We start from the raw sequence: 137160 nt of genomic DNA, 5'->3' as shown, positions 1-137160 counted from the left end.
TACGAAAATTAGTTAATACTTAAAATTTTTACCGAAAGTGATTGAAAATTTATGATATTAATTAATTTAATAGATTGAATTTATATATATCAAAAAATTAGTTACCACCAATTTTATTTGTATACTGGTCCATCAATCAATCATCAACAAACACTCTTTTTATTCTTGATTGATTGATGTTTGATTGAATCATTCAAATTTAAAATTTTAGGAAAAGAATAGAATTATTAATTAATGTTCAATTAACTTTTATTGTTCAATTTTTATTACCAGATAATTAGTGTCCAATCAAAGCACATAATTAACGTATATAAACTATAAATTAACATGAGAGAGAAATAGTAGTCACAACTTATGAACTTTTGGAATCCATAACAATACTTTCATGCTGCAACAATTTTTAAACCCAACCAATACTCAAGTTAACAGAACCTAAATTACTATTTCTATTTGTAAAACTATGTTTGTACAATACTTCTGTACTGCTTGGTTAGCCTTATGTTTTTTGTTTCTTTTTTTTTCTGTTGAATTGTTGGTTACCCTTATGTTTAATACTCTACATATAGGCATAGTTCTGAAAACCATAGCTTTTGCAGTAGTGAATTTATTCATTTGACTTCAAAATAGGAAACAATCCCGCAACAGATCATCCCGCAGAAGCCAGTGGCGGCATCCCTCTCTCCCCCTGTCCCGCAACAGCCACTGGCGATACCCCATCTCTCCCCCTATCTCGCAGAAGCTACTGGCGGTACCCACTCTCTCCCTCTATCCCGTCATTGCTGTTGGCGGTACCCCTCTCCCTCTCTCTCCTAGTCAGCCTATCCCGCCATTGGCACTGGCGGTTCAAGCTTCCCGCCAGTGTCAATGGCGGCACCCACGTAAGAAATCGATCCCCTCCGTAATTTATTATAAATGAGACCCCATTCCATAAATAGTTTCTAAAAGAAACCCTGTAAAGTAAATTTGCCTCACTACGTCCTGTTCAGTTTTCTTTGATGTGGATAGAGAAATATTGACGCACAGAACCAAAGGATATTATGGGGGAATTAATCACTTGTATGATCACTGGTCTTCGTTACCATAATCACTTGTTTAATGGATGCTTATCCAAATCCATTTAAAAGATGTCTTTAATTGTATAATGATCATTTTGGTTGAAATTTCTGACAGCAATATGGTTTTATATATTATTTCCTTCTTTCCTATTTTTAAGACCGATTACCTAATTATTCAGACTTATTAAAAAAATTAATTTAGTAAATAAAAATTAATTTATTTTGAATTTATATATATATATATATATATATATATATATAATAAAATTATCCTTCTCATCAATAATTTTTTCTCTCCCCTAATTATTTGTTTGTGTAACTAATTTGATGTATTTTAGTCTAAAAATAATTAACATAAAAAACATTATAAATTGAGTGTTATAAAAAAATAAATATTATTTTTAATTTGGATCTTATAAATAAAATCATTTGAGTTCATTTATGATACTTGATAAGATAAATAGTATTATTTTTTATGTTTGATTTGAAAAAAGGACAACACAAATCCAACAACTGAAGAAGATGTGATAAAATATTTAGTTTTTGTTAATAAAAAATGGTGGGATAACTTTTTATCCTAGGTATTAAAGACATATATCCCTAATTGTATCTCTTTAATAATAAAAAAAATAGTAGCTAAACCGTGTAATTATTTTAAAAAAGGAAACATTGAATTTTTTATATTTTAATCTCTCTTTTATTTCGATAAATACATTAAATTTGATATAAATTGTATTAAGATAATTAATATTAAATATTTTAGTAGATTTATATTATTTTACTTGTGTTATCTATTTGTGAAAGGATTTTCAAGATTAAAAAAATTGGTATATGACTTGTATCTTTATTATGGGTTATTCTTGTTGCCTGTTATCATATTTCTAACAAAAACTTGACTATGCTTTTATTCTTTCAACATGGGTAATTAAGTTTTAGTCCTTGAAAAAAATATTTTTATTAGTCCTTCAATTGAAAAATTTCTTAGTCCCTCTTTATTCATTATTCATTGTCTTTATAGTTTCACAATTTGTCACAGTTTTAATCATCAAAATTACTTTTTTAATTTATTTTCAAAATAATTTTGTGATTTTAAACCACTAAAATATTTTATTCATATGATTTGTTAATTGTTTTTTATGATTTTAAAGAAGAAAAATAAAAACATAAATGTAAAATTATTACATATTTAGGTAGTTTTAATGTCACAAATGATTTTGAAGAAATTAAAATACATTTTTGACAATAAAAAAATGTCACAAATTATAACACTATTAACACATAAAACAGTATCACAAATTATAACACTACTAACACAAAGAATAATAGATACTAAAAACAATTTTTTAAATATTTAAAATACTAATAAAAATAATATTTTTCAAAAAATAAAAAAATAACTACTCAAATTTAAACACTAAAAATGTATTATAAACCTTTCACAGAATCAAGGGACTCAAAGAAATGAGTATTTTAGTCGTTATTGGGTTGTTGAGTGATGGAGAACAGTGTAGAGAAGGAAGTAAATGAATATAGTGGAAGAACGGAATGGACAAAATATATTTTATATATTAAGTTAAATTGTAATTTTTATCCCTTTATTTTTTTAAAATATGTGATTTAAATTTCTCTATTTTTAAATGAGATATTTCATCATCATTTAAAAAAATCATGATTTTAATTTCTTCTTTTTTAATTGAAACATTTCGTCTTCCAATTTTAAAAAAATTCATAATTTTAATTTTTGTGACCATTTTTAAAAATTGATTAATATATGTCTATTTAATATATCCACTTGATAAATGCTTTTTTTAATTATTTAATTTCTAACATGCTTAACTTTTTTTAAAAAAAATAAAAAATACATAATTAAGTCTGAAATTGAAAAAAAGAACTAAAATCACATAATTTTAAAAAAAAGTGAGAGACAAAATGTTTTAATTAAAAAATATAAAGATTAAAATTATGGATTTTTTAAAAATAAAAAATATAATATTTCAATTAAAAAATAAAAAATTAATGCGGGCTCGTGCCCTCAATCACTACTGGACTATGCGCATTACATTGTGCCTTCCTTGAGCTCACCATCTTCGTCGTAGGTATCTTCCACGCCACCTCGCCCCATCATCGAACTGTTCAGTTACCGTTGTCATTGTCATTGCTAGGTCAATCTCTCATTTTCCCTATTTGATTGTTACATTATTGTGCCTTCAAGGGTTGCTGATATTGAATGAAGCATCACTGAGGATGTTAAAAAGCCTCTATTAGGGTATGCATCCTCATAACTCCAACATTTCCCTAAAATTGTGGCCATGGAGTTGATGTTCATCTTCAAAACATTTGGCAGAAAAAAAATTATTAGTTATGAACGAGTTTTACCGTCCTTTAGTGAGTTCTCATTAATAGTGTTTAGGTCATGGTTGGAAATATCTAAATCCTAGTTAGACTACATAGAAAAACAATTTGGGAAACTGATTTATTAGATTCTGATTTCCTTGTCCCAAAGCCATCAATGGATGGGTTAGAGGAAAAGTGGTGGAAATGGTTAGAAAGTTTCCCTACAAAATTTGTCATACTATGCAACCTTGGTGATCGTGTACAACTTATGAGATTTTCCTTGTGAGCCAATGCAATGATGTAGTCAACACATGTTGATAGTGCCTAAAGTATTGTTATATATGGTACTATAGCAAATACCAACATGTATTCTCATACAAGTAAAAACAATCCATCTTGCTAGGCTAATCGATTTACTTTACCCATCTATTTTGTTAAATTTTGGTAGCAATATTACAAGTAAAAGAACATTTTTCACATCGAAAGAACATATATGATAAACAGGCAAAAATACCAAAATGATCGCGCCTGGCAGGCCACCACTAGTGGTCACGCCTGGTAGACCACCACTTCCTCCCCCCTATCCCACCTCCTCTGTCACCTAGTCACGTCATGCCACATGTCAGCTTCTCGTGAAATGCGCTCCTCGGATAGGCACGTTGTAGTAAAACAAGAGACTTATAGAGTAAATAATTACAAAACAGACCCATTTTGGTAAAAATTTTGTAAAAAAAGCAAAATTTCTGACATTAATTTAATTTATTTTGAGTAATTTGTTGATGTTAATTTATTTTAACGATTTCGTAGCGCAAATGAAACGAAGGACAAGGAATTTTACAGGGAAGAAGAAAGTGTTAGACTAGCCACCACTAGTAGTCGCGCCTGACAGGCTACCACTAGTGGTTGCACTTGGCAGGCCACCTCTAGTGATCGCGTCTGGCAGGCCACCACTTCCTCCCCCTATCCCACCTCCCCTATCACCTAGTTACATCATGCCACGTGTCAGCTTCTCGTGAAACGCACTCTTCGGATAGGCACGTTGTAGTAAAAAAAAGAGACCCGTAAAGTAAATAATTACAAAACAAACTCATTTTGATAAAAAATTTGTAAAAAAGACCCAGTTTGATATTTTTGCCATGATAGACACATGCTTGAGATGTACGCGACATGAAATACCATGGCAGAATTACAACCAAAAGGTTTCATAAAATCCAAATCAAAGCAATTGGTGTTATTTCACTATATAATTTGTACGAGGTACCAAAACATAATTATCATGACTACTTTTTTTTGTCATCCCTCTCAAAAAAAATGAGTTGAATTTATAACATGTAAAATGCAATGTGAATCAGAATCAGAAAAACTGCAAGATATGACCACCAAAATCATTGTTGAACTAATATCACATTAATACAAGATGACGAGCTGCAGGAAAACATGATAATGTTTTCCAACGGTAATATCACATATATTATGCCTAAGAGGCTAAAAAAATGCATAAGTAATCTCATGCCACAAATTCTATGGAGATATAGCTCAAATACCCAACATAAAATGAAGTCATGATGATTGGAATGATGAATTAATCAAATGCATGCATCAATTGAGATAAGCAAAAAACAAAATAGTAGCTCCAAAGATACCAAGATAGTAAAATTACATAACAATTGACTAAGATATTAAAATTACATACAATTAAACAAACCCTAATGACTTCCAAAAAAATCTGGTAGGTCAAAAATGCATAATTACTAAAATTTTAGTATCAATGTTAAGAGGGAAAAGAATAATTAAGCACAAAAGAAAAAAAAAATAACATTATAAGAAGTTAGAGGGAGCTCCCTTCAGTCCAAGCAAGGACAAGAAAAGGAAGAAATTTACCTCCCGCATCATTCACACATTCACAATAACATATCATGAAGCCGAATCTATTGTGTTTGAATGAATGAGTCAGCAGCTAATTCAAACCCCTTTCCCATCCATGAGTGGACTAAAGGAAGCTCTCTTCAACTATTCGTAATAGTATATACATCAATATTAATCCAAAAACAATTTTAATTGCATTGAAAAACAACTTGGATAGCAGGTATGTTAAAATATTTCACCATATATAAGGTCTATCAAAACAAAATCACAATGAGACAATGTTCAAACGAAAATTACAAAATATATTTAGACTTCAAAACACTAACGATAGAGTGCTTGGATCTTTAAAAAATAAATGAAAATAATCACACTTGCCACGGGCAAGAACAATAAAAGATAATTACAAAAGACAACAAAACTTTGAAACAGAAATAACTGTTTTTAGTGTTTATGACATCTTTAAAAGTGAACATACTCATAAATTCAATAAGTAATCAATTTAATCGAATAAAACTTTCTAGTCAGTAGACACTACATGTAATCCATATAATAAATCATAATTCATATATACTACTAATATAACAGGAATACTTCACATTATTTCAAATATAATATTGGCTTGTGAAACTTACTTATTTTGAAGGTAAGACCTGATATAATTTCACTAGAGAATGAATTGAATTATATTCTGCACAGAACCTTTATCCTTTCCATTTGAAAATATGTTCATAAGATAGGAATTACAAGTTTTACTGCAATCTCAGCTGTCAAGGAAGTACTACATTTCCCTGAATGAGCATCCTACATCTTCTCAGGGTCATTAGCTTTCAGTAAAGTGCTCTAGCAAAAGAACCCTAACCCTACGTTAAAACAATAAAAAAACAAAATCTGGATAGAATACATCAAGAATTCACAGAATGTTTTCTTTCACAATAGTAGAATAGTGTGTGCCCTTGTTTCTAACCCTTTGATTATCCATGCACAAGCTGATGAATGTATAGCAAACAAACAAATTATGAACGTGCATAAATTAAACCAAAACTGGTTTCTATCTTAGATTTTGAACACGTGCGCAATGTTATATTCACAAAGGGACTAAACCAAAACCGGCTTCTTTCTTAGATTTTGAACACTTGTGCAATGTTATATTCACAAAGGGACAACTTATAACGCAAATAACAAGCAAAAAACATCAACTATATTATATCTTACACTTACAGCTTTACCATTCTCATAAGTTCCCACCATGATTCCTTCGGTGTTGAAAGAAATGAGAACCAATATGACAGAGAAAGGGGTGAAGAAAACACATTAGAAAACCAATGACTTTATTTAAGTAAAGTAACAAGCTAAAAAATCAAAGGCAAAAAAAATTAAGAGTGCAATACTTATAGAAATGGGAAAAATGGAAGAGAGTTGAAGGGTCAGAAGCACAAATCAGAAATCAGTGGAAGAGAAGAGAAGGTGTGTTATTAAAGAAGTAGCGGAGGGAGGGAGAGAGAAAAGGATGGGAACTGTCACTGTCTTCATTAGAGTCAGAGAAAGGAAAGCGATTGAAGATCTCATAACCACACATACAAATCTAGCAAAGCACTGTTTTCCAAAAGAAATGAAAAAAGAAAGGTAAGGAAAAATCATTTTTATCTTTTCCCAGCAAGGGAATTTCTTTTGCAGGAGACTTTTTTGCTGCAAACATATGATAATGAGATTGGATATTGAGAAGCTGGAATAGAGCGTTTTTCTTTCTTGTTTCTTCTTCCTTTGTGATAACAAAATCATCAACCTCCTTTCTTCTCTTATACACACACTCTTTTCTTTCTCTCCCCGAAAAAACTGATAGAGAAACTTACCACACACATAAAATCCAACCTACCCGTACTGTTTAAGTACTGTAAAGAAAGAGATAAATAAATAAAAAAGAAGAGTGGGATGAAAGGTGGGGTTCTCGTTGCCCCTTTAAGTCATTCTCTCTCATCTTTTGTGCCAGTAATAGTCGATTCACTCAACTGTAGTGCACTGTTTTCTATGACACTCTATGGTCACTATCTAGGTTTTAGATTTTGAATTTTTTTCATATCATTATTTACAATCATTTATTATTACATGGTTGTTGCTATAATAATAATAATTACTCCAGGTCATATCAACGATTTTTTTTTTCTTGCTTTACTACGTTAATGGGGTTTGTTAACATTAACTTTTAAATATTTTAAGCAATTAAAGGTAAAAAAAAAATATTAAAAAGTATAGCTAACAAACATCCTAACAACATTGCTTAATAAATAAATAAATAACTTTATTAAAAACTGTGACGTTAATATATTAATATTTAACATTATAATATTTCTATTTTTACCTTCTCAATTAATATCCGTAAGATAAAATTGTTGCAATCTATTAAAATTATTCAAAACATTTTTATAAATATTTTTTAATAAAATTTATGTTTGTAACTATTTAAAATAAGTCTAAACCATGGTGCTAGGAAATTTTCTTTTTTCTATATGAATAAAAAAAAAACAAGTACCGAAAGATTTATATAATTTAACATGCTGTTGAACCGGAGCTAAATCCCTCGGATGGTGCTAGGAAGTCAAGAGTGTGTTTGTTAAAAGATATTATTAATATAGTTTATTTTAACCCACCGCCTTTTGTTATGAAAATAACTAATGGTATTTCTTTAAGCTTTCAACATATATTTGATGGACTTTATCGCACATTACTGGCAATGTCATTTATTTTCTTTCCACACAGACAAAAAGTTATTCTCAACTTATTAAAATAATTTTGTTTAAGAACACTTATAAAACAGTTCAGAATTTATTTGAAAGAAAAATAATCTTAATTTGTCTTTCATTGAAAAATAACTTTTACAATACTATTTATATATAATTAAACACCCATTCAAAAAATATTTAATTAAATTGTTTGCGTAAACAAACCCTAAACAGTAAAGTTTCAACAATACAAATAATCAGAAATTTCAGTGATGTCTTACATCTTGAGGAAATATTATAAAAGAAGGATTTGAAGTCACTAATTAGTCCGGCGGAGAAAAACATGAAGCAACAGATTAGGGTACTTAGAATTGTCCAATTTAAAATGAGATGACTCACTCATCTACCAGACTACGGATCTGCAGTATAGTAACACACAGCTTTTCTTCACGATTCAGATTTTCAACCACACGTTAAAAAGGCCATGTTTGATTTGATAAGGGATATTTTACAGTTTTAGTATTATTTTAAAACTATTACAAAAATGATAGTATGTTATTGTATGTAATTATCTTTTTTTGTTACATTTTTTTGTATATGTGATTTTTAAATAAAAAAATTTATATTGTTTCATTTTTTTTACAAAATATTTATAATTCACAATATTATTTAAGTTTTGAAAATAAAAAATTCAAATATTCTTATGTATAGTCAAATATTCTAAAGTGATTTTGGGATAAATGTGTTTTTTCTGAATAATAATAATAATAATAATAATAATAAAGTCTGGAAAAATGTGTTAGCTGAGTATAATGGGTAATTTGTCTCCGTGAATAAATGACTATCTTTTGAAAGCAAACACAGGTAAATCTTAATAAATAACATTTTGACATCCAAATTTGTGTAAATCTTAATAACAATTCCACATGGAGTCACACAAATTTGTGTTTAAAAAAGAAGACAGGGAAGAAGTGAAAAGAAGGAGTAAAAACTAATTCAATTAGGTGAATAGAACTAAAAATTACCCTAAAACCCAATTTCTAAACATCATGATGATAATAAGTTATAAATTTTATTAAAGACCCGTTATATCTTGTCTCTTGACAGTTAATTAAAAAATACAATTAAAAGTTAATAACAATGTGAAAAGCGGAGAAAAAAAGTTTACTTTTTTTATTGCAATTGTTTTTAGGTCTTAGTTTGATGGAGTATGTGTGTTTAACCAACAAAAGATGAAAGGATATGTAAAGACTAAGGATGTGTTTGAAGTCTCGTTCAACGTCAATAGACTCGTCCACATTCACTAATTAGACTTTCAAACCCTAATTTGGTTCTCACCCTTTATATATATATATATATATATATATGCATTTAAGAGCAATGATTCTCTAAATAGATTCCTTACCTCTATGTTCCTTGTTTGCTTATATCTTCCTCCATTTTTTTGTTACTTCCTTCTTCTCCTAGTGAGGTCTTTAGAATATCTTTTGGGCTTTCATATCCCAATCTACCTTCGGCCAATTGTTTTCTATAATCAATCTTTTAATTTGTTTAGAGCCACTAAGATATGTGTAAAGTGAGATTCGATTAGTACATATAGACATGAAATACTTTATAGAGCAGTAACTATGTAATTGTCGTGGGCCTTGGGGCATGTGACATGCAAGCCCCAAAGGAGTCCAGGTTGGATTTTTCCCTAACATATATTCAACCTTTTCAGTTTATTATAAAGAGATAATATAGTTTGTTAATATTATATGTCACGTAAAAATTGTTAAGATTATGTAATGATTTATTCTTTCAACACTAAAGATAAAATATTTGCGTGAGTAAAAATTAAAACCTTAATTCTTAAGGAGCCATGATTTAAAAATGAGTTTAATAGCATATTTTTTAAAGAAAAATGCACTATTTATTCTTTCTTTTTTATAAATAATATGGGTTTTAGAAAGTAACTTTTTATGAGATTATTCAATTATAAAATTATAATTAATAATAAGAAGTGTGTTAAAAGTAAAACAATATTTTTATAAAAGAAGTAAAAAATTAATACATGGATAGTGCAGAGAATTTGTGCACTATTAACTAAATAGAAATTATCATACGGAGTATCATAAATTTATTAATTTTTATAATAATTATTTTTAAAATTAATCTTATAATTTTTGATTGATTATTAGTGCAAGCCAATCCATAAAAATTAAAATCTATGAAAAAAATATATTAATATATCATAACATTGTATACAATCAAATTTAAAAATATATAACATAAAACTTAAATTAAAATATATTTTATTATATATAATATCATTTTAAATATAATATCATGATAAAATATTATTTATCAAATTAAAAGTTCATCATTAATACATAATTATTTAAAACTCTCACTCCTATATATTTAAGAATATAAAACACTGACTGAAACTGTAATAACCTAAAACATAACTTAAATTAAATTATAAAATACAACAAATTTAATTTTTAAAACTCAAACCTATTATATTAAAATTAACCTCTGACCGGGTTAGTGGGATAGTAGTATAGTAGTACCCCTATATTCAATTATCCCAAAACTTTTAAGATTATTCTCGTACTTTAATTTGATTAATTATTAGGCTATGCCTTTTCTTATAACTTTTGCAAATTCAAAAGTATATGTAGGGGGACCTCTTTCCTAGATTCCTTACCCACGTACGCATGTGATAAATGATCAAATAATTAACATGAATTTCTAGGCCTTTGCCAATCATTTTATTCCAAAACACATGTGTTTCTTTGTCCTTCTGTGGTTACATATGCCAACGACACAAATCCATACTTGTTTAAATTAGGTATAATTTATTTAATTAAGTGATTATGTGTGTTAATTACGATAAACCGACAAAAAATATAGTAAATAAATCAATATGCAAGTCATTTATTTTTATATCCGTAGGCTCACGATCTCATTGTCTGTAGTATGGAAGAACAAGTTAAAAAAATTATCAAATTTTTATCTATTGGTACTGTATAACAACCCTCAAATGTTTAATATTAGCATAGCATGTACCTTTTTAGATTTAAATAAAATGTAAAAAATTAGATTAATTAAAAGAAAAATATTTTGTTAGTCTTATGTTTGGCCAGTCGAGTTATTATGAGTTTTTGTTCCCGGGATGACCTATTTAGGGGCTGCTATGCCATAACGTAATTTCTTTGCTTCTGGGTTTTGGTTCCATTTGTTATAAAAAATAAAAAATAAATTCTAAAACATAAATATTTAATTTTAAAAATTTTAATATTTAAAATTAAATTAAACAATTTAAAAGATTCAACCACCTAAAAAATCTGGTTGAATTAAAAGAAATGTTTAAAAGTTATTAAAAAATTAATTAAAAAGACTCTGTTAAATTTTTAAAACGTTTTAAAAAATACTTGCCATTTATTTATTGATTTGTTACTTTGAATTTAACTTGATTAAGATGAGTAATTTATTATAGAGAGCAAAATAAATAATATCCATTATTAATGAGAAACGTTACATGCCTATAAATAACAAATCATATATTTTTTATACTTTGTGAGCATATATATTTTACATTATTATTTAATTCAATTAAAATTATATTGATGACATGATTTTTTAAATAATTAAATAAAATAAAAAGCTATTTATTAGTTGGATTCAAATTAAATTCCACAAAACTAAGGAAGTTTTTAAGTGTGCAAATTATTATAAATTTTTTAATATATGAGTTCAATATAATTTTACCAAAGATGATCACAAAATTTTATCATCAACAAAATTAATAAATATTTTATATTAATAATGAAACCAAAAAGAAAATTAAATTTCACATATCATTTACATTTTAAATAACGTTATCATGACATGCTTTTATGCTTGTGACTCGTCCGTGTTGGCTTGTCTGACAAAGAGGTGGCCAATGCCCCGTATCTCTCTGCATACCAATCACCAACAACCATATATCAAATGCATTGGTTTTGATTTTGTGCACATAATTAAACTAGTGTAAACATGATCTCTTACATTGGACTTAGGACCCATGGCATGGCTTCTTGTGAAATGGTATTAGGTTGTTCACCAGCCTGTTTAATGTTGTAACTTAAGGTCGTCATTTGGAAATTTTTCACACAAAAAAAAATGTAGTGTAGACATGATCTTAAATTATACTACAGGAGTGACATGATGTGTGGTCAATGATGTAAATTATATAATTTTTTTGCCATTGTGACGGGTTTTGATGTGAGGTAGGAAATTGATAAAAAAAAAAAATACATGGTTGAATGGTCAATTACCTTTTATGATCAAACATATTTTAAGCATATGGAGCATATGCTGCTTAATGATAAAAAAAAAGGGAAGGAAAAAGTTAAAGAAAGGGAAGTTTTTGACTATAAAGAAATCAGAGGTTGAGAAGCAGAAAAAAGGTTAAGACAAAAGAGAAAAGATAATGAGAATTTAAAAGCTAGTCAATTCTTTTACTGAGTTGAGAATTTGATGTTTTTTTAAGTGTGTTTTGGATTGACTGAATAAAAAAAATAGTAACCTATAAAGGTTTTTTTTATAAAATAATAAATTAATTGTTATACTTATAACGGATGTTTATAACACTCATAATTTAATTCCTTTTAATATATTTATTAACCTTTATATTTAACTACTTATAATTTGTTTGTGAGTATTGGTTTTTATATTTTCTTTCAATTAAGTGTTGATTTTTTTTGTTCTTCCAATTTAGTGATATTTTGTTTTCCATTCTTATAAAAAAAACTCATTTTAATCTTTGCAATTTATGTTTGTTTTTACTTCTTGTCTTTGTCATTAGTTAGTTAAAATAAATGATAACATCTTAATATTATCCTACCACGTTATTACACCATCATTAATGCAAAGATATTAAAGTTAAAATAAACATAAATTACATTAATTAAAATAAAAAAATGATATAAATATTTATAGGAATAAAAAAATATAATTCTCAAATTAAATATAAAAAAGACTTAAATATTAAAATAAATTCTCAAATTAAATATAAAAAAGAATTAAATATTAAAATAAATTCTCAAATTAAATATTAAAATTCATCGATTTAATAACGTAATACACTTTTTTTTTTTACATTGAAACGGACTCATTATTTCATCAACCACGAGGTCAGCAAAGTAGGAAAAACAATTATAAGAGCAGGGGCCAACTAATAATTCGGTTGCTTTAGCCAAAGTGTGAGCTAGTGAATTTGCTTGCCTCAATAATGTGATGCTATAAGGAGATGTTTGATACGAGACAAATTTTTAGTTTTTGAAATCTTAAGGAGAGAATAGCTTTTTAGGTTTGTTTGATTTTAAAAAGTAACATCCTCTTGAAACAATGTTTCCTAAAAATATTTTTTATCAAATTTTCTATGAAAATATTTTTATGAAAAAAGTGGAAATCTAAGGGTGAGTTTGGTTTACATTTTCATTTTCTGTTTTTATTTCATGTTTTTATTTTTTGAAAACGATTTTCATTTTCAAAATATTAGAATTTTGAAAATATGTTTGGTTTGATTTTTTGGTTTCTGTTTTTAAGAAATAAAAACAGTAAAAATGCGTTTTTTAAAAAGATATGTATTTTTAAATTTATTTAAAATTATATTCTTTGTCACTGCATTTTCATTTTACGAGGTTTTTAGTTTCAACGAAAAATACTAAAAACAGGATTTTATTATTTTCAGTTATTGGTTTCACTGAAAATATTTTTAAAAATCTAACCAAACGCATTTTAATCACTATCTTCTATTTCCAGTGAAAATGAAAACAAAAAACAATCAAACCAAATACCCCTAAGTTTTCCAAGTTAAATAAAATAAGTTTAAATAAGTACTATTAAAATATCAGTTTAATGAGATAAATAATTAAAGATTGTGGTAGATATGTTATTTTACTTTTATATTTTCAGAAAACTTATATATATAACAATATTTATGATAAACTCAACCAATTTAATTATTTATGGGAATCATGATTTTTAAAAATAGTGATTCTCAGGAATTGAAAAAAAAATTCCTTCTAACAAATGCTCCTAAGGGTAGCCAGGAGGAAGGCCTTACCTTATGTGTGAGTAAAGGAGTAGAGACTCCTTAAGGTCAAGATGTGGCTTCTGAAGGAGTATGAGGACATGCTACCCAGTTGAGACGGCATGATTGACTCAGTATGAGGTCATGAATGATGTTTGGTCTTGATATAGTCAGGTAAAGTAATCTGCCAATAAGATGTCTATATATACATGCCATGATCGGATCAATAGAGACTCACCGCCATCAGATTGTGTTAATTTCAAATTCGGGTCTACATTCAAGAAAATCATTATTTTCATGTAAAGAGAATGTATATTCCCTTTGTGACTTGTGAGAGGAAAATTCTTTTGGAGGATCGTGCTATTTCAAGCCCCAAAAAGTATTTTCAAGTCAAGACAAACCCTGAATTGTTTCTGATTCGAGCTTGCAATGATAATATCATTGACATATATACCATTAGTGCTAGAAAGAATTACCGCTGCCTTTCGTGAGTAAGCTATAATCTCTCCATGTTTCAGCAAAGTTGTTGTAAACTTGATGAACCATTGTTTTGAAGCTTGGCTCTCAAGCCATAAATTCTCTCATTAACCTTTAGGTTATTATGATAAAATTACACTCTCTTAAGTAAAATTAGTTTTCATATAATTAAATGACAATAACTCAAATTAGATGTAGTATGTTACTGATTGTAGTTAACAATGACATGAATTTGATTTCCTGAATGGTTGATGATACTTCGACCATGAAGAAATGTGAAAACACTAATACTATCTAAGTAATGGTTCATGAACTTCATGGCATGTATCCTTGCTACTTCATTCCACTTTATCACTTGCAAAAAGAGTAGGCCAAATAACAAGCACATGTGAAGCCTTAATCAAGATTAGTTCCTTGCCAAAGGTTTTACAATTGTATTCTCCAATCTAAATTTCAACTTAATTTCAAATATTCAATCATATTTGAACGCTTCATATTCAACCATCAAACATTCTTGTATGTCTGAATTTTTACTAGACAAATCTCAAAAGCCAGAATTAAGGATAGTTGGATTTTGTGTTTAAAACAATTACAGAATTTAGCCATTACATTTTGTTACTGAATCTATCATAAGTCAAGGCATCCTAAATTCCAAAAAATACAACTAAAACATGTATTTTTTTTTTTTTTGCACTTAGTATGGGGTTATGGGCTTATGATGAGTTATAGCCACTCCTAGAAAACCCATTTTTTTGTTACCAATAGCTTTAACTGCATATAGAGCCTATATTACTATTTTAGTGCCTGTTTCTTTTACATTTGGCTGGCCAAACATATCATGAAACAAACCACCACCAAGTAGAAATGTTTTTCAAGCATTGAAAGTCTACTTTCAAGGCACACAAATCACAAAACAGTTGGTGACAAAGTGGAATCAGTCTGAAGAACATAGAGTCTGAAGAGAAAATGACATTTTAATTAAGTATAATTAAGAAGTTAATAAAGAGTCTAGTGACAAAAAAAAATTGATAGGAAAAACTAAAATAGGATTCATTTAATGATGATAATACTTGGTTGCCAAGCTAGCCTCTGTCTCCTAAAAAGAACAACTAGTCATCCCTCACAAAATAATACAACTTAAAAAGAACAACTACATACTACTTGCTTCATTTTCAAGTTCAAGACCTTATCGAAGTCAACTTTGCAGCTTGCCACCCATGACACATCACCATAGAACTCAACATTCCCAGCACAATCTTTAAAAAAAAGAGAGTTTAGTGAGAAGTGAGAAAATCCTGCTAGTGAGACTAATACTTTTATGGGGAACGTATTAAATGAGAACTTTTCTTATTATGAGAATTGAGAACTTCTGTAAAAAAGAGAGAAATAAAAATATAAATTATTAAATTATATTTGAATGATCAAGATCAAAAGAAAAATAAGCACAACATATTTAAGTGGCCATATGACCACCAACTTTTAATCTAGAGTAAAGGAAATTAAAATTCTTGTTTTTTTAGTTTGGCGGTAGTGACATAAAAATGAAAAGGAGACATTAATGATATTATTTCAAAATAAATTTTCAAAAATAAAACATAAATTATGATTTGATAATTATATTATTAATAAAAATGAAAATATTTTCAAAATTAAAATAAAGTGTTATATTTTTTCCTTTTTTAAAAGACATTATTGTTTTCATTTTTAGGATTTTTTTTGCATTATTAACCTTTAATTTATTTTATTGTTTTATTGATTGAAAGATAATAAAAATAATTCATTTTTATTTTTATAATTAAATTATGTTAAATAAGATGAATATTTTTTTCATAATATTTCTCATTTTCAAAGTCTAAGAAATATAATTAAGAAAATAAGAAAATATTATAATAGTGCCTTGAATACATCTAAGCTTTTCGCACAAATTTTAGAGTAACAAATTCCAAAAAAAAAAAAAAAGAACCATACGGTTACGCAGATAAAAAGAATAATCGTGAATTTCCTTCTTTATTTGAAATGTTCAAAGTGTTTTATTTTTATATATGTTGACACTTTTCAATTTTTTTATCAATTATAATTTGTTTTATTGATCGTGTTTAAAGATGTACTCTTATATAATAATTTCTCTCTATAGTTATTTTCATGCTGTTACTTTTGATACTCGTTTTCATTAAATACTTTTTAAAGCATATGTAAGCTGGTAAATGGTAACCACTCATTAAAGAGATAAATTCTAGTTACTGATATTTTAAAGTTATTAATTAAGAAGATAAAATTAAAGAATTTTTATTAAAGAACATTTATTATATAAAATTTATTTATTTAAACAATTTAAATCGGGTAATAAATATATTAAATGTTTGTCAATGAAGTCCCTTACAATATTTTTCTATGCACCCAAAGTAGAGATAATAGACATTAATCTCACGCGTCAATATTTTGATAAGTGATAACTCCTTTCCTTTTCAACTTTGAAGGCCACAATTCAAACGTTTAAGATTGTCAAACATGCTAAGGTAGTAACGAATGATTCAAGCTCTCAATCATTGCATCTTGCAGTTTACCCCCTCAATTTGTAATAATTTTCTCCTTCCCCATTTTTCATTATAATTTTTGTTCCGTCTTTGATTTTTTATTTATCACTCTTTAACCTCAATTCAGTGTTTTACACTTTTACTTCCCTGTCCCTAGCTCATTCTAGTTCCAAAAATTCATGTTTTATATATCCCTATATATATCATTGGTGATTTTTCCAAAGAAATGCAGATACGTCTGTTTAAGATATTGGCAAAAGAAATAAAAATATATATTCAAACATTCATTATTTAATATTTATCTCATTAAGATATCAATCAAAGAAATACAAAAATTATTTAATACTTACCTTTTTTAGTTAGATAATTAAAAATATTAAATATAATGTACATAATACTTCCCCCAATTTAGTGAATGCTGATCATATTCATAATAATATCATACCATAAAATTTAGCATTCAAATAACCAATGTATCTTTGAAGTTAACCAGAATTTCTCCTTAGAAAAAAGATTTCCAGAATTGAGGCATACAAATATCGTATCACCAAATTATAAATATGAATCCATAATGAATATCATAATAAAGAGAAGAGCAAGCAATGTGCATCCTTGCATTACATTGATCATGAGTATTACACTCCCAAATTCATATGTAACTCCCCACATCTCCTCCTAAATCTCATCTGATGCTTCCCAAATTTCTCCCTTCTTTTTTAATTCCTGTTCAACTAACTACGCGAATTTCCTGACCAAAGGTTAGCACCTTTTTCAAGTTGTCTCCTTTGAATTTCAAACACCAAACTGAATGTTAGATAAGATTTTTCAAGATTTGCTCTTGAACCCTTCACCCAAAGTACCAACCAAATTTGTTTTCTCTGTATCACTATCTCTATATTTTAAAAAAAAAATAAAATTGTTTACCCTTATCATTAGCATATGCTACAAAACCGAATGCTGAAGATTTATTTCCCTTTTTGGTAAAGGAACACTGAACAATTATTTTCTGTGTGCTTAAGTGGTTCGACAAGAAAAAATTCTGATTCAGTTTTGGACCTTTTTTTGATTGATTTTTATCATACTTATGTGATCTAGATGAGGGTCAGAGCCTGTTTCTTTGTGCTGTTCTCATTGCCATGCCTTCTTTGTGTGTTACTTTCAAGTGCTCAACAACTTCCACCTGATGCTGTTGTTTCGGCTCGTTTGTTAGATTCCCATCTTCAAGATTCGGCCTTTAGGGCCCTTTTCAGTCCAATAACCGGTGTGCCCTATGATGCTCAAGTGCCCACCAACCTTTCAGGGATCAAAGTTTCAGCAATGAGGCTTAGGAGTGGTAGTTTGAGGACAAGGGGTGTTCTTAGCTACAAAGAATTTGAGATCCCAATTGGGGTTGTTGAGAAGCCCTATGTGGAGAGGCTTGTGTTGGTGTACCAAAACTTAGGTAATTGGTCTGATCAATTTTACCCTTTACCTGGTTTTTCATATTTGGCTCCTGTTTTGGGCCTCTTGGCCTATAGTGGAGTTAATTTGTCAGCCTCAGAGTTACCTGAGTTGGATATAAGGGCTTCTGAGAAGCCAGTTTTGGTCAATTTTCCTCATGTGAGGCCGGCACCATTGGGGGCATTGGCCAAATGTGTGTATTTTGATTTGCATGGTTCTGTGCAATTTGACACTCTATTACCTGGGAATGTGTGTTCAACAATGCAACAAGGGCACTTCTCTATAGTTGTGGAATCCAATGCACCATCACCAGCGCCTAGTAGTGGTGGGGAATTTCAAGATGCTAGTGGGAAGAACAATAAGAAAAATAACAAGTTCATGTTGAGGATATTGGTTCCATGTGTGGTTGGTGGAATTGTGTTGTTGATTATTATTTTGGGTCTATTGGTTGTTTTAGTGAGAAAACACACGAAAGGGACAAGGATGCAGCAATTGGAATGTGTAGCTTATAGCAATGAAATCATGGATATGACATCCATTGGTGACATCAAAGTACCATTAGCATTTGGGACTCGTACAAGACCAATGATAGAACATGATTACTTTCCTTAGATTCAAGGCATTTTTGTTTTTCTCCCCCACTTTTTTTCTTTCTGATTGAAATGGAATTATAAATTTTCTATTCAAAATTAGTTCAAATTGAACTCTTGAAATGCTCAGTTCAGCCTTGGTGGTTTCATTTTATCTGATTTATCGGCTTCTGTTGAATTTTATTATTATTTCTTTTATCTTTATATGTTAATTAGCTCAAACATGAAATTCGAATTAAACCCAAAAGCTTATATGGATAACAATACCAATAAACAAGGTTTAACACAGTTAGATAAAACCTACTTCCGAGATTTATGCACACTATAGAGAATTAGTGTTTCTCTATTGATTCCTAATTCTTATATTCATTTACAATATATTAGTCCACAATTATATTAGTTGATGTAATGTAACGAGAGCAAATCGTTACACGAAAAATCGCCGACCTCATTGACATTCAACTTTTTGGAAGCAGACTTCTTAGACGAGCTATTAGGGGTCTCCACAATTAAAAGTTTTTGTATACACTGCTCCATTTCATAAAAAGAAGCCAAATTCATCTTAGAAGGTACAAATGTACCATTCTTATTTCGAAAGTGATAGGAGATTTCTTCAGACACTCTAACCAAGTTAATGTCAGCCAATGTGTAATAATTGCCTTAAATCTCAATTAAAAATCAGCCTCTATAAACAGTTAAATACACATGGAAGGAACATAACCAATAATGTGTTTAGAGTCGAACTTGTTCGCCAATGATTCAGTGTGCTAGGTTCTGCCTTCAAGTTTGCAAGGGGATTTTAATCCCAAAACTAATTTTATAAAAGATGCCAAAACTAATTCTATAAAAGAAACAACTCAAACATTACTTTTAAATTACAAAGTTATTTTTTAAAACAAAATTTAAATATAAATACCTTTTAATCACAAGCAAATTTTAATTGCAATCAGATTTATAAAATGATGATCAGTTTCAGGGTCATGCATATCACATCCTCTTATTGAATTAAGCCCTTTTCTAATTTGGTAATATCTAATTTTTAAAAGAACAGTATTTTGTTATACCTGATATCGGGTCTGATCGAGTTTCACAATTCAAAAACTACTATCAAGCGATCTTCTTTTAGTCTTTAGTCTTTTCAACCCTTGAACAAGATGCGGAATGATGCAATAAACTTTTTAATGAGTTCATAAATAGCAGGATAACACATTAAAATGGTCTATTTCAATAATAATATTCATTTAACATTTGTATATTAATATTATTTCGTTATTTCTACATAAGAATAATTAAACTATTAAATAAATAAAAAGGAATTTCACATAAGAATAAAACAAAATAGTACTATGTTATAAAAATAAGGTTTTGATTTAAATACAATATTTAATCAAATAAGGTAAATTTTCCCTTTTTATTTTCTTTGAATATTTTTTACAAAAATATAATATTTAATATTTGAATTAGTTTGCATGCTAACATTAGTTTATAAAAGATGGAGTAAATGATTTGAAAAAAGAGGTTTTAGAAAGAAGAGAAAAAGAATCTTATAGTGATGCAAAATTAACATTTTTTTGTCCACAACAAAAAAAAAACACACACACACACAAAACATACACCATTTTTGTACAAACTAATTTTATCACTGATATTCTTTTTTCACACACCATATATATATATATATATATATATATATATATATATATATATATATATATATATATATATATATATATATATATATATATATATATATATATATATATATATATATATATATATTTGAAAACACTTAAAGATTTTCTATTTATTAAATATTAAGTCACTTATTATCATCAAAATAAGTCCTTTTCTTTCATATAAAAAAAATATTTTTCATCCAAAAAATATTTCTTTTTTAATCATTTAATACTAAAAGTTGGAGGATTATTTTCACCATTTGAATGCATGCAGTAAATAAAACCAATTTTGATAAATAAAAAAATAGAAGGAGTAAAAACACATTTTTCTTTCCGTTAATAATAGAGATTGTGTCTAAAAAGAATGTGTAATAACAAATAATGTGATGCTTGCATAAGCATTTCTCAAAGTTTTAAAATTTAGTTTCTACCCACTAGACTCCACCAAATGGTGAGAGTTTGGATAATTTGTATAATGTCCTATGTTCAAAGTATTGTCATGTCATTGTACACCAAAAACTAATTAAATTTCTATATGATCACACATAAAAATAATAAATAATTACAAATACTTTTACTAAAATTTATATGATCATTTAGGAACGTATTTAATTATTTACAAAGCATGAAAATTTTATTAGAAATTTTTTAACTAAAATGTTATATCTGAAAATTCAATAAAATTATATAATCGTAAAGAGTGAATTTTTAGAAAAAGAAACTGAATTAGAATTGCGATGGCCATGACTCACATAATTGTGACCTATCATATGGCTTTTATCTGCTTGACAAAGTTCTCGTCCCTAACCCTGGCCCAACATGCGCGTTGCCATTCATTTTCTGCAAGAACACCACAGAGTCCTAGGAATCCCTCCTTCTATCTTCCCCCTTACTCCTCTTCGCTTCCAAGTCCAAGTACAACACCTTATACTCTATGACATTTATTGGAACATGATATTATTAACATGATGACATATCTAGATTGTTAAATTAAATATCCATCCTAATATGAAAAGGAAAAGAAAGACAACATGTTTCTAACCATATGCCTTCTTGCCATTAAATTTATTTCATGACCCTAGATGGCATTGAAAAAAAAAATTCAAGTTTCACATCAGTTAAAAATAAAATAAAATTAAAATATATAAATAAAGGATAATCTTTAAATTAAATTTAATCTCACATTTTAAATCTAAAATAGTATCATAATATATTTAGGATTAATAAATAATATATGATAACATGATATTATATTCTTTACATATATTTTTTTAGAATATGCACTATCGTATATGAAAAGAAAAAGAAAGAAAATATCTCTCCAAGTCTTTTACCATGCCTTCTTGGCATTAAATTTAATTCATGATTCAATCACAACAAATTTAGAAATAATCAATATATTATTCATGTGTTAGGCAATTAAATTAAATTAAGAAAAATAAAAAATATGTTAAGTTATTTTCTCAAAATTCTATGAAAAAATATTGTCGCAAAAAATTTTAATAAAATATAAAATAAAAAATTTATGATTAAAAAAATTATCTACAAATAGATATAAAATGTGTTGTGTGTGTGTGGGTCTTGATTTCCCAGTGCTGAAGCCTTTAAAGTTTCTATCAAAAGAGAATTGTTCTCGTAGGTCAGTAGGGTTGGTTCGAGTAAGACAAGAAATGGGGCAAAAGGTGGTTTAAAAAACAAATAGCATATGATATTTCAAACAAACGTAAGCAAGTTGATTTTAGTAATCAAATAATTATAGCAATTAAGCTGTCAAGATTAATATAAGCTCTTTCTCTGTTTTACCCTCCGCTCTGAAAATTATACTTCACCATCAAGTCATTTGAATTGAATTGGTAGATTTAAATTTTATGGTTAAATACTTATTTTTTTCATTTATAATTAAAAAATCACTAAATTTCCTTACCGCAATACCACTTGAATGAAGATATCTTGTAGGTTAATAGTAGTCACATAATTTCTTCCCTTCATTATTTATACATTTTATTTGCTAAGGGCAGAGGAGGTGATGAAGGTTGCTAGTTTTGGAAGTTGTTGGGAAGATATTTATCATATTTTGATTATTTTCATTGCTTGCCAGTTAATATATACTAACAATAATAACTGCTTGCAGGGATTTAATTATCATCATTTATGCTATGTTATGTACATAAGCGTGAAACATGAGGGTGATTGGTTTCAAATAGTGTACGTAATCATGATCTGGTGCCATTGACCCACATTGGTCATTGGGGTACCCTGTCTATGCTTCTTCACTGATTGAAGTGAATCCACCTCCACGCACCCTTATTGGAGCGTGCATGACTGCTTCAGCATTTCAATGATTGCTTTGGGATTTTAATTACCCTTCTCTAGTTGAGAAGTCTCATGGTCACATCACCCTAGGGTTGGACCCTTTGCCTTATGCTCCTGAAAAATGTAGTGAAGATTTGGAGTGCTTTCATGTCTTTCTTTGACTGCCCTCCTCCCTCTCTTCATTGGAAAATTATTTATTTTGCAAAATAAATAGAGTTTAATTTTTATACATTTTTATGATACTCACAATTATTCACAAATCATAGTATATATTATTTTTAATATAGTAAAAGTCAATAACTTATCAGGTAGTAATTAACAAAATTTCATCTAGCAAAGAAGTTAGTCTCTCGTAACTTACGGTGAATTAAGGTTGAAATTCTTGTTGAGATGAGTATTCATATTTAATGTTCGATCTTATCTTGATTAAAATTGTCTCTGAAAGAGAAGATATGTAAAAAAAAAATTATCATGCATTTATCAATTTGTGATTGGATGAGATTGTAATTATTTACTCATAAATCAAGAAAAACTATTTATAAAAGCCTTTTTTATTTTGTCTAGACTCTAGACCACATCCAATTTTTTTATACACATGTATCTTTCATAGGTGACAATCATGTTTCAGCCTTGTAAGATTACTATCAACACGATAAATTCTTCCTCCTCTGAGTGTTTATGGGAGCTGCATAGACGGTTCAAAACTACTAGTTAATCAGGAGTAATGATACAACATTGCATATGCAACAGAAGTCAACAAAACAACAATTAAATCACACCTTGAGAGAGAGAGATAGATGGATTGAGAGGCACCCTTTAACGCTTGCTTTTACTACTGAGCAACAGAAGGTGGCCCTCCATCTATATTTCTTATTTTTTGTACCTTTCCTTCTTTCATTACCATTTGCTCTTTCTTCCTTTCAAACATAAGTGAGGTGATTCTGTGTTTTTTTTTAATAGGATCATTGAGGCCAAACCCCATCTCAATCAACCCTTTATTTCTCTCTTAGTGCCTTGAATTTTCTATAGCCTTTCTGTGCAAAATTTGCATCCCTTAATTCTTGTAGAATTGATGTCTGGTTTGTACAATCAGATTTCCTCACCTTCAACAGCAAGGGTCAATTCACCAAACATAAACATGAGAAGCAATTTTGAGGCTGAAAGGTAAATGGATTGGGGGGTGATTCTTCTTCTGCTATTTATTGTGAAACTGAAAATTTTGATTTTTTAGGTACCTATGTTATATGTATACGTATATGTTTGATGTCAGGATTTCAATTAACTTCTGGGTGCATGTTCTTATTCACGTTTTTATAGTCAGTACTTAACGGAGCTGCTAGCAGAACACCAGAAGCTTGGGCCTTTCATGCAAGTCCTACCCTTGTGTACCAGGCTCTTAAATCAAGGTTGGTTATTCTAAATCTATGTATCATGGTTTTAAATTGTGGTTGCGATCGTGGTTTTGTCGTGATCCTTGACATTGCAGGAAATTGCAGTTTTGTGATGATCCATGATAAATATGGCTGATGTGATCGCAATTGTGACCACAGAGAGAAAAAAAAAAACAAACCTTGATGTTGCAGTCAAAATCACAGTCGCTGGCTGTTTTTTAAAACCTTCCAAGGTTTCTGTTATTCATAGTTTCCTCCTTTTGTTGATCTCACCTCTTGTTTCAGGTGAATTGGGCCTCGTCATAAACCCAGTTTTCTAGTCACTTGGATTAGTATCTCATTTTCCTTTTGTCTTGAGGTCTATTATTAACTCCTTCAAATTGCACTGAATTGTCGAATTATGATCTTGTCACCGGGTTGAAGTATAGTAGGATTTCATTTCAATTTACTGGTTGATGCTTAATTCTGTCATCACTAATAATTGCAAAAGGAAATAGAAGTCTATATTGTTGAACAAAATACACGTAACTGGAAACCAGATTAGTCACCTATATGTGACCATAGCAAACTTCAACATAGTTCTGATAAACTCATGAAAAGGGATCAATCATCTTAGTTGGTGAGTTTCGGATAACTGAAAAGAAAGAAAGAACAGAATGCAGGGAGGAAAAGATCCTTAAAAGGTCCTAAAAGATGGCGGCAATATGCATTACTCTCCACAACAATGTGTCTATACAATTATCGCTATTCTTTTTCAAACAACGAACAAAATGTTTTATTCATTGATGATATATCCACTATAGTAAAAGAAGTAAATTAGGCATATTTTTTTCAATGAGTAGAGCAAACTTTATCTGATCAGATTTACTATTAAATATTTATGCTTGCTTGAATTTTTTGTTTTCATAGTCATGGTTTGAACTGTATGTGCTTACTAGCTAGTACCCTTCGTGCTCATATTTGACAACCTACAGTAGTAAGGTCTCATTCTTTTAACTCGTTCTTATATTTAGTGTTACTTTATTATCAGAGATTTTAAGGGTTTCTGGAAAGAATGGAATGATGCAGAACCAAGGGTTTAGTGACTATGACAGAGTGCAGTTCGGAAGCCCCAAACCCAATCTTATGCCTTCTTTAGACATACAACCAAATTTTACAGGCTGGAACAGCTTGTCACATGAAGTAAGTATTTTATTTTTCTGTTCTATACTTCTGTTTAATAGATCACTCTCCAGCACTCTTCCATGTTTAGTTCCTACTTTTCTTTGCTTCAATGTTAGTCTACATAAGCTATTCATGGATTGTTAGAAAATCTAATTCTTAGCCTATTACAACTTCAGGTACTTAACATTATCTGTTTTCCATTGTGCATAGGGTGACAATAGTTAGAAATTAGAAATATAATATATAACACCATTTATTTGTTTTCACTAGTTTAAGCTTTTGGGATCCTTAGTTCATGACATGGTATTAAAGTCTCTATGAGCAAGTGATCTAGAGTTTGATCCTTAGTCCTTACCACCCGTCTACCCCATTCTTTTGATAAAAAGTTTACTTTTGGTACAAGGTTGGTGAACCTATGCATTATTTATGTTCTCTTGTGTGAGGAGGCATATGTCTTCATCTATCAGTGAAAACTTTTGGAATTGTTAGTTTATGACACCAATGTTATCAATATTTGTGAATTTAAATTGATTCCCTCAGTCTGTTTTGTTGAAACCAAGCAGCTACAACTTGTTTTCTTTGTATCATGTATCACTTATACTATTACTCTTCCATTTCATTCATCCTTTCTTCTTTTTCTATCATTTTACTTTTAGTCATTTCATTTTCTAAGAGGTTAAGTCCAATCTTACATAAGGGGTTAGCTGGAGTACAAGGACTAAACGTGGATTGGCAAACATCGCCAGGTGTCCCAAGCTCTCACATTGTGAAGAGGATATTGCGCTTGGATATTGCTAATGATAGCTATCCAAATGTAAGAAGATATGTAGAACATTTTAATGCCTTTTGCTGTAGCCTTATGCAGGTTTATACCATGTATTGTTGCAATAGTTTTATGTTGTTCTACTGAGCTTTGAGTCACTAAGCCTAGCTTAAATTTCAGTTCAATTTGGTTGGAAGGCTTCTTGGCCCTAGGGGTAATTCACTGAAGCGAGTGGAGGCTACCACAGGTTGCCGTGTATTTATCAGAGGGAAAGGTTCAATAAAAGAACTAGATAAGGTATCATCTATTCTTTAGTGGATTGTCTTGCAAGTTGCAAATCCTAAGAACCTAATTTAATGTCAGTTGCTTCTCCTTTCAATTTGTTGAGTGTGTCTTTTTTTTTTTCTGACTACATATATTAACTGTAACCATTAACTTCACTCTATCTTTTATAATCCAAAGGAAGAGTTGTTAAGGGGAAGGCCAGGCTACGAACACTTAAATGAACCACTGCACGTTTTGATTGAGGCTGAGTTACCTGTCAATGTTGTTGATATAAGGCTGAGGCAAGCACAGGAAATCATAGAAGAACTACTCAAACCCATGGTATCTCCTTATAGTTTTAAAGCTCTGAATATTACTTACTACTGAGATATTGTGACTACATATATCAAACCACTGAAGTTTTTACTTAATTTTATATGCTAATAAATTAGCTGCACCAAATAGACAGAAATGTGTAGGAAAGTGGGTTTTGTTTGGAGCAAAATGTTCCATTAGTCAAATTGCAAACCAATTAGCAAAGAGACATTAAGTGTTGATATTGTGTTGTATATAAGTTTTTCTTATTCTCCTCCGTTTCACGTGCAGGATGAGTCACAGGATCTCTACAAAAGGCAACAACTAAGAGAACTTGCTATGCTGAATTCCAATTTTAGAGAAGAGAGCCCTCAACTCAGTGCTAGTCCCTCTACATTCAACTCCAACGAAATGAAACGGGCCAAAACTGACCTATAGTATGTGTCTACATTGAGAATCATAGCATATTTGATGTCAGTTCCTGCATGTTAATTCTGCAAAGCAGCAACAGGAAAACTTCACTAAAAGATGGGAAGAAAAACGGGAGGGGGTACACATATTCATTGCCACAATCAATTCAATTGTATCAATAGACTTGTAAAATTAGGAGAATTTCGTTATTATTATATTTTGACCGATTGATTAGTATATATATCTGTAATGTCTATAAATATAACCCTGCTGGGACTAAACTGATTATTGTTATTATTTAAGTTTATGATTGAATGGAAAGAACAGTTAGTTTGATGTGAGAGTATCTATTTTTTTATTGGTCATAAGTATTTTTTATTGAATAAATTTGTGTTTGAGTCGAATAAGATTATTATAAATAATAAAAAAAATCTTTAGTATTTAATATAATTATATATACAAAACTCAAACTCCATCAAAGTATGTACTTTCTTGAACAAAGTAATACCGCGTTTTGTTAAGGATAATGTCTAATGTTAGTAGGGCCATTGAGGTTAATGTAGTAGAGGTGGATGTTGTTGTCCTTAGCTCTGCTAAGCCAAACTAATCTATTTTAGGCTTGACTTATTAACGCATGTCTTTGTAAAGTGGGACTATTCTAAATTTCTGCAAGTCCATCATGGGACCCTCATGTCCCTAGCACCACCAGATATTCTCCATCGATCCTTATGCCAAGCCACATTTATTTATACACCATATATAAAGATGAGCTTAAAGTTTGCTTTATAACTAAGTAGGCTCAATAATTAAGGTGAGTTGATGTATCATCATTATATTAGTATTCTTATAGTTGTCTGTGACAATGACAGCATAATAATATACTCTACACATCTAAGATACGTATGCTACTTTATTTCTATTTATTCTATTTTGGTTGTTTCATACATGAAGCGGTGATTTGAAAATACGACAAATAATTGAAACGAAGGCATTGTTTTATGATTTTATTGTAGTTGAATCATAATTAAATTGATGATATATATATATGAGTAAAAAATTTAACATAGAATTACAAAAGGTAAAAATATGTTTTATCATACACAGTTACTTTTACACTCTCAACAAAAAAAAATTGTTGGGATAATTTTTAAGATTATTATTATAAAAATTAATAAATTTATCACTACAATAATTTATGATTGAATAATAGTATAAAAATATTTTATATTATTAATGTATAACTTAGAATCATTTTGGGGTGATTGTGATTTTTTAGTTTTTGGATTTCAAATGCAATTTTTAAAATAAAATGTGTTTGACAAAAATAAGCTTAAATTATTTTAAAAATATTTTTACATTTATTTTTAAAATTAAGAAAAAATATTTTGTGAATTTATTTTTTAGTTTAAAAATATATATTTTTCACATTTGACAATAACATTTTTTGTTGTCACCACTCCTACAATCTTTGTGACCACTATCATTTTTGTTGGCATTACCACCATCGTCATCATCAATGTCACCTCCGTCATTGTCACTATCATATTATTGTCACCATCATCATTGTTGTCATTATCATAATTGATTGTTATCACCATGACCACTAGTACCGTACTACCACTATCATTATTTTCACTGTCACCACCATCGTTATCAACCTGACTATCGCCACCAACATTACTACCACTGCCACTATTGTCATCATCATCATCACTGTCACTATCGTCGTCAATAGCGTTGTTACCACTACCACCATTAGAGGTCACTGCCACCGTCATTGTCACCACTACTACTAACGATACCACTTTCGTGACTTTCACCACAATCACCACCAACGTTGTCGCAACTACCACCAACACCACACCACTGCAACTTGATGTCACCACCACCACCACCAATAATATCACCTCCATCACCGTCCTCACTACTAATATCACCTCTGTCACCACCACTAACGTTGTCACCATTAACTGCCACCACCAATACCGCTACCTTCATGACATTGTCATTGTTGCCATCATTTGCATTGCCACCACCACTAATGGTACCTCTACCTCTATGAGTCATTGTCGTAGTTTATTTGAAACTAATCATATTTTAAAAATTGATTTATTTTATTTAAATTAAAACTAAAAATTAGTTGTTACTTTAAAATTTTTCAAAGACGGTTAATTTTTCTATAAATATCTTTAGTTGAATAAAGATAAAAAAATAAAATTTGAAAAAGGCATGTTTGTATGTTAGGTTTAACTTAAATTAAAAAATAATAATTTTTGTAGAAGTTCTATGTTGATGATGAAAAAAACTAACATTCTAAAGTAAGTTCAACCAATCATTTTATTATTTATTTGAAACTCACTTTGTTCTTTTCATTTTATTATTAATTATTAATAAAAAAAAGCATTATGCCACTTAGTCATTTGTTTTATCTCTTCAAATAGAATTTTCTAAATAAAAAACTCTTCAAATAGAAAAAAAAAAACTCAACTTTTTATTTTCTTATGAATCTGATTCTTAACCATCGAACCAAACATAGTTGACTAATCCATATTGTTGTCAACTTTTCCAATAAATTAATTACATATTTTTTTACTAACATTTATTATAAATAACCATTTAACATTTTTTAATTTATATTTTTATATTTTTCACACAAGCTAAAAACATTCATATATAGTTAAAATGAAAAAAAACATGACACTTGTTCCACACTTTTTCTAAATAATTATACAAAAAAAAGAAAAAAAAACTTTTATAAAATAAACCGTGACGTGGAAAATTTGTGAGCCGGGCAATAGCGGAACGCAGTCGTACTGGACTGGAATAGGCACAGAGAGAAGATCCGATTCCAATCTCAACCGAACAAACTAGAAATTAGGGTTCATATCTCATTTCCTCTGATTTCATCTCAGATTTCGCCTTCGTTCGTATCGAAGAAGAAGAAGATGGGGAAACAGATTGTGCCGGTGAAATCAGTGATCTACGCGCTCTCCCCTTTCCAGCAGAAGATAATGCCGGGTCTCTGGAAGGACTTGCCCACAAAGATTCACCACAAGGTCTCCGAGAATTGGATCAGCGCCACTCTCTTGCTTGGTCCCCTCGTCGGAACCTACACGTAAGTCTCTTTCTCTCTCTGAATTAGGGTTTCGCTCTATCTCTGTTTTGCGCAATGATTATGTATGTACATGCCTGTGGTTGTAAATTCGATCGAACGTCGATGAACAATTCAACGTTTTGTTGTTGATTTTGGAAATAACTTGACCGGAATTGATCTGGTTGAAGGAACAAAATTGGAGAGGATTCGGGCTTTGTGTTCTGATCTGTTAGGGAAAAGGGAACGAATCTGTTTTGATAAATATTTAATTAATTTATTATTCTGTTGAGTTTGATGTACTTTTCAATGGATTGGCGACCTCTTCAGGTGTTAAGAATTTGTTTGTTTATTTGCTTGTTTTTTCCCCTTTTGTTTTCTGTGTCAGAGGAAATATTAGGTGATTAGGAAATATTTGTTTCTATGTTTTTCCGCGATGTTTTTGTTTTTGTTTGTCGTTGGAGATTAGTAGCTTTGCTTGTTGCAGAAACCATATTTGAAGCCTAGGTCAATTTTTAACCTACATTGTGCTTACAAATCGGCAGAATACAAGGTTGTTGTGATTGAGATTGGAAGGGGAGGATAAGCAACACATAACCAGATAATAAGATTCTAGCTAATTAAATACAAAGTTTAGATTTTTTGAGGATGGGATTTTTTTTGGGGAAAAAATGGGTTGCTCAGCCCTGCCACTTAAATGGCCGGTCGTTTAGATTTATGAAAAATCACCCCATTCAGTGGTTTGATAAGCCTTTCCCTATGATCATATATTTTTCTCACCAATTTATGTTGGTGTGAATAATTGGATTGAAGCTCCCACACAAAAGTGCAACATTGCACCATCCTTCGAGGAAGATTGTGATCTCAACAACATTGGTTCTTTTTTTTACTATTAACAATGCAATTGTGCAAAATTTGTTGGACATCACTTGTAACTTAGGAAGGAAATAAAAGGTTTTGGGTGGAATCAATAGGTTCATTCCATGCCATCCTATTTTTAAAATTTAAACAATTACAACTAGTGTAATGTATGTCTTTCTATTCCACTGCATTATATCTCTTTCCCTCAATCTGATTTACCCTCAGCAACTATTGCAATTTCTATCTATTAAAAGTTCAAAGGAAGATTAAAAAACAGAATTTGGCTTGGTATTTATTTTCTTGAAACAAGTCTGTTAACTTAGCATGAGCTCAAATCCAGAAACAGCCTCTTTGCATATGCAAGGGTAAGGCTGCGTCGAATGACCCTCTTCCATATCTTTGCTTAGCGAGGAGCCTTATGGTACTGGGGTACATTAGTGCTTGATGTTAAGTCTGTTAGCGTTGGTTGATAAGTAAAATAGGTGCTGGAATTGAACTGAAATTAGCTACAGTAATTCTCTGGAGAGGTGGATTTGAAACGGAGAAAATAAATGCTGGATAATAATATATGCTGCCATGAATCTCAGAGTCCAACTCATGGTGAAAAGTTCAACCTCTTGAGTGATTCTCCTCTCCATAGAATTTCTCATTAGCTAAGTAGCTTCGACTAAAAAATGACTCTCTTTCTCTCCCCGGCTGGTTAAATTGTATGTCTAATATGGCTTTTGATGGATGCAGGTATGTTCAGAACTACCTGGAAAAGGAGAAGCTGTCTCACAGGTACTGAACTCATGCAAGAGCTGATTGGATAACCTTCTAGTTTGTTGCCTTGATCTTGTTTAGCCACCCAATAATGTGACACTGTTGAAACTTGCTCTACCGTTTGGTTTTGAGATGTCTGAGTTTGAGCTTTTTAAACTTCGACAGTGTTTATTGATGGTCTATTTCATTAATCCATATTACTTTGATAGACAAATTTATGTGTTGTCAGTAATGCCAGGGTTAGTTTTGCATGTTAAACTCTAGAATGGTTGAGTTACTTTTATCATTTTTTAATTCAAAACAAGCATTCTTAATACTCGCTAAATTTTGACGCGTATTATTAGCTGCGTATCTCTACAGTAAAGAGAATGATCAGTATATGAGCCTTTTTAACGAAATAGTATTTTGCTAAAAAATGGTTGTAAAATCAGGTACCGGTTCTACTAATAAGTGCCCAATCTTACTGGTAAATATGAGATTGTGTTCAATAACAGGGTTGAAAAAGAGTGCGTAGAAGTTTATAAACATTTCTATCTGGAATAAGTTTTTTTTTTCCTTTTCAGCCAATGAAATTTCAATCTAAAGGAAAAGTAATTTGTCTTTTTTAAGTTGAAGGAATGCACTAAAAAAATGAAGTATAATTATAATTATTAATTATAAATTGATGATTATTGTACTTTTTTGTTTCAAAATAAATATCGTGTAAGAAGAAAAATAAATCTCAAAATAAGGGTCATTTTAGCTTTTTATTGTAATGTTGATTGATTACTTTTTTCACTAATATTTATAATAAGTTTATTTTTGTTTTTTAATGTAACATTAATAGTAATGTTACTTTGTAAAATTATTACACTTACTTATTTATTAGTTGTTATCAAATAAAAAAAAATTAGGATGATACTTATTATGGGATAGAGATAGAGAGAATAATAAATAATTATATATGTACAACAATATATGTGTTATAATTTTAATTGTTAATTTTTAATCAATATTAATAATCATACATTAATTTCTAAAATGTTAGATTATTTAAGAAAAAAAGAATAATGTAACTAGTAATCTCAAATTTAAAAGGACCAATGATGAGGAGCTTGAGTAATTTGCATAAAGTCTGATGTCAGCATTCCCCTCCCTCCTCAAATTTAAAAAATGCATGTGAAATTAAAGTGTTCAGCTCATTGAACTTAAACTTCTTAAAATAAAGTAAAGGAGAGTAGATTGTCATTTTGGTTTTTGGAATTACACTAGCCTCTGCGAATATGTGGAGTGCTAACAATTTAGTTCTTTCAAGAAATTACATCAATTAAGTATTTCAAAATGAGAAAGCTGCAATCAATTTAATGTTAGAATGATAAGTTTGATGTCAATTTTTTTTGTTTAAGGGATTAATTGATGCCACTTATCATTTGAATCAAAATCATGTCAGTTAAAATAAATATTTATTTAAGTGAGAATCAAGTACTCTTTAGTCATCCGTTGTTAGGTTCAACTACAAATTTCAAGTCAAACCTTCAAATTTTATTAGTTTACTACAACCATGTTTGCAAGACACTTTGCTGTGCCAGCATGCGGCATGCAGCATTCAGCATGCTTGTTCTCTAGTGTCATTGTCAATTGGTCAAATGACAAGTTTCTCCACTCTGAATAAATTTCTGAACAAGTAGGAGCTTGTATTAACAGCACCAAGAAGCAAGATGGTTGGTTATTCTATAAGGGATGTGTGATAATGTTTAAATTACTTTTCAAAACATAATCTAAAGGCTGTAATCAAGTGTTCAATTTAACAGCACAAACATTGTTTAATACTATAGTTATTATGAGTTGTATACGTATGTTATTGGACATTGGTCCACGGTTGAGCACTTGCACTAGTACTAGCTGTGATTGAATGGATGAGAATTGCGGTTCAAGGCCACTACTGGGGAACCAGAACCATGATGGGAACTCTTTTAACTCTCTTAGAACAGCTTTCTTGTTCAAGCTTCCCGATAATGACCGTTCTGGCCTCGACTCTGAGTCTCCCTTTCAGTTTGACCATCAAGTTTCCTCTACCAACCACTTAAGTCAAGGTCTCTCTCTGATTTCTCTCTTGAAAGTTAAAGTTGCGTTGTGTGTGCGCGCGTGCCTGCATGTTCTATGGCTTAGTATGTTAATCATACAATGAAAACCACTTACTACATTCAATGTTGTGCGACTCAATTAGATTATGGCATGTACTTTTATATCATGCTCATAAAATTAATCATATCAATATAAGATTGTTTTATATTTTCATTAGACAATTTTTCTGTCAGTCTCACTCAGTTTAGCCATTCTCGCCAATACACTTTAATAAAATCGAACGAAGGAATTTCAAGGGAGTGACAGATTCTAGACAAATGCAATACTTAGTGAAATTGCACCAAAACCCTAATTTGATCCAATACTTAATAACTCAAATTCTGCTTTGCATTATGTGTTCTGAAGGAGAAAATCATACATATTTAGTTTGAATACTTGATAGAATTTTTTAAAAATGTTCAATAACAACGAAGGAATTGCTACATTTTTTTGGGCTGCTTGATTGCTTTATTCTGTCTTTAGAACCATGACCTGTTTCCAAAGCACGAACTTTTCTCTCGTTTGAAGTGACATGTTTCAATTTTTAAAGGAGAGAAAGAATATTATGAAAGACAGTTTGCTACTCTAAAATCATTTGAAGAAGTTGACTCCATAGTAATATCGGACTGCACTGATGTAGAAGACATTGGAAAACAAGCTGAACATGAACGGGCAATGAAGATTTCTAATTATGCAAATGCAGTTTTATTGGCATTGAAGGTGATATTCATAAGATTTATATGTTCGTTTAGCAATGAAACTTCAAGTAGTTGTTCTGAATAGAAGGCATGTGCATGTTATGAATTTCTTTTGAAGTAGCGACCAAGTTCAGGTTCCATTAGTTATAAACCCATCTTTCAGGTATTAATAGGATTCACTTCATGCTAGTGAAATTTCATATGAAGAGTTCTAACAATATATCAATTGAACTTGTTTTAGTATAATCTCCCTTAATGTTTGATGTTGTATGTATAATACTTGTTGGTACATCTCAGTTAAATAACAATATTCATATACATATCTAGATTTATGTGACTATAAGGAGTGGATCAATAGCTGTTGCAGCATCAACATTGGATTCTCTTCTTGACTTCATGGCTGGTGGCATACTTTGCTTTACCCACCTTGCAATGAAGGATATAAATATGTACAAATACCCAATTGGAAAGTTGAGGGGGCAGCCAGTGGGCATAATTATCTTTGCAGCTGTCATAGCAACACTTGGTGAGTAGAATTGACTTAGCCTATTTCTATGCACTATTAGTTTACATTTTTTTACACTGTTAACTAATAGGAAATCATGGTATGCGTGGCTTTTAAGGTGTTATTATAAAAGTCAATAAACTTATCATACATGTAATTTGTGATTGGATGACAGCGTAAAGTGCTGCACTTTACACTGTCAGTCCATAGACTATTTACTCATTACACTATACATCTTTTCATCATACTGAAATCTGAGAACATGAACCTAATTTGGTAAGATAATCAAGCAAACATACAAATGTTTACAGAATACTGTATGATTTGGCATAGATTATATTAAAGGACATGATCTAGGAAAGGCACATTTATTTGGAAATATGAGAAAAAAAGATTACATATAATCCATTTTGATACAGGCTTTCAAGTATTGATCACGGCTGTACAACAACTAATAGAAAACAATCCTCCTGAGAAGATGTCTTTTGATCAGCTAGTATGGTTGTACTCTGTTATGATATTTGCAACAGTGGTGAAGCTTGCACTCTGGCTTTAATGTAGAAGCTCAGGAAACAAAATTGTCCGTGCCTATGCGGATGTATGTGTCCTCTTTTGATTAGTAACTGCTTTATGAATTGAGTCAAGAAACTGTTGCAACATCTTACAAATGCCAACTTGCAGGATCACTACTTTGATGTTGTAACAAATGTGATTGGATTAATTGCGGCTGTTCTTGGTGATAAATTTTACTGGTGGATCGACCCGGTCGGTGCTATTTTACTTTCAATTTACACTATTACAAATTGGTCTGGCACTGTGATGGAAAATGCAGGTAAAACTTAAGATGCAGTTTTTTAAGGCAAAGTACTTTCTAAATTTTATACTATAAAAGGTTTTCTTTATAAATCTTAGATGTAATTCTTTAAGTATTTTTGGTGTTGTTCTTTAACCAGAATTGAGTTTTACTTCGATAGCTTATGCTAACTTTAATGCAAACTTTTATTACAGAAGAGAAAATTCAATTCTGATTAGAGATCACCAAAAGAACCTAAAGAGCTGCATCAAAATTTTGTCCTATTTTTAGTATATAGAAAAATAAATACGAAAGGTTGTTTTTGGGGTGGGGGATAAGCTATGATCAGCTGCACCTTCTTTTCATTATATTATAGGCTTAAACATGTGTAAGGTCCTGATAAATGACTAAATTTTATTCTGGGTCCCTAATAAATTTTTTCATTATTTTGAATCTCTGATGTATTGAAACTTTTGTTTTGAGTCTCTATCATTAGTTAAGTGATGACGTATCATCTTACAAACTGATTTTTTCAACATTATCAAAAAATGTGATGGTATCATGCCATCACTTATACATATTAGCATTAGCATGGATGCAAAATTATTTTGTGGAGGTTTTTATTTTGATAAATTTGCAGTTTCATTAGTGGGATAATCTGCACCTCCTGAAGTATTGCAGAAGCTGACATATCTTGTCGTAATGCACGCTCAAATTAAGCGCATTGACACTGTCCGTGCCTACACATTTGGCGTTCTATATTTTGTGGAGGTATTTTTATAAAGTTAAATTCTCAGCAGTTTTAAACATTAGACTGTAACCTAAATATAAAATATAGTTGTTATTTAATTTGACGTTGTACTGATAGATTACTTATATATAAGACTAATCTTAATTCCCATTCCCCTCCCCTTTTTGTAATATTTAATTTAAGGCAAATTATTTGTGTTAACTTTTCATAAGGCATTCTCCCTGAGAACTACATTGCGGTCCTATTCCACTATTTCATGGTTATGTCTCTCTTATTTTTCTAGTTTCTTATATATACACAACACAACAGAATGTGCAAAATTAAAACTTAAGGCATAGATTTTAATTAGTATCACTGTATCAGGGACTTATGTTCATGATAAAGAAATGATGTTGTTATGATTTTGGTTCTACTGTAACAGGTTGACACTGAACTACCAGAGGATTTACCCTTAAAAGAAGCTCATGCCATTGGAGAGAGCCTTCAGATAAAGCTAGAGAAACTTCCAGAAGTTGAGAGGGCATTTGTTCATCTAGACTTCGAATGTGATCACAAACCAGAGCACTCGATCAGTTCTTACCAAACTGCCGGACACTCAGCCTTAAATTCAAGTTCATGTACAACAAATGTAAACTTCTCTAAGTTAACCTTTATTTATGATTATTATTTGAACACAGAGAATAAAAGATCATCATATATAAGCGTAAAACAAGGAAAACATGTCGGCACTTCTATTTTCTATCTGTCTGTTAATTATATAATCTATAAAAGCAAAGACATGAGTTCTTGAGATGTCTAAGCTTCTTGAACTTCTATCATTTAGCCGTGTAAGTAAATTTTACCTATTCCTACCTTTTATCACTCCTTTGTTGAGTGTCCTTTTAGTTTTTAGCTTTGTTTAATAACTCTTTAGCTTTCTACATGGATATATAAACTAATAACTTCAATAATTCTCCACCTTATACATCAATGTTATTTTCAATAACTCCTACTTTTGTCATTATTACTATGTTTTTTTTACTGCAATTACACTTATTATTACTATGTTAAAAACCTATTCCTAATTATAAACAAGTTGAACTAAGGTGCTTGAGATTGCAACAAGACCATAGTGTCTTAAAGAGAGGGTCGTGATGCTTTTTACAGTCTTGCTTATATGTTATATAGCTCATAGAGAGGTGATTAAGTTATAAAGTTTGAGAGCATTAAAAGTTTTACTTAATTATACTTTTGGTTCTCTTATCATTGACATATTTCAAATTTGATCCCCTCATTATTTGTTTTGAAGTTTGTCCCTTGTTTAATTGTGCAATTTTAGGTCGCTCATTTATTTGGCATTCAATATAGACGTGACACTATTGCATATCAACACCAATACTCTATTGTCATGTAAGTAATTCCGTTAAATATTTTATGTAAGTTATCAAATGAAAAAATTGCATAATTAAAATAGTGAGAGAATAAATTTGCGAAAACAAAAATTTGGGGGACCAAATTTGAGAAATAACAGCAAGAAGGAGATTTTTTTTTACAACAACATAATCATTATTGATATAATATGCTGAATACACTGAGAAATCATATTATAAGTATGCTCAACATCAAACATCATATAATTTCTAGCTAAGGAATGCACTACCAAATTAACTTGTCTTCTACCATATTGAATATGGAAAAAAGGAAATAATTTCAGGATCTCTCTAATTTGGTTAAAAATCATTCCACACTCAGAAATATCTTCTTCATTATTATAAATCTGATCCACTATCTAAATGTTATTATTAAACTTCCCTTAATTTCACTTGATAGTATCAATTGTATTTTAGGAGATTATATATCGAGTAGTTGATAATGATGTTTGATATTATAGGAACCCAAATGACAATGCATTACATTAGAGGTTCTCTAGGTGTCTTTTTTTTTTTTTAATTTGATATCAACTTGAAATTTTATATTTTTCATTTTTAATGAAGAGTTCAATTGATGAGTTCATTGCAAATCAAATTCTAGATATATTCAGTATCAATGATTAAATATGTTCTGAGGTTCCTAAAAAGCAAATTTTATATTTAAGGTAACGAATAACATGAATTTTATTTTGAGTTGTTAATATTATTATTGTTTGTGTTGAGTACCTAAATAAAACACAAATTTTATTTTTGGTTATTGATATTTGATTTTAGTCATTGTTAAATTAATAAATTTTGTTCATTTTGTATTAGTCTCTTTGAAAACTATGACTAATATGTTATTTTGTATTAGTCTCTTTGAAAACTATGACTAATATGTTGGGAATAAATTTGTATGCCTACGATCTAAGTCATCATGTAATCAATTTTAATTTTAATAATAAAATATTATTTTATTTTCATTGTCATATTTTACTATTTGATTAAATGGTGCGCTTGATAATGTCCTTGATTAAAATTAAAGACTTGTTATTATAATAAAGATTATGATAATTAGAAACAAGTTTGTTCTAATTGTAATCTAAACTATTCTTGATCATAGGATTATTGTAAATAGGATATCAATAATCCAGATAGATTAATATATATTTGATAATATTTATTGGATAAATATTAATAGATCTTATTTATTAATTTGCATATATAGATGAGTCACATGTTGATGTGATCATTGAACTGACTCAATTGAAATTTTTTAATGATTAAAATTTACCATAAATTGTCAATAGAAAATTCTCAAGAAGAGGTATAATAGATTTCTTTGACCTTAGATTGTCATAGTAATTAACATGTTATTTGTTGTATTTTAATTTTGAACACCTAATGCTTCAGAGTATTTGTTGAATGAATATTAGATATGATTAAATACCTGTAGAATTAATGATTAATTAAGAAAGAATCCATCAACTCTTGGTAATGAGTTTGAACTCTGAATAAAAATTAAATCCTAGCCAGGAAGATTAAATGAAAGAAGAAATGAGTTTCTTAATTCATTATGAGTTAACTCAAAAGGGTTGGACAGTAATATCATACTCTAGAATTAACCTAGAGATGTAAAGATGGAAGAAATTATTACACTACACTTCTAATGGTTCTTGAAAGTAAAATGTTACTTCATGTTATTTGGACATTAAGGAGTGTTGCTAGACGCCTACCTTGATTAGTATATTAATTTGATTAATATATTACCAGTTTAGTATTGAACCTACGGGGTCTAACACAAACGAGTGTTCTAATCTCTGTTAAAGAAATTATTTTAATATTTGATGATTAATTAAATTAGAGAATTTAATATGATCAAATGATTAATTTATTTCAAAAGGTGAAATATTATTATATTTTTTCTACCACTAAAAATATAATAATTTGAAAGATTTGATGAAAGAAGAGAAACAAACATGTATGATTTTGTATTTGGGATTTGGGTTGAAAAGGTGACTAGATATAAGTTTGATTTGATCAATTATTATTTTAATTTTAATTGTTAAATGGTTAGCAATAAAAGCTAACAAGAAATAATATAGCTTAAAAAAAAGATACTGGTTTTGATTTGATCACGAATATAAATAGAGTCTTCGGCTACACATTGAAATGCTCCTGAAAACATCACTTCTCTATTCTTATTTTTTCAGTCTCGGTGTGAATACACGTAGAGTCTTCACACTACTAAATAATTTTTTTTGTTTCAAGAACTCATCAACAACTACTCTCTTTATATGTCATCTGTTTATAATATAATTTTAAATACAAAATAGATTTTTTTTATTCCGTAATGTGTGTTTTTAAACACCTATTTTCCTTCATAATAACAAATGAACACATTTTATTAAAGATAAAAAATTTACAAATTTATGAGGAACTAAAACAAAATATAAATGATGAAAATAAATTTTTGGTTTATTAGAAGTTTAAGATAATTTTTTATAGGAATATAAAATAAAATTCACTTATGGACTTAAAACATATTTTAGGCTTGAAATAAATATGGGTTTTTGATCAGTACTATTCCTCGTTATTTGTTTTGACCCTTGTCGTGAATCTACCATCAGCAACATGTTTTTTTGTTCTTAGAAATACAGTGATTTTGATTTTACATTCCTACAAAAAATAAATATATATTTTGGAGACGGTTGTCTCATGGACTATTTAGTTATTCTTGCAAATATTAACCATGAGTATATTTTATTCTTGGAAAAGACATAATCTCACGTTTTACAGATATTTAGTCCTGATGGAGAAAGCGACAAAAATTATTCTCATAGGACAACAATACTTTTACATGAGTAAAAATTCATATATATCCTTTTATTAACCACTACCCCACTATTTTCTCATTATTCCTTCATGATGAGCTTAAATTTATTTTAATCCCGCAAATTCCTACCCAATTGATGTTCCTGTAATTTGATTTAATGTTAGTTTCATTCTTAGATTTTACGATAATTTTTTCTTTTCCTCCGATGCTCCTGTTTTAATAGGCAATTCTTCTTTCTCTTTTAATGATTGTAATCCTCGAAAATATGAGAAGAAAACAAAGAGTGTAACGAGAGTTTTTGTAAAAAGAATATTTTAGTAATTACAATATATATTGCCTAGAAAAAATAACTCATCTAAACATATGTTTTAATTATTCAAGGGAATATAAAAAATAATCCCAATCAGTTTTAATAGTTTACGAAATACATTTTTTAATAATACACAGGAATAACATTTCCATATTATATTTTTAGGACTAAAAAAATTATCCCTAAACCAAACGTCTGTTAGGGATTCAATTGAAAGAAAAAAAAATCAAAAACCTAATTAAAAAGTAATAAAAGTTGAAGAACTCACAACAATTAAAACTTTTTTTATGTGCTTGATATTATACTTTTTTATATTTTTTTTTCTAATACGTGTCATTTTAAAGATAATCTTAAATGAGACATGATCATGATCAAACACCAGGTATTCTCACCTCTTTCAACTGATACTCAAACCTTGATTCTCTAAGAATTTCCCTTAATATACCTACTACTTCTAATATAACAATATGAAATGACTAACAAATAACCTTTCCCTTTAAGAATTGGATCCCTAGGTTTATCTTAGGGCTAACAAAATGGACTTGTCCGATGGGCTGATCCACAATTAGGGGTATGTTGGGTTTAAAAAAAGTCAGTCTGAATAAAAAAGAGTCTTTTTTGGTTCAACCTATTTAATTTGATGGATCAAATGGCCTGATAGTAATATATAATAAATATTAAATAAAATATAGTAACTTATTAATATAATTTATAATTTTAAATTCAATTTATATTTTTTAAAAGGTAAAACATATTCATTAAACATAAAATTAAATGTTCACAAGAAGTGACAATCCCAAAGCATTATTATTAATTTAAGTATTCATTAAACATAATTTAAATGCGTTTGTTTATACTTGTTAGGCGGAATAAATGCATGATAAATTTTGTCTTTGATTTATTTTTACATAGAATCAATTTTTTTAACTTTTTTTTTTATTAATTTCTAAATTGAACCAAATAGGCCAGGTGGCTTGACAACCTGACATAGGACTGAACTTGAGAAATTTCAACCCAAAAAAATATGGATCGGACCTAGGTTGATCCATTTTCAATGTGTGACCCGATGAATCAGGCTAGGCCTCCCCGGGCTTACCCGTCCATTTTGCTAGCCTTAGGGGACATTGGACTAAAAAAATATTGACTAGAATTCAATTAAGCCTACTTTGAATATTTTTAAAATTTTTTTTCTTTTGAATTTGTATAAATTAAAAAAAAAAGAATCAATATGGACTAATCCAATGAGCTACCAGATCTGACTAGACTTAAAAAATTGAGACCTATATCTTGTCCAATCCAATCTATTTTTTCGCGCTTAGCTAAGGGTGTGAATAGACCATACCAGGCTTTGAAAGACCTCTGCCTAGCCTACGATGAATCTTTGAGGCCTGAGTCTGACCTATAACCTATCAAAGACTTTTATTTTGGCTCGGCTTGACCTTTTTAAAAGTCTGGCCTGATAACCTTTTTAAAAGTCTTCTTCACGATAAATATTTAATAATGAGAAATATAAAAGGACACATTACTCACACCTAAATTGTAATTAAAGTCCTTGATTATAAAAATAAAAGTTATGACCTAAATTGTAATTAAAGTCCTTGATTATAAAAATAAAAGTTATGGAGTGTAATCAAAGTCTGATAGTTTAAAAAAAAATTAATTGTATCCAAAAAATAATATTATATATTGGTACCCTAAAAATAATATATATATATATATATATATATATATATATATATATATATATATATATATATATATATATATATATATTGGGCGACCTATCAGGTTTATAAGATTTTTTAATAAGTTTAAGCTTGATCTATTTAATTTAATAGACTTTTAAAAAAGTTTGAATCTGTCTTTTAATTAAATAGGTCAGTTCAGACCAGACTTTATGTAGGTCAGGTCGTAAGTCCCTGTAGGCCAACCTGACCTATTCCCACCCCACGTTTAGCCCATAGACTAGACGAGCTCCTCCATTTTGCCAGACTTAGAAGGGAGTGTTATTCATACGAAATTGTTCATTTATTCATTATATTATTATTATTATTATTATTGTGTTAAAGTAGGCAACGGCAACAAGAAATTTGAAAATAAAAAATTGCTACCTTCTACATACTGTCCGAAAGCAGCAAGTTCAGTACTTCAGTTCACTGCGCCTTCCTCTCCTTTTCGGTAATAACCATTTTCCCTTTCTTTTCTTACTCCAATTTCTTTTGCTGCATTTCCTCAACACTCTTCAACTGCGTTTGCTCAGCAAAGTTGGATTCTTTCATATATTTCACAACCTCCAAAGATATCAAAAACCGATCTTGTCCAACTTAGAATTAATTTCAGTAATTTGTGCTGGACCCATTTTAGTTTTGGTACTGTTACCGAAGTTTTTAGATGAATCCGTTTTCTTTACATAGTTTTTTTTTTATATAGAAAAAATAAGCGGGAAACTTAAAAAAGATTTCAGCTTTTGTCTTTTAAGACATGCCATTGGAAATCATTTCACATTTGTTTTGTTTTGTTCTATTAGATAATAGTTAGTGAGGTTTTTTGTGACATTTGATATAAGTAATCACAATTTGTCTTGTGCACTAGCAGATGGCAAAGGGTTGCTCCAACAACACTTATGAAGAGGCTAGAAAACAAAGACTTGAAGAAAACAAAAAGAGGTTTGAGGTAATCACCATTCTTTTTTTTTTCTTTCTTTGTTTATAAGATCTTAAACTTTGTGAGCAGCATATGTGCATGTGTAGAGACTTTTCATGTTGTTTGAGTTGAAATGCCTAACTTTTTCTTGTACTGTTGTTGGTATATATGGTGTTCTGTTCTGTTCTGTTTTGAATTTTGATGACTGTTCAATTTACTTGGTTTCACTTTTTGCTCTCAAGGATTTGGGAATTTCGAGGATTTCAAAAAACTTGACTGAAATCGCAAGTTCTGCAAAGAAGAAGCTGGTAAACTTGTTTTTTTTTTTTTGGTTTCTCTCTGCAAAGAATCAGGATTTGATTTGACTAATTTTTCCATCTTGCCCTGTGCAGCGTCATGTTCCTAAACAGAAAACAAAGAAGACAAATGTTGAAGTGGAACCTAGGCGATCTTCTCGTGTGCGAAACCCAGTTCGTTCATACCGTGAAGATGTAAGTAATATTGTCTTTCAAACTACCATAAATCCATAATGCAGGAGCAGACAACAAGCATGTGACTCAAGAAAGAATAAATTATCAACTTGGGTTGGACACTGGATTGTCTTAAGCTAGTACCATTGGATATAATAGAAAGGAAAAATTACAAAATTGGTCCCCCACTTTATCTTCAGTTTCGGATTTGGTCCCCCAGTTTTTTAATTCACTAATTTGGTCCTCTATTTTGTAAAATCGTGCAATGTTTGTCCCTCGGGCGGGCCACAATTGGACGTTCACGGTTAGCAAGTGACATTGACTGCCAAGTGTCATGTTCTGATTGGATATCAATTCCATGAAAGATGAAATACATTGTTGCTTTCATTGACCAATCAAAACATGACACGTGGTCGTCATCATCTCGTGACCCGTGACCGTCAACATTTCTTTGTAACAGTCAACATCCAATTGTGGCCTGGGGAACCAACATTGTAGGATTTTATAAAAAGGACCAAATTTGTGAATTAAAAAATTGGGGGACCAAACCCGAAATTGGAGATAAAATGGGGGATCAATTTTGTAATTTTGCCTAATAGAAAAATGTATACTAGGAATCTGTGCTTGAATTGATTTGTTCTCTGCTGGAAAAATGCACACACACCAATAGTTGATGATGGGAGTACACACATGCCACAAAGAAAATTCTGTAAGAGACATGATTATGTGGTTGAGCAGCATCTGCCTGTGTCCATGGAAATGTTCAAACGAAATATTCACTATCTCAATAAAATTACAAGTTCTGTGAAAACTTGAAAATCTTACCACCCTCTAGGTGACTCTCAATGCTTGGAGATTGGATTGGATTCTGTTAAAAAATAGAAACAGAATATAAAGACAGCAAAAATATAAACATATAAAGAAGATAAGAGAGGAGCAAAAACTGATATGATATATTTCAGATTTGTAACTTAGATTTTGCACACTTTGGACTGTTACAGCAAGAGCTTAAATAGAAAAACTAACACGTCTCTGATTGGGTGAAATAAACAGAAAATTATGGCTAACTAAAACTAGGCATCATTAGCAAACAGCTACAAGTTGCTTTTTGTGAGCACAAACAATCACAAAATCTGCAGAGATATTTAAATATTTTAATATGACAACAGGTAAAATTTCAACTACCAACACTTCTTGAGATTTTTCTTCAATACTACAAGCCTTGATCTTAGTTCATTCCCACATCTATGAAGGATCACCTTCAACTAGAAAAAACATCTGCATCCCCTTGCTTAACAGCAATTATACCATTTGAAATGAGAATGCTTGCAACCTCCTTAATCCATTTTTGATCTCGAAGAAACTTAGCTTTTGGTGCTAGAGAAGTCATGACAGTTGCAACAACTTTATCAACATTGTACTCCTCTATGAAATTTATTTTTATCTTGATAAGGAGTGTGAAAATCCCAACAAAATCTTTCCAATCAAGAGATTTACCTATTGCATTTTCCAAAGCAATGGCCAAAATTGTTGCAGCTTCCATAACCCACAAAAAAAGATTCACCATAAAACTCCAAAAACTTGTTTTCCTTCTTCTCTTCCAGTTTGTTGTGGTCAAAGAGGTCCAACTTCTTAGCAACTTTTGTTGTACACCCATTTGAATCACACTTTAGATTCTGAAATACCTCTTCCTTATATGACATGTTTTTCAACTTCACAGCTTCTTTTAGCACAACATGCATGGTTTTTTTCTTCCATTCCACTGGAAAACTTTTATCTCTCATTTCAATGGAGATTAGCTCACATCCAAAACGATCAAATGTAGTGCAACTCATATCTTTAAAACACAAGGAATAATTCCTTTCTAGCATTTGTCCCACACTCAACAGACTTTGATTTACCTTAGACACAAATAACACATCAGAAATATATTTTGTACCTTCTGGAGTTTCGACAACAACTACTCTTTGCCTTTGACATCAACACATTCACCATTGCCAATGGTGACTTTGGAGAAGTAGGACTGATCCAATTCCTTGAAAATGCTAGGCATTGTGGGTCATATGATTTTTACACCCACTGTCTCTAAGCCACACTTCTTTGGTATTACTTGCTGGACAACAAGTAGCAACAAATAAATGCTCCTCAATTTGTTCTTCATGCTCAACAACTTGGGCTTGTTGTGCCTGTTGGTTTGCTTTATTTTTACAAACCTTCTCCACATGACCAAACTGATTGTAGGCCCTACATTTGATGCTTGGGGGTAAGGTGAAATTTTTTTCCAACCTCCTCCTTTCTTGTTGCCTTCTTCCTCCTCAAAAAATGGCTTTTACCCAAAACTTTTTTAGCTTTGGGCTTTTCCATTTGTGTGTGCCACAAAAGCACCTTCAATGTCTTCTTCCGTCATCTAGGATCAGTTGCTTGCAAAACATTCAAAAGCTCTGCAATTGATATTTCTGAAAAAATTTTATTTTCTTTGAGAGGAAATTTTCAACTCAAACCTCTCTGGAAGAGACACACAAAAATTTTCTCCACAACTCATTGATCTTGAGCTTTTCACCAAGCAACCTGATTTGTGTAACCACATTTAAAAGCCTGTCAGTAAAATCTTTGACAGATTCACTTTCCTTCATTTTCACAGCTTTGAACTCCCTTCTCAAGTTCAGTCCCTGATTCTTTTTGTTCTTTCAGTCTCTTGGAACTCCTCCTTCAATTGATCCTGTGTATCTTTTGCAGTCTCAAGAGTTAGAATCTTGATAAATACATCATCATGTAGTGCTGCCTGTATAATGGCAAGTGAGCTATTTTCGGGTTTTCTGGTAATGAAGGTGGGTTACTTCCATTTTCCATTGTATCCCACAAACTTTGAGCTCTAAGATAAGTCATCATTTTTGCAGCCCGCAAATGAAAGTTCCCCCCTGCAAATATAGGTGGTGCAGGTAAAGAACTACTGTCAGAAGTCATTTTTGTGTATGAAGGTTTTTTTTGTATGGGTTCTCTCACTCTGTTTTTGGTTTTTTCTCTTCCTCACTAACTCTGGTTTTCACTCCCTCAGAGACCCTTAAAGATCAATGAAGCTCTTGATGCCATGTTAGGAAAACAGAAACAGAACATAAGGACAACAAAAATACAAACGTATAAAGAAGAGAAGAGAAGAGAGGAGCAAAAACTGATATGATATATTTCAGATTTGTAACTTAAATTTTGCACACTTTGAACTGTTACAACAAGAGCTTAAATAGAATAACTAAAAAGTCCCTGATTAGGTGAAATAAACAGCAAATTATGGCTAACTAAGGCATCATTAGCAAACAACTACAAGTTGCTTTTCTTGAGCACAAGCAACCTTTTAACAAACTTTCAACCAAGCACAAAATCTGTAGAGATATTTAAATATTTAACATAATACTAATAATAGCAGGAAAAATCTAACTGCCAATAGATTCTTCAAGTCTTAACAAATGAAAGTTTTCCCCTGCAAATATAGGAGGTGAAGGTAAAGAACTACTGCTGGAAGTCATTTTTGTGTTTGAAGGTTCTTTTTTGTATGGGTTTTCTCTCACTATGTTTTTGGTTTTTTCTCTTCCTCACTAACCCTGATTTTCACTCTCTCATAGACCATTAAAGATCAATGAAGATCTTGATACTATGTTAGAAAAACAAAAACAGAACATAAAGACAACACAAATATAAACGTATAAAGAAGAAGAGAGGAGCAAAAACTGATATGATATATTTCAGATTTGTAACTCAGATTTTTCACACTTTGAACTGTTACAGCTAGAGGTTAAATAGAAAACTTAACAAGTTCTTGATTGGGTGAAATAAATAGCAAATTATGGCCAACTAAAACCAGGCATCATTAGCAAACAGTTACAAGTTGCTTTTTTCTGAGCACAAGCAACCTTTTAACAAACTTACAAGCAACCACAAAATCTGCAGAGATATTTAAATATTTAATATAATAGCAGGAAAAATCTCAGCCGCCAACAGATTCTTCAACTCTTAACATGCTCTCTTTATATAGTGGTGGTGTGATTTTTCTTCTAAAAATATAAATTATTTTACTTAATGAATGTAGATTTAGAAGGTGAATGTAAAAATTATTCTTCAACTCTTAGCATGCTCCCTTTATTTAAAAATTGGCTCCTCATTCTTTCAAAGGTGAATGTAGATTTTGTCAAGAGTCAAAATCTAACTTCCAAGAGCATAGTAATTAACTATGCATGGGAATCACCAATTTAGAAGAACCCAACAATTCCCCTAAAAAATTGAATAAATACTCCCATCTTGTTCTGTATATTTATTTTTTAATGATTAAGCGTGATACTGAGCACCCAAAATTTGTAGTTGACAGTGTGTATTTCTTTCTATCACAGGTGAACATAGACCTTCCACCCTTGCGGAAGAGGTCAAGGTCAAGTTCTTCATCATGGGGAAGGTAGTTAATTACTTAATGACTTTTCTGTATTGCTGATGAAATATTAATAACAGTTATGGGACTCAGTTACATTGCGAGGCCTCTAGATGAAATCAAAGAAGCAACAAAAGAGGAAAGACTTTGTGCTCTGGAGGCTGCAGAGGCAATCCAAATCAATTTGAACTCATCAAATCCATCATTTATCAAGTCAATGGTTCGGTCTCATGTTTATAGCTGCTTTTGGTTGGTAGGTTGTAGTTTTCTATATGACCTGCATGTACTCAACCTGCTGCTGGCTCTTTTTGTTATAATAAATGTAACACAAGTTATTCTTCCTGTTATATTATTTTATTTGATTCTGCTAGGGTCTTCCTTCTAAATTTTGTGAGGAACATCTGCCAAAAACTTTACATGACATGGTTTTAGAAGATGAAAATGGCTCAGAATATGAGGCTGTTTACATTGGCAACAGAGCTGGGCTTAGTGGTGGTTGGAGAGCATTTGCATTGGATCATAAACTCGATGATGGTGATGCCCTTGTTTTTGAATTGATTGAAGCTTCAAGATTTAAGGTGTTCTTTATGTTACCAGTTCCATTGTAACCCTCTTTTAACTTCTGAGCCCTACAATTATTATACTTGCTCTATCATCATTATTTGAAGAATAACTAAGGATGAGTTTGGGTAAAGAACATAAATAATTGCTTATTCAATAAACTCTTAACATGCGAGTTTATGCCATAAGTTTTACAAAGAAACTTACTGAAATAATTATGTTATTTTCATAAGCCCAAATAAGCCGCATAGAAGCTCTTCAACCCTTAAAACTAGCTTGGTAAAAATGCCAGTTAATGATGAAAAAAATGTCAGCTTGGTAAAGAAGTCTGTTTTATAATGTTTGAGAAATCTATTATCAATCAAGGTTGAGGTTATCTTGATTAGAAAAAAGTAAAATTTAAGTTTGGATTGTTAGGGGAAGAGAAATACTTTGAAGTGGACTACAACTAAAGAACTCCTAATTTAAGAATTCTTAAATTATTTACAACACACACTTTTAATTTTGAATTTCTTCTTGACTAGAGGTTTCTTCACAATGTTATAAACCTTGCAATATGTTAGGATCCAGTTACAATTTACTCTGGAGTTTATAAGGCTTTGGGCTTTCCTGTTACAATGACTAGATTTTATGATATGGTTCCTCTAAGGTTCTTTTCAATTGGTATCAAGTTTAAAGCATGTTCGTGTTTGTGTTAGATTCAGTTGGTGCACATTCCAAAGCTCCATTTTGTGAGAAGTACAATTTCTAGCTTTGGCTTCAGTGTCAGTTTGAGGGGTTCAAAATGGAAATAACAATCACACTATTAGCTGTTGGGAGCCTTGTGCCCTGTTATTTGCAACAAACACACCTTATTTCTTCCATAAACAAACTTAACTAACTATTATGCAACTAACTAACTAATAATGAGTATCTATCACAATGTTTGCTTTAATGAAATGAGGGTGGGCCTTAGTGCAATGGCAAGGTTGCTGCCTTGTGACCTGTTGGTCATGGGTTTAAATCCTACAGGCCTCTTCACTTGTGGCTGTGGGGGTAAGTGTGTACATTTATCCTCCCCAGACCCCCATAAGGTGGGATCATTGTGCATTGAGTCTCCCTTTTGTTCTCTTTAATTAAATGATATTAATTCAATGATACACTATCTGTAATGCTTGCTTCAATCATGACAAACAATTGATGATATGCAATTGCTTGTGCAGAACTATAGAGATCTCTATAATTCATACCCTTGGGGGGAAAATAATAATTCCCAAGTTATCTTTTTCATCATGGTTTGTCTCTGATTGCATCTTTCATAGCTTCATCAAAATTCAATGGTTCCTTGTTAATCATTTTGAGGTTTTGTCTCATTTATAGGAAAGCATCTTAATGTTTGCTGAGGTGACATGCTTCACATAACTGATGGAGGAAATCCCTTGATATTCTCCTCTATCCAGGCTCAATTCTATAATATGCTAGAGCCTAAGTCTTGTGTGCTAGGACATGCTTTATTTGTCTTGACATAGCCTACTGAACAAATTACAGCAACACCCCCTGAGGTTTCGTGTAATTACACAAGCACCCCTTGCTTTTTTAACCATTACTTTCACTTCCCTTGTAGGGATGTTAGTGTAAGATTTGAGGGGGTGTTGAGGGAGTGTCAATGTAATGTTTTCAACCATATAAGGGGGTGTTTGTGTAATGTTTTCAAACTTAAAGGGAGGTTAGTGTAGGAAAATAAAAAGGGTGGGACTATGTGTAATTTGATAAAGGCTCAAGGAGTGTTCTGTAATTTGCTCAATAGGTTAACAATCGAACTAACATTTGATCTTTATGTAAAAAAAAATTGTATTGAAGTTTCATAGTCCTTTTCTACTAGTTGTCCCGCAAAATAACTTTCTTGATTTGGTACTATAATACACATTTATTATCAATTTATGAACACCATTTTGTCTTGGTGTTGCCAGAAATCAGCTTTTGGGCTTTATTTGGTAAACATGCCAAGTATGTGATGTGAACTGAAGTGTGTCACAATTCCTCTAATTGTTTTTATAGATAATATATTAACAATAAATAATGAACCTAACATGTTATTACTGCAGATTTATATTGTAAGAGCATTTCCAGATTCAGTTGAAGAAAAGGGAAATAATATTTTAGAGGAAGAAGGAAATGTGCGTGCAACCAAAGCACCAAAAGCTGCCTGTAATCTTGAATCGGAATGTAAGACAAAAAAGCCAAAACAGGCTGCAGTTTATGAAACTAAGGAATCAGAGAGTTCTCAGGAATATCTTCTAGATAGCAGCATTGACAACGAAGTGAAACCACAGGGAGTAAATCCAACTAATAAGGAAACTAAATTTTCTCAGAAAAATACGCCAAAGAAATCTAAATATCCTGCTACTGCTGATTCAAAAGGGAAAGTGCAAATTAAAACTGAGAAACCAAAGGCATCTATAAAGCTGTCAAACAATACAAGGAAGTCGAAAGAAGGTATAAATGAAATTGGTGGTTCAGCCAAGTTAGAAAAGAATGAGTTTGTTCAGGATGCTGATAGCAAGTTAGAGAAAGTTGAACTAGTTGAAGAAGCAAGAAAATGTGTCACAAAAAAGCTAGAAAAAACCAGCTCCAAATTTTTCAGAAAGAAAGCATAATCTTGGAGCTAATGACTGGTAAATTATAAAATGTATTAAGACTTGTATGGAGTATATTATGGTAGTAGACAATATTTTCTGTTGTGGATTAATGGAAGTAAAGTGTAAGATATGTATTTGATTTGATATCTATCAGTATGTTAGTTATAATACATAAAAAACAATGTTTTGTTAATGTGTAATCTGGATGCTTTCATTTATAATACTGCAAGTTGATTGAATTTACATTATGACTTCACTGTTTCTTGTACAGAAAGCAAGTTCAGGGTTTACAAAAATGCTGCTTTAAACAGTTTTATGATGAATAAAGTAAATAATTCATGCTTAACCTTGAATCCTTACACAACATTCACGTGAAACTATTTGGTTTGCATTAGCTACACAACTGTGATACACAAACTACAAACAAACTACAAGAGGAATATGTTATTGGAAACAAACTCGGAACATTCCTTGAGCTTTCAAGATCACGAAACAAGTGACACTGAAGCTGTTTTTTCTGGATTAAGGCCCTGCAATAAAAAAAAAACGGAGTTGTATTGCACTTGAAATCACTAAATTGACTAAGATGCATGATTGACCTGAATTTTCTTTCTCTGTATTAAAATTCAATGATAGGTCACACCTTTGTTACACTTTTGTTCATTATTGGATGAAATTTTGCAATAGGAGACTTAATTTGAATAATTGGAAAACTATAAGAATTAAATGCGTGCAATAACAATTAAGGAGTCTAAAACCGTATATAGGCCAAGCTTGACAAAACATAGAGACCAAAAGTCCTACAACAGTTATTTATTTGGAAGAAAAGATTTAGGTTAAATTGTAATTTTCATCTCTTAGTTTCTTAAATCCATGATTTTGGTTTTTCTGAATTTTAATTGTAAGATTTGATCCTGTAGTCTTATAAATTGTCGATTTTGATCATCTTAATATATTATTAACAAATAATTCTGAACTTACTAGCCCTCGAGCAAAACACACAGGGAATATATATTCCAATCTGTGACATCCGTAAACATAAAGACTCCTTAATTTTGGGAGCGCCAAAGAAATATGACTTTGATTGCTAACATATTCAACATTCCCTTCTTCCACTTCTTCTATTATGCGCTTCAATTCACTACAGTCGTATATTTCCAGAACCTCTAGCAGCTCCAGAGTTTGGACACTAGATGGCATGAAGAGAGAAGTTAGCATCGGACAACCATTTATTTTCAATTCTGTAAAACTGCATACCTTTGAGTTCCTAGGAAAGGATATGCTATGCAATTGTCTACATTCTTCTACCTCTAACTCTTGTAAATTTTTGAGAAAGCATTGCGAAGAGGGGTCACTAAACACTTCTTGCAGACCATGCATACGACTCAACCTTAAGGTAACTAGGTTGCAGAACACAACTTTGGTCATAAGCAGATTAGCATTGGTACTACCAAAGAGGCATTCAATCTCTGGACAAGATTTGAGGAATAAGAAAATCAATTGATTCATGCCTTGTGGATCTATGGATGGGATTACATTCTTGCAACCTCCCTCAAGTGTCATCAAATGAAAGTACTCGGCTCTAAGAATGAGATCCTTTTGGTAATGATATAAAAGATTGAGCAGAAGCATTAAAACCATCTAAGCATAAAACTCTAGATAGTCTACGCCTTTTCAAAGTTTCAAGCGACCAGAAGTTGGAGTGTGTTTCAGAACCATATTGTATTATAGCATACATCTGCAATCTTGAAAAAGTGACATTATGTGGAAAGTCGTTTTTATATTGCAATAAAAACTAATACAATTCCTTTAGCTGCAAGCATCTCCCAATAACCTCGTAAGCATTATCTTTCTCAATCCCACTGCAGAGCAAATCTAAAAGCTTCAATTTCTTTAATGCTAAAATTCCATCAAAGGAAGAACCACGCAAGTCAAGAATCTCAAGTGCTTGTAGGCTTTCCAAAATGGAGATGTCACCTAATTTATAACCTCTCAAGCACAGAGTATGGAGATTTTTTTATTGACTCAAATGACCGTGGCAGTAACAAAGTTATATTTCTTTCAAACATATATAATAATAATAATAATAATAATAATAATAATAATAATAATAATAATAATCTAGAATCCACCCATAGTCAGATCTTAAGAATGCCTAGGATTTTAAGCATTTTCAACCTTTCAAGACACACATTTGATACTTCGAAGCCATTGTTTGGAAAATGAAGCAAGAAAATTTCAAGTGTTGTTGGACAATTCAATTGGTCATCAGGAAGCAAACCATTTTTCAAATCCCATAAGGATATTATTGCTTTCTTATCTTTTATGTTATCACTTTGTACCAAGATTCATGGATCCATTGCATCACCTGCCAAAATTTCTTGACCCGTTTCAGATGCTATCCACAAGGCTACGTCACGAACCAGGTCATGCATTTTCACCTTTTCTTTAATTTTGGCATGCAACAACAAACAAGACTCCCTGAGGAAGTTAATAGCTGCATGCATCTCCCTTCTTGATTTCTCCAAAGTTTCAAAAGTCCCAATTAGGCCCTATCCTCTTCCAAATCAAAATAAATCTTCCAAATCAATTTCATGATCCTCTGGAAATATAGAACACAACAATAATAAGGATTTCGCTAATCGATTTGTGAAATTATCATAACTTAATTTAAGACAAACATGAGGACTTGTTAAGCCTTTTGGAATATCCAATGGTTTAGAATCTTCAAGTCTTGATAATGCCAACTCCCCTCTTCTAAAGTTTTCCCCCTTAGTGTGCTTCCTAATGTTACAATTGCAATAGGTAATCTCTTACATTCATTAACAATTTTTGTTGCCAAAACTTTTAAAGCAGCTGAGGAGTTATCAGCTATTGTTGCATACAACTGGAACAAATCCCAAGCTTCTTCGCCAGTTAAGAGATTGAGCTCAATTATACTGTCATTGCATAGAAGTACATACTTCTCTACTTCGAGTTGTTAGAAGTGTGACACCCTCTACCCTTACAATTATAACTAACTAATTAAATAAATCATACAAAATTTAATTAAAAGATTATAAACACATAATAATAAAAGAAGGAAAAAAAACATGCAAAATTAATTAATAATTTTTTTCTTTTTAAACACATTTAATTTAATCAATTCAAAAGGATAAAGGTTCACATTCACTTAGTGAAAACATAATAGAATATTTTTTTTTAATAAAAGATAAGATTATCCCGACTCAAAACAAGGTCGTCCACTCTAAATAAATAATAAAAAGAAACTAAAATAGAAAAGTATAACACAATTATATCATTCAGTAAATCATAATCCCTATCACAGACTAAGTCTCTCCATCTCTAGCATGTGACTCATCATATGAAGGCTCACCTGAAACAAAGTGGCAATCAGCCCAAACACAAACACACCGGGAGTGAGTTATCACATTCGTATATAATTAAACATCAGAGCATGTGAAACATATAATACTTAAAGCTGAATTTATATAAATAACATTATTGCACAAAATCACACACATTATTCACACCCATTCAAGTTTACACACTCCATAAAATAACATCAACCACAATTGTTAACTCAATGAAATTCAAACACAAGCGTTATGCAACAATTATACTAAGACTCAAGCCTATATGCAATGTGGTACCATGTCAGTGAAAAACAACACTGGGGCGCTTAGGAGTACATGACAAAGCACACCACACAATGGGTATACTCGGTCACTCTCACTAAGTAACATCATAAGGTGACCAGTCAGGGTTACTCTGTTTTGCGAGAATGCCCCAACCACATGGGATCAACATGGGCTTAAAGGAGCACTCAAACCGAGTATCTTTACCCCTAAGGCCTAGACTCCGAAGAATCCGTTTGGGCCTCACCTCCCTGATTCAGGTCCAACCCCTAAAATATTTTTTTTATTTGCACGCAGACACTATTTATGAGTTATATCATACCCACGACCTTACTCTTATATTTCAAACATATTTAACAAATTGCGCTATAGTTTAACCCTTCAGGATCCTAACTAGGAATCCTACAATTTTCTTTAACACTGCGCATAAAAGTTCTCTCAAGGTACACATTGGTCGGGTTACTGTATAACTCATAACTTGTGACACCCTCTACCCTTACAATTATAACTAGCTAATTAAATAAATCATACAAAATTTATTTAAAAGATTATAAACACATAATAATAAAAGAAGAAAAAAATGCAAAATTAATTAATAATTTTTCTTTTTAAACACATTTAATTTAAATCAATTCAAAAGGGTAAAGGTTCACATCCACTCATGTGAAACATATAATACTTAAAGCTGAATTTATATAAATAGCATTACTGCACAAAATCGCACACATTATTCACACCCATTCAAGTTTACACACTCCATAAAATAACATCAACCACAATTGTTAACTCAATGAAATTCAAACACAAGCGTTATGCAACAATTATACTAAGACTCAAGCCTATATGCAATGTGGTACCATGTCAGTGAAAAACAACACTGGGGCGCTTAGGAGTACATAACAAGACACACCACACAATGGGTTTGTCAGGTCACTCTCACTAAGTAAGATCATAAGGTGACCAGTCAGGGTTACTCTGTTTTGCGAGAATGCCCCAACCACATGGGATCAACATGGGCTTAAAGGAGCACTCAAGAGGTCCTCTAAGGATTGGATGGTGCGCTCGGTTTGACCGTCAGTCTGTGGGTGGTAAGCAGAACTCAACCTAAGCTTGGTCCCCAAGGCTTTATGAAGACTCTCCCAAAATCTAGAGGTAAATCTGGGATCTCTATCAGAAACTATGCTAGAAGGAACACCGTGTAGTCTAACTATCTCACTGACATACAAGCTAGTCAACCTCTCTAAAGAATATCTGATGTTTATTGGGATGAAGTGAGCAGATTTGGTCAACCTGTCTACAATAACCCAAATGGAATCTAAACCTTTGGGGGTCCTAGGTAACCCCACTACGAAATCCATGGAGATGCTATCCCACTTCCACTCAGGTATCTCTAAAGGTTGCAATTTCCCTGAAGGCTTCTGGTGTTCTATCTTAGCTTTCTGACACACTAGGCATGCAAGGACAAACTCATTAACTTCTTTCTTCAGACCCGGCCACCAAAACATCTGCCTAAGGTCCTGGTACATCTTAGTCGCTCCCGGGTGGATACTCAGACTACTTCTATGGCCCTCTTCCAAAATCGTTCTTCTAAGCTTGGGTACACTAGGAACGCACACCCTATCCTGAAACCTCAAGACTCCATCAGTTCCCACTCTAAAACTACTCTCTCTCCCTGCGACTATGGACTCTAACTGGGCTGACAAGAATGGGTCAAACTTCTGACCCTCACGGATCTCGCTCAAAAGTTCGCTGGTGACTCTCAACATACCCAACTTAATGCTACTAGAGGTGATCTCACATGCCAAACTCATGTCTCTAAACTGCTCTAAGAGATCCAACTCTCTAACCATCAAAGCAGACATTTGAAGGGATTTTCTACTTAAGGCGTCAGCTACTACATTGGCTTTACCTGGATGATAGCTAAGCTCAAAATCGTAATCCTTAAGGAACTCTAACCATCTCCTCTGCCTCATGTTAAGCTCTTTTTGATCAAACAAATATCTAAGGCTCTTATGGTCACTAAACACCTCAAATTTAGATCCATAAAGGTAATGCCTCCAAAGCTTAAGAGCAAAAACTACGGCCGCTAACTCAAGATCGTGCGTGGGATAATTCCTTTCATGTATCTTAAGTTGTCGAGAAGCATAGGCCACTACCTGTCCCCGTTGCATAAGCACTCCACCCAAACCCATCTTGGACGCATCACAATACACCACAAAAGATTCACTCGGATTAGGTAACACTAAGACTGGTGCAGTGGTCAACCTTTCCTTAAGGGTACGGAAACTACTCTCACATTGGGCATCCCACACAAAAACTTGACCTTTACGAGTAAGCTTAGTCAAAGGTAAAGCTAGCTTAGAAAACCCCTCTATGAATCTACGGTAGTATCCTGCTAAGCCAAGAAAGCTCCTAATCTCAAACACTGACTTAGGACTCTCCCAACTCATCACTGCCTCTACCTTGGAAGGATCTACCGCTATCCCTCCCTTAGATATAACGTGCCCTAAGAAGCTCACCTCCTCTAACCAAAAATCACACTTGGACAACTTAGCATACAGTCTATTGTCTTTAAGGGTTTGCAACACAACTCTCAAATGCTCCTCATGTTCCTCTCTCGTCTTAGAATACACTAAGATATCATCTATGAAGACCACTACAAAACTATCTAGGTAGGGGTGAAAGATCCTATTCATATAGTCCATGAACACACCAGGGGCGTTGGTCACACCAAAAGGCATAACCAAGTACTCATAATGACCGTAACGGGTCCTAAAGGCAGTCTTCGGAACATCTTCAGGTTTCACTCTAATCTGGTGGTAACCTGACCTAAGATCTATCTTACTAAACACACAAGCCCCTACTAATTGGTCCATCAAGTCATCTATCCTAGGCAAAGGGTACCTATTCTTAATGGTTACCTTATTCAACTGACGATAATCTACACATAGCCTCATGGTCCCATCCTTCTTCTTAACTAACAACACCGGTGCTCCCCAGGGTGACACACTAGGCCTCACAAATTGTTTCTCTAAAAGTTCCTCTAACTGTTTCTTAAGCTCGCCCAACTCCACAGGGGACATCCTATAAGGTGCTATGGATATGGGTCCAGTACCGGGCACTAGGTCTATCGAGAACTCGACCTCTCTCTCAGGTGGTAATCCTGACACCTCCTCAAACACCTCTGGAAACTCTCTCACCAATGGTATATCACTCACAGGGGTTTTGGTCTCAACACTCATACTAGCTAAGATCATGTATACCTGTGCATCCTCCCTTAAAGATGCCTCAACTTGGTTAGCTGACAAAAACATATCACCTTCACTCACACCAGACTCAGGAAAGACAACAGATTTCTGAAAACAATTTAATAAGACATGATTGGAAGATAACCAGTCCATACCAAGAATAACATCAATCTGACTCAAAGGTAGAACAACTAAGTCAATAAGAAATTGTCTATCAGAAATTAAGACAGGACATTGCAAACACACATCAGAAGTTAAAACAGACCCACTAGTAGGTGTATTCACAATCAAGTCAAATTTCAAGGAAGACACAGGCAAGGCAAGTTTTTCAACACAGACACGAGAAATAAATGAATGGGTCGCACCTGAATCATACAATACAACCAAGGGAACTTGACTTATGAAACACATACCTTGGATGAGTTCATCAGACTGTGCGGCATCAGCACCACTAAGAGCAAACACTCTCCCTGTGGTCCTTGGTCGTCCACTCTGATTATTCAGACTTCCACTCCTCTTCTCCCTCCTCGGATATGGGCAACTGGTACTGAGGTGGCCCTTACCTTGGCAGTTAAAACAAGTCACCTCTCTATCTGTGCACTCACGTGCAATATGCCCAAGCCGACCACACTTCCCACACCTGAGTGGTGTAGTAACAATAGCAGGAGCACCACTACCACCACTACTTCTACCCGCAGACTGAGACACCCTGTTAATTGCCTGAGAACTCCCACCAACTGGTTGAAGTCCTCCACTAGTCCTCTGTCCTCCAGAATGGTTTCCATATTTCCCGGGAGGGGCAGAATATGGCTTAGCACGACTGTGAGTCACAGGCTTCTTATCTTTCCTATGACTAGCATTGGCATTCCTGTAAAAAGCAGTCTTCTCCCGCTGATCTTCATCAAAGATTCTACACATGTTGGTCAACTGTGCAAAGTCATGAATACCGTGATAATTTACCATCATTTTTACTTCTGGTCGAAGGCCATTGACAAATTTCACGCATTTGGACCTCTCCCCAGCTTCCCCCTGATAATGAGGAAAATATCTTACAAGGTTCTCAAACCTCGCCGCATACTCTGCCACCGTCATACTTCCTTGTTTAAGCTCAAGGAACTCCATCTCCTTTCTATTCTTCACATCTTCTGGAAAATACTTCTCCAGAAAAGTCTGTCTAAAAGTTCCCCATGGAACAATAGCACCACCTGCTCCCTCCAAACGTGGGCGAGTGTTCTCCCACCAATATTCTGCCTCATCTGCTAGCATGTGAGTAGCAAACAACACCTTCTGATGGTCCTGACATTCCATCACCCGAAAGATCTTCTCAATCTCCCTCAGCCAAGCCTCAGCACCCTCAGGATCATAACCCCCTTTGAAGGTAGGTGGGTTGTTCCTCTGAAAGCGATCTAAACCATAGTACATAGTTGCTCCTCCACCGCCTCCCTGATTGGCCATAACTTGCGCCAAGTTGTTCAAGGCCTCGGTAAGAAGTCGTTCTCGCTCATTTCTCGCAGCCATTACTTCCTATGTCACGCAAGAAACAAAACTTTGAAGAAAAAAAAATAAAATAAAAATATACTACACAATAGAGTACACCTCTAATCAAACAAAACAAACACAACACATCAGAGTACACAAGGAAACACAGAAAGCTCATAACACACATGGCCGAAAGGTTCGACCTGCTCTGATACCACTAAATGTGACACCCTCTACCCTTACAATTATAACTAGCTAATTAAATAAATCATACAAAATTTATTTAAAAGATTATAAACACATAATAATAAAAGAAGAAAAAAATGCAAAATTAATTAATAATTTTTCTTTTTAAACACATTTAATTTAAATCAATTCAAAAGGGTAAAGGTTCACATCCACTTAGTGAAAACATAATAGAATATATTTTTTTTTAATAAGAGATAAGATTATCCCGGCTCAAAACAAGGCCGTTCACTCTAAATAAATAATAAAAAGAAACTAAAGAAGAAAAGTATAACACAATTATATCATTCAGTAAATCATAATCCCTATCACAGACTAAGTCTCTCCATCTCTAGCATGTGACTCATCATATGAAGGCTCACCTGAAACAAAGTGGCAATCAGCCCAAACACAAACACACACCGGGAGTGAGTTATCACATTCGTATATAATAAAACATTAGAGCATGTGAAACATATAATACTTAAAGCTGAATTTATATAAATAACATTACTGCACAAAATCGCACACATTATTCACACCCATTCAAGTTTACACACTCCATAAAATAACATCAACCACAATTGTTAACTCAATGAAATTCAAACACAAGCGTTATGCAACAATTATACTAAGACTCAAGCCTATATGCAATGTGGTACCATGTCAGTGAAAAACAACACTGGGGCGCTTAGGAGTACATAACAAGACACACCACACAATGGGTTTGTCAGGTCACTCTCACTAAGTAAGATCATAAGGTGACCAGTCAGGATTACTCTGTTTTGCGAGAATGCCCCAACCACATGGGATCAACATGGGCTTAAAGGAGCACTCAAACCGAGTATCTTTACCCCCAAGGCCTAGACTCCGAAGAATCCGTTTGGGCCTCACCTTCCTGATTCAGGTCCAACCCCTAAAATATATTTTTTTTTTATTTGCACGCAGACACTGTTTATGAGTTATATAATACCCACGACCTCACTCTTATATTCCAACATATTTAACAAAATGCGCTACAGTTTAACCCTTCAGGATCCTAACTAGGAATCCTACAATTTTCTTTAACACTGCGCATAAAAGTTCTCTCAAGGTACACACTGGTCGGGTTACTGTATAACTCATAACTCACATGACAAGTAATATCTCTACAAATATCAATCACACACTCATTCACAACCATATTTTATGTCTACAGTCTAACATTTCACACTCTAACTAATTACAAAATATACTCAACAATTAGATAACAATTTATCATAATAATAATAATATACAATATTTAACTTCAAGGCTTATAAACAAGTAACTATAAAATACACGTAAAATATATATATAAGTATATTATATTCAAAATATATAACAAAATATATATATTAATGTAAACGTAAACGTACATATCACATATAACATATAAAAAGTATTAAATATATATTAATATAAAGTAATCACAATAATATCAAATATATTATTAAGTAAATACAAATTATATATAACAATAAAATATATACTCATATTGATTTCTATGAACAACATTTATACCTATATTTTAAATATATTTCAACTAAGTTGCCAACATCAAGAAAATGCCTAATTACAATGTGAATACAATTTTAGTTAATTTCTTTAAATGATTTTAGCCAATTCAATTATCCAACAATCCCTACACCTATGAATTTCATGACAAGAAATTACCCACGTGAAATCAAATATACAGTTTGTAAAAAAAACAGTATCAATATATATGTACACGTATACACTGCGGTGTAAAAATAATTATCTGGACACAATATACATTAGCACAGGAAAAAGATTGAAAGGCCAACATATCTGGTATAAACAAAATCACCACCACACAATTTTTATGTTAATTATAAAGAATTCTAATTCCTAAGGTACACACCTAACAGAGAAACACATCAATCCTACAACAAACTCGCAACAGAACACCAATTGGTTCATCAAACACACTCAATCCGCGATTAAACATGAAAACATAATTAAATTCATAAACACCCCAAAATAACCCAAAAATTGATCCTCTAGGGATCCCTACACATGTTCATTCTAATCCCCAAGCGTGAGTAACTCATCCCTTACCTCGAGGTAGTCGCTTAAATGTTCTCTGTTAGCAATGGTGGCGTCTCTGGTGCTCTCTAGAGCTCCTCCTCTGGTTGCTCTGTTAGGGTTCTTGTGCGTCAGAAAAGAAAAAGGGGCAGAAGTGTTTTGTAAAAGCTACTCTAGGTTAACATTTTGTTTATATAGTGGAGATTTATGACCTAATTATATTTTTATTTATTTATTTATTTATTTATTTATTTATTTATTTATTAACTTATTACTGTATTATTTATTTATTAAAAAAAAACGACTGTTACATAACTCACATGACAAGTAATATCACTACAAATATCAATCACACACTCATTCACAACCATGTTTCATGTCTACAGTTTAACATTTCACACTCTAATTAATTACAAAATATATTCAACAATTAGATAACAATGTATCATAATAATAATAACATACAATATTTAACTTCATGGCTTATAAACAAGTAACTATAAAATACACGTAAAATATATATATAAGTATATTATATTCAAAATATATAACAAAATATATATTAACGTAAACGTAAACGTACATATTATATATAACATATAAAAAGTATTAAATATATATTAATATAAAGTAATCACAATAATATCAAATATATTATTAAGTAAATACAAATTATATATAACAATAAAATATATACTCATATTGATTTCTATGAACAACATGTATACCTATATTTTAAATATATTTCAACTAAGTTGCCAACATCAAGAAAATGCCTAATTACAATGTGAATACAACTTTAGTTAATTTCTTTAAATGATTTTAGCCAATTCAATTATCCAACAATCCCTACACCTATGAATTTCATGACAAGAAATCACCCACGTGAAATAAAATATACAGTTTGTAAAAAAAACAGTATCAATATATATGTACACGTATACACTGCGGTGTAAAAATAATTATTTGGACACAATATACATTAGCACAGGAACAAGATTCAAAGGCCAACATATCTGGTATAAACAAAATCACCACCACACAATTTTTATGCTAATTATAAAGAATTATAATTCCTAAGGTACACACCTAACACAGAAACACATCAATCCTACAACAAACTCGCAACAGAACACATCAATTCTACAACAAACTCGCAACAGAACACCAATTGGTTCATCAAACACACTCAATCCGCGATTAAACATGAAAACATAATTAAATTCATAAACACCCCAAAATAACCCAAAAATTGATCCTCTAGGGATCCCTACACATGTTCATTCTAATCCCCAAGTGTGAGTAACTCATCCCTTACCTCGAGGTAGTCGCTTAAATGTTCTCTGTTAGCAATGGTGGCGTCTCTGGTGCTCTCTAGAGCTCCTCCTCTGATTGCTCTGTTAGGGTTCTTGTGCGTCAGAAAAGAAGAAAGGAACAAAATGTATTTTCCAAAAAGCTACTCTAGGTTAACATTTGGCTTATATAGTGGAAATTTATGACCTAATAATTTTTATTTTATTTTTTTCTTATTTATTGAAGTACTCCACAACCCTTGTTGTTTTCATTGAATGGAATACCTATAGTTTCAAAGTTTAGCTTTTCCCATACATCATCCAAGATTAGAAAAGTTTTGCCTCCACTTAATCTTTTTGATAGTCTTCGTGCTTTACCTATGTCTGATTTTTCCTCTAACGGGAAACCCTTCTGTCAGCAATTTGCTCTTGGATGCTTCTAATATTTGGAGTTTGAGATACCGTTGCCATGACAACCTTCTCAAAAAGTTTTAACTCCTCAACTTTCTTACCCACCTCTTTCACCAAAGTTGTTTTTCCCGATCCTCCCATTCCATGGTGTCCAATCATATGAAAACTTTTATCCTTTATTAATGCTTTCAAAATCTCATTACAAGCTGACTCTGTAGATTTGAAAAGAACAAAATCTTTGAAAGAATGGTACTTCAGGCCTGGAAGTTCTGTCTTACTAGAAAATGGCTCAAACTTGCTATTATGATTGAGCTGAGTCATTTTTTCTATCTTTCTTGCTATTTCTTCTGCAAGGAAATATTGGCATTAACTTCGGAAATGACTTTTTCGTACTTCCAAAATCCTTCCTTCTAACGTCTGCACTTCTTGTAAGACTTTCTCAACATCTTTCAGCCACTTCTCAACGGCTGGTTCAATTTTTTCAGTCCTGTTAGTGGCTTCTCTAACTCGTTCCTTTACACTGTCTTGATTCAATTCCAATTCTCCTTTGGCATTTGGAAGATTCTTACCAAAGTTGTTGAAACAACACAATTATTGAGCACAGTGTAAAATTGGATCCACTGTATATTCTGAAATCTTTGTTATGATTGCAAGAAAGATATCCTCCATGTGAAATGATATAATCCTAATCATGAATTCTTACTATCTCAATGGAGGATATCTTTGAAATAATAAAAAAATTCTTACTATCTTAATTTTAAAATATAATATTTTATTAAAATATATATATAAATAGTGTAATATTAAAGAAGCTTGGCTATGAAGGAGGTGATTGCACTACCATTTTTTTTGTCATTGTTAATTGACTCCTTCCAAACATGTTCGAAACTTTAATCCTAAGTGGTTTAGTCGATCAAGAGAAATAAGACAGGTTACTGTTATGATCAGAGTTCAACAATTGGGAATGACATCTTACTATTACTGATAATCTGATATAGCTATATAATAGCTTTACAAGATAAGAGCAGAAGACGATTAAGGAAACAGAACCCAAATCTACAACTAAAATATTGAACTATGTCAAATCCATGAATCCATACATCTTTGAAGTGCCATCTGTCTCTTTGAAGTGTGGCAAATATTTTTTTATTTATAGGGATCAAAGACATTACTGAGGATTTACAATACTCACACACCTTGTTCAACTAACTAAGCTAGATCCCCTTGGTGAAGTGAGGTAAATATAAGTTTCACTAAAGGTATTATTAGAGCCGAGAAGTTTTCTCTATCTTGGACTAGGAAGTTTATTGAGTAAACTATTATTTTAGTTCCTGAAATTGTGAAGCAATGTCATGCTAGTCCTTGGAATTAGAAAATGCCATATAAATCCTTGAAACTGAAATTACTGCTATTTTAGTCCCTAACATTTACAACTTACTAGCATTATAGTTCTTAAATTTTACAACTTACTATAATTATAGTCCCAAACATAACTATCATGAAGGCTAATATGATTAACAAATTTCAATTTCAGAGATTTATTTGACATTTTTTTTTAATCTTAGAGACTACTATAATAACACTCCACAATTTGAGCAGTTAGCAAGTTAAGGTCGGACTGTTTTTGGTTTCAGTGATGACTGTAAGATATTGGTGTGGCTAGGGCGGGGATAAAAATTTAAGGATTCAGTAAATGTAGGATGTTTGTCTAAGAGGAGTTCTTTAGTGTGTATAGAAGGTAGTAAGGAGGGGGGTATATTCTGTCCTGTGTTTTTTTGTTACTAGTCTGCAGCAGATAGGTACACACAGTATTATGCAGAAATGTTTTAATTAATATGCTATAATCAGCTCTGGTAGGTCAATGATGCTGTTAGAAAATGACAGTATCAATCTCTGTAATGTTTGCCTTTGAATGGTCACATCTTGTGGTCAAGTCAATGCTTTTGATCAATAAATTTGTTTTGCCTTCTCAAAAATTAAAATAAATAAAAATTTTAAGGATTAAAATGATAGTTTACTAGAAGTTTATTCAATATTCCATCTTTAAATTTTCATGTTCTGGTCTCATTGACATAGTTCAGTTCCACCAATGAGAAATGATGAAACTAAAAACTTTCCTCCAACGAACAAAATAGCAATCTGGTTCAACTCGATAATCTCCACTTTGATTTAAAGTTTTGTATATAACCGATGAAAAACACTTTTCAAAATCTTTAAATAAACATCTTATGCATTCACCAACAGAATCAATGGATACATGCCGTTTTGACTTGGCTGGGGAACAATTAAAATGATTTGAACACTTAGTGTTAGTGCAGAGCAAGACCCAAAAAATTGAGGAGGGTTATTTTTCTAAGAATATATATTTGGTACAAAAAGGAAAAATTTAATTGGGTGAAAAAAATGAGAGCAAGTTGTTTGTTGTTTTCCAAGAGCTTCTGTTGGAAAATATGTTTTCCTTTTCTTTCATCCTTGTTTATTGTTTTGTTTGTATAAGGAAGAACTTGAATGTTTGAATCAGAATTTACCCTTGTTGCAATGGTTATTCATTTGAATGTTATATATATCTGTTGGACATTAAGGAGACTCGTGATACATGTTAGATTTCAACTTAAAATCAATTGATAAACCTTTCTCCTTTTCAACTTAAAACCAACTGATACTAGTTGAAGTCGTCCAACAGATATATAAAATGTATCCTAAGAACTAAGACAGGCGATGTGAGACTTTCTAACAGGATGAATTTCTCCTTTTCATTTTTTTGTTTGCCTTTCTCTGGCTCAACAAAAAGGCCCATTGTATATTATGTATTCTTTTTAGTTGTTGTAATTTCAGAGTATCTTGAACTCAATCACGAGCCTGAACCTTGTGCATCATTAGCATATATGGTATCAAGAAGTTTAATTAGATATGCTTAGCTGGTTATTTGAAGGAAAAAATGCAGAATATGATATACTATTTATTTGGTCTGTGATTAGTAGTATATATTGTTTTTAATGATTAGCTATTTTTCATGTGCAAGCAAAAAATTGCCTTGGTTGAGGGTTTGCAGCTTTTCTGTGCAAGAGTTGCAGTGTATGAGGTTCACATCATGACATTGTCTATAATGTATCTCGCAAGTTAGTTGCATCCATGCTCTTCTTATATCTTGGCCCTCAAAATATATTTATATTTTAAACATAAACACGAGACAGCAAGACAGAGGGTTGGAACATGAATCGATGGAAGGACAGCTGTTTTAGCCGTGCAACTCCTTTAAAAGCTAGGATCTCTCTCTCTCTTCCTTTTAGTAAAGCTATGAGTATCAATCAGCAAAATGATGAAGTGGCAATTGAAGAAAATTCAAGTGGTTGATGTAGCAATGTCATCACTCATCACCTCTGTTTCAGCTATTACACATTGTAAATATATATATAGATGGGTGTACAAAATCAATATAATATAACTTACAAACCAGTTCTCTGTCAATTAACCTTAAAATAGGAAGCACACAAAACAAATTAACAAGTATAACTGAAAAATAGTACATTTGGTGGTTCCATTGTTTAATTCGCAGAGGGCTAAAATAGAATTCTGGTCCCTTATCTATATTTTAGGTTTCAATTTTGTCCCTTACAAGGTTTCACTTTGGCACCTTATAGTGTCTCTGTTAAACCAAATTGGTCCTTTTGTCAGTTTTTAGCACTGATGGTGTCAATTTAGGCGGATGTGACTTCTCTTATAGTTTACCACATGTCACCAAAATGATCAAATTAGTGTGATAAACTTATGGAAGGACCAATTTGGTGTAACTAAGAAAATTTAAGGGACAAAAGTGAAACTTTTTGAACATAAGGGAACAAACTGAAATCTAAAATATAGATAAGGAACCAAAATTCTATTTTAGCCATTTAGAGGGTATTGACATTCTGATATTAGAAAAACTACATTTATTAAAGCTGATCTTTTCCAACTTTCATCTTGGCCTAATGGTTGGTATCTTTCCACTGACAAGGTCACTACCTGACACATCTGCTGAAACAAAAGGAGTCCTGGTAGTAGATGAAGAAGAATGTGGATTGAATACCCTTCCAGAATCACTTGTAACATATTCTGCCTCCATAGCGTCGGTCTCAGTTAACATAGAACAGATGCTTTCAAGCTCTCTGGCCACATCTATCATTTTAGGCCGCTCATCTGGTTCATCTTTGCAACACTTTAAGGCTAAAGTCAAAAATTTATCCGCACACTCAGAAGGATAAGACTCGATACGTTTATCAACAACCGAAAATACTCCACCAGATTGGTATTCCTCATTAACCTGAAAAAAAAAAAGGATTTTTGTCAAGAATTATTTTATTTTCACATCTTAGAGATGGGAAGTGACTAAGGAACAATATTATGGAAAGTGATACAAATTATTGGAAACTTATTGACTTTAGAATATTAAATATCAGCATTATCATAGAAATTAGAATATATTGTACTACAGATTGACTTGCTGGTGGTAGGCTATAAGTTAGCTACTGATAATTAGGCTGAAGCATAGTTTCTAAACAACTCCTAATTATGCCCTACCCTTGCTTACAACATTGATTCATTGTAATCAAAGCTATAAATTAGGCTGAAGCATAGTTTCTGAACATGAAAGCTACAAACACTGTTCAAAAAGTAAATGGATGAGAATAATGATGGGAAGGCTAATTTTTACATATTTTTTTAACCTCACTCTGCAAATTTGTCAAGCAAAGAAACAAACCCTCACATCCCTAAAACAGGTCCGGGTAAGATTTGATCACAAACACAACTCCAGGGTTGAAACTTGAAACTGAAAAGACAAACAAACTGAGCTACATAGCCTTGTTTTAGTACCCTAAAACAATTTGAACCCGTGACTGTAATCACTGTATGAATGAAAAAGTGTAATATGAAGCAGCATAAATTAAGGCAGATTTTTTTTTCATTTAGGTCATGTCTGACAAATGTGCAAATAAAATTATAGAAATAGAACTATCCACTGCATTGCAACTTTTACACACAATTTTTACCCTCTAGCTTGATCAAATTACAAATTTCAGGAAGAGAAATCAAAGTTACCAAACCATACCTGTCTAATAATATTTTTGCCATGAAAGATTGGTGGCCTCCCAGTCACAAGTTCCAGAAATACAACACCAAGACTATAAACATCACTCTTGTCAGTCAATTTGCGAGTTAAGAAGTACTCTGGATCAAGATAACCCTGCACGTTTAAAACAGTGAACAAAAAATAGAGATTAAATCTTTTGAACACGTAAACTCAACCTAACTGATGTATATAAATAATTTCAATCATTTAGATGATTTTCAATTTTGTGTTCCGAAGTCCAAAAGTCATATTAATTTATTTTGATATTCTCTTCAGAAGTGTTGAGCACATTATCAACTACTAAAATGTACATGTCTACTAAATCTAAGTATTAGTAGACTGGTGATAAACCTAAAGAAAATGAAAATCAATGGTTTCTGTAAATAGCTATTCCAAGAGGGATGTAAACCTTAAAATCTAGTAAAAAATGTCTTCTATCTTTCTGGTCTTGAAGATTGGTTTGAGAAATAGACAGTTAAAGATAAAATATAGAATCATGATTTGTTGAAATTGTTTTACAGTCATAGCTAATTTGATTTTCAAATTCATATCCTTAGTCAACCATTATTTTAGATCATGAAAAAATTATACAAAAAAAGTTGAGCCTTGAACATAACCACTAATTGGTCTACCAACAACTTGCTTAGAATTTGGTTCAAAAGTTTAAGTGCTTGCATAAATACACGAAATATGTTTTCCTAGAAAGAGAGAGAGAGAGAGAGTAAAAACAGTTTATTCACCATTGTTTTATAATCTAATGGTTCAAATACACCTAATCTACTGATTACTGATCATTTAAAATGTAGGTTATCCCTTTTCAGATTTATAGCCATGTTATCTGTAAAAAGAAAGATCATACTTCAGTGGAATGAGATTATAATGAAATTCATCATAGTATATAAAACGGAACAACAGGAAAATGTTCAACATTTTCTTTTTTAAATTGTGTAGAATGGTGTCTCATAGTTTCTAATTTTATGCTGAATGTAGGCATGCTCAGTATTAGCATAACTAAATTAACCCGGCCATGAAAGCCTTACCGGGGTCCCCTTTACCACTGTAGATATATGACCAGGTACGTTTCCTTCGATATCTGGAACTGGGGCAAGTCTTGAAAGTCCAAAATCAGCAACTTTTGCAGTGAACTTGGAGTCCAATAATATATTGCTGGCCTTGACATCTCGGTGGAATATTGGAGAATCTACTTCGGTGTGTAGATACAGAAGACCTTTAGCAGACCCTAGAGCAATCTTCAACCTCATGGAAAAAGTAAGAGGTTTTTTTGAATAAGCTGTCATAAAACATTAAGTACAGAGTTCAGAGAGAAAACAAGAAAGGCATGCTTTTTCTACAAAAATAAAAAATAAAAAAATCCTAGTGCCTTTGTACTTCAAATTGGGAATAGAAAGAGCAAGGAAAACTTATACAGGCAAAACAACATTTGTTGTTTCATGACAGAGACAATGATAAAATATAATGGCCACTATAAGAAGTTAATAGACAATACAGAAAATTAGATAAAAGAGCAAAGGATTTACCAGAAAGGTTATCCCTTAGAGTTCCATTTGGCATGTATTCATAAACCAACATCTGCAAGCCCAAAGCCATAACTCACATAAGGAAATAAGAATTAAGGGATGCTAATTCATTTACATCTTTTTTTTTAAAAAAAAACAAATATTTTTAATATCAAATGTAATTAGGGCCTAACTCAATCCTAGAAAATTGACTTGTAAGATGAAGATTTCCCAAGCTTTATATATGGTCTCTTTTTAGTCCATATCTCTAGTCTATTTTTAGGTCCCAATTACGGTGGGCGAGGGGTGACCACAATTAAGGCGACTTTTGAACTGTAATCAACATCCTATTCTTGGTACAAACCATATCGTCATGGAACTAACACAAGACAGAAAGCTAATTGGATTTACAGAAATTAGAAATTCCAAAAAATAAATCAAAGAATAAAAAATAACTAAATATTTTACTATAACAAATTCTGTTGAGTTTACGTTTCTGAACTTTAAAACAAATTTTACCTGTTCACCCTCTTCATCACAATATCCAACAAGAGACACAAGATTGCGGTGATGTAACCTTGATAGCAACTGTATTTCAGTGAGAAACTCCCTCTCACCTTGCAGTGAACCCTCCTGTGCACGTTTTATGGCAACAACAGTACCATCTGGAAGAACACCTTTATAAACCCTCCCATAACCCCCTTGCCCAATTTGTGCAGAGTCACTAAAATTGTTTGTAGCCGCAGCCATTTCTTCATAATCAAATGCTCTTATATCTTCAATTTTTATGGAGATCCTTGATTCTGCTAAACAAATAGAAGACTATGTTTAACATATATCTCAATCAGCTCATTCTTATAAGTTAACAACAAATTAGATATGGTTAGCATCAGTAGTTCATACTAATAACTTTTTCATTCTGACCAGGAAGACAGTAAATTTAACTGAGAGCAGGTAATTTTAAAGTAGTATGACAAAAAATATAGGAAAAAGTATATTTGCTAGAAACTGTAAGTTAAATCTATGCGGCTCATAGATGAATATTTGAAGTAGAGTTTAAATTGTTTTTTACATTTGATAACGTAAATAACATGCATATGCAAGGGAGTGGCGGGGCGTTTGCACCTTCTCAGCCTTAACTGGGACCAGATTCATAGTTCATAACAAGTAAAAAGTACTAGTATTATCAGCGGACTTAATTATCAGGAATGCTGCAGTAAGCTGCTCTGATACATAGAGCATCTGAATGTTAAGATGTCATCTTGTTCATCAATTAAATAGTGGAATCCAAGTATAAGAAGGACTAGAAGAACTGGAATGTTAAGTATAATTTCACATTACTTTGTGATAGCGTGCTGGTTCAATTACTGAACCAGATGCATGAACTGCTCTAGTCCAATCCACCATATATATTCATACTTTTTGTAACAACGTTCATTATACTTTTAAATGAATCGCCATTTCAATAAATACAGTACATAAAGATACTAAATATTTTTTTCCATAAAATTATTATACTAAATATATATATTTTTCATAATATCATGTATATGTAATGGAATAAACTGTCTAATCAGATATTTATTTTCCATAGACAGACCTATCTCGAGTCAGGACATGATTAATTGCAAAGAGAAGGTTTCTGATATTCTGAAGATTATATTCATTAGCTAAAGTCTTTCTAAAGACACTCTAGTTAGAATTTGTTAGTCAGCATTAGAGAAGACAATATAACAATAAAATAGAACTGTTTGTTATTTTATATTGTTGGCAATATCTACTCCACAAATAGACGTTTAAAAATTGAAGAATGGTATCAATCCTGAAATCCAATCAACTGTATAACCAACTAAACTAAAGGCTGAACTGTTATTATACAGTACAATTCTGTAAACTTTTTGCACTCCTTGATAAACAACAGAAAAATTTCCTTTTAGTAAAAAAGTTATTGAATACCGAGAAGAAATAAACTAAGGAGGCCAAATGTAATGGTTGGAGTAGAATACTCACATCTTTAGGGTTCGTTTCCCCAAAACTTGGTATGGAATAGTGTTATCTTTGGTGTTCATGGTGTTCCAAATTTCGGGTTATTATTTTTTATATGCAGAGAGGCTAAAGGAAGTCTTGCCTAGGGTTTTTCATTCTCCTTATTTGTAACTAGAATTTTCTGTTTTGGAGGATCTGATATGCGGCCATAATTGTACTAACTGTCTTTTTTCTTTAATGAAGTATCTTTCTATAAAACACAAGGGAAAATCAGAGGGGCATATATCAGTGAAACCAAAGGTTTCAGTAGAAAGATGATTACACATGCTTCTTGCAGTTCTTTCAGGAAATCAATTTATTTCTTCAAAATATGAAAGTCCATGCCAACAGGAACAGTCCCAAAAGGTTAATATGAAAACATTAAGACTATTCTGAATGATGATATTTTAAAATTAAATTTAGAATATGGTGTCAAAATAAAATTATGTGCAGTAACATCTAGACTTCAGTTGGTGACAGCCAGAGAGCACTGAAAACAAGTCAAAGAGAGGAAATAGTAATAGACTAGGCTATTCATTATAAGGTACTCACCTTTTGTCCGTTTGGAAGGTGTACGATAATCTCTTGAGCGTATTCTTAATATAAGAATGGCAACAATTGCAGATAATGTAACTGCCAGGGCAATTGCACCTAAGACTATTCCAGCCAGTGCACCTTTGCTTATCCCTGAACTTGGAGAGGTAAAAATCACTGTGACAATATAAGCAGTATCAGAACAACCATAATACAATTTGCAAATATAAATTTCTGTATAAAAATGGCTATATGGCTCATACTATAAAGCAGTATATTCGTTAATGAGTTCTAGAGGCATTAACTTTCCAATTTTAACTGGCACTGCTTAAACTTTTAACTTGACACTTGACAGCAACACATAGAATGTAATCATGAACAAGGCATTGCATCTCAATTGTCCAATGCTGTTAGTTATCTCAGCACAGTTGTTTCATTTTTGTCACAGTATCTTTAAAGAATTACAATGAACAAGTGAATATAAACTTTGAATTTGAGGATAAGGAGTATACTAGCAATACACTCTTTATTATTCGGTAAAATTTATTAGAAACTACAAAATCGTGAGACGCGCTCATTAAATAAGTGAGACCTACCAAATTTTGTATTTTCTAATAAATTACAACCAATGATAAAGAGTGTGTTGCTAGCATTTCTATTTGAGAAGTAATCAAATAGATGACAACTTTCCCAGAATATCATAATTTGAAAAAAGTTGACAAAATGACCTGTACCCACACGGTTTCAGAGAGGTGACATATCAAATAGTAATAGAATTAAAGCAAAACTTCAGCTTCATAATTTTTGCTAACTTCGACGTGTGAAACATTAATTATACTAGAGAAGCCTAGATTTTTTACAGCAACCGGTGAGCTACTAGCTCAATGAAAGGAAAATGTTATGCAAATAATTCAATTAATAGGACTGAAACTTGAAATTCATACAGTAATACTGTTCAACCACCTAAAGACAATTCAACTGAGGTCATATTATTCAGTGTTCAACTTCCACTAAAAACTAGAAGATCATAAGAAGTTTCTGTGACTTACCATTTCTGTAAGGTTCCAGGAGAATGAAGTCTAGAAGTTCCGAAGGTCCAAACAAGTCATTGCTTGGAACATCAAAGTCTAGGAACAAGTTTCTGATCCGAATAACCTCACTTGTATTGAAACGAGGAGAGCTTCTATTATCAACATATATAGGAAAAACCATCAAGTTCATTCCCAACCGTGGGCCTTCTTCCCATGCAAAACTGTTAATGAAGACCTGACTAATATGTATTTTAAGACCACTTGACATCAAGCTCTGAAATGCATTCGTGTATATGCGGAAATCTGAAAATGCTGGACTTTTTAATCGATAATTAACAACCAACGGTGCAGCACAGAAACAGTCCACAGCGTATACATAAGGGGACGGGCATGCTTGACTGAGACAGCTAACGCTGAAGTTACCATTGATGCTACCGTCACTTTCAGTTTCAGGTCCACAGAACTGAACTAAGGTGTTATTATTTGAGCACATAGGATTTCCCAAAAGCCTGAAACATAGTAACTTTCAAATACAGTTATTGAATTGCGATCCTAATTCTAGTTGTGAATTGCCAAGGTAATTTTAATCACGAATCATAAGATTCACAGTTACAAACAAAACTTGAAATATATCGTATTAAGGTGTAGACTCAAAACAAAATCATAAGTCATAAGTTGTAGGTTAGGAATTAATGAAAACAAAGCAATGATAAAGCCAAACAAGGTGTGCATAGAGAGAGCAAGTGACTGTGTGAAGCATATGTTTTAAAAAATGAAAATTGAGAACCTGAAAATGGTGCTTAGAGTGAGTGAGTGACTGTGTGAAGCCCTTAATTCATATAAGTGAAATGAAAGCAATTGAATAATAAATTAGGTTGCATTCAATTTAAGCTAATTTAAATTTTCAATTTTGATGGTAATTGGTGAAAAAAAATAAAAATAACGAATCATGATTAATAAAATTGAATCATGTAAATCATATCCATGATACAGAATGACATCAATTCTGTTGAAATATAAACTTGATTTGGGCCCAAATTAATTATTTGGTTCCTTGGACTTAGTTATTTTGGGCTTAAGTAATTATGAGTCATGTTTCTAGAGAATTCTTGTAGTGTTTGGAGTGTCTAGATATTTCTTATGGTTGTAATATTCTCTAGAATACTCTTTGGATCTCTAGAGTTGAGAACTCTCTAGAATTAATGTGTCTAGAGTTCTCCTTAGAGTAGTATAAATAGAGATGTAATCTTACATATTTGTATCAAGCAAAAAATACAAAGTTTTCTCCTCCATAAAGAATTCTCCTTCCTATCAAGTTTCTATTCAAAGTCTCCAATATTCCTAAACACTTTTCCTAAACATAAAAAGCCTTATTTCCAACAAATTCATGCGTGTGCATCTTGATTCAAAGTCATTTGCAATTCACCACATGATATGAATTTTTGACTTGCTGATTCATATTGGTTCATGCAATTTGAATCTCAAATCATGTGATTCCCTATATACTAGTAATATAAGATTAGAAGCATACCAGAGTGTGACATTTGGAGGAAGACTTATACTGCCCGATATACTAGTAAGTTGATTATTTTGCATGTCCCTGCAAGATCACATATAAACCATGCTGAGCAAATCAGAACAATAAAATTCAGTAGCACCCATGCAGAAGATAAAACAAAAGCATAAAAAAACACACATGAGAATACATTATGTGATAGAACTGTATCAAACTTGTGAGTAGAAATACGAATCTTCGTTGATGAAGCCTAGTTCTCAATACTACCCCAATGTGGGTACTGTACCAAAAACTTAAGCTATACAAAGAATGGAAAATTCCCTGGATATTCAAGAGTTAGAAGACTCTTCTAGCCACAATACTAACATACCAACTACTCCTCTCAAGCCCTCTTCCTATTTATAGGCAATAAGCCTTATTATTTTCTTCTAACTATCTTACTATTAGCATCATCCTACACTACCTTCTCTTGGGTCAGAACAGTTAAATAAGAAAAACAATTTAACCTTGGAGGATTCTTACCCTCAACCTAGTTTTTGTAACATTAGGGGCATTCTTAGAACAAAAAATATGAAAAGAATAAAAGAAAGATGGGTGATGTAATTAGTAGAAATAGGAGATGTAAAAAAGTAATCCTTTGACAAAAAGTGAAGTGCTTTTTGTAACTCCAATACTACTCCTTTGCTTTCACCTACAGCATTTCTAATCACCAAGGTCTGGTAGATCTGGTGGTAATGACTGTTAGGAAGTCTCACATTGCCTACCTCAATTCTCGAGATATAGCTTATATATCTATTGAGCAACTTTACTTAGTGTTGATTAATTTTAAACTTAAATCTAACATGGTATTAGAGTCTATAACCTATCTTGATTCTTGCAAGGGTCACTTCAGCTCTTGAGTCTTTTCAAGATAACTCCTTGTATATCTTAAATTGTTCCTTGTATTCTCAAACTGGAATTTCTATTTGCTTTTCTTGTATGAGGTTTCTTCCATTATCCGAAACTACAGTTTACCCTCTGAAGCTAAAGATTCCCCATTTTGAGTCTCTTTTTCCCATGTTTCTTCATTGCACAATTCACTCTTTGATATGACTTGTTCTTGCTCCAACACCAGATTTTCCTCCCTTACCTCTACTCTTGTATGTCATGCATCTTGCTAAGCAAACCGCACCTCAAACATTCCTCGCTTCGTAATCCATCTTGTGATGATTCTTTCCATGAATTCTAACCTGGTCTCATTCTTGTTAGAGAATACGAGCTATATCTGTTTGTGCAGTAGCAGCCTAGTCTTTGTAGTAATGTAGTAGGTGATTTATTTTTCTCTAATTGTTTCTCGGTTAGTTAGGATAGTTAGTTATCAATCACATGCTGAGTCAGAACTGTCATTTTCTTCCTCCAGACTCTTCTCAGAGTATGAAATCTCTCTATATATGTACTCTCACTATGTTTTCAGTGTTCAAAAAACTCAATTTCAGTTTACTTGATCTGATTTAACAAGAACATTAGAAATCTATTAATAATTGTTCGCACCGTGTAATGCACTGGCACCTCCTACAACTCCTAGACGATACCAGTTGATAGAACATCAGATTTGTGAGTAAATATATGAATCTTTATTTGTGAAGCCTAGTTCCAATCCTTCCCTAATATGGATACAGAACCAAGAACTGACACTATAAAAAGTATAGTAAATTCCGTGGATATTCCAGGGATCCATAACATGACTCTCCCTAGCCACAATACTAACTCACCAACTGATCACCCTACTCCCCTAAATTCCTCTTCCTTTTTATAGGCAACATACTTTATAAGTTTATTCTAACTGTTTCAGGTCAGCTAACTATGGTGCATTTGGGAATATGCAGCCATCTGCATCTTAACACACACACATGTACTATCAGTTAATTTAGCTCCCCAATCACCATCTTCTTTAAGTGAAAACGAAAAAGGAAACGTATACACATGCTCCCATGTAGAGTTCTAGGAGGAAATTAAACTGTGCAATTATCATTTTAGGTCTTACAGGTGAAGTGTTTCTGGTCCATTTAAAATCCTGTCCTGCCAAATGGTAGATGGAACACTTCCACTCAATGAATTGTTTGCAATTGACCTGTCAGCAAAAGACAAGTGTTGAAAATTCATTGATTTTTTAGCATTTTTATATAATTATAAATTAAAAATATATTAATTAGGAATAACACAATATGATTTGTAAGATAAGGTGATATAGACTTAAACGTTTATATCGTTTGGTTTATGGTATTCAGTACTTGTTGGTGTAAGAGAAGAAAGGATGAAGAGAAAAAGAAAAAGAAGACAACTTACAGCTTCTGAAGACGTGGAAGACCAGAAAAATAGGATGGAATAGTTCCAATAAGCTTATTGTTTGATAAATCACTGCAAACATCTCCAGATTTCAAATAATGAATTTTATGAAATCTTTGTTATCATGTTTTGAAGATTTTCAAACCAGATATACTTAACATGAGAGGAAAATATCAACATTGAGAATCCAAATATTTGAATTCAAGAACAATAGATTTGTATATTATTTAAGAAATAGAGGTTCTTACATGGTTGTGATATTGTCTGAAAGCTTATTAGTAGGAATTGAATCATTCAATTGATTGAAACTGAGGTCACTGGAATATACACAAACAACAGTCAGTTGAAACAGTTATAGTCTTAGACTGACGTTTGAACAAGTAAATCTCACTCTTCATTATGTCAGGTGCACACACTTCTATTTTGGATCCAAAAAAGTAAGGCATAAACCGAGTTGAATGCAAATGGGATAACCAACTTACAGATAAGTAAGCTGCGGCATTGTGCTCAAATCAGGAATTGGTCCTTGCAAGTTGCAGTTCCTAAGGCTCCTGATAAAACCAAGTAAACCAATAAGAACATATATATAATCAACCTTACACTTTGTACGTTTCTCCTCACCAAACCAAATAATTAGTTTTTGACAAGAAATTTTATCAAGTGATTCAAGTGGAAAATATAAAGGAGTGGCAATATGGTATACTCCAAAGAAAGAAAATGGAGGAAATAAAACTCTTATAAAATGATTTGGATTCAGATAAATACAACAGTATCAAAGCATTATTGTGAATGACTCATAGCTGTTGGGAACCAAAGAACAGAAAATAGAGAGAAGAGAAAAATAATATTATTGGTTGAACGAAAAATCTACTGAGCAATGAAGAGAAGTCTCTCCTCCAAGCAAGGGTTTCCCCTTGTAAAAGGATTTCTCCTTTCACAGACAGACTATCAAATTCACAGAATAAATCCCTCTAATCTAATTTTCCCCTATTTATAACATATCCCTTCTAACAACTAATACACTATCTGACTGTGCCCTTATTTATCCTAACAATTTCTCATTAAATTTTATAAGATAAAGAAATCAAGATAACAAGATCATGTCAGTAGTTGTTCATAAAACTAAACGTCTGTGTATCAGTGTATGACATTATTTCTTTCTCAATTTTGGTGTTCAACCGAGTGATCAACAACTGTCTAATAAATATCAATTTCAGGAAACAATATCCATAATTTTGTATTTTTTTAATTTTGGACCTTTATTTTTAAATTCATTGCCAATGTTTAACTGAAATTCCTTTGTACATGAAATCACAAACATTTAACTATCTTAGATTGGTACTTCGAAACATTCCTAGCATCTTAAATTTAAATTCCTTCCCGATGTTTAACTGAAGTTCAGTTGTACATGAAATTACAAAGATTCCCAGCACCTCAGCTCCACTCATTGTACAGTTAACATACTTACAAACAAGGGATCACAAAATGAACTTACAATTTCGTCAATTTGGACATGCTGGCATAAGAATCTGGAATGCTATTTCCACTAAAGTTGTTGTTATCAAATTGACTGCAAGAACAAGAAGATCCATGAAATACTTTAAAATCTCATCACAAAGTAAAGAATATTTATTAAATCAGTTGATATTATAAAAGCAACAAACTTCAAAAAAAAAAATCAAAAACTTTTACAATGACAATAATGGCAACTTTCCAGTATTCAATCCATTGATTTGGTCCAGTTTATGATATATGGAACCTTTGGCAACATATTCACTACTTAGAGTTTTACTATTTAACTCTAGAACTTCACTTAGCAATACTTATATGTAATTAAAACCATAAATTGGATCACCTGACATTGTGAGAGTCTTTTGTTGTTGTTGTTAGGTTGCATGCTCTTAATTCCAATAGATATTTGTTGAAACATATATTTAAAACTATTAATATTTCATGGTGTATACCATTCCATATAATTACCTTAATTAAGCTGTTTGATTAGACATTGATAATTCCATAGTGTGCTTTTTTGCTTGCTTACAAAAAGAAGGTCTAGCTAAAATCTGGTGATGGGTGGAAGAGGGCAAGGCCAATTGAAAGCAAAGTGACCCAAGTGCAATTTTTTTGTTTTTGAAACATGACCCAAGTAAAAATTGAACTTCGTCAAAGTACATTCTCTTCCCCCTGCCATGCTCTGCCTCCCCCCTACAAATTGAACATTACAGAACTGCCACTTCGTAACAATTTTCCTATCTTTTTCCCATTTCTACTTCACATTTTTTTTTCATTTTGATGGATCACATATTATCTGTGATTTTAAGAAACTCTATGTAAAACAATTCTTCTTGAGTTTATGCTTGCTTCAGAAAAATGACCAGTGGCTAAATTGTTTATGGTAGCCAGGGAGCAGCATAACATAAATTTTCCATCTTCTAAATAGTAGCCCATTTGTTAAAATAATTCATGGAAAATCTTAGCTGAAGAATATATCTGAAAGAAAATAATTAATTTTAATGGTACCTTATATATGTAAATTTATGGAGCCTAGCTAACATGTTAACTAAAAGGTAAAAAGAAAACAAAAATAGCTTCAGTTCCTATATTAAGAATATGTGTCATATTCATCCAAAACAAAATGAAAGCCGGACGAGCTTAAGAGACATTCATACACACGCGTAAAACAAAGAATAATAAATCATACACAATCTTTAAGCTTGGCATCTCAGAGAACTCAGAGGGGAGATATCCTGTTAAGTTGTTGTTGTCAAGAAGACTGCAAGTCCAGAAGTACATCTTGTCAACCGAGAAAAATATGTCAATAACTGCAATCGTGTTCAATAAATAACTTACAAGTGACGAAGACTTCCTAAGTTGGAAAGCTCTGGTGGGATTTGGCCACTAAGTGAATTGTTGTTCATGTGACTGATCCATTAGGGGAAAAAGATAAAGCATTACTTTTCTTTCATTTCTTAAGCAAGAATAACAAAGGTAGAGAAACAAAAGATTTCAAGTAAAATAGCATTTTTTTAAAACCGAAGTAGTCCTTATAAAGAACCTTACATATGTACAAGGCTGCTTAGTTTTGCAAATGATAAAGGTATAGGTCCGGTGACATTGTTCTGATCTATTTGCAATCTATTCAGGAATGGAAGAAATCCAAGCTCTTCTGGTAACTCACCTGTTAATTGATTTCCATTCAGGAGTCTGCAAAAACTTTATTTAATGAGAAACAAAGCAGAAACCTTCTACCTCTCATGTAAAAATACAGGGCATTTGTTTATAATGATTTGAGTTATTTTATCCTACAGAAACTAGTACTTTAACTTCAATTTATTTAGAAAACACTATTCTGATTTGATACAATTGAAAGTTTGTTCTTGCACTAATATGAGTAAAATGACTCAGAAGGACAATTCATTTCAACTTACAAGAGTCTCAAAGGATTGATAAAGCCAATTTCCTTCGGTATACTCCCAGTTATGTTATTCCACATAAAGTCCCTTTCAAGAATACAAATCAAAATCATGATTAGAGGAATTAAGAAAGTAATTGCAAGCTCCTACAGGATGAAAATATTCAAAAAGGAATCAAGTCTACTATATTCTTAAGCAAAAAAGTGCAATCTAGCAATTGCAAAATTGAAGTTGTTCATATGTAACATGTTTGCATTAGAAACATCAATGCTGCTACAGCCTTACAACACTTCTAGATAAGCTAAGCGGCCAATCTCCGGTGCCAAAGTTCCAGACAAGTTCAAGTTCAGTAGATGCCTGCAGGCAAACAAAAAAAGTTTTCAAACAAATGTGTCAATGCAAGCAAGAAAAGACTCATCCACAGCTTATATACTTGTCTATACTATATTTGATTATTATGCAATGCATTAAGTAGTATTGACTACTATTCTGATTTGATGCAATTCATGAAGTAAAAGATAGCTAATGATGAGTAAGATAAATTTGTCAAACAGAGATTATTGTGCTTCAAGTTATAGTGAAAATATCATACAGAATGGTGCACTTATAGCTTATTGTTTTCATTGTAGTCAGTTGACTAGTTTAGTGTTGAGTTTAGTATACTAACTTCTCTAATCTAGTCAATTGATTAAGAAAGTTTGGGCTCAGAAGGGAAAAATGTAAGAGAAATACCAACAATGCTCTCTATGATACCCTCTTTTCAACACTATGTGACTGGATGAAATTTGTTGAAAATAACCAATTTTTTAGGACTTCACTTATCATTTAATGATTCTATCTCTTGATTTAGATAAAATTGATGATTTTCAACAAATTCCATCTAATCACAAAGAGAGTGTTGCTAAGATTCCACAAAATATAAATGAAAATGGACCAACAAAATGTATGCTTATACATCTTAACATGGCTTTTACAAGAAAAGAAACTTTAAGTAAAAGATTGAAGTCATACAATTGTAGAACATGTAGATAGCCATCGACTAATGTTGTATTGGAGCACATAACCCCTGTCCAGTTAGATGTACATGGGTCTCCACGATTCCAGTTGCTCAAATTTCCATTAATATCTATCAGACTTCCCTTTATGATTCTTAATGCGTCAACTGCATGATAATGCAAATGAAGTCTTACATTTATCAATAAAAACAATGAAAGCTCATTACACAAACTTTTACAAATTAAATTCAACATATTAAACATTATTAGATCACATCGTGTTGAGTATACTCTACTCTTAAAAAGTTACGCCTGTCTTTCTTAAACATTTCTTTGTTTAAATTTTAATTTTAAATTTTTTTTAATTATATATATATATTCTAAAGTGAAAATTTAATTTGGGTAGTTGATCTTATCAAACTTTCTCTATTAATTATTTTTTTTATAAAAGTTGAATTTCATCGGTCTAACTATATATTGGATTAAAATTCTCGTTTAAATAGATTATAAAATGTTATTCAAGTACCATTTTTTAAAAAAAAGATTATTTATATAATAAGTTTAAGTACTATTTTTTAGATTATATTGCCAATTTTTAAGTTATTCCTTTACGAAAAAAATTATAAAATAGCTCCCAAAAATAAAAATTTAGTTTCGAAATAATCGTTTGTACCGTATGTCATTGCATGTCTGCATGCAAGTTTTACCTAACAGAATTCCTGTTTGATCATTTTTATAAAATAGAGTTCATTTGAAAGGAAATAAAATAGAGTTCATTTTTATAAAATAGATAAATAAAGAAAAATAGAATAAATAAAAGGATCAGAGTATCGTAGCTATAAATAGAGTAAAATGACGGTCTCAATCTCATTAACCGTTGGATCATCGTAAAATTTAAACATGTGGTTCATAAATTATTTTTCCACCCACCCACCATTGGGATTTTTGTGATAATGTCTAAAGTGGGGAGAAATATTTCTCGCACTAAGCTTTCTCTTTTTCAGCAGACACCCCAAACCTATCCCAGTAAAACTGCGATCCCAGACTTGTCAACTGTTGGATCGTCATAAAATTTGGACACCACCTTCGAAACCCATTTTCACACATTATCCCTATTGAGATTTGCAAAATAAATTTTTTGCAGAGAGAAACTAGTCTCGCACATTGACAATAAAATGGAGGCTATAATTTTTTTTCCTTCTCTCTAATGCTTGAAAACCCCTAACAGAACAAACAGAGGAAAAACTTGAAGAATCTTAGGAAACTGCCAAAGACACCGTTATCACTACCATACTACACACGTGAGCCCGCTTAGAGATAAGGGATAAGTTTATCGCAATTGGGATTAGAATGAACATGTGTATGAATCCTTAGGGAATCAAATTGAAATTTATTTTGGGATGTTTGTTGTATTGTAATTCTTCATGTATGATTATAATTACGAGATTGTAATATTGAGATCATGAAATTATGATTAAATTTGTGTGTAAGTGATAAATTGAATATGTGATGAATTGTGAGATAACATGTTGCTTTGAGATAATAATATTATTATTGAGATTGAGTATAAGTGTAAAGTTGAACATGCGTTGATTTGTGAGATACACATAAACATGTGATATGTTAAAATTGTAGACATGAAATTTGGTTGTGAATAAGTGTGTGGTTAACACTTGATGTGACAATATTTGTATTGTAGCTGTGAATTATACAATAACCCGACTCGTGTTTACCTTGAGAAAAGTGTTTATGCGCAATGTTAAAGGGAAAGTGTAAGATTCCTAGTTAGGAATCTAAAGTGTTAAATTGTATCGCAATGTGTTAAACGTGTTTGAAACACGAGTGTGAGGTCGTGGGTATTGTATAATTCATAAGCAGTGTCTGCATGCAAAAATTATTTTAGGGGTTGGACCTGAATCAGGAAGGTAAGGCCCTAACGGATTCTTCGGAGTTTAGGTCTTGGGGGTAAAGACACTCGGTTTAAGTGCTCCTTTAAGCTTATGTTGATCCCATATGGTTGAAACATTTTCATAAAATAGAGTGACTCTGACTGGTCACCTTATGATTTTACTTAATGAAAGTGACCTTGACATACTCATTGTGTAGCGTGTTTTGTTATGTAGTCCTAAACTCCCCAGTGTGGTTTTTCACTAACATGGTACCACATTGCATATAGGCTTGAGTCTTAGTATAATTGTTGCATAACATCTGCTAATTGTTTATTATGAAATTGATGAGTGTTGCTATGTATTAATTCGAGTGTGTGAATCATGTGTAATGTGATTGGTGATTGAAAAATGAATTTTAAATGATAAAGTGGCGAAGTGATGTGGATTGTATTAAGTTGAGTTATGTTATAAATACTTCTATAATTTATTTTGATCATGTCTTTGTTTATTTGTATTTTTTTAGAAATGTGATAACTCACTCCCTATGTGTTATTTGTATTTGGATCTTGTGATTATCTTGAACATTGTGTTCGTGGGAACAGATGACTAGGTGAATGACTTTAAAGAACCTCGTGCTAGAGAACGCTGGGATACAATGTTATGATAGGATGTGACATTGAAGATGAATTTTTATTTTAATTGTATGATATTATTTTAGTTTATTTTACCTCGCTGATTTAACAAAATTTCTTTTGTAAACTTTGACGGCCTTGTTCTAAGTCGGATATGTTTTTAATAAGTTTTATTTGATAATATTAAAGCGAATGTGACCCTTTTACTCACATGGGCTCCTTTATGTTAATTGAGTAAAATCATTTTAGTTAATTCTGCATTTTTATATGTTTTTCTTATTTATATGTATGTCGGAGTAGAAGGTGTCACAACTTCAAATTAAGCACCATTAGGCAATAACCAATTACTTTATGTAGATGTAAGAGAAGCTTTGTCCCTTTTCATGTTCTTCAAAATTGGGGCTTTGAGTATTTGTGATTTAATAAGTGGTGATTTTGTGTTGGAAATATGAAATTGTGTGTTAAAAATTGATTAGAAACATATAGGTAATCAATCTTAAACCTCCTTGGTTTTGTAGTTGATGTTTGGGGTGATTTGGGGAAGATGGAACCCTAAATTATGCAAAAAAAAAAATGTGATTTTTGTCAAGCTCTTTGCGCTAAGCACAAAAATGTTTGTGCTAAGTGCAAGTTTTCTAAGAAAAAAATAGTCTCAAGATCCTTCATGCGCAAAAATTTGTACGCTAAGCGCAAACTTTTCTAAGATAAGAGTAGTCTTTGGACTCTCCATGCTAAGCACAACAATTTGTGTGCTAAGCGTGAAGTTTTAAGCTAAGCGCAAAAACATACAGTGTTAAGTGTGATCTTTTAGGAAAAAGAAGTGTTATGTTTTTAGTAATGCTTGTGAATGCAATGACTTGAAAGAGCCTTCGAATGTAGTTAATGAATGTGTGTTTAGAGCTTGGAAAAGAATATTGATGTTGTATGGCTTTGTAAGAAATATGATATTGATATACTTCTTATTTTCAATATTAAAGTGATCTTTTAAAGATGTGAAATGATTTATTTATTGTTGAGACTATTATATTGATGATAAGATAATTTTGTATTGATGAAGGATTTAGGTTGTGTTGGTTGATTTCTTGATGATGATATAAGATGTGGTTGAGATGATGTTTTATTATTAGAGTTGACTTTATGTTGAGATCATAAGAGTCTCTCATTAATATGAGTTTTTGGTGAGTTGTTTGTAAGAACTCAAGGTGTTAGAATGTATTGTTATGCTTATTGAACTATAGATGTTGTTTTATTATTAGAGTTGACTTTATGTTGAGATCATAAGAGTCTCTCATTCATATGAGTTTTTGGTGAGTTATTTGCAAGAACTCAAGGTGTTAGAATGTATTGATATGCTTATTGAACTATAGGTGGATTCATGAGTGTGATGAACATATGAATGGTGAATATATGATACTATAACCTCTAGTGGTGTTGAGTTTTGTGAATGAATTTGTGATGACATCTTATTGTTGTGGGTGATAATCTAATTTTAAGAATCATCCATATGCGTGAAAGGGAATTAATTATATCTTTAGGAAAGATTTTGTTGTTGATGGAAAATGGTATTGTAAGAAGGGTAAGTTTCATGCCATAACTTTGTCTCACTAAAGCGACCCAGGGGTCTTTCCTAGTGAGGTATCTTCCTGAATATCATCCCTACATTTTGACTTCAAATAACATGTTAAGGTGTTCATAACTACTTCCCAAAGGAATTAGTGACCCTTTCAATGTATATAGAATGCATTGTTAATAGTGAAACTTGAATCCTTGAGACAGACCATGAGAGAGATGGTGGGTACTGTTTCGTACCTCGAACCTTAAGGAATCTAAGTTTAGTTGTTGTTTGTGAGTAGGCATGTAAGTTGGTAGTTCTAGGAAGACCTTCAACCTAGTATTAGAGGTTTTCGTGGTGGCTAACGCTGAAAGGGCCCATAGAATAGATGGGTGGACAAACTCCTAGATAGGTTATAAGGTTAATGCATACCTTAGAGGTAGGTCATTACTCACGCTCATTTATTTTCGATAAACCACACTTCCTCTGCAAAATTAATCTAGGTTTTCCAGTATGGTTAGACTATAGAATGTGACCATGTTAAGGGGTGTGTTTAGATTATTCGCTCATGTAATGTAAATCTCCATGGAATCAAGTCTGTCTTTGGTGTCAATGATTGAAAGATTGATGATGATAATGTTTAATGGATGAATCATGGTAATGATGATTGATTGACTGGTGGTATATAATGATTGAATTTTGATGTAATGGTTGATGATTTGGATTATTATGAGATGTTATTTTATATAAATTTCTAACATTTATGCCTTAAGTATGATTTCCGAATATTATGTTCTATATATATATGATGATATTTTTTTATGCTTTAATTGTTAAGGTGCATATTGTTTTAAGTATGTTTATATTTTGTAAGCGTTTGTGTGGCACATGTGTTTGTAACTGAGGTGATCTCAAACTTTGTGTTCATGTAAGAAAATGGTTAGGAATTGGATCCTTCCGCTAGAGGTATCATGGATGGGCATGCTTGGACGTGAAGATGTGATCCTTCTTCTGCTTTTCTTCGTTAGTTTTATGTGTAGTATTGAACAACTTAGGTATTTAAGATTGATCTCTTTAAGAAGTTGTACATGTATATATAGATATGTGTTGAGTTATTTTGAGATTTCATCTTGAAGTTGATGTTTTTAGCTTTTGGCTTTTGAGAATGTGAAAAGTTCACAAGTATTTTCATAAATAAATTAATGGAGAGTTTGAAATAAAGTAAAACAAAGACTTACACTTTGTTAGTTTTAAGCCATCGTGTGTAGTGACAGTGGGTCGTTAAAACTAAGGTGGGCTAGAGGTGACCACAATTTAGGTGACTTTCCAACACTCTCTCTCAAGCTCAAGGTTACTCGCCTAGAGCGTGATAAACACAAATCTAAAATAGTCTCTACTCTGATATCATGTTACAACATGGATTTTAACCTAACTCAACCCTATAAAAGTGAGAATTGCTCCTTACTTATATAATTTATATATCTCGCCATTATTTATGAAGCTTCAACATGTTCTCTTTTTTCCTTGGCTACTCATCGCAATGTGGGACTACAACACACCTCTCTTTGTCTAGGACTACTTTTCATGACTAAGGTGGGCTAGGGATAACCACAATTTAAGTGATTTTCCTTTAGAGGAATTAACACCCAATTTAGAATGATAAATTAACTCACTTTTGTTCAGAGATTGTACTTATACTTCATAAAATCTTATTTTTCAATAAATGCTTATGATGTTTAAATGATAGATTATTGTAAAGAAGATATCAGGAATGGTTTTACGATTTATATGAGGATAAAAACATTAAAGCAAAAAACCTTCACAAAATGAACACTCACAAGATCAATAGTTTATGCGACTTTATTCGAGTTGGGCAACTTATAGAAAACATGAGTTTGTCATTTACATATAAAACACTTAGGACGCTATGTTTTTTAAAACACTGAATGCATACATTAACAGGGAACATTAGATGTCATTTATTATAAAAGCATTTTCAACGCATCTAAGGAATAAGATTGTATATCATTTCGTTGTATATTTTACATTTTTGTTGGATATCAAAATATAATTATCTTTTTTATCATCAAAATTATGAGAATCATATTTTTTAAAGGGTTAGATATTTATCATCTTTGGTTTCAACATATAGTTATTTCCATTTTAATTTTCTTAACTTTTTTATTTGTTTTTTTCCTAGAGAAAATAAACTATGCTTAATATGGAACTCTAAAATAATTTTATATTATTATTTAATCTAAAATAAACTTATATGATAAAAGTGATATTAATGATAATTTTTATTGGTTAATAGTGTAAAATTTTTTACACTAATCATGTATAGTCATTAAATTATATTTATTAAACTTTTTATGTCATTTTAATTCTTAATGTCTAAAAGTGGTTAATGAGCGATGACGTACCTTTTGAAGATTAGATAATAAATATGGTACTTTTAAAGAGAAATATATTTTTTAAACAAAAGAAAAAAAAATCAATATGAAATAAACTATTAAAACTCTATAATTTTACAAGAACTAAATAATGAGTAAATAAAAATTAAAAACTTTAATATGTATTTATGACTCAGGAAAAGGTCTTTAATGTTTATTTATGACTCAGCGAAAAGTCTTTTAATGTTAAAAGACTTTTCGCTGAGTCATAAATAAACATTAAAGACCTTAATCATAAAGGAAAGATTTTTCGTCAAATCATAAATGATCTTTAAAGATTTTTTGTCGAGTCATAAATGATTCTTAAATTGGTAAAATCATATATGGATGTTAAAGACTTTCTGAATCATAAATGATTATGAAAAACCTTTCGTTGAGTCATAAATGAATACTAAAATAAATATTTCTAATAAATAATGTTTGTTTTTCTTTTCTTTTAAATATTCACATGGACTATAACACAATCTCATGGTAGACCCATCATTGCTACTTCCACTAACCAATTCATAAAGAAGGTAAATGGTAACTTTTCCGACATTAAGGGTGTGTAAAAATTAATTCAATAAAAAAATTAAATTAAATTGATTTTAAACTGATTTTGAGTTGAACTAATTTTAAATTAATTCTAAAAACGGAATCATTTTGAAATTAGTTTCGGACACTTGTGGAGTTAACAGTGACATTCCACATCAACAACGAGATTCCAGGGAACCCCAACTTTGTGTTCTCCCTTTGGTGCAAGAGCCCCGACCTCATGCTATGATTTGACCACAACACCATCTAATTAATCAACCCTGATCAAGCTGTTAACATTTTGATTTGATGGTTTTGAACTAGGTTTGATTTTTACTTTTTCCCCCTTATTTAGATGTACGATTCTGATTTGGGGGATTTTTATTTCCATTTTGTTCCTTATTTAGATTTGAGATTCTGATTGGGGGTTTTCATCTGAGTTTCATTTTCATTTTTTTTATTAAGATATAGGAAAGTGATTTGGGGTTTTTCTTATTTAAATCTAGTTTGATTTTATTTTCTTATTTAGATGTTTTTGATTTTAATCTCTTTTTTTTCTTATTACTAGAAGGATATATGAAGTTAGGGTTTCCCAAAATGCATGTTGGTGCTAAGTGAGCAAACGATGATGGACGTTACTTGAAAGGTTGGGAATAGGGTGTAAAGACAATCCATAGAACCACAATTTGTTAGAATGATAAGGGCGATATCGCTTATGGTGGTGAAGAGGTAGAGGAGGCGGTCAGGCAATTACAGTTTACCCTCAGCATGGATGGGTTGGTGACAGTGGCGAGATGACAGGTTTACCATGAGATTGTTTTGTGGATATTTATAAGAGAAGAAAAAGGAGCATTACTTATTCATAATATAATGATTTTATGGTTCATTCATGACTTGACAAAACGACTTTACACATTAAAAAAAAAAAAAAAGAAGACATACCCAAAAGAGTAAAGTACTCCTTCAGTGCTCTTTCTCTTGGTTGGTGGTCTATTAATTTTGTACACCGAAAAGAGAAGCTATATTCATTTTGTGGTATAATGTTCCAATGAACATGCGTAAATGTACAAGCTATGACGAATGAGCTTCCTAGTTCGGACCCCTAAAATTGAAATGACACACACAAAAAAAAAAGTCTTGGAGACGTGTATGCGTCAATATTTCATCAGGGTTTGATTTTTTTGTTCTACTTAATTATTAAGATTTGGGGATTAGCTTATTTAAATTTGGGTTTGATTTTCTTTGTTTTTCCTTATTTAAATGTGGTTCAATTTCGTGTGTTTGTTTGCTTATGTAGATCTGCTTTTGATTTCGTGACATTTCTGCAGTTTAACAGCAACACAAATAATTATATTTTAAAGTTTAAATTAAAAACAGAATGTTGACGATAAAAAAATCACCATCCATTGCGAATCCGATCCATTTGACACACTAATGACATCTATAAGAAATTTAAAAAAATAATTTAAATCCAATAAATAAAATAATAAATAAATTAAAATTTGGAAAAACAAAAAAATAACTTAAATTTGAGAGATTAAAATTATATTTAAGTTAGATTCAAAATATCCCCATTACTTCCACATGTAAGGTGATAAAGGTTGCTTTCTTTTCATTGACTAAGTAATTATTACACATATTTATAAGCATAATTAATATAAAAAAACGGTATGTTAAAAAAAAATTACAAAAAATAATTTTATTTAATTGTATTTATAAACTAATACTACTGCAATCGTCTAAATAATATTGTTTCGGATAATTAATACTACATCCTTTTTTTATCGACAATAAGGATAATTAGTTAATTACATCCTAATCCTAAGATGTGTGTATCCATAATAATAAATTAACAAATCTAAAAACATGTTCAGATTTTACATCATATTGAAATAAGGTTGACACAGTACATGTTAAATTTTGGTGTTTATAACTTTTTGATTCATTACCAAACAAATTCAAATTCAACTTAATATTTTTGAAAATAAAAATTAAAACATTTTTGTCTGATTTCAATTGTTCAATTGATTCATTCTTAATTGGTGAGACCTACTACACTACTATTTCTCACGATGTTCACTCATATCTCTATCTACCTCTCCACCTCTTATATATTTCTCTTCAACCAAGCACATTTTATTTCTACATTAATATTACTCACTTATCTCTGCTTATCTTTATTTCCATTCACTTTATTTTTCTTCTCTCTACTCAACATAGCACAAATCCACATGCATAAGATATTTTGTTTGATTCCATTTTTTTTGTCATAAATGAGTTTTTTCACAGAATTGATTTTTTTAAGTGAATATGAAATTATAATTTTACAGATCATTTTAATCTCTAAAAGTATAAATTGTTGACAATTTAATTAATTTTTAAAATAACAAATTTTTTTATTTCATCCCTTATGATTGACAACCAATTTAATATTAAGTTATTTTTTATAATCAATTTAATATTAAAATTATAAATTTTAAGAATCAATTTATCATCGATTTCTATTCTTTTAAAAATTAAATTATCATCTATTTACTCGTGACTAAAATAATCATTTAGCTACTGTTTTATAGGAGACATGGATATCATGTTGACAATACTCGTCAAAGCAAAAGATAGAATAAAATAAAACTCATTTGTTAACACACGTGATGAGATTTAACATATAGCCCTTGCCATGTATATAGAGAGAATACCTACCACTTCAAGAAACCCTAGTGAATCATAAAAGAGATGCAAATAGAATACCAACTAGAAGAGAGAGAAAAATGAGTATACCTTCAGTGGGGTCAGTGATCAGACCAGCAGCCAATAGGAAATAGCAGCAGAAGCACAAGCACAGAACAACTTCTTCACACTTACAACCCTTTGAAAGATACATCATATATATCCCAGTGAACTGATCAGTAGGGTGTTTTTCTTGCTCTGGTGGCAACAAAACCAGTTAGAAATTAAACACTCATATTTATGAACCCCTAGATATGCTTCTAATAATTCAAAAGCCCTTAAGCTATCAAGCTAAATAAAGTAGAATACAATCTCATGGAATACGTACCCTTTTAAAAGCCAATTATCCCATGTATACATGCATATTTCTAAGTGCAAAAAAGTTAGGCACAGCAGCTATTAAACCATATATACCCTATTTACGAGAGAAAACAGATGCTCATGCTGGAAGAATAATACAACCACAACAGAAGTCAAAATGCAAAATGTACGTTTGTAATAACTTACAAGCAAATGTTATTATTTTATGAGAGAAGCAACGTTAACATGTGGGTTATAATATATATAAGCAGAGTATATCAGCATTGAAAACTTCGTAGCTAGGTAGTGTGGTAAAGGTAAACTTTCTGACTTGGTCGCCATTGCAATTGTGTGTCTCCACTTGTTGATGAAAAGGCCATTACTTTCGTCACTGTAGCTTCCTCTCATAACAAAGGCCATTACATATGATGTGCAAATGGCAATAAGGAATTGAACCAAAAATAAATGAAGAAGAGTAATAATATTATTAAAGCTAATAAAATTAATCAACGTAGACCTATTTTTATTTTTATAATTTAGAAATTAAAATAATAAATATTTAATAATACATTAAGAATATTAAAATGATTACTATTATTTAATGAATAAACAAAACATGTCAAAATAATATAAAAGACATTCAATCACAGACGGTCATTATTAAAAAAATTATTAATTTTTATAATAATTATCTTTAAAATAATAATAAAATATTTATAATTAATTCATAGAAGTTTTCCCATGTACTTACAGTATAAACTCTTAATTTTTTATGTAATAATTAAATTCAACTACTGAAATTTCGTTTTTTTTTTTAAGAGAGAGATTTTTTTTAATGATGTTGGTCATTTGACTTCGTTTTGTGGAACCAAAATAGAAAGAGGTTAATAGGCAAAATAGCCTATTAATTTTACTTGCTGAAAAATTATATAATTGTAAATAAATTTTCAATAATCTCCAAATATTAAATCTTTTTTTTTTGGAGAGTCCTAAATATTAATATATCTGTATGCTTCTTAGAAAAAAAAATATGTCATTTCATTTTACAATTTCTCCAATAAAAAGGAATACTTTCCAGTAATGTTAGATACCAAGGGGACTAATATTTTTTTAAGAAAAAAACGTGTAGTTTTGTTTAAAATTTCTCAATTACTATAGTAGAATTGAATCACATGTTGACTTTTTTTACTAACATAGTTAGGGTCTTGGGGACCCCAAGGTATCCTTGTCCACATGCAAGTTTATAAAATTAATCCTCAGTCGAGAGACTTTATTACACCGAGAGTTTATCGCTTATCCTTAAATATATTTTACAAGGATTGATGAACTTAATCAGATTCTTCCTATAAATTCAGTATGTATTTTCAATTAAGTTATACTCATTTGATGAATCACATGTGGATTATATATAACCAACATTAAAAAAAAAACGTCAGCATTTACCAAATACGATTGAAGGGTACACCCAAAAAAATACGTCGACATTCAATTTTCATAAATTTTTTAAATGTTTGAAACGAGGTAGTCCGCTTCAAGTTGATGAATATATATTTGAAACAATACATGCTCAATTATCCACTTGTTAATTATGACATTTATTCCTTTCAAAAAAAAATATTATGACATTTATGATTGAAGCAACTCTATATCAAACATATATATTCCGGTCAAGCTTGACTAAATCCTGAAGTTATCAGCTAGCTTCAAGCTTAATTTAATCTAAACGTGAAAAAAGTCCAATCTAATCTTTAAAATGAACAAGTCATAGGAATTAGGTTTGAAGTTAAAGATCTTATAATTGAATAATAAAGTCTCTTTCTCAAATCGCTACTTGAGAATTACAATGTTTTAAATCAATTGATTGTTTCAGTAATTAGTTTATTTGATTTGACTAATATTAGTTGCTAAAATTACGTGAATTTATGTTTGGCAAATCCAATGAGACAAACAAATCTTTAGTACTTTGGTGAGATAAAAAAGAGGAATTTGTTGAGAAGTTTGCATCACTTAGCCTCAAATGCAAGTGGCCTATGCAATCAATTTGTAATAAAATTAAAGGAAACTAACAAGGAAGTAAAAGTTACTAATTTATTACTAATGTGATTTCTTAATTTTATTTTAAGTTATAATTTGGTCCCTAATTCATTAAAAGTTATAAAATAATTCTTTATCTAACTAACAATGATTATTTTCAATTTTAAGATACGATTTTCAATCTTGTGTAGCCACTCCATGTAACATGTTGGTTTAACGGACAAAACGTTGTTTTTCTTTGTTAGTGCTTAAATAGGTTGATTTTAATTTATTTGGTAATTTACTTGAATATATATTAGTTGATGTGCTCGAATATTTGGTTTGTTTTCAATAAATACTATATATATTTAGCCTTTGGCTGGGACTTTCTATTTGTTATTTATGTATGAGTATATATATTTATTATGAAAAATTTAATCAATTATTAACAAGTATTAATTAAAAAATAAAATATAAAATAAAATTTTAAATTTTTTTAGACATTTTTAGTTTATTTTGGTTTACTAGTCGGTTTTTTTTAAAAAAAAATTATTTTTTTATTCTTGATATGCAAGTCAAGCCATTTTACCCGGGCTATGAGGTAGACGTGGACTAATAAAATGAAAAGGGAATTGCTATTTGCATTTCCTTTTTTACACCTATCCTTCTCAATTTCCCCACAAATTATCCTCCTTAACATACTTCCCCCTAAACTTAAAAATAAAATCCCTTGCCTCCCACCATTAATTGAAACACTTTAAGAGATTAAACTGAAGCTTTTTAAATTTAAGACTAATTTGAAAAAAAAGAAGATAAGTTAGCAAAATTCTATTTTAACAAAAAAAAAATCATAAAATATAAAGTATACATTATCGACATTAAGTCAACCATAAAGTTACAAATAAATCCTTTAATAAAAGGTTTCAAGATAAAATACAGTGAAATATATAGTTAATTTGGATTTTATTGAATATTACATTTAACCTCGAGATAATAGAGAGTATAATTTACTCATACCAATTATTGAGAGATTAATTATGATAACCCAAGTTTGATTCTATTGCATTTGATTTTACAGATTGAAGCTTCTACAAAACACAGCGGGTAGAATCATAAATTATACTCGTAATAGAAAAATATAAATTGTAAAATGTTTAGGAAGTGTGGACTCTGGTGTCTTTAAACTTTGATGCAAATGAAGTTCTAGTTATCTCATATAAATTAATTCCCTTTGACTTGAACTTTTATTTCTACTTGGTGAAATCAAATTCAAGAGTCTAATCAGCATATTTTAATCATGTCAAGTCAGAGGCGCAAGAAACCAAAGTAAATTTTGGATGAAACACACCTGTTCATACTACTATAGATTAAACAAAATGAAGTTGAAAACATAATTACTTAATAAATATTATTTTGTGTAGAATCCTGATAAAAAAGCACCAGTGGTCTAGTGGTAGAATAGTACCCTGCCACGGTACAGACCCGGGTTCGATTCCCGGCTGGTGCAAATTAAGAGCTGTGATGACAATTGTGTCAGCTGTGATAGATGGGTCTGTCACAACTTTCTGATTTTCTGAAGAATGGAGCACTCCTGAGCTCTTACTTTTTTTTATTATAATATAATTCATAATCATCCTACTTCTGTCTTATCTAATCCTAATGAGAATTCGAAATTGAAAAAGTAGAATTACTTTGTTTACGTTATATTCATAAGCAAGGACAAAAAATGGGGCTGAAAGAAAAGAGACTTCTTTTTATCTTATTTTAGGCCGCTCATCTAGTTCATCTTTGCCAACACTTTAAGGCTAAAGCCAAAAATTTCTCCACATATTCAGCAGCATAATACTCAATATGTTTATCAACAACCAAAAATATTCCACCAGATTGGTATGCTACATAAACATGAAAAAAAAATTAAAGTGTTTGGTATTCTTTTATTTTCATATATTAGAGATAGGAAATGATTAAGGATATTAATGTAACAAATGAAACAAAATTACTTAGACATTATTGATGTTAGAATATTAAATATTAGCGTTCATGCTAGAATATTTAGTATAATATATTATATATGTTAAGTTGATCAGGCTACAAGTTAGCTACTGATTATTTATTCTGTGCTTAGCTTTTACATTATAATTAGCCTCTTGATTACTGCATTGGTTGGTTGTAATCAAGTCATAAATAAGAGATCAAGTGTGCATCCTGCATGTAAACACAACTTCTCTCAATAACTCTCTCCTTCAATAATCGAATTAAACTCAACCTATGTTAAATACTTACACAGAGCTCTTTAGATCAAAACCTTATATTAATAGTATAATGGTTAAACACTACAGCTGCAAACAATGTTTCCAACCAAACTAAAAGTATGAGGATGAGAATACAGACAGGTAGACATAACTGCTTAGCCTCACTCATGGACTGTATATATGCAGGTAAAGTATAATATGTTGCAGCAAAAATAAAGACAATTTTTTTTTTCATTTGGGTAATGTCCGACCAATATAAAAATGCAGTGTTATAGAAATAGAACTCTCCACTACAGTTTTACACATAACTGTTGCCACCGCTTGATCAAATCAAGATTATTAACAAGAGAAATCAAACCATGCGTGCCTAATAATATTTTCTCCAAGACTATAAACATCACTCTTGTCAGTCAATTTGTAAGTTAAGAAGTACTCTGGATCAAGATAACCCTGCATGTTTAAAACAGTGAACAAACAATATAGAATTAAATCAATGAACAGAAAAAATCAACCCTAACCAATATATAAAAATAATGTCCAATCAACTAGTTAGATATTTTTTCTATTTTGGTTTCAGAAGTCCATAAATCAAATTTGTTTTAAAATTCTCTCTAGCAGTACAGTGCAAAATACGAACTACTAAAAAGTAGATGACTAAATCTAAGTATACTAGTAGACTGGTGATAAGCCTAAACAAGATGAAAGTCATTGGGTCCTATAAAGTTCTAATATTACATTGTCCTTTCTAAACAATCCAACAAAACTTTTCCTTCTCGAACATAAACCTCAAAATCTAGTCCTAGAAACCTTATCTTTCAAGTCTTTGATTTAGTGAAATTGTTCTACATTCAAAATTATTGGTTTTCCATCAACCAAACCAGAGAAGTTATAGTGATATGAGAAAATTTTATTAACTCTGCTGGTTTGGTGGATGTAGAGCTGCAAAATGTTTTTGTTAAGTATTTTTTGTACTTAACCAATGGATACATATGTCATAGATTATGAAAAAACAGATTATCAAACTCAGATCAAGTCCACCGGTCACAAAAAACTTAAGCCAAAAAAATTGAGCCTTGAACATAACCACTAATCGGTTACATAAAATATATATGTTTTCCTAGTCTAGGTCCTTTCTAGTGTGGAAGGAATTTTTTTGGGGTTTAAGGTTTAGGGTTTGAGAGATTGGAGGACCTTCTTGAATTAATGCATCGTTCCACATTTTCCTCTTTTAAAATTTGTAGAATGGAGTCTCATACTTTAATAAGATTTCTAAATTCTAAAGTTACCCTGAATGCATACATGCTCAATTTTAGCAAAAGTAAATCCAGTTATGAAAACCATACCGGGGTCCCCTTTACCACTGTTGATACATGACCAGGTACATTTCCTTCAATATCTAGAACCGGGGCAAGTCGTGAAGGTCCAAAATCAGCTACTTTTGCTGTGTATCTAGAGTCCAATAATATATTGCTGGCCTTGACATCTCGGTGGAATATTGGAGGATTAGCTTCTATGTGTTGATATAAAAGACCTTTAGCTGATCCTAGAGCAATCTTCAATCTCATGGAGATCTAAGAGGTTCTTTTGAGTTATCTATCATAAAACATTAAGCACCATAGTTCAGGCAGACAGCATAGAAAGACATTTTTGTAATCATGCATTGCCAGTGTAAAATAATTTTACATGATCATTATTTGACTTTTAAGATGATTATTGTAAAAGTCAACAAACTTACCATACATGAAAATTTGTGATTGAATAATAACAGTGTAATATTATTTGACACTGTGAGTGCAGACCTTTTTTTCTCTTTTTTATTAAAAATAAAAATATCCAAGTCTCTTTGTACTTCAAATTGGAACAAGAAAGAGCAAGTAAAACTTATACAGGAAAAACAACATTTGTTGTTTCATGAAAAGGCCAACAGAAAAATGCAATGGGGACCAATTAGTTAATAGACAACACGGAAAATAAGAAAATAAGAGCATAAAATATACCAGAAAGGTGATTCCTTAACGCTCCATTTGACATATATTCATAGACCAACATCTGCAAACCCAAAGAAAAAAACCAAACTAGTCCAAAAGGAAACAATTAGATTTAAAGGAGAAATAGAATAAAAACAATTACAAGACAATAAGCAAAAGAATATGAATTTGGATTAACTTAACTTTCCTAGTTATATAGTTCAGAGAAATTTACTTCTTAACTATATGTCAAAATAACCATTGCCTCAAGATTCATTAAGAACAGACCTAGTTGTGTTTTTCTGCAGTGAATTCCTTCTTTTATTTAAAGTTATTCAGGCCAAGCTATGATCCTTATTTTAATGAAATATTTTTCAGAGAAATGCTAACAACATATTTTTTTAACAATTTTTATTATTGACTGAAATTTATGGAAAATCATAATTTTTGGGTCCCACTTCTTATTCAATTAGCTCCACTAATGATAGTTTCTAGTAAATTTTAACTAATAGTAGAGAGTTTGTTAGACAGACTGTGTTACTATCACTAGTATTTTTTATATCAGTTTTAATCAATATCCTACCCTGTTTTAGGATAAATCATGTCCTTCGTGGAGTGAGTCAATCAACACGAGACAGCAAGGCAATGTGTCTCGTAGAAAATGAATCACAAATCAAAGATAACTGAAAATTATAACAAATTCTTTTGAGTTTACATTTTTGGACTTTAAAACAAAAGTTACCTGTTCACCCTCTTGATCACAGTATCCAATCAGAGACACAAGGTTGCGATGATGTAGCCTTGATAGCAATTCTATTTCTGTAAGGAACTCCCTCTCACCTTGCAGTACGAACCCTCCTCTTCACGTTTTATGCCAACAACGGTGCCATCAGGAAGATGGCCTTTAAAAACCTTCCCATAACCCCCCTGTCCAATTTGAGCAGACTCGCTAACATTGTTTGAAGCCAAAGCCATTTGATTGTAATCAAATGATCTTACACCATCAATTTTTACCAAGATCCTAGATGCTGTGAAAAATATAGAAGTCTTTTTTTATGATGTTTTTTAATCAGCTCATTTTTGACAAGTTGACAACTAATTGGATATGCTTATTGGTCAGTATCAGTAAATTCATAGTTCCATATGTTTTTTCACATTCCAACCTCCAAATACAGAATAAGAAGACATTAAATATAATAGAAAGATGAAAATTTTGAAGTTGAAAACAAAAAAAATTAGAAGAAAGTAAATTTACGAGAAGTGTATCTTTTATCTGTGGAGCTTATTGATGAATATTTGAACTGCAGTAACAATATATTTTTTTTAAAAAAATGACAACATAAATAACATAAGACAAAGACAAGAACTGGAATGTTATAATTTCATGTGGTGGAAATCGTAATGCAGCTTCTTTGGGATAGCATAAAGGTATCTATTGTTGGAAGGAGTCTCAATACTTAAAGGTACAATTTATAGATTTACTGGACAACTTTACTTAAAGTCAATTGATTCTAAGATGAAATCTAATATCTGTTAAGAGAGCTAGTTCCATGTTCTATAATCCTATCTAGTATCTACCATATTCACTATCCTATCTAGTTGAACGTTCATTATACTTGTAATAGTGTTAAATACAGTGCGTTGGCATTGATGTACTAATTACTAAATATTTTCTCATCGTAGCATCATGTTTATTCATTGGAACAAACAATCTCATGATATTTATCTACCAAAAGAAATGCCCTTTAACGCAAGTCACGATATGATAAATTGCAAAAGAGAAGTACTAGTGTAGAACTTGTAAGAACTGATAACGTATATTTTGAGGTTAAATTATATAGAAATTTATAATTTTTTTCTTTTAATTTTTTTTAGTAAATAATTATTAAATTAACATTATTTAATTTTTGTACAAAAAATATTAAAAGTGATAAATTTATGATGTTTAGTGAGTAAAATAAAACAAAAAAAATAGGATAATTAAGGAAAGCAAGACTAATTAAGAAAAACAGGTTAATTTGAGATCCGCTTAACTAATCTAATATATAAAAGAAGAAGAGAGAAGAAAAAAAACACATAAATTCCAAGAAAATATATTCATTATAGAAGGCAAAGGCTAAAAGAAGGACAAACAAGCATTGTGAGTCATTCATTCTCTCTATTCCCTTTTTTTATTTTATGCCCATGTACTGAAAAATTACCCTCTTGTAATTGTAAAGTCTTCATGACAATGAGAGACTAAACTGTCTTTGGGAACTTGGTAGCCAACTACTCTTGATGTAATTTATCTTCCTATCTATTTATGAATATTATATTTGCATTATTTTTTCTTGTGTTTAATATTATTGTTTTTGGTTTGATCACCCATTTTCATGATAAGTTTTAGTTGTAGCGTTAGGAAACATTATTTTTTGATAGAATTGGAAAAGAATATCTAAATAAAGTCATCCTTAGGGATAGGTTGATATTTTTTTTAAATGTTATACATCTCTATTTTTAATGCAATTTACTATATTTTAGCTATGTAAAGGGATTTGGGAGAGAAAATAGATAAATTAGAATCTTTCATGCGGAGAACCAAAGTTAAAGTATACTAGTAGATGTAGGTGTAAATTAAAATAATTATAAATAGAGAATTAATATTACATCAATAAGTAGTTCTGATAGGCTAAATTTCCAATATTCTCATCTTCTGAATTTAACTTGTATACTAATTGGTTTTTTTTTCCTTTTTGTTTTTAATTAATTAATTTAAATTCTTGTTTAATTTCTCCTTTTGTTTGATTTAATTTTATACCAATTTAAATTACTATTTTCTCGTAACTTTTTCAAATCAATTTTCTTTTAATCTCTTTTATTAATAAAATATTTATCTACCTAAATACAAATAAAATCTGTATGAATTCAACACTCGAATTTTTGTTTTAACTTTACTACTTAGAATGAATTAATACACTTGTCAATCCATCATCATGAATATATATAAAAAAAAACATAAAAATAATATCACAACAATTTCTTTTTTCACATCATGTTTGTTGGCTATATCTCCCCCACAAAGAGGGGTGTTGAAATTTGAAGAATAATATTTATTCTGAAATCCAACCAAGTTACTAACTAACTCAATTATAGGATGAACAGTTAACTATACAGAGCAGTTCAGTGATGTTTTTAATTTTCACACTGAACTGATAATTTTGTTTCATCAAAGATAAGCAACAAAATATGTTGTTTCAACGAAAATGTTATGAATGCTAAATGGAAATAAACTAGAAGACCCAATGTAATGGTTTGAGTGGAAAGCTCAACTATCAGGGTTCTTTATGGGAAAATTTTTCGTTGCTATTTGTTGATATGCAGATAGACTAGAAAGCCTTGCTTAGGGTTCTTAATGCTCATTATTGAAACAGTAATTCTCTGTTTTTGAGGATATCTTATCTACACTATAATTATAATTACCATCTTTTATTCCTAATAAAGTATCTTTCTATTAAAAACAAAGGAAAATCAACATATATCATTCACTTCTTTCAGAAACCAATTTATTATGGCAGCATTCTTGAGAATTTGATAATCCATGCCAACAGAAATAGTCTCAAAAGGCTAATGTGAAAGCATTATGAATATTTTGAATGGTGATAAAAGAAAATTAGATTTAGAACATAATTCAGTCAAAATAAGATTATGTGCAAGAATAACTACATTTCTGATTGTGACAGAGCCAGAGCACTGAAGACATTTCAAAGAGGAAAAAATAATAGGCTAGTTCACTCATTATAAGGTACTCACCATTACGCTGTCTGGAAAGTGCACCATAATCTCTCAGGCGTGTTCTCAATATAAGAATGGAACCAGTTGCGGATAATGTAACTGCACACGCAATTGCACCTAAGACTATTCCAGCCAGTGCCCCTTTGCTTATCCATGAACTTGGAGAGGGGGAAATCACTGCAACAATAATAAAGCAGTATATGAGTACAAGTGACCAAACTTAAAAACAGTTTGAAAATATTATATTCCATATATGGATGTCTATAGCAGCTTATTCATTTATTAGTCATAGTGACATTAATCCATTTTTTAACTGGTTTTGTTTAGAGTTTCTTTTAACTTAAAAACAAATCTGGAGCAAACATTGCACCTCAATATTATATTATGGTCTTGGAATTTCTAAAGAATTTGAATAAACAAATCAAAATATGCTTGAATTTCGGAAGCAATCAAACAGGTGTCAACCCATCCAGAATATCAGAAATTGATAAATGTTGACAAAATGGACATGAAGATAGCTTCAGAGCAGTCACATATCAAATTGCAATATAAGCAAAAACTTAGTAACACAATTTTTGCAATTTTGACTTGTAAAGCACAAATTATACTTGAGAAAACTGATTTATTTTTGTTGGGCTCATATTTTATGGGCTAGACAAAATGATAGAGTAAAGCATAAATATCACTTGTTGTTGAGTTACGAAGAGGTTTGGGGTGCAAGTAAAGCCCGTGATATACTCAATATTATATATTATCATGTAATCCTATTGTTTATAATAAGAAATAGGCACAATTGTCGAACCTCGCTAAATCTCTTATGTTTGCGTATGTGTGTGTGATTTCTCATACCCTTTAGAATTTCAGTTATTATTGCTAACAATTGGTATCAAATGACGCTTAACTCTAAGGCCAAATTCGAAGTGGGGAAGTTCGATGAAACTGGAAATTTCAGACTGTGGGAGAGATGAGTTAAGGATTTGTTGGCACAATAAGGTCTTCTGAAGGCGTTGCACGAATCAAAGACTAGTAATATGGAAGCTTTGGATTGGGAGGAGTTGCAATACAGGGTTGTAGCAACCATATGCTTGTGTTTGGCAGATCGAGGTCCTCTATCATGTGATGGAGTTTAAGTCTCCGAGGAGGTATGGAAGAAATTGAAGAGTCAATACATGTCAAAATCGTTGATGAACAAACTGTATCTGAAACAGAAACTGTATGGGATGAAGATGCAAGAGAGTTCGAATCTCCAACAGTATGTGAATGCCTTCAATCAGATTACCAACGATCAGGCAAGGCTGGATGTAAGATTGAGGACAAGTATAAGACATTTATTATGTTGTGTTCTTTGCTTTCTTCTTATGAACATTTGGTGACAATGTACAAGAAATACTCACTCAATGAATCCGGCGGCAATACAGGCTGCACTTATGTCTCACTCTCTATGAAGACAAAATGTAGTGGGAGTTCACAAGGCGATGGTCTATATGTGAAGGGGAAACAGGAACATGGAAGGACACAAGGCAAGGGTTCTGTTGGTAGGCAAAGGAAGAAGTCCAAGTCTAGAGAATGCAAGAAAACAATGGAGTGCTACAAATGCAACCAGAAGAGGGCATTTCTAGAGGGTTTGCCCAGAGGTGAAGAAAACTAGTGAAGGGACATCTCACTTAGCAAATGTGGCAGATTGACGATTCAGACTACTACAATGAAGGACATGTTCTCTCTAGTTCATGCAATTGGTTGACAAATGCATGGATTATTGATTCCAGATGTTCTTACCATATGACTCCCAACAAGGAGTGGTTTCACCACATACATGTCAGACAATTTTGGCAATGTCTATATGGGTAACGATAAGCGTGTGCTATTGTTGGAATGATACAGGTGTTGATTGCTATGGATGATGGTGGAGTGAGAACGTTGTGTGATGTCCAACATATCCCTGAGTTACGGAAGAATTTGATCTCACTTCATACCTTACAGGCCAATGGTTTCATTAATAGAACTAATGGAGATCAGAATAACCTCAGAGTGTATAAGGGGGCATTGATTGTGATGAAAGCAGAATATACATTAAGAAACATTTACGAGCTACTAGGAAGTATAGTTGTACACCAAGTTGCATTTGTTGAATCTGATAATGATGCTACCAAATTGTGACACATGCATTTGGGTCATCTCAATGTCCGTGGGATGGAGAAGCTTCATAAGCGAGAACTCTTCAAAGGAGTTCAGAGTTGAAAGTTAGACTTATGTGAGTATTGTGTGCTTGGGAAAAATAGCAGAGTGTGGTTTAAAGTTGTGAAACATACCACCAAGAGGATTCTAGATTATGTGCATACTAATGTGTGGGATCCTATTAGAGATTTGTTTTTGGGTGGTTCTCATTATTTTGTGACATTAATTGATGATTTTTCTCGAAGGTTTGGGTGTACTTCATAAAATAGAAATCTAAAATCTTTGAAAAGTTCAAGTTGTGGAAGGCTGAGGTGGAGAACCAAACGGGCAGAAAGATCAAGTACTTGAGGTCTGATAATGGTACAGAATACACAAACTCACGATTCTAAATATTTTGTAAGGAACATGGCATTCAAAGATATTTCTCAGTGTGGAAAACACCACAGCAAAATGGTATTCCAAAGAGAATGAATAGGTCTCTTACTGAAAAGGTCTGGTGTCTAAGGTTGCAAGTTTACCATTCTATAGGTTTTTGGGCAGAAGCAGTGAATATGGCATACTACCTACTCAGCCAATCACCAAGAGCATCATTGGATAGAAAAGTTGCAAAGTTTGGATAGGTAACCCTATTGATTTTAATAATTTGAGAATATTTGGGTGTCCTACTTTTGTGCATATATATAGTGATGACAGATCTAAACTTGATCCAAAGTCAAAAAAGTGTGTTTTCGTAGGTTATTTCAAAGGTGTGAAGTAGTTCAAGTTTTGGGATTCAGTTTTTTAAAAAAAAATAATCAACAGGGATGCAATGTTTGATGAGCAGTTGATATTACCAAAGATAGTTGATACAACTATGTTAGTGTCTGATGGAGCTTCCTCTAACTCCATGGAGGTTCAGGTGGACCTAAAGTACCTATCAATGATTCCTGAGAAAGCAGAACCATGCAGTTAACTTACCAAATCATAGGAGGACCTGAAAAATCATTTCTCTAATTGTTACTAATTAAAATTATTCTTTTGTTTTACCATTTTGCATTGGAGGAATTATGTACATATAATACACTTATTTCTATTCTTTTTTCTTTTTTTTTGGATAGGCAAAACAAGTGCATTAAAAAATAGTATAAAAGATACTCTATTTTTTTAACCATGATAATTAAGATTTGTGACTGGATCTTCAATAGGTCTCCAAAATATTCTACAAGAGGTACACTAAGTTCCTAACCATATACAAAAGCAAAGTCATCAAAAGGAAGTGGAAATACTCTTATTTCTATTCTTGATTATATCACTGAAAAATTGTGTCTCAAAAATAATATTTATACGAACGTACTACTTGCAATTGTAGTCAAGTTAATATAAAAAATAAAATAAAATAAAAACCTCATTACTACAAAAAAAAAAAAGACATTTAACATCAATTAATAATTTCTAACATTTGTTTTGAATCATTGTTGAGGATCCAACACTTTCAACGTGGTACCTTAAATGGATGCAGAAAGTATGTCAAAATATGTAAGTCTTTCAACTTTTAATATCAATTGTGATTTTTACCAATATAGAAAATACTTATATAGCATCCATTTTGTAAAACATTGATGTTGTAAGGTGCTTTACATTAGTTCGAGTAAGAACCAATGCAGAATATATCAGTTTTTTTATAAAAAAAAAAAAAGACTTTCTACGTTAGGTACCAATGTTTCAGTGATTTTTTTATAGAAAGACATCTTGACAATAATCATGGCCTAAAATATAGGTTTACAATGCAATACAAAGGAAAAACAATTGCAATAAGAAATATTATGCATTAAAATAATTTGTAATAAAATAATCAAAAGTTAATTATTAAGATTAGTGTACAATAAGAATAAGAAAACGTTATTCCGCAAAACTTTCTATATAAGCATAGGAACATTTTGGAACCCATGAAGAAGCCATGCTAAGGTTAATTGAGAAGGAGTAGTGCAATCTTGATTAGAAGCCAAGTGTCCAAGTCATTTTTATCCATCTGCATCATAGATTATTAGAAGCCAAGTCACCTAGACATTGTTTTTCATTGAATTTTTCATAGTTTGTCTTATTTATAGTTGAGATTTATGGATAGTCTAGGGGGGCGCTTTTTATGTATAGTTAGAATATTAAATATTTAAATTTGGGTCAAACTAAAAAACGAAAGGATAAGGTGAATTGATGGATATGGAAAGGTTTAGCAATACAGGCCAAATTTTGCCTAGTTGGATAAGAGGCACCACACAGATATCCCTGTCCAACGTGTACTATCATTCTATCAATCTCTGTCCAACTTGCGGTAGAAAAATGATAGAACTTAAGAACTCAATTTAGTTGCCAAAAGCAACGTTGTATAAGAACAAACAACTATTCCTGGCTTCAAACTTAGAAGGGAGGGAAGCAAAAGAGAACAAAGAAAGAAGAAACAATATCAGGCTCCAAACCTTCGATACTGATAGGACAAGAGGAATGCCCTAAACGCATAAGCAAATGGCCAAATGTTCATAAGTGCTCATTGCTCCATAACTTAAAGTTCAACATCACGTCATTAAAATTCATGAGAGTTCATTATGGGAAGGCTTGGCTTATCATTCTTAACCGTTGCACATACACTATATATATATATATATATATATAGACACACACACACATTAAGAATATATATCTTTCAACCAACAATTGAATTAGTTTTAATTTCTTATAAATGTAAAACACCACCAAAGTTAGTTTTTGCCACTTTCAACAAAATATTTTTCATATACTATAATACTAATTAATTAAACCTAAGTCGATCAACATGCTTAACACATATAAACATCATAACTTTGTTAAAATCTCTTTGATATAAAATTTCGGGTTCTGCTTCAATTCATACATAGCATATGTAACTTTCATTGCTTTGCATGTCTGTCAGTGGCTTAAGATGAATATGGAGTTTATAAGGTTGTCTGATTGCAATAAGAGATTGTTATCCACGAGAATATCCAGTTCAGATAGGTTCTGTGTTGGAATTTAGATAAATATTGACCACACTTTCATGTCCATGATATATTATATGAAATTTAAGAGAAAAATTCAACTAATTTAATTAATTTTCCGTAATATATTATATATATTTATTTTAGTTTAAAATCTAAATTCAATTGATTGAAATTAGATTCATTTTTTGTTTTCTAAAATATTAATATATAGTTTGATTAAATTCATCATAACATAAAAATTCAATTTCATCAAAAGCAATATAAATTAATTCATTGAAACACGTCAAAATAAAAATGTAAATTTTAAATGTAATTTCAGTTAACTGTCAATCTTAATATTTCTTAGCTTGAATAAAAAAATATGCATTAGTGAAATTATTTTTAAATTAGATCTTTTATACAATTACATTTTTTATTTTAATCTCTAAATTATGATAATATGAATATTCTGTTAATATTTATAATTTTATTTAACGACTGTATATTAATATTTCATTGACAAAATACGTTTAATTTATTATAATCCTTTCGAGAACACACAAAAAGAAGGCTGTGGCCATGAAAGCATACAAACAGATATTTTCCGGGAGAATTACCTTTGAAAGTAAAATATCTAATGAGATATATTTAGCTGGCATGCATGATGTGATATCGTGGAAGATAATTGTCATATGAATCATCATCCAAATAAATGTTCTTTTTCTTTTCTTACCGGCCAGTTTAGATAGAAATGTTTAATTCAATTATGAATTGAATTCGATCATTTTGCAGGATCGGAAGAAATGTTCTTTTTTTACCTAGTATCTAGATTGGATCGATGACCAATTCAATTTTTAAAACACTAGCTAGCTAGTTTCAATCTTGACTAACAATCACTTGGTTAATTTTTATTTATTCAATGGCTCGAATGGTAAAACCAAAAGTAGTATGCCAATTTTTATCTCTAGAATTAATGTGCTTACCAAGCCATGCATCCAAGTCATCTACGGGATATGAATCCTGTAGATCTTAAGAAAGGGGAGTAACCACACATACCTTGCTAAGCCACAATCTTTGAGGGCATGTTGTTGACCACCAACCCAATGCAAGGCGGGTTAGCTTATGTGGGTTGCAGGTTACATCCATCAGGGCTAAGAAAAACCTTTATTCAATTCAATATTCTAAATTGTTGCCTAAACCCGACCCTATAAGTGAATATGGTTCAGTGGAAAAGAATGAAAAAAAATCAAATATCAAATAGAGAATAAATATTAAAATTAAAGTAAAGAGAAAGAAGTGTGGATTCTCACTAAATAATAATAAAAAATTCTCATTTCACACCTATTTGAACACAATCAAATCATGACAATGCAAGTGGTAGACTTTTTAGGTTGGTCAAACTTTTTTTTTTTTTAATGCAAGGAAAGTGTCTAATTGTGAGAGGTGAAAACATTTAATAATTACAGTCAAATTAAAATAGATAATTTATATAAAAAACTTATTTAAGAATGTATTAAAATGTAGAGTTTCAAGTCAAAAGATAAGGTGCATGTATATTAGGAATTAATTTTTATCACTAAGGTTTAGGTAGCTTAAATGCAAAGTGAAATATTGTATTTTACTAGATGAACCTTAGTTAAATGAATGCATTGAAAGTTATTTTTGTTTCAACTTTTAAAAGAACTTATTTATTATAGTTGATGACAATTTTCACTATAAATAGAGAAGAGATTTAGTGAAGAAAAATCGCATGGAGAGAAAGTGTGTTTGAAGAGATATTGTGAAGCAAAGTATCTTTATGTGAGAGTGTTATTATTTTTTGTAACCATTGAGTGAGTTACTCGGATTTGTAGAATAATACACAGTTTGGGTGAATTACAATCTTATAATTATTTTTGTGATAGTAAAATATTTTTGAGACGGTTTCGTGGACATAGGCAAGAGGTGCCTAAATTCTTGTGTTTTTTATTATTTTTTATACGGTGTAATATTTGTTGTGTTCTCACGATCTTTGTGGGTGTGAATAATTTTGTTTGTGAGAGCATTAACTATCCTAACATAAAACCCTCACATCCACCATTAAATCTCCAAAGATTCACTAAAAAAAATGAAATCTATGGAAAAGATCTAAATTATTATGATCTAAAATATCATGACTTTTCTTTAAGTACGTAATTAACCCATGTGACAACGAGAACGGTGATTGTGGCAATAAAAATGGTCATAATGATGGTGATGACCACTAGTTCACTGCTGTCATCATAATCTTTGTTGGTGTCATAATTGTTATTGTTATCATCATTAATTATGACCACAATGATTATTATCATATATGTGATTATCATCATTGTTACCCCTATCATTATGACTGACGAAAACAACAAATATAACATTGGTGATCATCATGATTGTCATTATTATTATTATCGTCATAATCATTGAAACTATCACTATCATAATTATTATTGACATTATCGTCATTGTTACTAGTCACATATATAATATATTAGTAGTATATATATATATATATATATACATGTGTGTAAAATAGACAATATACAAAGTCACGTCCAATCTCTTATATGTGTTTTGGTTGTAGTTGCTTTTTTTCAATTGTAATTAATGTTATTTTGGAGTTTTGCTTGTATGTCAAAATCAATCGCACTTGATTTTTCGTTTTAGCCACTTTTTTCTCTCTTTACTGTTTTTTACTCCTTCAAAATAAGAGAAACTATGTTAGAAATTGAAAAATATATCCTAAAAAAACTAATTCAATACGGACAAAGTATATTTAGTTTAAGATAGAAAGTGAAAAGGAAAATGAAAAAAAATAACAAAATGGTTTTTAGTATAGGAAAAAATGAAAGAAAAAAATACTTTTTTACTATTATTTAGTTGTGTAGTAACTGAATATATATATATATATATATATATATATATATATATATATATATATATATATATATATATATATATATATATATATAATGAGAACAATTTGAGTTTTTTTTCTTGAAAAAAACACGCTCATTCCACCTTTAACTTTTCTCTTTACTTTTTTGAGAAGAAACACAAAAAAATAATATTGTACTATTATAAATTATTTATGAATCGGTAATAATCATATATATTGGTACGTAGTATGCACAATCAATCAAAAATCATAGTTATTATAATTTTTAAGACAGTTATAAGATAATTATTATAAAATTTAATAAATTTATATATATATATATATATATAATATTTTGTGATTAAATAATAGTATATAAAAAATATTTTTTAAATTCAATTATTATGTATGAGAAATACTAATAACACTATCTATTCTATACTTTGTGATTTATTAAAATTTATAAAACATCATCAATTTTAATGAATATTACTACTCCAAAATTGATAGTTTTTAATAATTACCATCCAATAAGAGAGTGTCAGGAAGAATTTCATCCAATCACATCTCTAAAAATCATATAAGAAAAACGGTGTATAAATATGATAATAATTAATAATGGATAAGAAAGATGGTGGAGACCCACGGAGACAAGGTGGAGTGAAAGGATGACGTGGCGGATCTGTATCCTAGTATCAGAGATGCTGTCGATATTGAAGCATCACAGCCACTCGTTTGATTGAGTGGCGGAGACACGCTGCCCTAACTCAACAAACAATTTGTTGCGTTCACAATTCAACATGATACATGCATTTGCATGTTCCCGTTTCAATTCCTAGCTCCCATCCCATGCACTTCACGTCCCATCGCCATCTTCCACCGAATGCTTCATTATTATTTTTTAATTGTGTCTTGAATTTTCTAAATGTTAAACTTAGGGTTGAATTGATTTTAATATGCATAGTATAATCACTTAGAATGATTTTAAAATTTAACTATATATAGTTAGGTTTAAAACTAATTAATGGATCCTTAATCAATAGAACGATTTAAAACAATAAAACGAATGGATCCCTAATCTCATGTTAGGTTTAAATTAAAGTGTTCACATCCTTTAGAAAAAGAGAGATAAAAAGAAAAGAGAAAATGATAAATTTTATTAATGATATGATAATTTAAAAAATTAATAAAGAGAGAGAAAGTGGATGGAGTAATTATATGATTAATTCGTGTTGGTATATTTAAAACTAATTCTAATTAGATTCAATTGTTTTAAACGATCTATTAATATTTTGATTTTATAATTTTTTTATAAGATCTTTAGATTTACTGATATAAGGAATATGATATTAACTTCCTATGAGAATACTTTATATGTTAATATCAATGATAAAAAAATATATTCTTATCAATTATCTTTGCCATTCAAATTAAGAATAACAATTATAAATCATGGGTCGTAATTTTTTCCTCTTAGTAGTTTTTTCTAAATTGTAAATTTCAAGATATTCTTTAAGTGAATTATAACTTTATCAATCTTTTAACCAAATTCAATAATATATATATATATATATATATATATATATATATATATATATATATATAATTTTGTACGTATATTGCTCCTAATCACTTAAATTTACAACTTTTAATTCTATATATACTATATTTTTGTAAGTATAGGAAGATCACATATTATATATACATGCATGCACATATATAGTAATTTGATAAAATTCCAAAATCTTGTATGGTAATTTTAAGTAGCTAGTAGCCAGAATGTATTATAGAACTAATAACTAATAGGTATATATATGATCGACCAAAAATTAAGTTTAAAGGAAATATAAATATAATTTTTTCATTTTTTTTTGTTTATCTTTTAAAATAATATTTTCTGAATATATATCTTCTTTCTAAGTTTCCTTGCAAATTAAGCTAGATCTCTCTACTGCGTTGTTGTTTTTAGCTTTGAGTTTTATATGGTGCTCAAGAATTGGTATGAATTTTCTTTTCCTGACATTAAATTTGAACATATAACATCAAGCTCCAGACTGCTGGCCTACATTTAATTGCTTTTGGTATACATATTTTCTTTTTATCACTTTTGATACTTCATCGAGCTAGGATAATTAACGAGAGGAACATTTTGTCACACTCAATGTTTTAATTCATGATGAGGTGGACATTATCTTAAGACGTGTTACATTACGTGCGAGTCCATAAACCGATGACACATGATTAAAGTGAACTCATGTTTTGTTATTATTTGCTCCCTCAATGATTAGTTTAACGCTTAACCTCAAAATCATATCAGTTATTAGCTCATTATTGAGGAGGTGAAATAACGAAGCATAATAACAGAGTATTAAAGACAAAATCTAACAAGATGGAGATGGTAAAACGAAAATAGATAATGTTGTCGCAAGGACTTAATGAATGAAATGACTCCCCGAAATAATATGTATGCAAGGGTTTTTTCTTTTCGTCTTTTTTTCCTTTCTTGTGTGTGTGCCTATATTGACAACCACCAACTTTCGGCAATCAATAGCGTTTTTATTTGAAGCTTCAACAATGGAATTCCCTAATGTTTTTCTTTGTTTTATTTGTTAATAAAAAACATTCATTTATCTTTTTTGAATCAGTAATAACTAGTAAACCAGCCCGTGTGTACTCTAATTTAGGCAAGCAGTATTGAACAAACTGTATCATTTAATTTCCAAGCTCCCATATGCAAAATTATGTGAAGAAAAGCTACACGCCGGAATTAAACCTAAACTTTAAAGAATCAATTTCTGTAAGTTTAAAAACGGAAAATTAATGCAGATTGAAGAAAATGGAAACAGGTAAGAAAGTAAGATAACCTCAGTCAAAGAGCAGAACAAAAATTTTGAGTAGCTACCAAAAAAACTGTCGTTGTTAAATGTCAATTTCAAACTTCCCACTTGCATGGAAGCAGCTAGCTAGCGGATTAACCGTATGGTTCGGCTTTGCGGTCCATAGCCTATGAAGTATGAACATGCGTTGAGTTCAAAACGGCAAATGGTTACTTCTCACAAGCTGCACCTAGCATCGGACTTATTGCTGAATATTGTGTCCCTGACTGTGACCGTTAACTAAAATACATACTGAAAAATTATTAGATAATCTTACACTATTTTGTGTTAATGATTTTAATCTTTTATGTGACATCTATCCAAGTTACAATTATGAAGAAGAATTAATAATACGTAATTAGATGTTGCGTAGAAATTATTTAAGATTATAATTATAATCTGAATCACCAAATAATGTTTTCTAAAATTGGAAAATTAAAGACACCATTATCCTATATAATAAATTTTTATAGGATAAAGTGTGTTTTAGTTTCTCTAAATATTTTTTTAATGTTAATTATAGTCCTTATAAAGATTTAATATATTTTTATTTCTTTTATTCATTTAGAAGGTAAAAACATATGCTTTTAGTCCATGATGAAGAACTAAAATTACTTTAAGTAAATAAGGAGTAAAAGTATTAAATTTTTATATAGAAACTAAAATTAATGTTGTAAAATATTTTGATGGGGCAAAAATAATATGTTACCCATTTTTATAGCACCTTCATAATTTACTTTTTTCCCTTATCTTGTCAAATTAACTATTTGATCACATGCATGCTCACTTTTGTTTTTTCTCTTCATATCTATTAACAGTCTTACTCCCTTTTCGAATAAAATAAAAATATGAACTGTCCTAAAGATTTATGGTAAGTATGACACTCTCAGCTCAAAAAGGAATCACTTTAATGGAAGGATAAATAAGATAACAACAAGTGAGGAAAAAGAAAACATGACAGACATGGACCACAGTCACAAACTCAACTGATGACAAGATAACAATCATAACAGGGATCAAAAATCCCCTTATAACAACAGCTAAGCACACCATATAATAACATGCTGTTACTCTCAAACCCCTAATCCAATTCAGACCACGAAAAAACCAACTACATCAGCTCATGGCAACCCCCAACCCCACCAGATTCTCCCTTGCCATGGAGAGAACCGGGCAATGGTAAACACCCACACCACTCCTTCATTTTCAATCTCAAGATTAATCAACTATTCCATTCTTCTCCATTGCACAACTTCATGAATCAGTTAATCAAATGTGTTTATGCTATAGTTCTTATAAGAATCAATTGTTATTGCAGGGTTTTCTCCCCAGAAATCCCCACCGATGTTATTGTTGCAGTTCGACAAACCAATTTTTCTCTCCACAAGGTACCAACATATATTGTTGTATATTTTGTTGATAACTTGTTCGTATATTCGTGGTTCGTGATTGATCGTGATTATTCTTTGTGCATGATTTTGTGTGTTAAATTTTAATTAAGTATGGAATATGTTATTACAGTTTATTCTGGCGGCGAAGAGTAACTACGTCAGAAAAGTGATAATGGAATCAGAGGAGAGTGACCTAACAAGAATAGAGATTTCCGACATACCTGGAGGATCAGAAGCTTTTGAGAAAGCGGCGAAGTTCTGTTACGGCGTTAACTTCGAGATCACGGTTCACAACGTGGCGGCGCTGCACTGCGCCGCTGTGTTCCTCCAGATGACCGACGAGTATTGCGACGGAAACCTCGCCGGAAGGACGGAGGATTTTCTCTCTCAGGTCGGCCTCTCCACGCTCCACAGCGCCGTCGCGATTCTCAAATCCTGCCAAAAGATTCTCCCCTTCGCCGCCGAGGTCAACGTCGTTGACCGCTGCGTTGAGGTCATCAGCTGCAAGGCTTGCAACGAGGCGAATTTTCCGAGCCAGTCGCCGCCGAACTGGTGGACGGAAGAGCTCGCCGTGCTCGACGTGGATTCCTTCGCGAAGGTGATCGCCGCGATGAAGCAGCGTGGCGCGAAGTACCTAACTGTCGCCGGAGCGTTGATTACGTACACCGAACGCGCGCTGAGGGAGCTCGTCAGGGATCACTCCGGCGGCGGAAGAGGAATCCGGTCACCGGAATCCGGAGACTCCGATTCGGAGTCGAAAAGAAGCGAACAGCGCGAGCTTCTGCAGGCTATCGTTCCTCTCTTTCCGACGGAGAAAGCCGCGTTTCCGATCAACTTCCTCTGCTGCCTCTTGCGGTGTGCGATCTACCTCCGCGCGTCGAGCGCGTGCAAGCGCGAGCTGGAGAAGCGCGTGACGGAGATTCTCGAGCACGTGACCGTCGACGACCTCCTCGTGCTCACGTTCTCCTACGACGGCGAGAGGCTCTTGGATCTGGACAGCGTGAGGAGGATTATCTCCGGTTTTGTGGAGAGGGAGAAGGGCACGACGGTGTTCAACGCCGGCGTCAACTTCAACGAGGACTTCTCCGCCACGATGCAGCGCGTGGCCAAAACCGTCGACTCGTACCTCGCTGAGATCGCCGCGTACGCCGAACTCTCCATCTCGAAATTCAACGGCATCGCCATCCTCATTCCCAAAGGCGCGAGAAAATCCGACGACGATCTATACCGCGCCGTCGATATCTACCTCAAGGTACAGAATTAGCATAATCACGTTCCTAAACTGGATTAACGATCTATATAGCATATTTTTCTCAAATTACATCCCATATTTTTTTTATATTACTTTTATCACCACGTCAAAATATGCAAGCAAATTAAATTATTTTAACATGTTTATTAAATGACTAATAACAAATTAACAGTTAATCATTTGAATAGATTTTTCTTTAAGATAATAAGATAGTTGACTTTTACATCATTGTTGTTGTTGTTAGCATAACTCTTCATTATTGTTAAATATTTAATAACAAAATTAACAATAGAATGATTAGGAACAGGTCCAATAACCCACCAACCAAACAACTCAATACACTCATAAAAATTAAACTAAAAAAGAAAAAGAATAAAAAATGTTAATAACCCACCAACCAAACAACTCAATACACTCATAAAAATTAAACTAAAAAAGAAAAAGAATAAAAAATGTTAACACATGTGTACGTCCAATTTAGAGAAAAAAGAAAAAGAAAGAAAAATATTAAAAATGATGTCATGTTTTTTTATAGAGTTAAAAGAAAGATGGGAATATTTTAAACATAAATTTTTATTAAAAGTAATGTGATTAATATGTGCCTATTTTTTATTAAACGGTGTTTGGTAAAATGGAATTAGAGTGTAATATGAGTTAAATAATTAATGGATTTTTTGTAGGATGAAAAAAAAAAAAAAAAATGTTATGTGCAATAAAATTTGGAAAACAAATGAGGAAATATGAGTATAATTTATTAAGAAAATATCACTCCTATGTAATTCTTGAAATAATTAAAATATATAAATAGTCTCAAGAGTATCAGTTTAGTCCTTACATTAATACATTTTATTAATATTTAGAAACTAATTAGAAGGATTTTTTTAATATTGAGAAATTATTTAGCACGATTTTAGTATTTAAAATTTCACTTATATATATTTTTATTTTTAAGAACTATTTAAAAGAGTGAGTAATGTTTTAAAAATGAAATCCATGGTTTATTCTCTTTTTTTGTCAGATCCATGGTTTATTCTAAACTATTTGCTTAGTTCTATATATTTTTTTCTAATTTAAGTTCTAGCATCAAATTTTACTTCAAACCCATGTTTAAAAATAAACTTTAATTTGATATCACCACTAGCACCCAAATAAGAATACATGGTGATGTAAAATTGGTACAATAATTTTCTACCTGTGATAAATTCACATAAAAAGCTGTGTAAAAACTGAAAATTGAAAGAGGTACTATACTTAAGAAGTAAAATTTAAAATGAGAAGTGTATAATGAATAATTTAACTTGACCTAAAACTAACTAACTAGTGAAGTAATTAACTAACTTTACAACGTTGCAGGTGCACCCGAACCTGGACGAGATAGAGAAGGAGAAAGTGTGCAGTGTATTGGACACGTTAAAACTGTCCTACGAGGCGCGTGTGCACGCGTCGAAGAACAAGCGTTTGCCGCTACAGATCGTGCTTCACGCGCTGTACTACGACCAACTACAAATAAGGAGCGGTACGGCGGCGGACAAGCAAGCTGTGGTGGCGGCGGCGGAGAAAAAACAGCTGCAAGCTGACGTGTCCTTGGTGAGGGAGAACGAGGAGCTGCGGTCGGAGCTGATGAAGATGAAAATGTTCATTTCCGATTTGCAGAAGAATGTTCACGGAACGTCGTCGTCTGGGAGGGAGAATATTGGGCCCACTAAAAAGCCCACGTTCTTCTCGTCCATGTCCAAGAAACTGAGCAAGTTGAACCCGTTCAAGAATGGGTCTAAGGACACGTCACACATCGACGATGCCCCTGTGGACTTGACCAAGCCCAGAAAGAGAAGGTTCTCCATTTCCTAGGTTTGCTTTCCTTAGTCAATTCCAAGCTTTGTCAAAAAGAATTTTAAATTTTTTGAAGTAATTACGTTTTCTCTCTTGATTGTTAATTTTTTTCATGAAAGTGTCAATTTGTAATTAAGAAAAAAGTGAGACGTGATTGGATTTCTTAAATTAGATTTGGTCATATCTCTATGTTAAGATGTATTTGATCTGGATATATAGGAACATCCTAGTTTCAATATGAATTAATGAGAATTATAATAAAAATGCTTTGAGTCGTGCTAACTTTTGGGTCTACTCGATATTTCCATTTGTAACTTTTAGGGTGTGTTTTGTTTTATGTCTATACACCTTTTTTTATTGAGGAAAATTTCTGTTTATACACCTAATCGGATTTTTTCTTTTTAAAGAACACTGCATTTACTTAGAGCATGTTTGGTTTAATTACCATGCAACTAAAAATGCAAAAGGAAGAGTGTAGATGTTTTTATAAAAGTCCTTTTGCTACCAATGTTCATTTGCAATGAGAAACCAAATAATATTTGTTAATTTTCTTTTTTGGTTGAAGTAAATGCTATTCTCCTCAAAATGTCCGCTGAATCTAAAGCTACTAATTCCATGCTTTTCCAATTAAAAAAAAGATGGTTGGAAGCATTTTAAGTTTCAACATGTATCAGACAATAGTATTGCTAACTTTCTTAAGGTAAACTAATAAATTTGGTATAAATACTTAGAGGGAGAGCTTTGTAAGAATACCTATAATCTAGACAAAAAATAAATCCAGTATAAAAATTTGGACGTGGTTGAAACTCTTCTGGTTTCATCCTCTTCTCCACTACCATGGTGGCATGAAGGCAGCATCGCATCGCATCGCAACAATGCATGGTGGCCTGTAGGATTTCTTGTTTTAAATGTTTGACTGATTCCACTACTCTTTTATTTATTAATTTTAGTTTCTTTTCTTTGTTGATTTTTTTTATAGGATAGAAGTTTGTAGCAAAGTTCATTTGTATTATAGCCAGAGATCGACCATAGAATAAGGGGAAAAGTATATATATATATATAAACTTAATGAGTAAATTGTATCAAGCTATGAATTATATATATTGGGAACTTTTCTATGCAGATACTATTTAATTAACGAAATAACTAGCAACATTTGAAAAGCATCATACTACTAACTCCTCAGAGATGAGCATAAGCACATTCCTTCGAGTACGGAAAATAATAAGCAACTAAATTTTTGTTTTTTTAATATCTACAAAAGATGAACCACTTCTCCAAGTTCATCTCTTTTCTTTTTTTTGGAGAAACCCAAAAAAATCAAACATACAAAAATAAAGTAGAATCTTACAGTATCATAATTCTGAGTATAAGGTTTTTAAGTTTATCTTATACATGCCTTGAAAGGCGATGTATGCCTGTCATTTTTTAAATATGAAAGAAAGAAAAATATGATAAAAATAACAGAAAATAAAAGAAAAAGAGTTACTTTTGCTAACAGTATTTGTCATGTCATGTTTTGCTAGAGCCTGCAAAAAAAAAAAAAAAAAAAACAAGGACCCAGATGGTAAGAAGAAAAATGAACCTTACATACTTAATGTAAATATATATTTTCATTCCTCAAATGATCAAATCCAATAGACCTTCTCAACAACACACTCAGCAGCTGAGAATATGCAACCCATAACAGCAAATGCTTTGGCCAAACTCCAACGCCTTCGCCCCATCTGCTTTGCTTGATATATAAGTTGCTGTCTGCCAGTCATTTCCTCTTGCATCAGTGGTTTGTCCAGTGCTCCAAGAAATAAACCCATGAAGATGCCAAGCCCGCCACCTAAAAAAAACATCACATGAATCCCAAGAAACACACTTTTTACAATATTCATCTCAACAGGCAACATCTGTCAAAATCTTGGGGGAAAAAGAAGCTTAAGTTCATTCAGTGACATATTTGATACGGAGGTACCCCTGGGTTTGAATGTGTTGAAGGCAAAGTACACGTGCTTAAAAAGGTACTAAATGAGCTGAATGAAACAGTCCCTAAATCATAGTGGGAATATTAATGTACTTGTCTCACAAACATGATAAAGTTTCAGCAGTAAGGATCGTGAGTCAAATTATGCATGATCTTAAAAACCCTATCTTATAGTTGTCCATCATACTTTTTTTATATCGACAAATATGTTAGCTGTTAATTGTTAATTTTTGGTTACATCATTACCAAGTAACTAAAAGGTATTTGTGGAAAGAACATTCATAGGCTCTACATTGTCAAACAATACAATACTAACTATTAAGTAAAACTAGGCTCATATGGCATCTGCATCATTAAGCAGAGGTGAAATATGTGTTAAAATGTATCAGGAGAAAAAAGAAGTGAGGCTAAATGACATAGCCATGACTCCACTGACGACACTGCGCACTGCAAATTGTTTCAGATGTCTTGATCACGGATTTCCTCGACTGAGGGCAGTCTTATGGGCTCAATCTGAGGAGGGCTCTCTAGTTGTGTTGATTCAAAGAAGCATTTTCAATTACTTTAGAAGAGTCATCAGCCATTGGTAAAGCTCAAATCCAAAATATGCTAGAGCTCAATTTAAATAACAGATGATTAAGCTAAACCTAATTAATGCTTGAAACTCGTTGAAATTAAGAACATGCAAGAGAGGTGTCTGAGGAAGATTAATGATCATTTTTTTATAAATACTACCATGGTCATAAATTATAATAGACATTTTTTAAGTTTTTTAAAAATCACTTTTAAAATTATTTTTTTTAAAATAAACTTGACCCTAAACGGCAGAATAAAAAGTACATATATTCTATATTTGTTAGATTTGAATGTGAGTTTTTCTACAAGTTCTATATAAGCTATTCTTATAATCTATTTTGGAAAACTTATATAAATAAGCTAAAAATATTATATGGATTAGTCATACAATATTTTTGTATATAAACTCCCATACACTTATAACGTTAAGTTCAAATGAACTGTCTGTCAAAAAAATCAAATAAACTGATTATAAATTCTGTAAACGGGACCTGTATCTTTCTAGTTTCTAGGATCAGTAGCATTATCAATTTATCATGTTATAAACTTATTTTAGATAAAAACAAATAATAATTAGTATCCATATTAGTTAAAAAAATACTAAAAAATTATTAAAATATATAAAATTATATTATTTGTATTTTTTATGTTCTTATATTATTTTCATAATAAACATTTATTTTTTATTTTTTAACCTTACATCATGACACTTTATAAACTTATAGCAATGAGGTACGTTTATTTTTGCTGACCAAACAAAAAATTACTTATTTTGAAGCTTGCAATACATGAGTCCATATGGGATGGGCCTCAAACTCCAATCAGAAATCATTCCACTAAACAAGAACAAAAATCACTATTCTTACCTCAAGCTTTGCTATTTCCACCTGTTATTTTTAAATAAACGGACAAAAAGATACTCTTGTCCTCCTATTTCTCTAAACCTCACGGAAATACTTTTTTTTTGTCTTACTTTTATGTTGAATAGAAACATGATTTCATTGTATATTCATATAAAAATAGAATCATAATTTCATTATATATCTAAATCCAAAATACATAACTAGAAATTGTAATTGACCAAAAACAAAAAAAAAAAAAAAACAAGGCAAGAGGAACATGCTCAAATTTATAACTCTCGGCTAAACCTTGTGTCATTTACTATGCCCTATTTGTATAATGTTGTTTAGTCCCCTGAACTCCACTCTCCATCATCTCCAAACTAACCATAGCATTTAGCGGATGAATAATTACTATGGGGGACCATGGTCCATGCTTGGAAATGGAGGACCATGCCACTCTTGAACTTTGTGACTTGTAGACCATAAAGAAAAACACCGAACACACTGTGAAGTGATGACACATTTTACCTAGACTCTTCTTAAAATTGTTGTTTTTGTGAAATTTACTTCACAATGGTTGTAGCAATATGTATGGTGTGGTCGCTTCAATAAAGGCGCATATAGCAAGGTCGATCGAGTGAAACTAGATTATATTGATAGTTATCCTCAATCAATAAGGTCAATTGTGAGTGAATTACCATCTTGAAAAAACAATTCAAAATTATAGTTCTTTTTAATAAATTCTTTCCAAAAATTAAATGAAAATATATTATTAAATTATTTATGCGTAAGAAAAACACACACACATATATACTTAAAAATATGTGTAAGAAAAACACACACACACACAATTATTTATCGTACATGTGTCTTATATAATTAAAAATATTTTTCACATTTTTCACGTTCTTACATAATATTGTTTTTTATCAGAAAATGTATTATAATTAAAGGGTACCAGTAGTAACATAGAGTTTACAACGAGGCGCATGCTATTTCGAGCCTATTACAGAATATTGTGAGTGCATGTATCTTTGAATTGGGAAAAAAAGTTACCACTTGATAGAGATTGGTAGATACTGGCTCTCATGAATCATAATCATTAATTTCTAAAGGAGTTGTTTACTTAGTTACTAATTGATTGAATGCAGATAGAGGTAGTGAGTGGATGATTTGTGCTGTCGGAGAAAGGGAATATGATATGATAAATCAAAGAGACAGCACAAACTAGAGTGGGGCTTAAAAAAGTAGTAGTATTTTCTTTAAAAAAAAGAAAGAAAAGAACTTTCTGGCCTTAAACTTTTATTTTAGTACCTTTTTTAAAAAATAAAAATCATATGCATATAAGGATCGTTATTATTTAACTATTTATTATGAATTTTTATCTTGTAAGACATCTTGTGTGATTTTTTTTAAATCTTATATAACTTAATTTTATTATACTTTTATATTAAGTTATTTCTTAATATATACCATAATATTAAAAAAGAAATAGTTATTTTATTCATTATTATGTTATATTAATTTATAATTTTTATCCTCATTTTTCATAATTTTATATTGTTTTACTACTTAAAATATTATATAACATTAAAATATAAATTTAATCATTATTGGTTTGGCAATAGTTTAACCATAGTTAGATAATTGAACCTTTAATCAATAAATTAATCAACTGTAAAAAAAAAACTAGTTTAATCATTCTTAAAAACATTATGTTCACCACCAACATTTGCACATTTTACAACAACACAACAAGGATAAAGGAATTTTGAAAATAAAAGCTCTGGTTTGACAAAATTAAAAAATTAGCTATAATTAAAAAAATATAGTTAAATAGTAAAACAAAAAACTAGTAGTTGAAAATTATTAGTTAAAATCTTAAAATTGTTAAAGTAACTTATCAAAGTACATGTATTTAGTAAGTTATTCATTAAAGTGACCAATAAAGATAAAAGAATAAAAAATAGAAATGTTTAAATGATATTTTTATATAAATTTAAATTTTATTTATGAATAAAAATCTATTTTTGAATAATTAAAATTATAATTTTTAAATTAATTTAAAACTCTTACCATTTTTAATTTTAAGATCAATTTTTTAACTACATTTTTAGTTGTAATTATTATATTTTTTACATTGTGCGTTGTACTCTTAAACGAAAGGATCTAATTAAAAAATAAATATAAATTTAAGGATTCCGTTAAAAAGAACCAGAAACTTAATTAAAAATTGTTAAATTTGAGTAATTTAACATTTAAAATATTAAAAAAAATCCTTAACAGCTAATATAAATCAAATAAACATCATATCAATTTGAATGTCAACACTTACCACAATAGTAGACATGATTGGTCTTAGGCCTTTGAACGAAATTCATCATCATCGCATCATCTTATAAGATGCGGAACAGTCAGAAAAAACATCCAAACATATACCCCACTCACATTTACAAGATTTGCGCTGGTAGATTAGAAGACCAAATATTGACATAAATTGATGCAATGATACATAAGATACCAATCATAAGCTATGTGATAATCCAATTTCGATAATATTTTTTTAAGGATTAATTATGTTTTTAATCTATAAAATGGATAAACTTATTTTAGTCTCAAAACTAAGGTTATGATATAATCTGTGCATGTTAACTTCGACTGCATATTTAATTGAATTTATACTATTCATGAATACAAGAAAGCACAAAATTATATAATGAGGAATGCATAAAATAGTAAAAGGGACAAAAATCCTTTATAGGTGTTAACCCTCATGATTCTCCCCATGTCCTTCCTAGCTCCATGTATCTCTATTATGTTATCTTTCATAAGTTATTTTAATTAGTTTTTATTTTTTTTATTATTTAAAAAATTTATTTGATTGTTTGATAAATATATTTTTTTAATAGTTTTTTCATAGTTTCTAATAATTTTTTCAACACTCTTGAAATAACATCTTTTAAATCATTAGTTTCTAGTTTTTTTTATATTTTCTTCTTTTTTATCCTTAATGTATTTATAAAAAAATTATTTCATTTTAAAATAAATCTGGCTTTTATTGTCATTTAATATAAAATAATAGATCATAAATTTACTATAATTTATTTTATTTTTTATATTACATTCTTAATTTAATGATTATACTATTTATTTTATTAATTTAGTATTATAAATAAAGACATTGATAATAATAGAAGATACGTTTGTTGTTTTGTTATTATATTTTACATTTTTTATGTTATATTATTCATTTTAATTATTATACCACTTATAATATTTAATTTATCATTTAAACACTATATTTTGTGTATTATTTTTTAAATAATTTTATATTAAATAATTTATTTTAACTATTACACTAATTAACGTAATAAAAATATAATGTCTACTTAAGTATATTTTATATTATTTTAAATTTGATTAAAAATATTTTTAAAAATAATATAAGATTGATAATAAAATATTTAACATGAAAAAATATAACATAGAATATAAATATATCTATGTCTATTATTTTATATTTTTTAACTATTTTAACAGCAAGACTGAAATGGGGCACAAGGCTTTGTAAGACCAACACAATTGTGCTAGAAACGTGGCACAATTCAAAATTCAAATTTAGTATAATCGTGCTGAGATTTAGCATGGTCATGCTCCTTTACTAAACACACGCTGAGAAGTAGCATGATTTGTGTCTTTCATAAATGAAGTCTCCCCAAACTAAAGCAGAGTCATTTTGAGACTGAGCATAGTCGTGCTTCACTTGTAAGTGAAACGATGCAGATTGTAGATCATGCTAAAAGTGGTATGATCGTGCTTCTCAATTGGTCAAATTAAATCCTTTAACTAATTGACTTTAGCACGGTCATGTTAGATTGAGCACAACCAAGCTTGTTGACAAGAGCTTAATTTGCTTGAAATTCTTCAAATTTTTGCTTAATTCTACTTTTATTTTCTTATAAGCTTTAATTCCCTGCATAATCAGGAGAAAAGAGAGTTCTACCAACAAAGTATTAGGAAAATTGAGCCTTTTATGTCAAAAACTCCCTTCCTAACATGCCCAAAATATGGCTGATCAAAATGCACTATTGAAAATTTGCAATTTAGAAAGAAAAAAAAAACTCTTTTTTTCTTGTAGTTTGTGCTGATAAATAGTTTTCTCACAGACAACTTTAATTTACCAATCAAGCCCATTAATATAATATTTTCTGTGATTTATTCGTAGCATATACAAAACTTTCTACACGGTCAATGAATTTAATATATATATATATATATATTTCCTCTTTCATTATAGTGTGATGAAACTTTGAATCACAATCCACAACCTATAGAAAACTGGTTGCTATTCCGGCACGAGCCCCACAAATATTAATTAATGTAATAATGTACTTTTTGGCTAAAGTTGAGGCATGATGAAAGAGTTGGAGCTTTAAACTCAATAGGTTTCTCTATTATTGACCAAGTAGTTCCACTACTGGCTTCATTAAAATTTCAAACAAAGCTAGCACAAATTTTTTGTTGCAATGCATCTTCCATCATCATTATTTTGCTTGTTTTCCAAATGCATCACTTAATTCCATAAGATATTTTTCCATTTGATATCTCTTGTGATGTGTTCAATTTAGTCTTTTTTATTGTTTCACTAGTCACCTTAGGATGCGTTTGAATTTAGTGTTAAAATTACGTTAAACAAAAAAATTACGTGTTTCATGAATATAAATATTTAAAAATAATTATGTTGTAATTTTTATCTAAAAGTCTGTTAGAGTTGATCATTCAATTTTTTTTCAAACACAAGTTTAATCTTTGTTCGTTGTAACTCTATTTTTCCTCTAAAAAACACAAGGGTTATTCACTATTTCACTTAGTTGGTTGGTTCAAATTTTGTTCATTTCTTTTCTTCTGCACCCAATTCGAGTTTTTGTGTCCCCATGTGTGCATTGTTTAATTGATCTCTTTACCCATTTCTCAGTTATTATTAGGCTTAGAAGTTTATAGTTGATTTACGTGGGCATAAATAAACATATGAAGATCTAGATCCAAAAACTAGGTCGAAGTGGTTGGGCAAAATAAACAAAGAGAGTAGTTGGATGTAGATTTGTTTGTTTTGCTCTCCCACTCTCTCTCCTCATCTGTCACTTGTCATATCGCATGATGAAGTTGCTTGTGCTTCACTTACGTAGCACCACCAACTCTCCCATATAAAGGTAAATATATATAACATTGTCTTTTGTTAATATCACGGGACCACATATATATAAAATAGTACTACATTTTTAGTGACTCATTTCCTTTTTTCCATTTTGGAATTGTTTTATTCCTTTTAAAATGTTTTAATTGGCCTTGCTGTTAATCCATCATATTAATTTTGACCAATTTGATGATGAGATATGGCAAATTGTGAAAAAATGTCATTAAATGAATGTCTCTCATGTCAGTTAAAATTAATATCAGTAAAAAAATAATTTAATATAACAAAAATACTTTGAAAGATTAAAGTAAAACTTTTAAAATTAAAAAATTGAGGAAAACCTCTGTTATATATATATATATATGACTGAGTTTCAACATCTGACTTTACCCTATGTCATTCTGTCTTTAATAGTATTCAACAAACAAAAACAAATTATGCGACAAAATTTAAAAAGGATTTTGTTGAGATGCTAACTGATTTTGTTAAAATAATATGTTGACTTTGTTTTTTATGTTGACTCTCTTATTTTAAACATCGCACCGTTCTCTGCTTCTCGTTTTGATAGATTGTTGATTTATTTTGATGCAAACAAGTCTATCATAGTGAACTACTAAGGAATCTTCTGATGATATCTTTCTTTTTCTCTTCAACTTTTAAGATTATTGGTAGCTAATTTTTTAAAATCATATTTGTCCTTCCCTCTTTTTGTTTCAAAACCAAATTCTCAACAATGTCTTAATGCAGTATTCATTTACATTAAAATTAATGGACTATATTTTCATATGAGTACGTTAATCTTTCAGAAGAGAGAAATATAATTTTAGAAATAAAAGGAGAAGATTGTGTGGTGTAAGTATCTTTCAGGGAAAAGAAATGTAATTTATTTTATTGTTATTATAAATATCAATTTGTTTTATACGTTCTCTTTTAATTTACGAAATAATTTGCAATAATTAATATCATGCAATGTAAATACTCTTTACAGGGAAAAAATATATTGTTTCCATATAAAAAGTACATTTTTGTCACCAGACTTAGAAACTAAAGTATAGTAAAATGCTAAGAAGAAAAATCATGTAATATATATCCAATTTAGTAAATGAGCGTGGCAGAAAGAAAAAATGAGAAGAAAACGTACTAAACAAGTAAAAAAAATGGAATGTGTTAATGAGAATGACATGCAGTGTAGTGAATGAATGATTCAATTAAATGTGATGCCTCTCCATGCATGTGAGGTATCAACAATTTCGAGGTCTCTCATAAAGACATCTACCGGCCTTAGTTTACCATTCAAACAAGAGTAGGGAATGAAGGGAACAAATATAAGATGGAAAGGAAGAGGGAGAAGAAGGAAAAGAAAGCAAAGTTGAACTTTTTATAATAATAGTGTAATAACATGTGCACAGGTTTAAAGTTTATAATTTATAATTTCTTATGTTATTATAATTTTTAATATCTTATATATATATATATATATATATATATATATATATATATACACACGGACATGTGTATATGTGTTTTTGAAGTGATATTTATCCATTTGACAAAATATTCTTTTATGATATATAATAGAAATAGAATAGATAATAGATTTCTATTTTCTTTTTAATTTATAACCCACCTCTCTAAAGGAATTAACACTATATATATAGATGGGTGGAGAGGAGAAATGATCTTTATACATAATTTTTCTTCATCTCTTTACTTATGTTAATAATTAGTGAGAAATAATTTTTATTTTTTTCTTATTTCTATTCATTTAAAATTGAATCTATATTTTTGTTATAGTATACTATTACAACCAAAATGGTTTATTTAAAAAGATATTTTTGTAATAGTAAAAAAGAGTTGTATTATTTATGTTACGACTCATATAATATTTTTCTGTCAAAATAAAAAAAAAACTCATAATATTTTGTTCAATAACATTTTCTGTATTTATTTTTCTTCTTGGTGTCATTTATATTATGTTGCATGCTTCTCTTTCTTTTTTCTATTTGTCTCTAACTATACTCCTTTTGATCTTTTGTGTATGATCCAATTAATTAATTCATTATAATTGAGAAAATTAGTTAATGTATTTAGTAGCATTAAAGTTGTCCTACCAATTAAGAAAGTTCATTATAATATTCTGTTCATGGTTAAAGGCCTACCAATGTGATTTCAACTTTTCTTACCAACAATGGCAAATTGATCCAGGAATTTGTTTATCAATTAATTGATTTGGGGATGTTTAAGGTATACTTTGAATGGGCTAAAGAGATCGAATCTTTGCATATGCAAACTGTTGTTGTATAGGCTAACAGAGTTATTTCTTGTGCCCGGGTGTTTTTAGATTATAGCTTGGATTATGTACTCTGTTTTTGGCCAGAGAGCTGCTATTTCACTGGCTGTTGCCCTGTTCGGTCATGTTGTAAATGATTTCTGCACTTCTCGTGCTTTCAATATTATTTGTCTATTGCTGGTAAAAAAAAAAGAATTAAAGTTGTCCTGAATTTATATATATATATATATATATATATATATGTTAAAATTACTCTCAATATTAATAAGGCATACTTTTATTTTTAATTTTTTTTAGTTTTAATTATTTTAATCTCTTTCATTATTAATATATTTATTGTTTCAATTTTTTTATTAGCTATTGCCTATGCACATAAATAGTCAAAGTAAGTTCCCAAAATGTTCTTTACACAATAGCAAGTTAGACTACTAGAGAGTTTAATACACTATTGCATTCCACTTATTATATATTGAACTTGAAAAAATGACTTATAGTTAAGGGTATTTTTATAAAAAAATAATTAATTTAAAAAAATATTTTAGATTGAATCTTGTCAAAAAAAATCTAATTCTAAATTGAGTCTTAATAGGAACAAAGGAATATAAATTTATTGGTAACCATATTTTATAAGTATAAAATGCTTATCATTATTGTCTATAACTAATCTCTATCAACTTTCTTTTTTTACATGACTTAAACTTTAAATAAACTTTATTTAAGATGTGCAAGTTAAGTTCTACACAAATCAACATATTCTTGATTCTCCAATTATATAATTTTTTGTAAGAAAAAAAGTAGGTAAACAAAACATGGAGTGGGAGAGGAAAACCATTAAAATTACTTTCTTTCCCTATCATGTGAACTTGCTCTTTCTTTTATAGTATTTTTTATCTTGGGAGTTTAAGCGTGGGTTTGGATAAATATGATAAAATTAATTTTCAATGAAATTAATGTTGTAAAATTGATGTTGAAGTAATATGATTTATATTTGAATATTTTTAATTAAAAATTAAGAAAAAATAAAATTTAATATAAAATTTAGGATTTAAAATAAAAACTATTCAAAATTATTTCGATGCAAAATTATTTCTAAATTTAAAAATAATTCTAAATTCTTTTACGTAAAATTAAATATGTAAAAATTTAACTAAAATAAATTTTAGAGTAAAAATCAATTTTCTAATGACAAATTAAACATAAACATGCACTTTGAAGTTATCACACAGTATCACAGTCCTAGTAGCACGTGTGCATTGTTCTCTGACTTTTCACTCTCTCTCTGGTTTAGTCAAGAAGCAAGAAAAGAGGTCACTGTGTATTATGCATTGCTCTGCTGTCCACTCCATTCTTTAACCCTTTGCTACCTTTTTGTTTCCTCTTTGGCTCTTTTCTTTTATTATAATTATTATTATTATTATTATTATTATTATCTCCAACTTCGACAATAAAGAAAAAGAGCTCACTTTCCTGAATCTTGAGCCTTTCTTACTTTAATTTTGAACTCCTTAATGAAGCATGTGCTTTCACTCCTCAACCCACCCGAAAATGCCCTTCAATTTCATGCAATTTCTTTTGGCTGTTGAGCTTCCATGCTCCAATCTAAAGCTACACAGATATAGATTCTCCATGCTTTGTTAAGAAGTACTTGAGAATTTGAAGCACAGTTAAAGCACCAACTTGCTTAGCTTCTTCACCGAGAATGCATCTTGGCCTGTGGTTTAAAGCTCTGAGCTGTTCCATGAATCCTCGTGCTTCATCTTTGCTTCCTTTCGGGTGATTACTCATTGAAAAATCTTACCTTTACTTGTTCCTGCATGCCAACTTGTGCTTGTAACTTAGCTTGCAGATCTGGGGTGTTTTGTTTCAGTGGTTTTCATTAATGCTTGCTTTTGGGTTTGAAACTCCCAAAAGGGTTCCACATTGTGGGTTTGGTTTCCAAGGATGTGCTTCAAAGGGGACTTTGGGGTTTCTTTCTGGTGCTAGTGTTTGGTGTTTTTCCTCTTGATGTGAAGTGCTGCTTCTTAATGATTGGAACAATTGGGGTGTTTTGTTTTTATTTTATGAAAGATGATTTGATGAAAGTTTAGTTGTCGAACAACTTTGACCTTCCTAATACATTAAATGTGGTATGTGAACGAAATTTGGGTTCTTAACTCATTCATTCTAATCAATGTAGAAATTCTGGTAGTTACTATTTCGTGTAGGAAAAAATCAGGAAGGAAGCTTACATTTGTTTCTGGTTGGCAAGCAAATGTGTTTCTAAGAATTAACTGCAGAAATGTTAGTTCAAGTCATAAAGTCACAAGAAAGCTAAACTACCTACTCCAACGACTTAATTTGACAGTTAAGGTTGTTTGTAGTTCTTTTACTTTCCTCTTCATCTGAAATCTTAGGATTCTTTTTCTTCTTGTGTTCATCGTCTTGGCTTTGTACTTGGACCTTTTATAGAAAAGCTTCTGTCTCTCAAAAATGGTTAATGTTTCAGCCAGTTGACTAATAACTTATGCTGGCATATTAAAGAGGAATTAGTCATTTGATGGACCAAACATTTTCCTTTTCCTTTCCCTTTCTGACCAAGCTGTGCCGTCTTAGCATAAACCTTTTGATAGTCATCTTCTTCACTGCTTATTTCTCTTTCTAATTGATTTGCAGCCATGATTTAGGTATGGACATAGTTAGTTTCAACTGTAACCTGAATATTCTCCCTGTTGGTATAGTTGTCATTTGATATATTTTAATCTCCACTTGTTGAAAACTGAAAATGATGCAATTGTTTTCATTCAACTTCATGTAATATATTTTTTTATTTTATTTTGTCACTTATCCTCTTAGTTACTCTAAACAAGGATTGTGATTGATGTAGATAACCTGCTCCAAGAGGCATGTTTTCATTAGATTCCTGTTGTTCTGTTGTCGGTAATTGTCACTCTGCAAAGTTGAAGCTACATGAGGCATTTTTAAAACATTAAGTATGTTTCTGTATATTAAATATTTTTTTTACCTCAAAAAGTTTATTCCTCCATTATATCTTTGATGGTAATGAAAATCTTACCGTAAGCAATAAGAGATTGCAAAAAAATTTCAGGGCTTGCAACTGCCTATATGTTTCTTGGATGATTCAGATGTGCCTTTTATAAACTAGAATTATTCTACAAATACCTTTAGAAATGTTGTCATTATAATTGATATAGTGCTTAGTGCTTGCTTTGTCATGCTACTGTATTCTCACTTTGATTTGTGCCCATGGTGCTAATCCAGGAAAATATGAAGGATGGCAGAGGTTACTTTGAATTCAAGTGTCAATATCTTATACCATACAACCAAAAAAATATCCATGAAGTTCTACTCCTCCCAAGTGCATCGTTTCCTTTTCATCATTGTTATTCTTTTCCCCCTGGCTATTGCTGACTTAAGTTCTGACAAGCAAGCCCTTCTGGATTTTGCTGCTGCTGTCCCCCATCGCCGTAACCTTAAGTGGAATCCAGCTACCCCAATCTGTTCATCTTGGGTAGGCATCACTTGCAATCCAAATGGCACTCGTGTTGTTTCTGTCCGGCTCCCTGGAATTGGACTAGTTGGCACCATCCCTGCCAATACACTTGGCAAGATTGACTCACTCAGAAATATCAGCCTCCGAGCCAACTTACTCAGTGGAAGTCTTCCTCCTGATATTACGTCTCTTCCTTCTCTACAATATCTCTACCTTCAGCATAATAACCTTTCTGGTAGCGTACCTACCTCGTTGTCCACCCGCCTCAATGTACTTGATTTGTCATACAATTCCTTCAGTGGTGCTATTCCAAAGACATTACAAAACATAACACAACTAATTAAGTTGAACCTCCAGAACAACTCCCTATCTGGACAGATACCAAATCTCAATGTCACTAAGCTCAGGCACTTGAATTTAAGCTACAACCATTTGAATGGCTCTATCCCTGATGCTCTTCAGATTTTCCCGAATTCTTCCTTTGAGGGTAACTCTCTATGTGGATTACCTCTAAAGTCATGCTCTGTAGTCTCCTCTACACCTCCATCAACTCCTGTCTCACCATCCACTCCTGCAAGACACAGCTCCAAAAGTAAACTGAGTAAGGCAGCTATCATTGCAATTGCAGTTGGTGGGGGTGTGCTATTGCTTTTAGTAGCTCTCATCATTGTTCTTTGCTGTTTAAAGAAAAAAGATGATAGAAGCCCCAGCGTAACTAAAGGCAAGGGTCCTAGTGGTGGGAGAAGTGAGAAGCCGAAAGAAGAGTTTGGAAGTGGGGTGCAAGAACCTGAGAAAAACAAGTTGGTTTTCTTTGAGGGCAGTTCTTATAATTTTGACCTTGAGGATTTGCTGAGAGCTTCAGCTGAAGTTCTTGGAAAGGGTAGTTATGGTACTGCGTATAAGGCTATATTGGAGGAGTCAACAACAGTTGTGGTGAAAAGGTTGAAGGAAGTTGTGGTAGGCAAAAGGGAATTTGAACAGCAGATGGAAATTGTGGGAAGGGTTGGACATCACCCAAATGTTGTGCCCCTTCGTGCTTATTATTATTCTAAGGACGAGAAGCTCTTGGTTTATGACTACATCCCAAGTGGCAATCTATCTACCCTCTTGCATGGTATGCATTTCTGTTTCTCCTAGTTTCAGTTAAGTCTTTAAAACTTGTTTTTGTTTTCTGTTATTCTATATTTGAGATTATACATATTATGCATGAGCTTTTATGTATACATCGTGTTGAACATGATGATCTTTGATTAGGACAGGGTCTACTATTGTTAAATAAATGTAACAAAAAAATAAAATAATAGGGGTATCAATGTCTGACATCTCCAATGAATTTTAAGTGAAGAATTGGGAAAAAAATTGCACCAAGAAATAAATAATGACGATCATAAAGCAATATGATGCATGAAGCTACTTTGGACTATTTAAGTGATTTATAAAGAATGGTAATTACTCTTTTACCAATTCCTTGCTTTGAAAATTATTTCGAGAAGCGCTTGATTATAATGAATAATTATTTTAGCTTATGGTTAGACATTGGAGGATGTACACTTCAAGCAGGGACGGAACTAGAAAAGTTTGAGGGGGGCGAAAAATTAAAGTGTTGATTTTTTGTCACCCACAAATTTCAAACTCCTACTTGACAACCTTATTTCCTCTCTATCTCTCTCTTCCTATCCTATCAAATCATATCACTTATTATACTTATATTTTCATCACTTCTCTCTCAACGTCTCAACTAGCTTTGGTTGTCAAAAAATCTTTTTTCCAAAAATAACACATGAACCAACAATGATTCATAATTAAAATTAATTCTTATATAAATTAAATTAATTTATCTATCAACTAAATTTTTTTTAAAACCTAACATATAAATGAGAAAATCTTTTTAAATGCAATTAATATAATTGAAACTTTGCCAAAATAATTGCACGATTAAAAGAAATTAATGTATAATTTCTAAAATTATATAGTAGATAAAATGATTTGTGTTGCTATAATTAATGTAAGAAAATAAAATACTTTATATAGCAATTAACATAAAAGAAAATAGTTATAGACATAATTAATATATTCGAACAATAAAAAGCAACTGTAGCAATATCAGCATATACTCTATCTATCTAATGTATAGTTTTATTAATTAACCCAAATATGATTTAATTAAAAATGCCACATGTCCTATATATAAAATAAAACCTGGTTCCGTCCCTGACTACAAGCTATACATATTATTATGTAAATATACTTTTCGTCTGTTATATTTAGATTAAATTCATGCTCTCTTCATTGCATTGGGTCTCTCCATTTGAAGTTATCTGTTTTCGGGAGATGACTGACCTTATAAGTAAAGTGTGTCAAGTTTTGACTAATTTTATACTGAAATTGGTACATACATCATTAACCACTAGTTAAGTGATAGACATTAGACACCAATTGATAAGAGTAATAAAAGACAATACTGAACACAAAAATTGTACATAATAGAGCAATACACTTCCGTTCCCAGAGATAAAAGTCTCCTACATAGTATTCTGTGCCATCTTCCAAACCCACTTAGGTCTTTGTTCCCATTGTTGTGTTGCCTGCTACTGAAACTGCACAATGTAGTCTGTCATAATCATCATGTATAATGTGTTATCTGCTTTGCATCCTTACAATGGATTTCTTGTTACTGCAATGAAAGCTGTAAAATATTACCATATTAGAAGGAAATGGAATTTGATATCACATGTTGGGATTATTCTAATGTTTGAAGTCCTTCTGGATAATCTCATTCCTACCTGTTGATGTAGTTTACCTTCTTATGGGTATATATGCTCCTGAGTCAGCTAAATCAGATCCGAATTTGATTACAGGTAACAGGGCAAGTGGAAGGACTCCATTAGATTGGAATTCCCGAATAAAAATCTCTGTTGGAATTGCCAGAGGAATTGCTCACATACATTCTGTTGGCGGTCCAAAATTCACGCACGGAAATGTCAAATCCTCGAATGTCCTCCTCAACCATGATAATGATGGCTGCATTTCTGATTTTGGCCTGACCCCGCTTATGAATGTTCCTGCAACCCCTTCTAGAGCCGCAGGTTATCGCGCTCCTGAGGTGATTGAAACCCGAAAGCACACCCATAAATCAGATGTGTACAGTTTCGGAATCCTCCTTCTAGAAATGCTTACTGGGAAGGCACCACAACAGTCTCCAGGACGCGATGACATGGTTGATCTCCCAAGGTGGGTCCAGTCTGTTGTTAGGGAAGAGTGGACGGCTGAGGTTTTCGATGTGGAGCTAATGAGGTACCAAAACATTGAAGAGGAAATGGTGCAAATGTTGCAAATTGCCATGGCCTGTGTGGCAAAGGTTCCAGATATGAGGCCTAGCATGGATGAAGTAGTGAGAATGATTGAAGAGATCCGGCTATCTGACTCAGAAAACCGGCCATCTTCAGAAGAGAATAGATCCAAGGAGGAATCAGCTGCTCAAACTCCATAATTAACTCCTGCCTTTTCCTTGTGTTCCAAGCAAATTGATTTCTTGAACCTTTTTTTTTTTTTTTTCAGTTAGCAACATTCAGTGGTATATAAGAGTGCATGAAACAGTTCTCACAGATGGAATTACTTCTGTTATTTTATTCCTTAGGAAGGTTTATTTTCATTAATTCTTCTTTATTAACGTTGTGATTCAATTGATGATCTTCATTCAAGAACAATCTATCCCCTTCAGTTATTGTTCTGCTGGTTGTGTTAGCACTTAGCAATGTGTACTTCTAAATCAACAGATCATGCCATGGTTGGGTAATGATATGATAAATAATACCTTCTCTTCTGTCTTTTGGTCTTTCAATGACAATGTGGTGATACGTTAATATGTGCTTTAAAAGCATATGATGTATATGGATAACGTGAGAGGTTAAAATTCTTTGTTGATAGTCATGGATGGCCTAAAATTGCATAACATGGGGTCAAGTAGGTAATCAGCCTACGATTGACACAAAGATTGGTTATTTTTCACAAAATTTTGTCATATTTCATATATTTGACACAAATTTCATATGCATCCCCAAAAAGTCAACTGTATATGCTCTTGTTGAGGAATTGGTTCATGGTCAGAATTGATATAACTAATCACTTTAGTAGCTTTTTCCTTGAATATATATATATATATATATATATATATATATATATATATATATATATATATATATATATATATATATATCACATCACCCCAAAATAAATTTCATTTAACATCAATTTTCTCGAACGCTCATCCAAAGCAAAGATCCCATGCAGTTTGAAAATGCAGTGCACATCAGAATATGGTTCAAGCCCTTGGAAAT

General features: G+C 31.2%; 7 protein-coding genes, 2 non-coding genes and 2 pseudogenes across 19 annotated transcripts; 9 read left to right on the top strand and 2 right to left on the bottom strand.

The window, feature by feature from the left end:
• The first annotated feature begins 18069 nt into the window (after positions 1–18069).
• On the top strand, positions 18070–19122 carry LOC114371816. The gene has a single exon (XM_028329147.1). The coding sequence runs from the start codon at positions 18143–18145 to the stop codon at positions 19097–19099; it is 957 nt and encodes a 318-aa protein (XP_028184948.1). The 5' UTR covers positions 18070–18142; the 3' UTR covers positions 19100–19122.
• Positions 19123–23668: 4546 nt separating this feature from the next.
• On the top strand, positions 23669–27715 carry LOC114397405 (KH domain-containing protein At3g08620-like). 6 transcript variants are annotated; one of them, XM_028359451.1, is made up of 8 exons: positions 23669–23915; positions 24160–24230; positions 24384–24472; positions 25488–25639; positions 26295–26486; positions 26565–26681; positions 26847–26990; positions 27255–27715. In XM_028359451.1, exons 1-8 carry the CDS (start codon positions 23808–23810, stop codon positions 27399–27401), a joined length of 1020 nt encoding a protein of 339 aa, XP_028215252.1. In that variant the 5' UTR covers positions 23669–23807; the 3' UTR covers positions 27402–27715. The 6 variants fall into 6 exon arrangements, with proteins under 6 accessions (XP_028215252.1, XP_028215256.1, XP_028215266.1 ...); XM_028359455.1 differs by having other exon boundaries at positions 23672–23915; positions 26319–26486; XM_028359465.1 differs by having other exon boundaries at positions 23673–23915; positions 24027–24230.
• Positions 27716–30152: 2437 nt separating this feature from the next.
• LOC114397397 (cytochrome b-c1 complex subunit 8-like) lies at positions 30153–32402 on the top strand. The gene is made up of 2 exons (XM_028359444.1): positions 30153–30489; positions 32065–32402. Exons 1-2 carry the CDS (start codon positions 30320–30322, stop codon positions 32111–32113), a joined length of 219 nt encoding a protein of 72 aa, XP_028215245.1. The 5' UTR covers positions 30153–30319; the 3' UTR covers positions 32114–32402.
• A 709-nt stretch (positions 32403–33111) lies between these two features.
• LOC114397388 lies at positions 33112–37751 on the top strand (annotated as a pseudogene).
• Positions 37752–43546: 5795 nt separating this feature from the next.
• Positions 43547–52375, top strand: LOC114397368 (putative B3 domain-containing protein At5g58280). Of its 3 annotated transcripts, none has more exons than XM_028359430.1 (8): positions 43547–43650; positions 44068–44145; positions 44358–44423; positions 44508–44606; positions 48965–49026; positions 49093–49219; positions 49371–49577; positions 51645–52375. In XM_028359430.1, exons 2-8 carry the CDS (start codon positions 44068–44070, stop codon positions 52194–52196), a joined length of 1191 nt encoding a protein of 396 aa, XP_028215231.1. In that variant the 5' UTR covers positions 43547–43650; the 3' UTR covers positions 52197–52375. The 3 variants fall into 3 exon arrangements, with proteins under 3 accessions (XP_028215231.1, XP_028215225.1, XP_028215236.1); XM_028359424.1 differs by having other exon boundaries at positions 49093–49252; XM_028359435.1 differs by lacking the exons at positions 43547–43650; positions 44068–44145; positions 44358–44423; positions 44508–44606 and adding an exon at positions 48683–48749 and having other exon boundaries at positions 49093–49252.
• Positions 52376–67869: 15494 nt separating this feature from the next.
• LOC114397358 (probable LRR receptor-like serine/threonine-protein kinase At1g06840) lies at positions 67870–93279 on the bottom strand. 2 transcript variants are annotated; one of them, XM_028359418.1, is made up of 21 exons: positions 93096–93279; positions 92819–92965; positions 83018–83168; positions 82292–82363; positions 82022–82093; positions 81654–81797; positions 81444–81515; positions 81295–81366; positions 80089–80163; positions 79076–79144; positions 78842–78910; positions 78594–78665; positions 78292–78378; positions 76284–76352; positions 74771–75261; positions 73740–73898; positions 71682–71968; positions 71184–71235; positions 70686–70936; positions 69625–69759; positions 67870–68838 (listed from the first exon to the last, which is right to left on the bottom strand). In XM_028359418.1, the coding sequence occupies exons 2-21, from the start codon at positions 92922–92924 to the stop codon at positions 68494–68496; spliced, it is 2850 nt and encodes a 949-aa protein (XP_028215219.1). In that variant the 5' UTR covers positions 92925–92965; positions 93096–93279; the 3' UTR covers positions 67870–68493. The 2 variants fall into 2 exon arrangements, with proteins under 2 accessions (XP_028215219.1, XP_028215221.1); XM_028359420.1 differs by having other exon boundaries at positions 71682–71965.
• A 3237-nt stretch (positions 93280–96516) lies between these two features.
• Positions 96517–96587, top strand: TRNAG-GCC. The gene has a single exon. It is a non-coding gene; the product is annotated as a tRNA-Gly (tRNA).
• Positions 96588–96593: 6 nt separating this feature from the next.
• LOC114404470 lies at positions 96594–96679 on the top strand. Its single transcript, XR_003664994.1, has one exon. It is a non-coding gene; the product is annotated as a small nucleolar RNA snoR114 (small nucleolar RNA).
• Positions 96680–97392: 713 nt separating this feature from the next.
• On the bottom strand, positions 97393–115675 carry LOC114397349 (annotated as a pseudogene).
• LOC114397342 (root phototropism protein 2-like) lies at positions 114684–118750 on the top strand. The gene is made up of 4 exons (XM_028359410.1): positions 114684–115162; positions 115302–115371; positions 115505–116626; positions 117980–118750. Exons 1-4 carry the CDS (start codon positions 115107–115109, stop codon positions 118472–118474), a joined length of 1743 nt encoding a protein of 580 aa, XP_028215211.1. The 5' UTR covers positions 114684–115106; the 3' UTR covers positions 118475–118750.
• Positions 118751–130749: 11999 nt separating this feature from the next.
• Positions 130750–136650, top strand: LOC114397328 (probable inactive receptor kinase At5g58300). Of its 3 annotated transcripts, XM_028359398.1 has the most exons (4): positions 130750–131106; positions 132197–132302; positions 132592–133937; positions 135682–136650. In XM_028359398.1, exons 3-4 carry the CDS (start codon positions 132605–132607, stop codon positions 136311–136313), a joined length of 1965 nt encoding a protein of 654 aa, XP_028215199.1. In that variant the 5' UTR covers positions 130750–131106; positions 132197–132302; positions 132592–132604; the 3' UTR covers positions 136314–136650. The 3 variants fall into 3 exon arrangements, with proteins under 3 accessions (XP_028215199.1, XP_028215196.1, XP_028215203.1); XM_028359395.1 differs by lacking the exon at positions 132197–132302 and having other exon boundaries at positions 130751–131106; XM_028359402.1 differs by lacking the exons at positions 130750–131106; positions 132197–132302 and adding an exon at positions 131143–131682.
• Positions 136651–137160: the final 510 nt, after the last annotated feature.

The sequence above is a fragment of the Glycine soja genome, chromosome 2 (assembly GCF_004193775.1).
Source record: "Glycine soja cultivar W05 chromosome 2, ASM419377v2, whole genome shotgun sequence".
NCBI classification, from domain to species: Eukaryota; Viridiplantae; Streptophyta; class Magnoliopsida; order Fabales; family Fabaceae; genus Glycine; species Glycine soja.
This window is presented reverse-complemented; position numbering and strand designations above follow the sequence as displayed.

Excerpts from the sequence above, each read along its gene's own strand:
- LOC114397342 (XM_028359410.1), top strand. The coding sequence starts at position 115,107 with ATGGCAACCCCCAACCCCACCAGATTCTCCCTTGCCATGGAGAGAACC. Across the intron at positions 115,163-115,301 it reads ATGGAGAGAACCGGGCAATG|GGTTTTCTCCCCAGAAATCC; the intron begins GTAAACACCCAC and ends TTGTTATTGCAG. Across the intron at positions 116,627-117,979 it reads CCGTCGATATCTACCTCAAG|GTGCACCCGAACCTGGACGA; the intron begins GTACAGAATTAG and ends ACAACGTTGCAG.
- LOC114397358 (XM_028359418.1), bottom strand. The coding sequence starts at position 92,924 with ATGATGTATCTTTCAAAGGGTTGTAAGTGTGAAGAAGTTGTTCTGTGC. Across the intron at positions 73,899-74,770 it reads CCTGGAACCTTACAGAAATG|TGATTTTTACCTCTCCAAGT; the intron begins GTAAGTCACAGA and ends ATATTGTCACAG. Across the intron at positions 68,839-69,624 it reads GCAAAAATATTATTAGACAG|GTTAATGAGGAATACCAATC; the intron begins GTATGGTTTGGT and ends TTTTTTTTTCAG.
- LOC114397368 (XM_028359424.1), top strand. The coding sequence starts at position 44,068 with ATGGCAAAGGGTTGCTCCAACAACACTTATGAAGAGGCTAGAAAACAA. Across the intron at positions 44,146-44,357 it reads AAAACAAAAAGAGGTTTGAG|GATTTGGGAATTTCGAGGAT; the intron begins GTAATCACCATT and ends TTTGCTCTCAAG. Across the intron at positions 44,424-44,507 it reads GTTCTGCAAAGAAGAAGCTG|CGTCATGTTCCTAAACAGAA; the intron begins GTAAACTTGTTT and ends TGCCCTGTGCAG.
- LOC114397328 (XM_028359398.1), top strand. The coding sequence starts at position 132,605 with ATGGCAGAGGTTACTTTGAATTCAAGTGTCAATATCTTATACCATACA. Across the intron at positions 133,938-135,681 it reads TCTATCTACCCTCTTGCATG|GTAACAGGGCAAGTGGAAGG; the intron begins GTATGCATTTCT and ends ATTTGATTACAG.
- LOC114397397 (XM_028359444.1), top strand. The coding sequence starts at position 30,320 with ATGGGGAAACAGATTGTGCCGGTGAAATCAGTGATCTACGCGCTCTCC. Across the intron at positions 30,490-32,064 it reads CCCCTCGTCGGAACCTACAC|GTATGTTCAGAACTACCTGG; the intron begins GTAAGTCTCTTT and ends TGATGGATGCAG.
- LOC114371816 (XM_028329147.1), top strand. The coding sequence starts at position 18,143 with ATGAGGGTCAGAGCCTGTTTCTTTGTGCTGTTCTCATTGCCATGCCTT.
- LOC114397405 (XM_028359451.1), top strand. The coding sequence starts at position 23,808 with ATGCAACAGAAGTCAACAAAACAACAATTAAATCACACCTTGAGAGAG. Across the intron at positions 24,473-25,487 it reads TACCAGGCTCTTAAATCAAG|AGATTTTAAGGGTTTCTGGA; the intron begins GTTGGTTATTCT and ends CTTTATTATCAG. Across the intron at positions 26,682-26,846 it reads CAATAAAAGAACTAGATAAG|GAAGAGTTGTTAAGGGGAAG; the intron begins GTATCATCTATT and ends TATAATCCAAAG.